Source organism: Manacus candei, unplaced genomic scaffold (assembly GCF_025592945.1).
Source record: "Manacus candei isolate 608988 ecotype Guabito, Panama unplaced genomic scaffold, ASM2559294v1 h1tg000088l, whole genome shotgun sequence".
Taxonomy (NCBI): Eukaryota; Metazoa; Chordata; class Aves; order Passeriformes; family Pipridae; genus Manacus; species Manacus candei.
In genome coordinates this window covers 2,250,055-2,378,460 of record NW_026138136.1, presented here as the reverse complement: position 1 = coordinate 2,378,460, position 128,406 = coordinate 2,250,055, and the positions used below count along the sequence as shown (strand labels likewise).

At 43.0% G+C, this 128,406-nt stretch overlaps 2 protein-coding genes across 4 annotated transcripts; one reads left to right on the top strand and one right to left on the bottom strand.

Moving 5' to 3' along the window:
* The first annotated feature begins 40,818 nt into the window (after positions 1-40,818).
* On the top strand, positions 40,819-109,047 carry RIPOR2 (RHO family interacting cell polarization regulator 2). The gene is made up of 22 exons (XM_051812698.1): positions 40,819-40,950; positions 74,188-74,314; positions 75,528-75,683; positions 76,322-76,400; positions 76,601-76,624; positions 77,787-77,840; positions 80,081-80,230; positions 81,181-81,244; positions 85,313-85,356; positions 86,643-86,768; positions 88,161-88,309; positions 89,333-89,462; positions 91,451-92,140; positions 94,764-94,948; positions 96,735-96,903; positions 98,305-98,440; positions 99,346-99,507; positions 100,497-100,655; positions 101,702-101,904; positions 103,434-103,517; positions 105,109-105,199; positions 107,424-109,047. Exons 1-22 carry the CDS (start codon positions 40,890-40,892, stop codon positions 107,522-107,524), a joined length of 3,144 nt encoding a protein of 1,047 aa, XP_051668658.1. The 5' UTR covers positions 40,819-40,889; the 3' UTR covers positions 107,525-109,047.
* A 2,341-nt stretch (positions 109,048-111,388) lies between these two features.
* On the bottom strand, positions 111,389-119,879 carry GMNN (geminin DNA replication inhibitor). 3 transcript variants are annotated; one of them, XM_051812828.1, is made up of 7 exons: positions 119,766-119,879; positions 119,094-119,158; positions 117,319-117,417; positions 116,810-116,939; positions 116,054-116,136; positions 115,870-115,980; positions 111,389-114,291 (listed from the first exon to the last, which is right to left on the bottom strand). In XM_051812828.1, exons 2-7 carry the CDS (start codon positions 119,148-119,150, stop codon positions 114,106-114,108), a joined length of 666 nt encoding a protein of 221 aa, XP_051668788.1. In that variant the 5' UTR covers positions 119,151-119,158; positions 119,766-119,879; the 3' UTR covers positions 111,389-114,105. The 3 variants fall into 3 exon arrangements, with proteins under 3 accessions (XP_051668788.1, XP_051668786.1, XP_051668787.1); XM_051812826.1 differs by having other exon boundaries at positions 116,810-116,942; positions 119,766-119,878; XM_051812827.1 differs by lacking the exon at positions 119,766-119,879 and adding an exon at positions 119,340-119,493 and having other exon boundaries at positions 116,810-116,942.
* Between the last annotated feature and the right edge of the window lie 8,527 nt (positions 119,880-128,406).

Here is a 128,406-nt window from a genome sequence, read left to right as displayed (position 1 = left end):
CTGCCATGGGAAAAGCTTCAGGAGTCCTGCTGGGGAAGACACAGCTTATGTATTTGCAACATGGCTCATGGATTTGCAACACAGATCACATGCTCCAGACCTCTTAGCTTTGCTCTTCACTGGTAAAGGGTGTGCAGGGGGTGTGTGTTGTGACCTCTTTCTTGTGATATAGGAAACATTTGAGGTAAAACCTACAAATGTGTTTGCTGAGGCAAAGCTTATAGGTGTGAAAGCAGGGGCCCAAATTGTCAACTCATTGGAGAAGAGGCCAGTGATAGGATTGCGAATGGTACTCCAGGGATTACTGTAATAGCAAAACTGAAATTAGAATGTAATTGAGAAATGCTGACCACCCCTACCAGTGCAGCACTGACATGGACGTACTAAAGCTGTATTGCCCTCAAACACTCTTGGCTCCACTGTTTCCTCAGAAGGCAGCAGCGAGGTTGAGGTTTCAAACACAGGCCAGAGTGCACATGGGTTTATGCAGGGCTTTCTAGCACCCTTGGATCCCTCCTCGTTCAGGGATCCACACAGTGCAACATCGACTTACAGACGGGTGAACTTCAGCCCATTCTGCAGAGGCTGGAAAAGGCCCCGTTCTTCCGACGGGCACCTTCTCTCATCCCAGGAGGGCTGCACACTCCTGGCCTCCCCCTTGAGCTCGCTCTCCCCAGGGACTGATGCCGTGGCTCCTCCACGTCGCAGGTGCTCACGTACACAGCGGGCGCGGAGAATCAGGATGAAATTACGTGCCATCACCTTCATGCATAAAACATGGCATGGCGACAGAGGGACGGCAGGGCCTCGGTGGCCGCCCGCCGCATCCTCCCGGCCGCCCGGGGCTTGGCCCGGGGCTGCCGCAGGCTTGCCCAGCGGGGAGCGGGCCGTGCCAGGTGGCCCCGGGGACGGGCGGCCCCTCCAGCCATGGACCTGTCCCCGTGCCTGCACTGGATGCGGAAACGGCTCTGGCGATGCAGGGTCAGGCGGCGGTTCTGCAGTAAGTGTCGCGTCCCATGGCCCCGCGCACCTTCCTCCTTTTCCACCCCCGCGCCCTTTCCCTCACTGCCTTGCACCCATCCCACCACGCAGATGGGCCAACATGGAGAGAGACCCTGCGGCTAGGCCGAGGTCCACGGCCCTGGGCTGGGCACGACGGGAGGGTGGGGGAACAGCCATCTGTCCCCATCAGCCCTGAGTCGGAGGAGCCCCTGCTTAGCAAAACCCTACGGCTGGGGGACTTGGTTTGAAAGGGTCCCTTCCTAACACGGCTAAGAACTTTTTCGCATTTGTAAGAGAGTTTTAAAAAGGGATGGTTTGTGCGTTGGAAGGGGAATGTGGAAAAATGCAGAGTAATACCCACCCCTCTTTTTTGACAAGCGGCAGGAATCAAAAAGGTGTGATTGAAAGGAACAAAAGTGGATCAGTGACTTGTGAAATACCACAGTGGAGAAGATGTCCTGAACCTTCCCACTTCTTTGGCTGGTAGAAGCCATGCACATCCCTGATAAAAATGTAGGCACACACATATGTATCTATATATAGATATAGATATATAGATATCCTTACTGCAAGTTGCTGGGGTACATTATCCACCATTCCACCATGGTTTTACTGGAGGTGGTTTGCTTGACTTCCTTGACAGACTATATATACAGAGATCCAGACACTTCTGGATGATTTATTCAGGATCCCTTTCAGCTGGCACCTTGGAGAGAAATGCTGCCAGTGGTTCTGCAGAGACTCTGGAAGGGTAATGCATCTGTGATGAACTGGGGAAACAGAGGGGATTTCTTTGGTTTGGTCAACTGCAGTGTCTAATCACCCCTGAGAAGATGCAATGCAATGGCTTGGGAAGATAGGCTGGGTTGGCTGGCCAAATGAAGCATCCTCTCTCCCATCAAGCATGTGACATATTGTGAAAGGGATCTTGGAATGAGAATGCCGTTCAGAACACAATGCAAGAGGATGAATATGATAAAATGAGCATACTGTCTGTCAACATCTCTGCCTTGAATTCATGTCATTTTACTATCCTAGTTTAGCTATGGAGATAACAAGGTCTGCTTGAATTTTTCTGACTCATAGCATTGCAGCGTAGACATGCAACTCTCACAGCTACCTTCTTAAATATTGTTTTGTCATGAGTTCAACTCCAGTTTCAGATGCAAAATATTACTGATAGATGTCAGAAAGACTGATTTTCCTAGTTGTCGGTTGACTGTACTCAGAGTTCACTGGTTTTAAATGCTTTTATCTTTGTTAGTATTTTGGTGTGCCACAGTTTTATGGTCAATTTTCTGGTTGCTGATGAAGTAGAAATATAGAAGCACTTTTGTTTCCTGTCCACTTAGAATTATGTTCACCTTTTCCATATGAAGTACCCTACTCTTCAAAAATATGTATTTGGCAGATAGTTTGTGCGTATATATGGAAGCTTCTTACCACAACATCTACTTTAAATAAAGTGGATAGATAATTAATTATCTTGTGAGTACATATGTTCCTTACTTGTGCTGTCCTCTGAGTTAGTAAGAACTACTGCCAAATGTATGCAGCACCACTTAGCTGGAGCTCTAAGAATGGGAAATTTGAGAAAGGCAGATGCTCTGAATAATTGAAGGAGGTTTCTTTAGTTGACAATGGTGCTATCTTTGCACATCTCTCAAAGCCTCTCTTTTTAGCTGTTCTCTGCCTTAGGGAAACATTGCAGCACTGAAAAAGAGAGGGATAAAAATTTTTTATTTTTATTTCTTAATGAGTCTGAAAAATGCTAATCGCTCAGAAGAGTGTTTGTTGGCTTTGTAACTAGAAATAACTTCTGTTATCTTTAATTGGATTGCTTTAGCCTACCTCAGTGAAGAAGCACAGCTTTCTGTGGTCTGTGCTGAGGCCAGTTGCAATGGCCTGCTCCTTGCAAGTTCCTTATCTCTGGACTCAGCTTGCCCTTCTTAGCTGCCTTCTGCTGAGGGACTGCAAGCAAAACTGCTGCAATTACAGGAGACATGCTGCTCTTCTGTTTTAAAATGTGCAGTTTAAAATTTTAAAAAAGAATTCTAGTAAGGAAACTACTGCTGGCTGGTTTCCAAAGTCCCTATGAGCACAGGCTGTCACTGTACCTTCTTGTTAAGGCAGTCATTCAAAGAAACAGCCGGTGGACTTTGCAGTCCTTCTGTACCTGCCCTTGTGGCCTCATTTTACAGCTGAGTCCCTGAAGAAAGCTCCCTGCAGGCACGTGTGCTCATGGCAAAAACAGTGCTTTGAACAAAGGCACTTTTTCAGATGGGGAGCAATACTTTCCTTATTTTCCTCACTGCCTGGCTGAATGTGGTTGTCCCTCCAACCAAGGGGAAGCAACTGCAGCTGGTGCCAGAGAAGCCCTCTGAGAGGCTTCTGACATTCACAAAATTGATTCTCTGTTTTCACCTCTCAGCAAGGGCTGGTTCCAATACTGTGTGAGACATTGGACAGAGATTGTAAGTTCATGATAATGCCGTAAAAAAACCCGATTCTAGATCTACTGAAATCTGCTTTACTGCTGGACACTCCTGTGTCCATGCAGATGGAAAATGTTGTAAAGCTTTCCTGGAGCAGGGCATCTAGTCTCCCTGGGCCCTCTCAGGGTGACCTGCTTTTACTTTTATTTCCCTTGGCCCAGCTGCACATATGGTTCATGAACTTGGGGTCTCCAAGACTGCTGCCTGGCTGCTAGGCTTGATTGAAGCTGGCCAGTGGGTTAAAAAATGTTAATGATCACAGTGTCATCACGTGTACAATTTCTTTAGGAAAACAGGCTAAAAGGGCCTGCTCACGCCAAGGTTGGAAGCTGAATTTGGATCATGCTAGTAATAACTGCATGGAGCAAGTCTTAAAACTGTATTGGGAAGAGACTGAAAAGCAGCTGTTTGCTGCTACTCCCCAAAATGTACTTGGCTTCTGGCCACCAATGCATGTTCAAACCCTGGGGATCTGTGGGGAGGATGTTTCTCTGGGTTTTCCTGAAACCTAACAGATGGGGTTTGCACAGAAAACTCTAAGACTTCACACAGAGAAAAAGGATTGTATGTTCCTAATGCAGGACAGCAAATAGGGAAATTCAGCTGGCTGTGTGCTAAGGGGTGTTTTGGATGGCCTTTGCTGGCTGGCTGTGCCAGCCCAATGCTCAGAGTTTGCAAGGTCCCTGATCTTGAGTGGTCTCTGCAGCTCTGCTGGGTTGGACCCATCCATACCGTTTCAAATACCCCTGAAAACATTTGGTAAAAGGAAAGACCTGGGGAAGCTGCAGCAGAAATATTTAGTGACTTGTTTAGAACCATAATCCCAGCTGGGGCTGGGGGGGCAAGACACAGGGTGTCTATCCATATGCTCATCCCATGAGCACTGGCCACCCACGGCACTGTGCTGGGTCTGAGTCTGGGTCCAGTCCAGGTCCAAGTCTATGTCTGGGTCTAGCCCTTGCCAGCACTGACTGTCAGCCCCACAAACTCATCCTGAAGCCCTGCCAGGTATCGGGGATCCAGCCAGAGCATCTACCCTGCAAGGGTGGGCCTAAAAAGCTGTATCCCCTGGTGCTAATGTAGCTTTCACAACCTGCAACATTTAGGGCAAGGAATCGATGGCAAACTTCAATCAAATCTCATTAAGTATTCATTGTTAGGCACATTTTCTCCTCATCAGAAAGACCTACTAGAGTAATGCTGTGAACAGCCCCTTATTATTTCTGATCCAAACTGGCTGTGCAATTGAGACAGGAAAAGGTCTGCTGTGTACTTCAATTTGTTTCCAAGTGAAAAAAAAAATCAGTTGCCACAAAAAAATCAGAGAAAAGCAAGAAACCAGGAGAAAAAATATAATCTGGAAAAAAAATGGCAAAAGCATAACTTGTACATGAACTTCATAGCCTCACAATATGAAAGCCTACTTTATTTTGTGGTACATGCAATTGGTTCATAGGAAAAAAATCCCGTACAAGTCACTGGGGTTACGAAAAGCAGTCCAGAAATATTGTTGATATTCATAAATGGAAATAATCTATAAGCTAATAGGTGAGTCTGGATTTAGACTATACTTAAGTGGCAATAAAAAAAGTGTGTGCTGTTTGTCCTACTCATTCTTGGAAATAATGTAGTTTTAAATTATGTTTTCGTTATGGAAAGAGAGGAGGAGAATTGTTTTCCTGCAGATAAGTAGACTTTATGTAATACTGGATACAAGATCCATACTTTTCTTCTTACCTCAGGGAAATGTTCTTTGGAAAACATATGCTAATGTACCTGAAGGCATGTGCCCTGTGCAGTGCTGTGATACTTGTGTGGGCAAAAAGCCTTCCCACTCACAGGGATCCATTCAGGACTAGTGGAGATTGATGGATTTCAAAACCATCCAAGGCACAGCTCTTTGTCTTCTCAGACCTTTGACGTGTGGAAAGAAGAATATGCAAGTATGACTAATATTCACCCATTGCTGTGCAAAAACTCTTCCCACAGAGCTTTTGTTAGCTCTGTACCCGTGCAATGCTTAGACTCAATCCTTCAGTGACTGGAAAATCTTAATGGGTTTCTGGGTACACTTTGAATAATAATTAAAGTACTGAGAATTTCACATCAATAAGTCTTTCAAAACAACCTCAAGAACATTTGCGTGGTTTGGTTTGTTTTTCTTAATATCACTCCTCAACCATTCATTTTTTGATGTATTTCAGAAAAGCTGGAACTGCTTTGTCATTATTCATTACAACCAGGGAACCTGACAGCTTAATGGTGAGGGCAGTTGGTGATGAAAATGTAGTAGATAAGTTTGTATAACATACAATAATTCACAGGTACCAATATTAAGAATATCCAAGGAAAAGGGTAATAATTGCAGTTACCTGAGGAAGACAGACGGAAACTTTTGTAACTTAAACCAGTAGCAATAGTTATTTTATTTGTCATGTCTTACCCCTTTCTTTGAAGGGCTATACTCTGTCTTATTATTATATGCTTATTATATAAGCCATCCTCCATTTCATCCTTCTGGATACAACAAAACTTTAGTGCTTCTCAGCTGTATTATCAGCAAATCTGGTAACCCTCATGCAGAGTAATAGAGGTCTCATGCTCAGCATCAGTTACGAGGTATTGTGCTGATGCAATAGCTCTTATTGGGACAACACTACTGCTCCTCACTCTCATACGACATGAGCTTACAGATGTCCTGTGAAGCCTTGTCAGGGACACCTTGACCTTAGGAGACAACTACTGAATGAAAGGAAGGTGTTCAGTCACTAAACTTCTCCCAGCATTCATGGGACTTAGGATGAGTCTGGGCATAAAACCACACTTGCCAAACACTAGGGGCAGTGCAAGGAAATAACTGCCCAACAACCAAATATTTCCCTTTTTCTTTGCATTAAGACTTATATTCATGAAGTGAGAACTTCACTGTTCTGCTGAACATTCGTAAAACCCACAAGCCCTACATTTGCAGAGCAGGCTGCATTGCCTGATGCTTTGTGCCAAATAGCTTTTGTAAAATAAAATCCATACATAAATCCAAAGGAATTAAATTCCTCGGTGGGCCTAGGGCCAATGTCACTTAAATCCCACTTAGACTGTACTTAGAGGTGGTGTGTGAGCCTTGTGCTACGTGGGGGAGATAGGAACTGCCCCACAGCATCTTTTCCAAAGCAGAGGGCACAGCATGACCTCCAGGTCTGAGTATGACCCTTAGCTCCTGCCCTGAAGACAAAGGGAATGCAGCAATCTGGACATTTTGTACTGCCTGCTGAATTACCCCACTGACAAGCCCTAGTTCCTCCCCTCTCCTTCCTGAGAACTGTATTGGCTTAATCTAGTCCCAAAACTTTCAGATGACTAAAATTTTTTAGTCGAGATATATCCCTCTTGCAGTGATCTTCTAAAGAGGGTTTCAACCCTAACTTTTTTACAAAATAGGTAAGGATTTAGTAGTCACCTGAAAATAATACTGAGCTGTTCCAAAACTGGTCATTTAAACAGAGTGGTTACAGTGTCCACTGCATAGGCACTTGCAACCCTGTGCCAAATATAATGACTACTTTAGTTAAGCCTTTTAGCTCTGTTAATCCTTTCCATCTGAGTAAGGAGTGGCATATTGGAAAACTAAGCTGAAAAGCAAACAGAAATGATGAAAAGGAACAACAGATTATGCCTGCACAGAGTGGAGGACGTCAGGGCAAAAGAAATGCAAAAGACACCTAAGAGCCTTTAAAAGCATTAGTAGCATCACCAGGTATGGAGTGGTCACTATACTGAGCATCTAGTTTGAGAAGTCCAGATAAAAGCATGTAGTTTATATTTTAAAATATAAGAAATAAGTAAACTTAGCACTTGTCACATGAAGACTTAAACCCAAGCAGCATAAATTAACCATTGAGTTAGACGCTGTGGCATGGTGTTTATGATGAAATGGTTTGTAATACCTTGTGGGTTATGATCCAGTGCCACAGGCAGAAGTTGCATTTTTCAAAGCTTCTGAGTGTTGGTGGCAGCTTTCTAACAAAGCCACTGGATCCTGAAGTCCTCTTTGCCAGTCATCCTCAAAAGCCAGCATGGGCTGTAGTTGCCCACAGCTGAGCTCTAGTGCCTCTGCAAGAACTGGGTGTTTCTCTTGAGGAGAATGCAAATTACAGAAGAACATATGTATTAAATAATGGAAAGCAGCTACTTTCTAAGTGATGGACAGCTTTACGGAATATCCCTATATGTTATACAAATTCTGGGAGGAATACAGGCCTCCTGTGGAATATTACCATCACACTATTAAAATTGAAAAATACTTTTCATTTTACTTAGAGTTGCCAAATTTTTTGAAATGAACTCTTCACTTCTAGTTTTCATATCAGTTGTTCTTCAACATACTCAAGCAAAAGGTGCTCTCGTGTTTGTGGCAAGTAAAGCTCTCCACTTTCAAAAATGTTACACTGCTTGCTCTGATACAGAAGTCAAATTGCTGGGGTAAATTCTCTGGATGCAAACTGTTTGAAAACAACACAGAAACGAAGCTCAAATTTCCAGTTTTGCTTTCAACATACAGATTTTAGAACACCAAGACAAAACTGAAACAAGATTAACATATTCCAAGTATCAAGGAACCAGTCTGCAGTAAAATAATAGCAATAATCTTGCCGCCAAGTTTGTAAAAACGCTTAGTAGAAATATCCATTATATGCTTTTGCATAAGATGAACAGTCTTGTAATGTTTTCACACAACTATGCTTCAGTGAAGCTAGGCCTTTAAATTTAATATAAAATCTGAGATAAATCTTGAACCCTTATATTAAAACAACATCTGTTGCATTCACCAAATCTCAACAGAACAGCAGATAGATCCACAGTTATGGAGGAGAGCTCTGCAGTGCAGAAGTGTCTCCGTTTCCTGCTCCTGATCATCCACAGAGCACAAGAAGATTGGCATGTCCCAGCAGGAGAAAGCACAGACAGGGACCTGAGAGTCTGGCCAGGTCAGAGGATTCATCTTATGGAAAATATGGAAGATAAACTAACTCCCACAACCAGCTTTACCCTACTTACCCTTTCTATTTAAAACCTGTACTGAAGGGAGTTCAGTATCTGAGAGGGTTTAGTTTTGGGGAAGGGATGGGCTGATGCATAATTAAATTATTTCTAGTTTGGAGCGGCAGTACAAAGCCAGGCTCCTGCACTGGGTTCCTAAAGTCTAACCCAAAAATGTCAAATCATCTTGAAGCAGAAAAAATAAACTTCTAAGAAGAAGGTAGACAGAGCAATTCAGTTTGCCTGTAATTGCTTGTATTTCCTTTGCTTTTCTAGTGCAAGACTGCTGGATAAATCCAGTATAATTTAAAACAGAACTAATTAATATTTTACCTGCACATGCATATGGGGGCTTTTTAATATACCCATGCTCTTTAGAAACACTGAAGCATTGTACCAAGTTTTTCAGCAGGAATTGAGAAACTGCCAAATCTTGTCATAGACAAGGGACAGTCTTACAATATTCTGAGTTGAAAGGGAACCACAAGGATCACCAAGGATCATCCAACTCCTGGTCCTGACAGAACAGCCCCAAGAACCACACCATGTGCCTGAGAGTGTTGTCCAAACACTTCTTGAACTCTGTCAGGTTTGGTGCTGCAACCACTTACCTGAAGAGCCTGTTCCAATGCCCAGCCACTCTCTGGATCAATCATTGAATGGTTTATGTTGGAAGGGACCTAGTTACAACCCCCCTGACATCTTCTTGATGCTGAGATGGTGTCAGCTGGTCATATCTCTGTAATGAAAATTGGCAGTGTATTAGTCCTTTTTACATACATAAGTTCTTGAGTGAACTATTTATTGCTCATTAACACTGTTCCTGTGGTAGTAAGCTTCATTAAGCCATTTCCGTTTGCCCTTTATACAACTCATGAACTGGTCTGTCTGCTAACAGGGACTAATTTGGGAGCTTGACTCAGATGTGTACTTTCATGGTGCTTCCTTATGCACCTGTACTAGGAAAAAAATTAAATCATTGCAGCCTCAAGAAGACAGAGCTGCTTAATACTGAGAGGTGTACTGCCATGGCCCTAGTGGAAGGAACCTAGAGGAGGATTGCAGAAAAATGCCATTTCTGTGCAATATGTAGGTGAAATGCAGAACTAATCTGTCCAGCCCAGCCAGACTGAGCTTCTTTTGACACACATCTGAAAAACTGTAAGCTGTCAAGGAGGATAAGGAGAAAAGCATCACGATGTTTTGCCAGCTACATGGACCCCCTCCCCTGCACAGTGACCAACAGCCACAGGGAAAGGCAGCAGATATGCAGGGAGAAGTTTCCACAGGAGATGCTTGGCTCACAGTGCAAAGCAATCTTATGTGAGCCTGCCATGCCGTCGTTCCCTCCAAGCTGATAGACCAGCCGGTGGAAGGGAAGGATGGACTTTACTAGGAGGTGCCACTCCTCACTCCAAACTGAAATGTTATCTGCTCTGGTCATTTGCTTGGAAACGTTTTCAGGTGTATATGAGGTGATACTCTCTCTGTCTTCTCTATGGATTTCTGTGGGGCAGGGGAGAGAGGACTGGGAACTTCCTCAAGCAGCTCTTAGCTTGGGCAGATGTTGCTTGGTTACACTCTGAATAATTTTCAAAATTGTGTTAAAGTCACAAGGGTAAGAGATTTTAAATACATATATAAATTATAGCTGAGATTGCAGGGAATGAGCAAACAAATGCATACAAATGCATACAAATATGAGTCCTAGCTGACCTGACTAAGCTCCAGACATGAAAAAAATACTTGTAACTTCTTTAGTGAAATTTTCCACAGTTCCAGGTCCTGATGGCACAGGTTGGACCTGATAATACAGCTGAGCTGATCAAAGCCAACCACCCCTGGAAGCTGTGAAGAGAAATCACATTAGCAGGTTTAGACCCTCAAAAGATGTCAAAGTAACAAAATCCCTTTGCAAATACCAGCAGAAGGTACTTAAATACCTTTGATGAGCATGAGTTTGCATGCTTCCCCTTCTTGCAGCGCTCGCTAGTCTAGGCAGGTCCCACCAAGCATATGATGTGTATTTAACCTCATATTACGGGTGTCAGGAAGGACAGAGGTTTCCTTCCCTCTCAAACTGGGGACTGGCTTGTGTCCTGCTTATCCTGCTGAGTCCTCAACATGCTCAACTGCCCCTGCAGACGTCCATGCATGATATACATGTCATCCTCCCAGCCCTGGCTTAGGACAGGAGCCCAGGGAAGCTAAGGAGCTTCCAAAAAGCCGTAAATTCATCAGGAAGAGTTTTCCTTCAGGACAGAAGACTGTGGTGACTCACTTGCCATGGGACCGAGGGGCTCCTTCGCATCCACTGCCTTCCTCCTCTGTTATCAGCACATCAATAGTGTATATGAATACTCTGGAAGCGCAATGAAATGGTTATTTCTGAGACTACGAGAAATAGGCATTATCCAGCAAAGGAAGGGCAGTAAAAACACCTCCCTTTGCATCAAGTCTGCATGGCTTCTGAAGGTGGGCCAGAGCTGCATCAAGAGCTTGCCTGAATCAAGTCTGAAGGATCAAGCACCTACAAATCGTCCTCCTTGTTTCTCATTTGGGTATTTCATAACTATGCGTCTTTAGCGCAGCTATCTCCTGCCCCCAAACTCCATTTGAGTGGCAGAAATATCGACCCATGCTCCTTACATTTTTTATGTTGATTGGCAAAGTAAGGGCAGCTTAAGTTTATGTAAGCATTGGTAATATACATGCCCTTGGTTTGGTTTGCAAACACTGCATCAAATCCAGGTAAAACAGGAAGCTAACTTGATGACCTAAATAAAGTTCTACTGTGTTTTTTTCTACCCTTTCTAATAGTCCTTATCACCATGTTTGTTACACCTCATCATTATCTAAGGAGAACACAGTCTTATATTATTTGTGAGTCAGATCAGTCATTTGAGATCAGTCATTACTACTGACACTAACATTGCCACTATTCTAAAGGTACATTTGTTTAAAAATGCTTTGGTCTTTGTGGCATCTTTAACCCGTTGCAGTCAATGTGATAAATTAAAATTATGGGAATTTGGGTGCTATTGTAATATTGCCGTTTGTATTTGAATTTTTTCAATTCTACTGTTCATCAGCAGAGGCTCTGAAAAGGTCAGAGGGAGGTCTGGTAGACTAAAATCAATCATTTCCATGGTGCTACCCTGCTGAATTAATCAATTAGAAGTGTTTTCAAGGATCTTTCGTGCCGCTTCCAACTCTTGCGTATTGCTAGACTGTATATTCAAAGAGTCATGCTACATTAATTAGCTTTTGTGGAGGACATGCCTTTCTTAAAAAAAGGACTGTTTAGTTGGTTGCAGGAAGTCAGTCTTGTCCAAAGACTGCTTCCCTGGATAAATGGTCAAAGGTGTCTATATGAAGGCACTAAGTAAAGAAAATCTATACCAACAAAATTACATTTTATACCTTATATATAGTATATATAATAGAAATATTAGATAGTGTATATATTTTAACATACAGAGAAGATTTGAAACACAAAAGAAAGTGAGGAATGTGAGATCACTTGAAGCTGATTCTTTGGCTATTTGTGTTTCAACTCTAAGACAAGGGATAATTGTGATCTCTCCCTCCATCTTTATGTGACATAGTGTCCTGCCCATATATCAAAAATTACATAGTTCTCTCTCTCATTGAATTAAGCTGTGCAAAAATTATTAGTAAAGTATAATCTCTTCTGGAACTATGGCTGGAGATAATAATCATGTTTTTCTGGCACAGACACTTTTGAACTATGACACAATTGTTTTGGTATTGCTTTAATTAGCAACCATAATTGCTAATTAAAATGAAAACAAGGTACTTTATGTCTCAGGTATTTTCATTAAATGTAATTTACTTTAAAATAAATCAAACAGTGGCAATAACAGATTTCATGTATCTTCTGAGCCTAAGTTTCTTCCACCATGGGCTCGGTGTGTGTGTATGACAGCAATTTGAGCAAGGTGGCTGTGTGTGCACCAAGGGCTGGCAGGGTGCTCTGGTGGGCACACCCGTGGGAGGGGGTCATCTGGGAGGGTGCTTTACTCCCCATGGGAGAGGACTGGGAGAGATGCCCTTTGACGCAGCCACAAAAAACCCCTCTCCTGAGATTGCTCTCTACTCTGTAAAAGAGCCTGTCCTGCAGCACATGCACCTGTGGGAGGCTTGTGCTCTGATTTTTCATCTCTTTTGCAGGTTTTGTTCTTGCTGTTGTTGAAAAGCAGAAGCTTAAAACCCTCTTGCTGTGGTGGCAGATGGAATTTGGGGGGCATTCATTCCTTCGAGGCAAAAATGTGCGTTCAGCTTACGATTTCATTTGCATGGAAATCTTAAAATGTAGCTGGGGAAGAGATGCTGTGTTGTTTATGCCAGACCTCTCTCACCAACTTCTCCATAGAAAGTGCCAAAAGTAAGAGGCCATTTTTTTGTCTCGGTTACTTGATGAGAATTGTTCAGTAACACAGAAACACAGTATGTCTGAACAGAAATATGCACGTTGGTATTGCAAATATTCAATTGGAGGCAAGATAAGGCTCAATAAATGCAAATAAATTGCATGCCTGATAAACTTATACGTGCTGCTAAATCCACTTGAATTACTAACACAATATAGAGCAAGTCCAGTGGTCATAGCTCTTCAGTGGCACATTTTTGATACAGCAAACAATCGTGGTCCAATTGAGTGGTCCATGACCCCTGCCCTTTGAGATAAACCTGCCACCTTTTCCTTCCACTCGCTGTGAGTCCCACCAGAGACTGTGACTGCTTATTTTCCCCAGGAAGGAGTGGAGGCCCGCAGCCTGTCCTGCCCAACCTGCAGCCATGCTATCCCTTATACAGGGCCCAACCCTGCTCTCCCAGGTGCTGGGAATGAGGATCACTGGACTTGCAATCAGTTCATCACAGATGCAGCGCAGTCCTAAAGTCTCACAACAGAATGTTTCCCCTCTCTGCAGGAGAAGAGAAAAAGGTACTCCGGAGGCTGAGATTTTCAGCGTGATACATCTGGTGATCAACCACCCCCAGATTATGTAGAATTAAGTACAATTTGTCCAGCATTTATGTCCTTGAAAGTGATACAACCCAAAACAAACAAACCCCGTGAAACTGAGAAAGAGTGGTGTAATTCTCCCGTCCTTTGTTTAGCTGAGGCCATAAAAGGACTAAGGACTTTTAACATCCTGCTCTGTCTGCTGAAGGTTAAACTTGTTGTGACCTCCTTAGTAACAATCACAGTCAACTCCTTTGAGTGAGCCTGTGTATCAGGCCCACTGGGGGGAGATCAGATCTTCTCTCAGATGAAGCCAAATCCTGCCAGTTCTGTCTGCAGTCTGTTATTGCCGAGGTTTCTGCAGGTTTCTGCCGTTGACTGTATCTCCTGTGTGGCTGTATGAAACAAGAAATTACAAGGTAAAAATGCTTCTCAAAACTTGCACAGACTCTTCTTTCAGCTATAGATTTCTTTTAGCTATAGATTTCTGAGAGGAGTCACCAAAGTTCAGCTCCTACAGAGGCCACTTTCGTTACAGTGGCTCACCCCCCCTTTGGGCTCCAAACTCATGCCCACCTCCTCACAGATGCTATGATCTTCTGCCCACTAATTCAAAAAGGAGAAGATTGTCTCTATGAGGCTCTTCCCAAGCCATTACATAGCATCTAGAGGAACATATTTGGGGAAAACAAGAGGACAAGACATCAGCAGCCTTACAAAAATGAGCTTCTAAGATACTGTGCCCAAGTGGACCAGTTCCAGCTCCCTTTCCTGACCCTGCAGAGAAAAAAGTCCTACCATGTTCCCAATGTCTTTATATTTGCTAGCTATAAGAAAGACAGCCAACCATAATCACAGTGGGATTTGCTCATAGTATTTATACAGCATTTCTCTAATACACATCATAATGTGACCACTTTTTGTCCCTAAGCATTACACTGCTTAATTTAGATGGAAAAATTAGCACAATTATCAACTGAAGCCAAAAAAAGCCATGCTGGGATGCTTCAGTACATAAAATTAAAATGCAAGATAGAATAATTGCATATATTTTTATTCAGATAATATGGCAGCCTATAAGCAAGGTATTTCTCATCTCATGTGAGATTTTTTTCTGAGAGTTATGATTTTTATGGGATAACAGCTCCCCAACAGAGTAGAGGCATGGCTACTGCTGGTAGCTGCTGGATGCTCTGTGCTGGTCCTGTACCCGTGCAGGCAGCCAGACCCACTGCCCAGGGGTGATTCATGTCCCAGAAATACCCATTTTCAGAAAGCAGAAAAGGATAAAAAGTGTGCAGGAAGCAAAGTAGATTGACTGGAGCAGTGAACAACATTGGGTACCAGGGAATGGTCTCTGGTCTCATGTTAGCACTGGCCTGATCCTGCTCAGGAAAGACCTTTATGCACAGGTGGAAAGTAAATGCACTGGGGTAGTGCTGAAGAGTTATTAATGCTGGTGCTCCTCCACATTAGTTCAGTTTCTATCTCCTTATTACTGTGGTCAAGGTTTGGCGTGATCTGGAGGAAGCTGACTTTGGTCTCATTACCTTCATTTCCTGATTTCATGCTAATTAGCCGCAATAGTTTAATGCAAGTCCTGTCTTTTTCTGTTAATAATTTACCGCTGATATTCCTTTGTTAAATACCCAGAGAGACTATAAATAGAGATGTTGATAAAAATTAATTCTTTAGCTTGTTTGAGTGAGGCTATACTAGACACTCATTAACACCCTGCTACATTTTCCCTTACAAGACGGGGCTTCTGGCACCATCCCGCCTTGTCTGTAGGCACCTATAGCTGTCATCTAGAAGCACTCAAAGTATTTTGGACATGTTGCTAATTAAAGCCCAGAGCTACAAGAGGATTTAGGTGGAACAGGCATCCCTGACAATTGTAAATGTTGAATAACGAAGTGATACAGCTGCTTTGTTCTGTGCCAAAACACATGCTGGTATGTGTGTGTTAAGAGCACCATGACCCACCCAGAAGAACCAGCTGCTAGGGGGAATTGTTTGTTGCTTAGGTTTTCCTGACTGAGCTCCATTAAAGGGCTCATGGTGGGAGTAGATGAATGCTGGTGTCAACAACAGGGTGGGCGGGCCCACCACAAAGCCCATATAAATGGCTTTATCCTGTGAAAGAGCCTCCTCCTACTGCCTGGGAACATGAGGCTGCTGCACTGAAAATAGTCTCATGTCTGAGAGTTACTGAGATATTCAATAGCCTTTCTTGAAGTCAGTAGTGAAACTTTGTGGGGGTGTGCTTACTGGTGAAAATTTTGATGCCTGTGACTTGAAGAGCTTTGAGTAGTCTGAGTCTCAGTGCTACCAATGGACTAAGGAGGTCAGGTTCCTTAGTGCAACCAAAGTTGCACTGTGGGTCAAACAGTTTTTGTTCTTTTTTGTTTGTGTTTGATGTTGGGTTTTTTTAGCCTTTCCATTATGCACAAGCACACAGGACCACGCAAGAAATCAGGAAATTTTGATTTAACAATACTTTTGAGATCTTTGTAATAGCTTTCCACTGTGCTTCACTCACTTTGTTTTTATATGTCTAAACTGATGTTTGTAACAACTCTTGTAATTCTGAAAATAGTCCTTCCTCTTCGTTCCCTCTGCCACTCCATTAGCATTGCAGCAATAGTCATGAGGGATTCAGGAATGGTAAAATTAACTTTGAAGCCTCTTTCTCTTTGGAGGATGACAAAAAGACAGTGTAACTGGTAACCTCTGTATTATCTAGTGGCCTATTGCAAAGAGACAGTTTTAAGGTGTCAAAAATAAGACCTAAGGTTTGGTTTGGGTTGGAAGGCCTCCTGCTGGGAATACATTTGTCTGTGAGTGGTTTTACTTGCTAGCTGATGACATTTAGTATTCAGCAATAGAAATAGTTAGGGAGGAGAACCTGGAAAAGCTATGAAGCTGTAGTGTGTTACTGAGATCTGTGGTAGGACTGGATTCCAGATACAAAGTATTAACTTTGTCATTGTGTCTAATTATATAAACTATATAATGGGGGGGGACAGGAATATAACCCAGGTCTTCTTAATTTCAGCATCTTCTAAGTCTGTTCTGTCAATGTGAGGTAGTTGCTCTGTCTGAAAGAAGATTCCTTGCAGGAGATAAGGACATATACTCACTCCCATGTTGAAACTGCTTAGAGTCAACAATGATGCTAGTTAATAAGTTCAAAGTATATAACTAATTGTTTCAGTGAGACAAGACCAAAGGGGACCTTCTCTTGTCAGCCTACAGATACAATTGGAAATGCAAAAAACGTGGGTTTGGGCACAGAAACTCTTCTTCAGGCTGGAAGCAACAGACTAACACCAAGTCATGTGTAATGGAGTTGAGTAATAGCTTCAGAAAACTGCAGAGTTTATCCCAACGATGCTAATCATTTAGATATCTCAAGGGAAGAGCATGTCTTGTAACTGTGGAGCAATGGGGAATGCTAGACAGAAGGAGGGTGATTAAGTCATTAGCCCCATCATACAGAGAACAATAGGTAGCCATTACATTAAGGGCTTAACTAGGATAAGACAAGGGAGAATCGTTTTGTGCAATGAAATCAATTTCTCAGTTACATTTATTCTTTTTAATAACAGTGGATTTATGAATTTTACTTCCCAGCCTAGTATTTGGAAATATTTTGTGGACTTACATTTGGTTTTTTATGTTTATGTCATGATATGCATCAAGAAAGACCCTGCAGGATGAAAACAGAACACAGATGCAGAGAGTGCTGATATTGCAGTGTTGTAAAGAATAGCACACCACCTTCCTGCTGTGCCCTGTGCAGACACGTGGCCTTTGGGACATTTTTCTATTTTAGATGATGTGGTGGGCACTCGTGTGAGAGGAACTGATAGTGCTATTTAACACCTAGCAACCTGGTTTCAATAACAAGTCAGCCCACGAAGCAAGAAAATATTCCTGTTATGGCTACGTCTTAAACCTCAGTCTCAAATGTCCTCAACCCCAAAACGATCACAAGCGGATCATTGTAGCTAAGTTGCCCTCTCTGCATGTCAATGTGTGAGAGCCTGGAGCCAGTGAAAGGTGTGTGTTATGTTAATGAGATTGATGAGAAATTAAGAATACTGAGAATTTATATGAAAGGGGAGGAAAGGCTGTTAGACTGGTTAGATCCCAAAGAAACCCTCACTGGCTGCAGCAGACTGACAGATGAGTTTTTCTGCTTGGCTACAACTGGGTTTTTATAAACATGTTTGATAGGTTCAAGGAGGAAAAGGGTGTTAAGGGAAGGAGTGCCTGTAAATGCCTTCTCCAAGCATTGACTTCTACCCCTATGTATATTCTAGCAGTGGGATGATTTCCTTTTCCCCCACCTTTTTTCTCCTTCTTTTTTTCTTTAAAGAGGGTGTTGCCAAGGGGTGTGCTATGACAGCAGGATCCTGCAGCATGTTATTTGCTTCCTTCCTAATCAAAATATTATGGAGTTGTTATTGCATATCCCTGCTGTAATTTTGGAAATGTAATCCTCAGCATTTGGGGGATCACACTCCTCCCTGCCATGTAAACTTCCTAAGCAAATTCTCTGCCAAGTTTTCAAGTGTTCCAATTTCAAGTTATTTTGATCTTATCTCTGTTGTGTTTCCTTAGTGTATTTTGCTGTTAAAGATTCTTTATCACAGTCAGAAATTATGTACAATTACACTCTGGATCTGTGAACGCAGGCCATGCAGTCCAGAGCTCTCTCATTTAGGAAGACTGAGCAAAAAGTTACCTCTGCTGCTCTGGGAACTCACTTTGAGAAGAGGCACAGACTTTATAGCTTTGGTTTGAACTGCTGGAATTTGGCTCACCTAAATTTGATATTCCACATATTACATACAAAGGTGACCCCTCTAACTTCAGCTAGTTTGGAGTTTAAGTCTTACTAAAGATTGCTAGAATTTTCTAGTCTAAAAGCTACAAAGTTCTTTCAATAGAGCCAAGCTGACAGGGGCATAAAAATAAAGATGTTTTGAGTTGTGACTAGTGCCCCTAAATGATACAATAACAGAAATGGGTAATAAATCTCACTTTGCAATTCCTAAAATCTTTCTGTAGAGGGAGGGCATCCTGAGGGAGTTCCCCCAGCAGCTGCTTTTCAGTGGCTGTTGAAATGCCTACCATGTGTAGCAAGGGCGTAGCTGGTTTGAGACCCCTTCACACAGACTTGCCTGTCAGTTGTCAGCTGTGCTGCTAAAGATGGCTCCCCTTGGTGCCTGCCAGCTACACGGCTTGGAAACTCCAGCAGCAGCTCTGGCACAGCTGCACTGCCTTTGCTGCTGGCACATAGATTAATGCAAAGATGGAGAACATCATGTAACAGCCCAAATCTTTATACTGATCCTGGGGCTCTTCCTCCATACTGGGGAAGAACTTTGTGTTCTTTAGGATGATTACATATTTGATGATTTTTTTTTTTTAAACATCTTTTCTTAACTGCTTGCTGTTCTGCCCTCTTTCTTGGATGTCCAGGCTCTTGCAGCCTGGTGCTCCTAGAGCAGCACAGAGTACTGGGGAGCAACGAAAGATACATTCATCCTGGTGAGACTCAAGTGGTGTAACCCAGGCATTCATTTGCACTCGCACTCAGAGACCTATTTCCACAGTCTGAGTTAAATTCAGGGAGTGGCATACAAGATAGGAAGCATACCTTCTAGTATGGCTGTTTGGAAACCTCCATAGCATATCTTGGGTTAATGAAACACTTCACACACTGAAATGATGCACTATGCACAAAGTGTAGATATGCTGAGGTAGATGGGGGCAGAGACTATAATTGATAAAGCAATGAAAAACTGGCTTTAGGAGAAGAGCTTTGACAACTCTGAGCATCCCATGGAGCAGGCAGGAATATGAGGTGCTAAGGTCGCAGACAAAAGCAGACAGTAAAGCACAAAAGCACAAGTAAAAGCACAGACAAAAGCACAAGTAAAACCAGAGGGCTTAACTTTTGTACCTTGGAAGCAGCTAAGCTTGCTGCTCTAGAGCTGATTGCACTTTGCCCCATGGCAAGGTGAGCACTGCATTATCCACAGGTCACCGAATGAGAGGCTAAAGAAGATACTCATACGCAGTAGGACATCAGTAGCTCCACCGTACCACATGCTAGTGAGGAATGACTACTCCCATCTCCCACTAAAACTGAGCTTCACACCTCCGTGAAGCAAGCCAGCAGCCATGAGGTACACATAGTGATTCTGAGTCCTGCCTCATCTTACCATGCAGGAATGGCTTTTAAAAAGCTTTAACAAACATTTTACATCAGCCACAGTCTTGATAATGCACAGAAAGGCTTTGTTTGTGTCAAAAGCTCCCTGTGATACTGTTGAGACAAGTAGAACGTTCATTTATGAGCATTTTTCTCCTCTAGGGGCTGCTGGGGTTGCTGGACCATACTTTGCAACCTTGAGTGAGCGTTCCCTGGTTTATACTGTGTTCTTTCTGGGATCTCAAACCTCATGCAAACCAGCATTCTCCTGCTGGGACAGTCATGCAAATAAACAACTCACTGTTATTTTATGACTCTCCTTGATTTTCTCAGCGAGACATTTCTAAGCAGCAAATAATGAAAGCAATACCACATAGCATCATCTCTCTGTGCTTAGCTGGAGTGCTCTAGCACTTGCAGCTGGGCATTGCACATCCCTGAATGTTGGGCTGGCTTAGATATGAACCATCCTGCCTTCCAATTTCTTTATTACTAGTTTTAAAAAGCCTTTACTTACGTAAAGTATTTCCTTTGCATATGAAAACTACCAGCAACAGCTGATGCATGATGTTATTCAGCTGAATCAACCCATTCATTCCCCACCACAAATAGCACATGTTTTGCCCCTCTATGTCATATACAAAGAGAGTTTTCCCACCAACTCAAAGCTACTTCATCTGGACACAGTTGCTCTCTGCCTTGCCCTGTACCTCTGTACCTCCCAGCAGCTTGTGTGCTTGTTACATCTCATGTACAGTGTGATATCAGATGCTTGCTAGCTGGAGTGGCCAGCAACAAGCAGAGCTGAAACAGTGCCAAGCATGAGGGCTGAGGCAACACTTAAGCATCCGAAACTTCCCCTGCTGGCAGCAACAAGTATCAGGTGTGGTTTGGGGTTTTTTTTGTGCAGACCCAGCTGTGAGGTCAGGGCAGGACAACAGGGGACAATTCTCTATCAGGGCATGGGAGGCAGGGAAAGAGGTGCTTGGGGGGTGCCAAGTAGCACTGGGCTTGGGGGACTGGGAGCAGCTATGCCTTGGTTTCATCAAGGGGGCTGCTCACCCATAGCAGTCATCCTGCTGCCCACCTGGTTGAGGTCCCAGACCCTGCGGCAAATCTGTCAGACCAACCCATAGGATCAACCCCTTGGCACAAACCCAGCAGATTCTGCTCTGCAGTCCATTACTATTATAAAATTGAGAGTATGATATGAAACTACAGCATTCATTTCACTTTAGAAAGGGGATGTTGGACTCAAAACCATAACTCTTCTGGACAAGTACGTATTTTTGTTTCTTGAATCAATCAGTCTTTGCTCGTGTTATCCCTTTGACAAGTGATCCAATAAAATTCAGGAAAAGGCTTGGCGTTATTGCAAATAAAGGCTTCCTAAATATCTTGCTCAAGAAAAACAAGGAGAAAAATCCCTAATCAATATATTTCCTTTAAAATGTACATAAATTCAAAGTATTTGCTAAAAGTAAATGTTGTGTTGATGTTTAATATTGAACTGCAGCAGGGCAGAACAGGGTTAGACTTTAGGCAACATTTTTTAACGGTTCAGATCACAGAGCAGTGGGACAGGCTTCTGGGAAAGGCCAAGATCCCCATCACTCGAGCTCTTAGGGACCAACTTAGCCAATATCTGTCTAGAGTGGTCTTGCCTTGAGGCAGAAGAATTAATTTCTGCAGGTCGCTTCCAGCCCTATTTAATTTTCTGTACTTCTAGATTTTTCCTCTGTATCTCTGCCCTTTACTGATGTCCCCAGCTAGTGTTGGGTGGCAGCCACCAACAGCTCACAACATGGTGCCAAGGCAGGAAGCGGATGCCCTGTGGGGTACAGGGGGAACAAGGAGGGAAGCTTCCAGGTGCTCACCTCCTCCCTGAGCCGAAGGAATGGTGATGGAGGCAGTAACACTGTCTCCTGCTCAGGAGATATGGCTGCTCCACTTCACACATCACAGATGGGGACCCCATCCCAGTCAGCACCGAACAACATCTTCACTGCCTGGGTGTACTGCTTTTATAATCAGGCATTTTCTGTGTTTAGAAAAACAAACAAAAATACTGAAGTGTTCTCCTTTTAAGTTATTCTATGAATGAGATGCTTATCTTTTAGTGCACTTTATTTTTCTGGATTGCCAAAAATCTGCTGACGAGGAAAATTGCTGAGGGTTTATTTTGTGATGAGAGGACACACGATGTAGAACACACCCTGAGATTTGCACAGGGTGACTGAGCAGCAGCTGCAGTAATTTGCAATTATTTTATTGTGTCATCTCTAACCATTTTTCCTGCTCTTTAAAGACTGACTTACTGTCAGGAGGAGTAAAGTGTTTTCCATGCAGCAGCAAACTTGCTGTCAGGCAGTGACCTCCTGGCAATTGCACCACCATGCTCAGTTTCTGCCCTGAAAGGACATTTTGCAATGTAGCTTCAGCAAGAAATCACTCTCTTCCATTCACTGCCACAGATTTGTTTGATGATTGTGGGTAAACATTTTCCTGGTCTGTGCCTGAGTTTTCTCAATTCTCAAATGTTCATGAGACAGTTATGTGGCTGCTGAGTGTTTGCTGCTGAAACGGGATTTACCAAGGCCACATAATTTTCAAATCAAGTGGAAATTATAATTGATGATCATTTCTGCCTTTACCAGAATGTTGCTTAACTTCACTGAGATGGTTTTGTAAGGTTCAAAATGTCTTGTCAGAAAGTTACTGGGGATCTACTCTGAGACAGGGATTTTCAACTTCAGGTTAACTTTCAGTTAGGATTTCAGCATCTCTTTCTGTAAGGAAGTGTTTCTCTGAGGTCTCCTACACAGCTGCTGAGGCTTATCTGGGCCAGGGACTTTATTTAGGTGATGCTACTTGACTTCTCCAAACTCCTTGCTTCCTTGTTCCTTTTCTCCTCCTCCTTTCCTTCAGTGGAAAAATTTGGCACAGATGTACCCAGTTTAGCTGGGGTACCCATGAGTCTGTCCCACTCTGCTTCTCTCCTTCTGCAGTCCCATCACTTATCTACAAATTAAAAATAGTCTGCTCGAGATCCATGTTTCCAGTCCATAACCAGATTAAGTGATTGCATAGCCAGTATGAACTGGTGTTTGGCTAACAGCAATTTCATGGGATTTGTGTTTGCTCTGTTACTTGACCTTTTTCAAAGAAAAAATATGTCTTCTATACCTAGATAAAAATATTAACTGTATACCGAAAAGTTGTACAGCTCTGTATTCTCACCATGGGCATTTTGGGCATTCTTTTTTCTGTTCTTCATTGTTGATTTTTTTGTTTGCATCCTTTCAAAGTATAGCAATTGAAAATTTGTCTTTGGAGCTCAATTCCTGCCACCAAAGTAAAAAAAAACCTCCCACTGTTTGATAGCAGGGGAGAGAATTTGCACCAGCAAAGATGTGCTCAGAAAGCAATAGCAATATATTTTTTTTCTCACGTAGCTTGTAACTTCGCTCCTTTTCGTAGGGCTGATCCCCCAGGCGTCAATTCCCAATTACTCTGGAGTGATTAAAGATACATGTAAGCCAACTCCTTCTGCTCTCCCTCATCCCTTCCCATCATATTGAAAGCCATAAGAGGAAAAGCTGTTTCTCCACCCACCTTCAGTCCGTTGTTGATCACGAAGCTGTTTTGTACCCAGTGGTTGTGGATGCTGCTGTCAAGGTTGTGATGCTGTAGCTTTCCACAAATTCCTCTGAAAGCAGCTGAGATGGATGGAGGCCATCATGCTGGACTGCTCTGAGGAATGTCACTGAGACCTTGTTGAAAACCTCTGGCTGAGGCACTTGTTTGCTGGTTACATTTTGCACAGTGTCTGCAAGCTCCAGGATGGGCTTGGGGCAAAAGCAGAGGGTGGGAGACTAGAACTGCTTCCTCATCCTGAAAAAAAGCCAGGAGGGTAGCCCAAAACCAAAATGCTGACAAGCGTGTGCGTGGTGCACACTTATATTGGTGGGATTAGTGTTTGCTCAAGTCTCGTTTCTATCTACAGTGTTTTGTGTCTGATGATTTTTTGGCTCGTGCATGGCTTGGTAGCAGAGGAAAGCCTCTAACTCCAGCAGCCCACATTGACTTTTGGTGCATCGGGCCATTAAAAGCAGGTCTTTTTGTGCAGCTTGGGATGCCAAACTTTGATGCTTCCTAGCCTCCAGGGACAACTGAAAAAAGGGTATGTTCTACTCCTAGATCTTCCTGTTCCAGCCCTTTCCTCAGGTCTAAGACACTCCACAAAAGAGCCATGCTAGTAGTATTTTGAGAAACAAAGTGCCACAATTAATTAAGGGGAACATTATGAACACGATCAGAAGTGAAACCATGCAAGCAAAGCAGAGAAAAGCTCCAGGCAGAAATGACTAATGCTGAGTTCTTGGGCCTGGGAGTGTGCTTCTGTCTGGGGCAGGTGACGGTAGAGCTATGGGGCCCAGGCAGAGAGGTGTGTGGAGCAGAGGGAGAGCCCAGGGCTGAGCATAGAGGGGCTGAGCAAGCAGTGAAGGCATTCAGGGCATTTTCTAGCCGTGCTTTCAGGCAATACATTCATATAGCCTTGTGGCCCGGGACACAGGTGTGTAACACCTCCAGTGCCTCCAAGTGCCACTGGAACTGACCACTGAATCACCGTGAGTGCATCGGCCATTTCAAAGAGGACTGTCTTCTGCCTAAGAGTGTTGTCATCTCTTGGCTATTTGGGCCATGCCCATCTGCCTTTTCCTCCCATCTCTGTGGTTTTGAACTACTGTGCAGGTCCTGGTGGTGCTCCGAGCAGCACCATCTTTTTTATCCTCTATTCCATGTCCAGGCAAAGTCTTGGTACTGCTTGCAGGTACCTATAATCCTCCTTGCTGAAGAATACTAGTCCTATTATTGTGTGTCTGTCCTCCTGCAGTTCCTGAGTGCCATCCCCATGCTCACCTTTAGTAAGGGCTGGCTTTCTTTTCAAGTGGCTGGGGTTTGTGGGTTTTTGGTTTGGGGTCTCTTGCAGGAAGGGTGAGGTGAAAATGTAGGACTAGAAAGAAACCAAAAAGACACGTCTTCATTTATCCGCTTTTAAACCTGCATGGAACCTCTGACCATTTCACCTGGTTGTTAAGCCCTGTACTTCTGTCATAGACAGAAACAAAACCCTGAGTGACAACATTTCTGAACCAGGAAACTTTGAACTCTGTATTGCCTGTACCCAAACATAATGTCTTCTAACACTTCATTTGAATTTGGGCAGCAGATAGTAGACAGGAAAACAAACACTGCTCTTTAAGGTAAAGCTCAGATTAAATCTTTCATTTTACCCTCTGTGCAGATTTTATCTCCTAAATATTTGATGTTATCCCTTAAATGCCTACTTCCTGGCTCTTCATTTTGCAAGTGATGAGAACAGATCTAGTCTAGCAACTCTGTATCTTCTGAACAGATCACACTGTATACTTGTGCTGGCAGTCATTGTTTCCTTGATGGAGGAAATGAAAGGAATCAAGTTTTTCACTATCTTGGTGATAAGAGAAATTCAATACCTTCATTGCCTACGCAAGCAGAGTCTCTTTTTAATCACACAGTACTAAAAGCAAATGAGTTTACCTCTAGATCTCCTACCATGGATTCATAACATGGCCTACATTCATCACACAGAATAATGAATAAATAATGTATGAAAAATGCCTCCTGGCATCGTTATTACAGGAACACGTAGCATTTCAGACTCAAGAAATCTGAGGAAACTCACTGAAATGAGTTCTAAAATAGATGCCATAAAAATTCACAGAAGGCGGGTATGAAATAGTGATGGCTTCTTCTCACCAGAAATATTGACAGGCTATTAGCAACTGGAAGAAACCAGAAACAGCAGGAGTAAGAGCCAGAAGGTGCTGCAAAAGCACCTCACACCCAGTGCTGCCAGTGGGTTTGCTGGCTGATGGGTACAAGTTCACCCAGTTCGCGTAGACACTTCAGTCCTTGCTGTGAGGCAGCAACCCAGCTGCTGGATAAGTCACACAGTAGTTAGGTCTTTATTACTGCATTCTAATTACAGCATTCTCAGAAAAGGAGAACCTCCTTACCTCTAATATCCACATCCGCTGGATAAATCAGTGAGGGAACACCAACCTCACATGAAATGTCCCTTGCTTTAACCTCAACAGTGGCACCAGGAGGTGGTGTGCCTGGCTTGTATTGCTATTTTGAGGTTGTGATCTGGTGGCTACATAGCCATTTCAGCTTTCTTGTGCCTCTCTTAGCCCCTTAGATGACAAGCAGGTCTGTCCCTTGAACTTACTGCTGGCAGCTGGTCCTGTGGCAGAGCCCAGGAAGGGTGGTGTAAGGAGCTGCTGCCTGTGCAAGGAAGGACTACTGTGTGGGCTGCCCCTGTCAGCCTGCTGCTGAGCTGATGCCTTGGCAAGGCTTGCCAGGGATGACAGACAAAGTAACATAGTGGAAGTACTAAAAACCCCAGTCACAAAAGAAACTATATTAATGCACTGCATGGAGTTAGTAATTTGTCTGCTGTTGGGTTTTGAGCGGTAAAATGAATAAAGGCAATAAATAACCAGTGAAATTTAGTGTGTTTGTAAGTCATTCAATCAGAATCCTATACACCTTTGTATGCAGGAAAGCACTCATAGTAAATAGCTTTGTAGCAGTTCCCTTGCTCATGAAGGTTTTGTGTGTCTTCAGCAAATCTCGTGTCTTTTGTTGGTTATCTTAAACTAGCTGTGGCATGCAGGCATCTTTCTGATACAAGCAGAGCTGCCTCACTGCCTTCTGCTCCCCAGAATGCTGGTGAAAAGAGTTATTTGTCCCCAGCTAAGTTATTTGAGTCAGTTTTCCCAAGAGACCGAATCCTTCACAAGCTTCTATTTGTATTTGGGTAATTAATCAAAGGAATTATTTAGCTGTTCCAAACACATACAAAGTATTAACAATATCATATGTCAACCATTCCTGCTTTAATACACTTTAAATACTCAATTTTCCAACTACCAGTTAACTGTATGTGAAAATGAAGCAATACCATATATAAGCAGAGAGTTCACTTCCAGTGGAAACGAGTGTGATGATCCTCTGGGATGCTGCAATTCTGGCACTTTGAAAGACCTGGAAGACCATTCCTAGTTGCAAAATAAGAGGAAAGGACTGAAAAGGAATCTGATCCTTGGTGTATTTTGTACATCTATTACTGACAAATAGCTCAGAAAATTGCATTGCTGCCAAATGGAGTCAGGGTGTCAATGCATGGGATTGGGTCATGTTGTCTGACCTTTTTTCACAACAGTCTTTGGATTGAATCCCCTCAGCTTTTCACTTACAGACTGTGAGATTCCAAAAGGCTTTTTATGTCGTTCCAGTTGAAATAATATCTCCTCCTTGCTGAAAATTAATTATTGAGCATTCTGCCACTTTATAATATATTTATGTGCTCTTGGGAACCTCTCTCTGGTAGAGCACAGAAAGCATCATCTTAAACACAGCTCAAGCAAGACAAGTGCCCAGCTCTGCTTTGTGATGCCTTTCCTGCAAGTAGATCAGGAGGTACTGCAGTCCACAGGCAGTGGGTAGTGCCCACAGTGGGTATGTCCATTACTGGATCTTCTGAGCACTGGTTATGAAATGGAAGATAAAGAGAACCCTGATGTTCAGGATGGGCTGCTACTTTTATGCAAAGTGCTTTGCTCAATGGGTTTTCCTCAAATTCAGTTTAAATGAGCACTGTGCAAGCCTGCAAGGATCTGTATTCCATTTTCTGCTGAGTTTCACAGCTGAGCTCATGCCCATTGCAAGTGTAGCTTCCAGGGGCATGCCAGGCACCACAACTGGCATCTGCCATAGCCCACTTATTCTCCTGATCCCAAAGGACAAATGTGGGCAGTGAGGTATTTTAGTGACTTGTTTGCTTCTGGTTTGTGAGAGTTTTTTAAACAAATATAATTTTACTGTCACATATGTGTTAGGTAAGGCCAGCTAACAAAGAGCGGTCTGGGCTGGGGACTGGAAGCTCGCCAGTTCTTGCAGTAGTGCTCTCCACCAGCATGAGCCAGACACTGAGGGAGTGCATCCCTATCTCAGGTGGCTTTGCTCCTCTCACTGGGCTGTGAAGCAAGAAACTGAGGGATGAGAACACACCCACAGTCAGGTCTGACAAATGGAGGCTGTTCTGTGCAACACAGCTTTGTTCCACCTTCCCTGTTCTCAGAAAAGAGGGTTTGAGCAAACAGGGGTTCCTCACCCCTGCTTACTTGAGCTCACTAGTGCCAGGCAGAGTCATTTGGCTATGGATGAAGGTGAGAAATGAAGAAACAGGAGAGCATGGACTGAAAGTTCAGTATATTGCTTCCCTGGTAGCTCTCTCTCTTTGTCTCTCAAAAAGCCATTAAGAAGGTAAAACCCACAAACTCACAGTGTTGGGTCAGTCCTTCTGTTGCTGTTATGCCGTTAACATATTTTGTGATCCTCCTACGCTGAGTTTCTATCTTCTTATACTTGACCTTGACCACTGGAGGAAAAAAAATATCTGGCAACTTCAAATTCAGAGATTCATTTCATAAGTTATTGTATCTTCTAAAATGCGTTCTCCTCTAAAGTCTTAATTGCAGGCTTATCACCTGCCTCAAAAGTTTACTTTTGGCCTTGAAAACAGAAACAGTTGTGTTCAGGCAGACTTACAGGCACAGGGACACTTACAGGCACACTTCAGAGACCCACTGAGACCCACTTGGGCCTGCAAACACAGTGGTGATGGATTGCTTACCTAATTGCTAAAGTGAAGTGGAGACCAGAGGGGATTTCATTAAAACCTTGAAGATAAGACCATTTGCCTTGCTTTAATCAATCACAAGTCCCCAGACATGGTACAGGGACAAGTGGGCACACTGGGAAGTGATGTTTGGATGAGCTGGTGTTCAGTAGTGTCCCAGCCTTTTTGGAGCAAGGAGAGAAGAAAAAGAGTCAGGCTGTTAGTCAAACAAGGCGCTCAAAGAGAAAATCTCAAAAAATGGGAAAAAAATTAAGATTAAAACTTTATGGAAATCTCAGCTTCCTAAGCTCCTGTGTGAGGAGGCTTACAGGGGTTTCCTTCCCACCTCCAGCTTCCCTGCTGCCTGCAGTCACAGCCTCCCTGTACTGTGATGCCTCATTTTCTCTTCTCTGTTCATTGGCTGCATGTTGGAACAGCAAACTCTTTGGGTAGAAATAACATTGCTTGAATGTTAAGAGGAAAAAAAAATCATGATTTGCTTTTAGAAAGAAAAACTGCAAAACCAAAGGGCTTGGATCCACTCAGTCCTTTATTCAAGATGCAAGCCCTGAATATCAGCTCAGGAGTGTAACCATATTTGGTTCATGGCCAGCTGCATAGGCCTGGCTTGGGGGGGCTTTGCCAGCTCACCCTGCATAAAGGAGGTATGCAGTGCTGGAGGAGATCCCCCCACATTTCCCATAGCAGCCTCCATTTTTACAAACAGCTTCCCAGGGACTGCTGGCAACACCTGGAAACCCTAACATAAACTTGTCTGCCTAGTATCTTTCTTTAGTCTCTTCTAAGTCTTAAATTTACCAGAAAACTTGCCAGCAAGATTCAGAGACCAGATTGAGATTAATTTAAAATCTGGCTGATGAAAGAAGGCTCAGACGGAGCCGACGCTGCACTGAATATGTCACCAGCTGCCTTTCTTCTCTGCTCTCTGCTCCAAAAGACAACCTATCTACTTCAAACAGGCAGCCTCCCTTTTCCACCTTTCTCAGATGTTTTTAAGCAACCTAGTTTCGCTGGAGAGCAGTCCATGGGGGTTGGGGTTCCTTACTTTGAAAATGTGAGATCTTCTGGGCATCAGCTACCAGGAGAGTGCCAGTCACCAAAAGCAGGCGGTTTTGGACAGTTACCAAAGCTGCTGCAGAGGCAATTATCCACGGGGAGGGGAAAGGTTCAGGAATTGTTCTCAAGCAGCTTTGTCCACACTGTGAAACCCTTGTGAAAAGGAAATGGTCTTCCTACTTGTCAGTTTTGACATTGCCATCCTGTTTCTTGCTTGTATTTCGGCATGCTAATTGCTTGGAAAGGTGGGGGGTAAAAGATCTTATACTTAGATCTTTGCGTAGGTGCTGTTGCTAAGATGTTATGACGGGGAAAAAAGAAAAATCCTTTTTTCTTTTGACTTTGTATTTTATACCCACCCTGGCCAGACTATGAAGAGGAGCAGGAAGGAGGAATACCATCCCCGTTGCCCACTAGCCTGGGGTCTGGCAGGAGGAAAGGGTGCTGTGGCAGGGGGCAGACAGTGAGAGGTGGGGAGAGGCTCTTCCCAGGGCTCTGCCTCAAACCATAGTGATGGCAAAGATGAGCTGCTATGCCCTGGGCAAGGTCCGCTGCTACCCACCAAGCCAGCCCTTGCCTGGGCTCCTCCATCCCTGCCACCCTCCCTGGGCAGTATCATGTCTCTCTGCACATCTCCAGGACTGGATGGACAACATGAAGTCAAATTGAGATAGAATATACTTTACCACTCCCCCCGACCCTGAATTTTTTTCAGGTTTTTTTTGTAGCACTGTACAGAGAGCATGAAGTAGGGCATGCTGGTGTGTCTTTCATAATAGCTGCTTTGTCACTCATGGTAGATCACTACTTTGCTATCACCAATTTCTTGTCTCTTCTGCAGTTTTGAAGCCTGTGTTGAGGCTATTAGATCAACCATTATGCTGTTCTGTCCTAGAAGAAAGAGCCAGCCTTATCCTGCTTGGGATATGCTAGTTTGTTTCTAGTTTTCCTTTTGACCAGCTTATTTTCTATCAGCCATGAATATTTTTTCTGAATTGCCTGTTGTGTAAAATACTAAAACTCATTAACACCAGACTGAGCCATTTTTTCTTTACTTAGAGAAACTAGCTCCATGGCCCACTGATGTTTAGGAGAGCTTCACACTAGCTTCAGTACGCGTGTGTGTGTGTTTGGTCTCTACACAAGAGTTAAACTTGCTAGAAAAAGAAAATTCAGGAGATGCAAACAGGAAGAAAAGTAATTGCATGAAGTGCCACATTTTGCAGAAACTCTTGTTGCTATTTTTACTTTTCTGTGTTGTACTGCTCTCTCTGAAGTTGCTCTCTCAGCAAACAAGGCCAGGATGAAAGACAGGCTGATTAACAAAATCAAGGCTGCTGAAGAATCACTGATGCAGTGGGTGGTGATCTTTCCCTGAGCCAGCTAAGTATTAATGCAGCAATGCAGCAGGAGAGACTCAAAACTGTCTCTATGTACAGTCAGTGGAAGGATTTAGGTATGTTCTATGAGTAAAATTTGTTCAGGATACCATGGTCAAAAGTAATCATTTAAAGGTGGAAAAGCTGCTCTCTCCATCTCAAACTACTTTATCTTTTGGGGGTAGATATTGCAGATGCATCTAAATGTTTGCAGGGATTTCCTCATTCTAAGATACTCTACAAATACTGTCATTGTTTGCCCACCCAGTTGCCAGAATTTCTTCCTGAAAGAGGGAAAGATGGATGTGACTTTTGACTACTTTCTTTTGAGGGTCCCTAAATCCAGATCCATTCTATTGGGCACCTGTGCTTTGCAGGAGAAGGAGAAATGTTACTCTTCAGTTAAAAGCAAACAAAATGACAAATGACAAATAGATCTGCTGTGGTCATTACACTGTTTCTGAGCTGCTAATCACTTCAACAAATTGCAAAAAGTGAGACACTGCTAAAAAAAAAAGCTTAAAAATCCTCTTTTCTGTCCTGCTTCATAGGAGTAAAAATGAAGCAATCCCTTCAGGAGAGCTATTACCAGCCATGTGCCCATCCAGCCCCCATGTATGCCCTGTGCCACTTGCTCAAGGAGGAAGGCAAGCAGGGTGGGGATGCCTTGTGGTGAGATTTCCTTTACCACAGGTTCCGTTCTCAGCTATGCTTTTATTCTAGGGTTTAAAAAAATGGAGAAGTAAATCCTGCTGTTGCAATTATTCGGAGAACTTGATCCCAGAGTGGTACCAATGTACCAAGAGGTTGCAAATACAAAGTGGGGACATTTTTCAGAACAAGTTCTCAAAAAGCCACCTGAAATACAAAACAGAATAGGCTGATCTCAATTTAACCTTTTTTGTCCTTAACAAAAGTGTTCTCCTCTGCTACCACATGCACAACAAGTAATATGAGAGCTTTTCCATCCTTTGGAACCTACTGTTTGTTTTTCTAAGCCCAAGATGCTCCAGCTTTAAGATAACATTACTGACTGTGCCGTGGTCACCTGCAGTGCATGGGTTGGAACAAGTAACTGGGAAAGCATAAAAGCTTGAGTGCTGGCACTGCCACTAAGTTTAGACTTAAATGATCAGATTCCCTGTGACAAGATGTCAGGGACAAATGGCCTGGGAGAGACCACCTAAGTCAGGATCAGCGAAGGTTTCACAGAAAACAGACTGGTCTAAAACTGAGCTACCTCACTGGTGTCTCCAGCCTGGGGTGAAGCTGATGCCACACTGTCTTTGCTGTTACTAGTGTGAACTAAACTGAAGTTTAGAAAGATGCCTTTCTATAAAACAGAGGAAGTTCAAGGTTTGGGGCTGTTCCAGCTCCTGAAGATATAAAGTCTGTGTTAATGAATCTTTCCCACTTGACCATTCAGATGCCACTCTGACAGTCACACTCCCATCACCTGAGACTTTAACTGCTGAGACCAAAGTCCCTTCACAGGGGTAAGTTCCAGTGAACCAAGGGATTCCCCATTTGACTCCTTACACACACCACACTCACACAGACAAGTTTCCCTTGCCTCTCAATCCTGGGTTTCCCATAGCAGAGTCCCAGATGTCTTTCTTCTTTAGGTAATTTAATTGCGGTGCAGTGACGCAGTAACAGCTCAAGCTGGCTAAGAGGGATCCCAAACAAAGGAATCCCTGGGCTTTTATACCCTTACAGTCTATGCACCTGCTCTTCAAGCACCTTTTGGCCCAATGGTGATTTATGGTCTAGGGTCTTCTTACTGGGTTCTGCAGAGTCTTTGTGGGACTGGCCACCCCCCAGCCAGCCAGTACCGCAGGTCTGGCTTGCCCTTTCTTAGGATTAAATGTCAGTGCCTCTGACATTTTCCACCACCCAGGGCGCAATGTGCAGCTTGCACGCCAAGCTCCCTGCACTAAGTATATTCCCCAACATTTGGCAGAGAAAATCCTGCCAGAAATAACCTGTGGTTACCTTTCTGTAACACCATTTGGAAGCAAAGGCACTCCCTGAATTTCATACTCCTGCCTGCAACATTATTTGCAGCAGCAATTCCTTATGTCCACCAGTCCCTGCTAAGTGATGCTCTGCAAGAAAGCCACAGAATCTTGTTAAACAGTAATTTATAGCATTTTAGGAACTGATCAAAAGAATGCATTGTAGGTGAGGGGGAAATGCTGAGACTTGGCAGTGTCCTGGGAATGGAAGCAACTAAGTCAAACTGCCTTAGAGAAATGCGTGCATGCTCCTTTGGGAGCTGCTCTAGACACGTCCAAGCCATCTCACAACTAAAGCTACCCATCTCACCCACAATTTGCCGGAATAGGAGAGAATGTCTTTGAAAAATGCCTTGGGCAGAGGGAAAAAAACCACATTGTTTTTCAAAATATTTGGTATCAGTACTGTCAAGATTCATCTCAGACCAGCAGAAAAAAACACTGCTGATTGGAGCTGGAAGAAGTAGAGAAGACTAGGGGAGGAGGCCAACTCCTGAACTCTTTCCAGCAGCTGGAGAAACTGGAAACATGGTTTACATACTGAAGATCACTTAAGTCCCCCAAACTGAATAGTCTACAAGTAGAATTATTAATGTGAAGGAGAGGCATTTATCTACAGACATCATCTGTTTGACAGTGTGACCTGAGAGTCTAAAATAAATGACCCAGGGCTTTTACTCCATTTCTAATAGTCTACCTAAAGGGAAAAAAAGGGATTTCATATCTTTATGGAAATATTACTAAAATATTGTTGTGAATCATCTTGTGATATCCTTCGCCTGGGATGGAAGACATATAGCTGAACAATGAGATGAGTTTCTTCCCTGTATTTCCTCCAACATTTAAGAAAATTATTACTGGGGAAAAAGTACTTGATTAACAAGAGCTACGGTAGAGAAAATTGGAAAGGTCTTGTGACTTTGGCATAGGCATTAGAATGCTGTATACATCTATTTGATCAATCTTACAATTTGTTCACGTTGATAAAAATATTATATAATTGATGTGTAACCTATAGTAAGACATAAGGTTTTGATCCTTAGCAGGATTGAGCATATTTGTTGGTTATGCTGGGGATAACATGAAATAGCTTCCATGTTATTATGGTATGCAGATTGCTTCTCTTTAACAATTTATGGTAACAATCTGAAATACTTCTGAGAGGAAACCCATGGGATTTAATCATCAAAGGATAAAAAACCCATCATCTATTCTTTGCTGATGACAATGACCTCACTGGATCACAGAGGAATAGGTGTGAAAATAACTAGGAAGAAAGAATGAAGGCACAAGCAACCAGACATGAAGATTTCTTATAGAAGGAGAAAGCTGGTAGGGATATTGAAATCAGTTGAAACTGCAAAAATATTCCCATCCCAGTCAAGAGCTGCTGGAATGTGCTGGACCCCTCAAGCAGTGGGAAAATTTAGCACTCAGCTATGTGTCACTGAGAAATAAATCTAAAAAGTAGAAATCCAGCATTACTCAATAGCTGCTCCAGCAAAACAACATTGGAGTCTAACCTCAAGAGACCCCTACTCCCACTGCCCTCCCCTAAGGCAGAATCAACTATTCTTATATTATTCCCAATAGCTACTTGTCTACTCTGTTCTTCAAAAGATTTACATATGCTTTGTAAGTTAAAGCAGCACTCTAATTCACTCAGTGCTGACTCACCCAAGCACTCTTTCTCTGCTTCATTGTCTTGACTGTTGCAAAGTGGGTTTTTCCTAACTTGCTTCTTCCTAGTTTCTGCTAGTTTGCCACCTAATCTGCTTCCTAATTTGCTTCCTCCATTCTGCAGTCTAAATTCATGACACCTTGTGCACCACAAAGGTGGAGAAGAGGACTTGAGTACTGCTCTTACATATTCATCCTCTCCCTCAAATGAAGTAGTTCCAGTTTCTCCAATCTCTTCCTTATTTTCCTGTTTCCTAGCCCTCAGAGCAGTTTGGTCGCTCTCCTCAGGACTGTAACCAAACAGTCTCTATCCTCCTTGAACCGAGATGCCTCAAGGTCCTGTTCTGCCCTGGCAGAGGCCTTATTAACCTCAAACACAGTGCCTGAATTACTTTCTGTCTCTCCCTTTGATCACACCTGATGGCAAGCTGCCATCCAGCTGCCTCCAGCCTCCTTTCTGAAAATGTGATATTAAGCAGCCATTGCTTTGTGAGGATTATTCTTGCTAGAGCGTAGAACTTCACATCTCACTCTCTTGCATTTAATTGTTTCCAGACTGTTTCTCCAGTTTGTCCCTATTAGCCTGAATTTTGATTCTGTCTTCCAGTGTATGTACACTCCTTGGAAGCCTGGCATCTGCAATTGTAATGAGCGTGATCATATCCACTGTAGGATATTAAATACTATCTAGGATATTAAAGTATATGTTGAATAATACCAGATCCAAGGCCAAGCCCTGCAAAATCATGTTTGACCATTTTCTTATCTTTTGATAACAAACCACTTGGGAACTACACGACTGAGCGCAATTTTCAAAACTATATTCATTCTGTAGGAGTTTCATCCAGGATGGTTTGCTTCCTCCCTGTGAATTGAAATAATATTTTGCTATGAGAAGGTAATGATTTATTTTCATAGGCCAAGTATTACGGAAATGGAAAAAGGCTGTCTTAGGAGAGGCCAAAATCACCTTTGATGGGCTGGTGGGATGTGCTAAATATTGTAGATTGCAGTGACACACCATAATGGACAAAGATACAGCTTACCTCTATGGCATACAATGGATTCACTGCTCATAACTGTGGCAGGGAACATGAAAAGAGATCACTAGGGCATCAACAACATGTGCTGTGGTTCCTGCAATGTGTGTGTGTACCGGGGAATTGAGTACAATGCTGTGTGCAGAGCTCTCCCCAAGCCCCCAAACCAAGGTGTCCAAGATGGATGCGGACAAGAGCTGGGCTGGGGAAGCACCCTGTGGTTCTTTAGCCATCATGCCTTTTGAATAGCTCAAGTGCATCGAGCTACATCCCAAACTGGCACTGCAACCTGCCTGGCACAAGAGTGCAGTTTTCCCACAGGCCAGCTCCTACACTACCTCATCTCCACTGTCTAATGTAATACAGGGGTCCTCAGAAAATGCTGTCATCTCTGCTGGGTGAACAGTTCCTGGAGCCTTCCTTCTTTTTAGCTCTCCAAAATACATGGTGTGTATTTTATAGCCTTGTGAAGATTTGTGCACAGGGCTTCTAATGGCTGTGAAGCTGTGTAGAGTGAGTCATATCTTCTACTGGCCTGGCCTGCTGACTCTCCTTCTGGACAGTAAAAGAGAGAATTTCTCCCAAGTTTTCTCTGGAACTGAATATCTCTATTAAAAAAAAAAAACAATAACACACCAAAAAAACCCACAACAAAACTGTTTAACTTTTTGGCAAAAGTTTCAAGAGTTGGAAAGAAAAAATTACACTAAGTTCAGTCAGAGACTGACACAGACTGTCTAAACATAATCTAAGTCCCTGGAGTTTCTGTAACTTGCAAATGAGTTAACAACTAGAAAAGTTATTGTAATTCCATTCTTCAGGTTTCTGAGGAACATGTTTTGCAGGAGGACTGAAACTGCAGCAATATCTAGAGCAAAACTTTTACAACTAGTCCAAATCCACGTGAACACTTACTTTCCCAAACTGATCAGTGTCAACCACCTTTTCCTAGGTTCTCTTTCATACTATCTCCACCTCAGGGTCATCTGCCCTTCCTTTACCTCTTTTTTTTTTTTTCCTTCTTGTTTTCCACGTAGATTATCCCCCCAAATGGAATCTCCACCATCAAAATAGCCCCAGAACAAAGCAAGGGATTGACTACCCCCTCTGACACGCAGCTTTCCATATCTTGAGAATCCTTCTTGCGCTGGAACAGAAGGAGATGTGAATAGGGCATAACAGTTTCGGACACCTCCCTGATGCACCAGCACAGCAGGGCAGAAAATGGTCAGCTTGTCTCTCCTGCTGCTTGTGGAGATGTTGGTAATTTAGGGTAGGGATGAATTAAAACAACCCCATCCAACATTTCAAAATGGCACAATTTTTTACACTTCTTTTTCATTAGGAATGCCCTGTATCTGAAGATAAAACATCAGAACACTTGACTTTTCTACTGGATCAGACATTCTAATAAAGTAAGTTGCAGGGGAAGAAGAGTAAGGTTAGAGTAATTTAAAGAAGCTGCTCTGAAAGTTATCTCCTCTTGCTTGATACACCCTTGTTTTTAACATTTCCCCAGACTCCCCCACTTTTTGTTGACAGGTTATGAGAGGATGGGTGGTGGCTTTTTCCGAGAGAGCATCAGATGTGGTTACATGAAAAATATGCACATGAGAGCTCTGCAGTGGGTGCAAAACTGATTAGGGGCTTTTTTTGCTCTGAAGTGGGGCTTCATTAGCCAACAGGCAAAAAGAAAAAATACTGTGTTTTAGAACAAAAAGCTCAATAAGAAAAAAAATACGTTTTGATGCAAAAATATGGCTTTGTTTGTTTCACGGAACATTCTGAGTTGGAAGGAACACCCAAGGATCATCGAGTCCAACTCCTAAGTGAATGGCCTGTATGGGGATTAAACCCATGACCTTGACGGTATTAGCTCTATGCTCTAACCAACTGAGCTAATGTCAGGGGTTTCTTCTGGAGACAGAGAGAAAAAAAAACCCAGAGATGCTACAAAACAAAGCAAGGAGGAAGGCACTTTGTTAGGCTGGATGGTTGAGATCAGTAAGCAGCAAAGGCACAGGCACACAGACTTCCAGGGCAAAATTATGCTGCCCCAAAGGCAAACATGGAGCAAGGAGGAGGGGGGCCTGGGTATCCATGTGAGGTGGAGTGGTTTTGTCCATGTTAAATTATCCTGTCTTGAGGGAAAGAGCACCGTGCTCCCTGGGGGACAGGTTTCTGGAGGAACATCACATGCTGTGAGCAATGTAGGTAAGGCTGCCGTCAAGGGACGATGTGGCAAACAGGAACGAATCAAAGCGACTCCTCTTTGTGCATCTGCAATGGAGGCTGAGTCATTACCATTCATCACCAGCCCGACTGGTGTGTTCATTCTGGTGACAGTTGTTTTCGGGAGAGAGGACAGCTTTTGATGCCTTTTAATTCCTGAAAATAAAAGAAAAAGGGCTGTCAAGGTAACAGGCATCCGGAGAGGCTGACTGAAAACAGTGGGTAAGGAAATAACTTTAAGTCCCAGGGAAATGCAGCACAAAAGGGAGCTGCCACAATAACCAGGACAGTGTGGCTTGCTCCTTCACTTTTATGCAGGAAGCAGTAAATGGCTAAAACTTCCCATGCTCAGTTTGCAAATAAGCTTCAATCACAGGACAACACAGGAAAGTTAGCATTGCTGTTGTGGGGTATTTTGTCTGTGATTCTTCCTAATAGGCTGTCTGTCTGGTTTGAGTGCTCACATCTGTATTTGTAGCATCATTCATCTTGCAACTTATCCAAATCAAGCCCAAAAATCTTTCTCAGCAGACCAGGAGCCTCTTTTGGCTCACCCCAGTCCTCAGAGACTGACATGCTCCTCCGCACCCCAGAGCAGTTTAGCACTTGACTTTAGAGGGGCTCAAAATTTCTGCCAACCACCTCCTACTGTTTCCAGGAAACCATACAGCAGTGGCTGCCCACTGCCAGGAGTGGCTTTTGCTGGGAAGCTTTAAGGCAAGATACGCCCTGTGGCTGTCTTTCCTTCAGCACTTCTTTCCTTCACCCCCAGCACCCATTTCACATGCTGGTCCCACAAGGCTTTGCAAGCTCAGCAGTTCCCAGCTCTGAGCCTGGGAGGCAGCGTCTGGAGAGGTGCCGACCTCCTGTGCTGGCATCCCCTCCCTCCGAATTAATTCTTTTCCTCTGCAGCTTTCATGTCTCCATCTCTTCTCACGCCTCTCTCATTTTTCTCTGCTTCTCCTCATCACCCCATAATGCTGTTTCTCTCTTTTTATGACTGTTTCCATCTACTCAGCACTGTGGCAGGACGGCCTTACTGAGGCAGAGGGATGCTCCCATGAGCACAATAGGGAGCAGCTCTAATTAGAGGTGAAGAAATCACTTCAAATAAGCAGAGCAGGAAAAAGAGTGAGGGAGGAAGTCTAGAAAGAAGTGACTTCCCCAAGCCTGTCCAGTGGGGCCAGAAACAAGTCCTCTCCCTTACCTATTGGTCCAAACTGTCATCTTTACTCTGTGGGGAAATAGCCAAGGGTAATTTTAAAGCAAAGCAAAGATCACGGGGACCCTCCTAGAAACAGAGTTCCTCAAGAAGTCTTGCTGATGAGGCAGGGAAACAACTGGGGCAGTCAAGCCATACTACCCTACCAAACAGATGCCCTAGGATGCTCTTGGCTTCTACCACATTCACCTAGGAAAATACAGCTTTCCTACCCTGGCAAGGCAGCAACTCCCAGGTTGTGCAGCCAAGGCACCTGATGTGACAGTGAGGGGGAGGCACAAGATCCATGGATTGCAGCACCACCTTCCAGGGACCTCACATCCAGAGGAAGGCTGTGCTTGAATTGGTAAGGGGATTTTCACTTTCCTGTGATGATCAAAGTGCTGCCACAGGATTTGCTAATGAACATGGCCTGGGCCGAGGTTAGGTTAGGTGCTCCAAATGGACTTGTCCCATCTTTTGTCTTGTCTTCTCCATCAGGAGTAGTTCAACTTGTGCACTGCCGCGCAGAAACCCACTGCTAGAGCTATTAAAAAACCCAGTATAATAACTAGAGATGAGCTCATGATATCTGCTTGTGATTCATCATCCGGAAGCTGCAGTGAACACGACTGCTGTGCTGGGAGTCTCACTTCCAAGGGTGTGGCGACACATGCAATTACTAGACTGACTAATCACAGCTTAGTAGAGGTTTGCTGTCATTACATTCTAACTTCTGGTAGCAGCAATATGAGGGACTACCTGTGTTAGGCTCCACAGCTATATGTGGACAGACATACACATGAAATATCCTTGAGTAGACTGATGAAGACAGCAGAGCTATGCAAGGCTCAGACACTACACCTGAAGGCCAAATGTATTTTTGTGAGAGTTTGGATTAAGTTTGTTTGTAGAGAAGGTCCTCTCATAAACTGAGAGACCTGACACAAAGGAGTCAACTTGATATATAAAGGTCAGGAAACACAGTGACTGAATGGACCAGTGTGATGACAAATTAGTAGTGACAGAGACACTCAAATTATATGCCTATTATTGGCAGACAGTGAGTTTTACTTTGGTGTCGTTCTGTTGTACACCTGATCAGGAAGGTCCCTAGGTTTGGTAATGCACCACAGACTGGGATAAGTCTAACTGCAAGAATCATGTCCCTGCTAAGGCATCTGCCCAAGGGACAATTGCCATCACCTTGGCTTTCCAGCTTGTCCAGATGTCCATTGCCCTGGGTCACCCCAGCGTGGGTAAGAACGTGCTGTCACTGCTGTTGTGCTAAATAAAAAGTCCCCTGAACACATGGCACTGAGAGAGATGGGGGGTTTCCTGTTGTCACACTGTCCCTGGGGTGAAAACGAGTTGCTCTGCAGACCCAGCACGGTGAGTGGTTCCCTGGCTCTATCTCTACCACCAGAAAACATTCACATTCATATGCAAAACCCTTACAGGGGCTGACAGGGCTTCACTGCTGCAGCATTCAGCAACAGGGCAGGGTGCGTTTTAAGCCTGCCCTGCCTGTCACTGCTCTCAAAATCAACTTCTCTCTCAACAGTAAAGACACTCGACCTCAAAACTCATCTCTAAGACTGGCTGTAAAAAGAAGAGGCGTTGTTTGTATGAATGAGATTGTTTTCGTAAGTGCAGATGCGGAAGCTGTTACCACCAAAATGTTTAGGCAGCTGGTAAAAGGAAATAGTCGAGCTGTAGTGTAGGAACCAGTTCAAGCACTCAGCTCTGGCTGCTCCCTGAGCTGTGTCCTTTCCACGATGCAGCACGCCCAGGAAGATTTGACTGCACCCGGAGAAGAAGATGATGCCTTTGAGGAAGGTAAAGTCATCTTTTATTAAACTAATCCTTCTCCTACTCAGACTAGAGGCTGGTTTCTAGCCTGGGTGGTATTTCTTGAGTAAATCTGAAGTTGTCTATGGGCTCCAAGGTCACAGGGTGACCAGACTTTCTTTTTCTCCTGAGAGAATGGAGAACAAAAGGACTACAGATACAATAAAAATACTTTTCCTCAGAAAGGAAGTTACTGCAGAAGAAAGCTGGGGGGACACCCAGTGTGTTTTCTACAGTGGCTGCACTGTGCAAAGCAGCATGTTGGGCATTCGACACCACAGGTGCAGCTGTCATTAAAGTAGTAGGAGCTCTTTGCAGGGGCTAAAGGTGATTTGCTACTTAAATGATCTGAGCAGAATTAGCGTCCTCCTCTCCGACTACCACAACCTGGGGTACTAAGCCAGTTCCTTATCCCTAAAACTGCTTCTGCTGGTGCTTGATTCCTCACTGCTTGCATCCTGTGCCACCGTTTACATGTGTACTCAGTGCTACCAGGTCAAAATAGCAGAGATGCAGGTAAGAGGACTCAAAGAAGGAGAAAGAATCTGGCCCACAGTGTCTAATTTCTGCCCCTGCTCACTGCTTTGCACTTGAGCAGGGGCCAGGGGGAGAACTTGCTCATGCAAATCTTCTCCCGGCCCCCAGCCCTCCGCAGTTTCCAAGGGAGTTGAAGGCACAAAGAGCTGCCTGGATCCACTCCAAAGACTGTGAACCTTTAAACTCACTTTCAGCACAGCTTCAGCAAGCCTCATTTAAACAAAGCTCAGCTGCGGTTGGTATGGAAAACTTAGCAGTGAATAGTGCCAAATCAAGTTATCTGAGCCCCAGTGAAAGGCACCAACTCTGAAAAGAAAGCAGTTTCAGTGATGTACTGTCTGTACTCAAATACATTTCTCACGTCTATATGCCCCCACTCTTCACCCTGTGTCCCAGTCTGGGCTCAGAAGGGCAACGAATTTGCAGAAAGAAGAGGGCAGAAGCATTTGCATTATGGAAAAAGTGCTGATAGTCCAGGGAACACCTGATGCCATTGGGCAAATCAACTAGCATTGAATGTACCCTGTTGCATTCCCTGCATTCTGCACTCAACACAGGTGGATACTGCTTCCCAGGATAATCATCCACATGCTCTTACTTGATATGGACATTTTCAAGTGCTCTGAAGAGCCAGTGGGACTTAGGCTTCATTGCTGTTTCTGAAACCTTTAGCCTATGTTCTTAATTAGAAATGTAGGAAGGAGAGAAATGTGTTTGAGTTATTTGACACATATATTGTGTTATCTGAAGGGAATGATACACCATTTAAAAAATCCTTTCCAGGCTCTCAGCTAAGTTGTTTCTGGCAGGGCTGATCCTGCAATAGCTAGAGGCTGATCCTGCTTTTCAAAGGCAAGAACATTTTAAAAACCTCTCTATGACCCTGCTTGGAACAGAAGGTTGGAACAGATGACCTCCTGAGGTCCCTTCCCACCTGAGTTATCCTACGAGGCTATGAGTTGGTGACAGCCTCTTCAACTCACCTACATGTAACTGGGAAAAAATGTACCCCAGCTTCTCTCTCAGACAGAGGGTCTGTTGGCTCCCAAATCTGCCAGCCGGAGAGCCCAGACAACACAGGCATAGTGATGGCCTTCCCCTTCACCGCCCTCTCCTCTTTTTTGAGCAGGTTAGCAGGGAAACATTAACTTTTTGGCTGCTATTTTGGGAGCGCTGTTGACCCTGGACAACCCAGCTCTCTCCCCCGGGCTGGGTGGGATCCGAGCGGGGAGGAGCAATGCCTGTTTCACTCACAGGGCAGCCCTCGCCTGCTCATGTTGCAGAAACCCAGGCGCCAGCCAAAACTTAGTCACAGGTTTTTAGGCCAGATGGAGGCATTTGTCAGATGTTGAACTCCCAGCTCAGTGCAGACCACAGCTCTTAGAGCATGCGCTATTTTTTATTATTTTTCACATCCAGATTGGTTTGGAAAACGGTGATGGCAGATCTCTGTCTACCTTTTGAACTTGTCCCAATGCTTAGCTACTGTCACAGTTAAAGACAGCTGCATCTTATTTCTTCTAGCACTGATTGGTCTAGTCTTTTGAAGTTAGTTTTCCTTCTTGTCCAGGGAGAGCTAAGATCTCACTATTTTTTGTGAATATAAATATCTCATTTACTATCTACAGAATGTATTCAGACCACTCCTATCCTTTGCCAAGCAGACTGTTATCATGACAGTTTCCTTATAAAGTTTTAATCTTTTAAGCATTTTCATGTTCTTGAGACCAGTTCCTTGGTGGACACCAGCATGGAGCCTAGTGCTCCCAAACTGTTAGACCAGGGAGAAATCCAGAATTTATGTGATCTGTTCACTCATACTTTATAAATATATATATATATCAGGATCAGTCCAAGGGTCTGCTTAAGTCTTTTCAGGTGCCAGCATCATGTGAGGGTCTGTTCTTCACCAGATTTTTCTCTATAATCTCCAAGTCTTTCAGAGTCGAATTTCTCAGGACATAGTCAATGCTATAACTATGGCTTATCTCCTTTGCTCCCAGCTATGCCCATACAGAGCCAGATGAGTTATCTCACTTTCTTAAGTAGCCTGTTCTTGATTTACCACTTCTCCAGACATCTGTGCCACCTACATATTCAGTCAATCACTGTTTAAAATTCCCTTTCAGGTCACTGAAGTGAAAAGAGTTCAATCCCATAGGGAAGAACCAATCTTTGTATGTCCTCACTAGAAACTGGCATCCCTGATGGTTTCTCAGCTGTGTTACATCTGTCAAGATCTCATGCAGTACCAAGTCTTATTTCTTACAGAAGTCCAAGTACACTATCAATGCAATTATTTTCTTGAAAATTCTAACAAGTGCAACTGATTGTATTCCATCTCCTTTAATTTTGCTTATATGACTCTTACATCAGGTACTCCATAAGAAGGCCAGGACCACTGCCAGGCTATCACATCATTGGTGACACAACACGAACTCATAGCTCTCTGGAATTCCTGTAGTGTTTCAAGTTTTTTGAAAAATCAACAAGAAGTTCCTTGAATAACTCTTCTCAAAACTACAGTTTAAAATTCTCCTTTGGGAAAGATAAAGGGGGAAATATTTTCTCATTGATATAGACTGTAAGCTGGCACTGATATTTTCCCACATGCAAACCAAAACATTTGTTGAAAACTTCTGTATTTTCTTCAGCATAATTGATAATTCCAACATTTTCATATACTTATGCTCCAGGAGGAAATAATTTTTCCCTATTATACATTGAAATGGCAAGTCACAGGGCTGGTTGTGACCAAGTATGCTAGAACTATTTTCAGAAAAAATCAGGTTGACTCTTGCAACAGATATTCAAGGCTTTGAAACGTTTGTCCTCAAAGAAACTTTGTTAGCTAACTCTTGTTTTCTAATAACAGCCTTGCACTGACATTGTGCTCTCTCCTTCAGAGAGGCTTTGCAAGTGACTGTGCTTAGGTTCAGTGAAGCACAACTCCCTCTTCTCTGCAACCTGGCCAGTGTTTAGCAGAGCACAGCTGTAGTATGCAAAAGTTTTGAGAAGAAACTCTTTTAGCCTCTTGAAAGCACAGTCAGTGATAGGTGTTGTTTCTTTTATGGCCCTACTCACTATGTTAATTCAAGGCAAGTGTCTTCAGTTAGTCTTACATTTTTCTTAGGTCAAAACACCTACTCTGGGGAAAATGTTGTTTAAATTTTAGTGACTCTAAGTGCCTTTAGATTCTGAAGTTATATTTCATTAAAAAGAAATCCCTTCCTCTAGCAGAAGGTTTCCCCTCATCACTGCAGCCAAACAGGCATGGATTTTCCCTGGCTCTGTCTAAGATGAGGAGCCAGGAATGCTCCTGTGGCTCCCGGGCCCAGAGAGGGAGGAAGATTTGGGCACGAGTCAGTTCTGTTGACAGATTCTGGTTTCCGCGGGAGAGCTGAGGACTCACACAGAGGCATGATGCCATCGCCCCAGCACAGCCTCTGACTGGGACTAGAGGCTTGGCACAGCAGGAGCTCCTAGGTCAAGGAGACACATCTATGCACAGAATTTGCAAGCACTCAGCAAACACAGCAAGCATATGGGTCCAAGTATCTCGTTAGCAGTGATCAACATATTCAAACCGAGAATGAACAGGAAAAGTAGAAATTAGGCTGTGTTTTGTCATAGATCTTTTCATGCACCTGCTCTAGACTGATCTCTCTTCACATCTCTACTTCTCACCTCCTTTATGTGCCCTCTGGTTGCACCTGGGGTAACCATGACCAGCCTCTCAGACCATAGCTGATGCAAAATCCCATGCATGTTTTCAAGGTGTGACGGAAGAAATCAAAACTGTCTTTTCCTTGTGTTCAGTAAGAAAGCCCATGCTCTAGTTCAGTAGACCTGAGCCCCACTTTAGATGGTGTCCTGCAAAGTCTCAGAGTCACAGGACCCTTTCCTTGCCCAGGACTGATGTGCTGTTATGGCACAGAAATACATTCCAGCACTGCTGTCCATCAAGGCTCCCAGCAGGACAGTAACTGCATCAAACTTTTATGGTGTGCTTTAAAAATGTGCCAGATGCCTTTACATCCTTGTAAAGCCTGCCTGCTCCTATAGGAGAGAAAGGAGTTCTAGCTCTGGGGTTTGGGATCAGCATTGAGGTTTAGCTGAAACGAAAGATAGCTGATGTACATGGTTGTATGCACTGCCTGCACATAATGAGGTTAGAGGTACTGGAGAAAAATGAGGATAAAGCCTTGGATGTTGACTTAAAGTTGAGACATACTCTTTGTTCAGCAACAATTCAGGTTAAGCCACTTTTCTCTTCCCCTAAAGCAATACAAGACACTATGCTTCTCTTGGGCATACAACTGCAGTGACTTGTCAAAACGTCACGCAGGGGCATCCATGTCACAGCTTGTCTGTGACCCATGGGACCAGGTTTCTTTCCATGCCTTATCTAGCTCTGCTTTCATGAGCCCCATCAGGCATGACCCCTCCCCACAGAGCACATCAAACTGGTGCAGCTATAAGAGAAACATGTCTTCCTAGAATATTCATGTGTGCATATCATTACGGGTATTCCAGCAGATGCCTCCCTCAGAGATATACAGAGATACAGTTTTTCCTGTGTTTTCATCCCAAAGAGTGGCTACTTTTTATCCAGCATACAAGTGCCTAATATCTCAGAAGGCTATTGTAAGGATGAGCAACCTTGCGATGTATCAAGCATGGGAGCTCCTCCTTCCTGACTGCTGGGAGAAAGTGGATCAGTGTCCTGAAAACGTTTACAGGTCCCACCAGCCCTACTTGTCCTTTCGGCTTATCTCACGTTCCTGAACGTGGAGAACACGTGTGCTGTCCTTGCTGCAGCTCAGAGGATAAGTCCCATCACCAAGGCAACAGTGTCTGCTTCATCCAGATAGATAGACTGTGGAGATATTTGGCCTGTAAACTCAGATTGAAGCACCTTTCTCCAAGAGCATGATCAGACTTATTTAACACACAGTACAAGGCCATCAAGGAAAAGAAGGTGCTCTCTTACGGAGCATTTTTTCTTATTCCTGTTTACTCTGAATACTCCGCTCACCTGCTCCTTGCAGCTGCTTCTTTTTGGTTGTGATCCACGGGCAGACACAGAGTTATGCGAACTGGGGAGAGAGCTTTTTTTGGTTGGAGGAGTCAGTGCAAGACACCCATCCCCACCCTAGGCACCCCCACACTGACCCACCCCCAGTGCTCCGACCCGTCGGCACTTCCAGCTGTCCTGGGCAGCTGGAGGGCTATTTTTAACAGGGCATCCTGCTCCATCTATGAAGCAGGAAATTTTGAGTCCATGAGGCCCGAAATGAAAAAAAAAAAAAAATATTGAAATGAGAGACACTTTCTGCTTTGTTCTCTCTCTATTTTTTAATTAAAGATCTTTGATCTTCTTGGTGTTTCCTTCTCTGTTTCTTGAAGACAATACTTTTGGTTCATATCCGTTGACAATATTTCTAGATCACTAATAATAACAACAGTGAGGGGAAAAAACAAGTCAAATAAACAAGTGGCATTTAACCAGCCCTCAGAGAAAAGAGGAAGGTATGTACGAGCCAGAGAGAAACCACTGATCAGGTGTGCTTGGGGCATCTTCTAAGCTTGCAAAACAAGTGTCTTACTAAAGTCTGAAGCAAAATTGCCTTCTTTTTCACACATTTTTCCCCTCCTGTTTTTACATAGTGTCTTTAAAAAGCTCTGTGAAACACAAGCTTTTTGTCACTCAGTCCCATCATTAAATTCACAAAATAAATGTGGCTTGGCTACCATGAGCAGGTGGCGTAAACAACTTCACCCCTTTAATAATTCGAGGCACAGCTCAGCTGCCTGTGAAATGAGCTTCCGCCTGCCAGGATGCTAAAACCAAAGACTTGTGGTTGGTGTACCAAGGGTGTGACAGGCACAAAACAACTGGGTCAGGAAGTGCAGAGTTAAAAGACAAGGAGTGAAAACAGTCTGAGAGCATATATTAGAGAGAAAGAGAGAGAAAAGAGCAGTCAAGCACTTGACAATGTCGCAGAGGCACTAAAAAGTTAGTGGTGGGAAGATTTCCCAACAGTAGGGAAATATATATATTTCAGCATTGCTTGTGAGGGTGAGGGGTGTTGTCAGGCCTCACAGAATTTTAAGCAGTATGTTCTTGATCTGGCATCCAAGAGTGGAGAAATAGTTTGAAGTAGGGGTTTATGTTGTGAAGAGTCACTGGTATTCCTGTGTCTTTGGCAACTGGAAAACAGGTGAAGAAAAACCGCTATGGAAATCCTGAGCATAATAGGCTTAACTCTGCATAACTTCCAAAGGCTGACATTGGCTTACTCTGGTTTAATTGTGGACAGTCTGGGAATTGGAAAGTTAAGAGACCCAGAGCTTGGAAATGATACCTAGAGTTCAAATGGTTGGTAAAAAGATAGAAAGAAAAAAAGTGAGGTAGAAAGAAAGGAAGCCACAAAGAGTGAGAAAATAAAGGGGTATTTTGGGGAAACCCCTGGCCTTTACTGCCTATGTCACAGCATTGCATAAGCCTGGCTAAAATTAGTCACAACCCATCTCTCAGAGAGGAAAATACACTCAAAGTAGCCCAGCTCAATAAATGCTTAATCCCATAATCCCAGGTGAAATGACCACCCTGGGAAGCAAAACCCAAAACTGCCCCCAAAACTCAGAGCTCTCTGAAGTGCCTATAGCACTGTACACAAGAGCTTGCAACAGCTCTCCTTTCATCACACCCGGCTGCTCCCCGGGCCACCCCTGCCTTCCTGCCCACCCCATGCCCAACCCTAGGGGAAGTCACACGCAATGATGAGCTTTTGTGCAATACCAGAGTGAAAAGCCCTCTGGTGTCCCCTGAGGAGTGTGCCTATGGTTCAGGTATGGCAGCAGCCAAGCAGCGATCCAGGAGCTTTCCTGTAGGGGTGTCACAACCACCTGTGGCGGAAGAGAGAGGGATAGCCTTTCTTGGGGAGCTCAGTGGGATAGCTAAAAGCTCTGTGACTTTATTTTCATTGACATAGACATTAAGTTTTCAGGGACTCCTGCAGGACTTCAGGGAGATGAGGTTATAAAATCTCACATATTAGCCCTACGGCTCTCTGAAGTTTGTGATTAAGATGCCAGTGGCTAGCAAGGCTGGCCAGTGTTCAGGCTCTACAGCATAAGTGAAGCTTTGCTCACATCCTTCTCACTACATGGTAGCTCAGGGCAGTGGAAGGGCTCTGTTGTGAACATGGATGTAACTTACTTGACACCGTGTTCATTTCAGCAGGGTGGTTGTGACTGTGTAGAAGTGCAGTTTGCCAACTGAGAGCTCCTGAAAGTTTTGAAGTCCCACTCACTGTGTTTTCTCCTGCAACCAGAGAAGAAAAAGTAAGGACAGGGCCCAGGTAATGGCACAGAGCTAACAGAGGTAGCACCAAGCAAATAAGACTTTTTTCTGCCTTGAACGTCACCAGCAGACCAGAGGTCACTGTGGTTTCTTAATGCTGGTAATGTAAAGAGCGGAGCAAGCATAGCCTGCTTCTTCTGGGGAACCTCTGAGTTCTGGAGTGTCGTGTGCAGAATCTGTCCAATTTATGAGTTGAATGATCCAGGAACTTAGGCTTACATGAGGAATGAAGGATTGGGCCTTCACACTGAACTAACAGATTTCCTTTTCTTGAATGTCTTGGAGAAAAGAGAGAGTTTATAGATGTAGATAGATTTGAAACTAGATAGCATTTCTGAGGTCCTCCTACAAACACATGCAAGGAGTGCCACACTAGCAGTTGGTTTTTTTTTTTTTTGAGAGAGGGGTGGGAATGTTGAAAAGAATCCATATAAAAATATTCTCAAAGAAAAATGAAGCCACAGGAGGAGCAGAGCACTCCAGCACTGCTGAGCTCAGCTCTGGAGTTGGATGTCTGTAGCTTTTTTTTTTTAATTTCCCTGTTGAAAAGCAAGCAGCTCGGGAGGTCCTGATGTGCTCTGCCTCTTCTGGCACTCTGGGGAGCTTCCTGCCCACTCTATTCCTGATGCCTGTTGTGAGCCAAGGAAGAGTTAGCTTAATCAGCAACACCAGCCCCTGATTAGTGCCAAGTTTTTGTCATTAATCACTTCAAAAATCACTGCACCAAAAATAGTTCTCAGGGTCAGATGTTCAAAAACTGACGAGGTTTCTCTGGTGTCATTTAACTTTAGCTGCAAAGCTAGACCACACCCCTAAAGAAACACTTCTTGTTTGTTTTACATTACATATTGTTTTTAAATTCTTTTAATTCAAATCCACTCACAGCCCCGGTGACATGGTATGAAAAGCTGCTCTTCACCTTTCCTAGAGGAAAAGATTTCTCCAAGCGGTTAAACACCTCCAGGTGAAGGCAGGCTGGACCAACAAGCAACCTGTATTCCCTCAAGACATGAGTGGGCGTACTGGTCTCAGGGTTTAGTCATGAGCTTCTCTGTGTTGTGGACCATCCTCTCTCCTTTGGAATCTCAGTCCAAATACTTGGCAGATGCACTTGGGGCTCATTACATTACAGAGGCAGTATGTTCACTGCGCTCCCCCGAATGGCATTTTGTGTGTGCTGCACTTGTTTTACATTTGCTATATTTAAGCCACAGAAATATGCGCTGATGAGGAAAAGAGGGAAGTGGCGGTATCTGGGGGGCAGAAAGGGAATTAAAATCATTTCTCAATGCTGCAATCATCTGTGCAGAACCACGGACCAGGAGAAGGAAAGAGGAGCGTGGTCTCTGACTGCACCAAGGACCTTGCTGGGTCACCCATACTGCTGTGTATCTGGGAATGGTTTCAGGGCAAGTCTGGTGTTACATTAGTGTAACTGAGGGTGGAAATTGCCTGGAACCTGTGCCCCAGAGCTTCCTCCTGGGTTTCTATCGTGAAACTGCCATGTTAGGGACATGCAGGAACACAGGTGCACAGCACTGCAGGATTCATGCACGGGGCCTGATTTTTAAGTTGTCTGGCATTATTTGTTCCTTTTCCCCCGCTCTCAGACTTTGCAGCCTTCTCCTACCTGACGACCATTTTCCCCAGACCATGCCCATCACCTCTGCAACTTCTCCCTTCTTAACCATGACCTGTGGAACAACTACTGAGCAGGAAGAAGGCAGTCTCTGTTTCTACACTGCTGCTGGAGGTCACAGCAAGGCACGCCAAAGTCCTGAGTGCTCCTGACCTGCTTTTTCAGTCATGGACTTAGGATACCTTTGGTGGTTGTTGACATGTCCCGTAGTGTCTTGTCCCATATGATACAATCCTTTCAGGCCTGCTATCTGCTTCATGGCATGGGGCAGACAAGTATGGGGCTGGAACAGCCATGTCTGAGACTACTAACCAGAATGTGCTTGGACATGTACAAAGAAAGATTTTCTCCTCCTCTGTGCTTCAGAGCTTGCCCCAAATTTACCTCACAAGTGCAGGTGAGAGTACAAGGGGAATCTGGAGATGAACATGGGCTGGGGCCACATTTTAACTGCAGTCCTGATGTAACCAGCAGGTTTCAGCAGCAGGCATTACTGTCTGGTAGCATGGGTAGAGATGGCTTCAGTTCCTAAGAACCCCAAACACAGTCGGGATCTCAGCCTGTTGTCATGTTGGAAGATGAAGGTTGTGGCAGAGAGCCAGGTCTGGGCACTTGAGAGCCAAGAAACAAGAAGGAGGCAAGAGATTACCTAGAAATTCAAGAAGATCCCGATGAGGAAGCTAGGAACATATTGACTTTCTGTCTACAAAGCCAAATCCATTCCTGGAGATGGCCTTCTTGATCGTGTTGGTTATACTGGGACAGGCTGTCCTGAGCAGGTATCTCACATGCTGCAGACCCATGGAAAGCACTGGGTTCTGCTCTCTACTCTCCTCTGGGGGAAGTGGTTTCACAGCTGTCCAGCAGCAGGACTTTAAGCCAGCCCATCACCAACCTTGTCTGACAGTCAGGCTCCCAAAAAGTAGGCTAACAGCGTCATACTTGTCTCTTCAGATCTCTGATCCCTCCTGTAGCTTTGATCATTGCATAGCATAGCTGACTTCCAGCTGTCCAGGAAAGCAAAAATTAGTTTCCAGCAGTTTTTCATGTGCCTTAACTAGAAAACAAGGAATGCTCTTGAAAAACAAGAGAGGGAGAAAAAATAAGGCTAGAGCTGCTGTACTAGACAAGCCATCCACACACTTGGTGTGCACTTAAGAGCGGCTCAGCCAGCTCTGGTTGCTAAGCAGTCTGAGAAACTGGAATGTGCTTCTCCCTCCAACCCTGCATGAACATTGCCACACAAAGTCTGCACAGAAGAGGCATTGGGGATGATTTTGAAACAGGTTCTGGGGGAAAAAAAAAAATGCAATTGGTGGCTCATTTGTCCTGCTCCCTCAAGTTATGTATGTGAGGGCAGGTAGAGTGTATGCTTGTGCATACTCCTTTGGAACTTCAAATGATGCCACAGGCACACACCATGGGTGGGAAGTATTTTTGATCTGAAGGCAGCTATCTCAGACCACAAATTCAGCAAGGTGGGACAAAGAAGAGATAAAAGAAGGATTACTTGTGGGAAGGGTTATCTCGTGTAGTGTATCAAAAGATAAAGGTGACTCCCCTTTCTGTCCGTAGCCCTCTTTGTCTGCATCCATAGCTGTTCCTCAGTATACCAAGTGTGTCCTGACCACCATGCTACAGGACACAACCACTGCATTATTCATTGGTCATTCCCAAAGAGCATCTGGCCAGAAGTCCCAGAAGACTGAATTTGTTCCTGAATCACTGCAGGGGATCAGTGCTCATAACTTTTTCCCACAAAGTGCCCTGGAGCAGCAGGTGGAAATCTTTGCAAAAGCAACATCATGAGAAATTAGGAACTTGAGGGTGGAGCAGCAACACTGTGATGGGAAGTAAAAGGGGGGAAATGGTTGCACGGTGGTTAGAGGATGTCAGCAGTGAAAAACAACTGGGTATCAAACTCTTTTAGAAGGAGAGCAAGTGTTACAGGATGACAATGAATGCAAGCTAAATGTACTGGGCAAGCTCGGCTGACAAAGAAGGTATAAAAACTGAAACAGAGTCAATACAAAGAACAGCACAGGCGGGGTGTAGTAGAATTGTGGCAACACTTCACTATGTTTAGTTGGAAAAGTAATGGTTAACTTGGTTATGATCAGCAATGATCAGCAACTTAAAGTTCACATTTTGCCCAGGTTTCTCATGGCAGGCATCAGACTCCTGTCTCTTACCTCTCCCCTAAAAGCTTTTCCAAGTGATGGCTCCAGTACCTGCCATGTTCCCCAACCTCAAATATGATCATTCACCTCTGGTTTTTGACCAAGATCCCCAGGTGAGAGCAGTAAGGTTTGCACCCTGTGTTCCCACAGAAGGCTTGCCTGGGGATGATACCTGCTGGAGATGTCCTATGGGATGTTCATCAGCAATATGAAGATGCCTTGTGCATCCCTTATGAGCGTGGGAGATACACAGAAACACAGCATAAAGGAGTTACAACAGAAAAATATATAAATTGTCTTCCTTAAAGGCTTGATCAGGCCTGATCTACCTCAAACAACCAAAACTCAGAGTTGTGGTCTGCCTGCCCATCCCCCCACTTCCTTTGGCCTCTTGCTCGTCCAAACATGCTAATGAGAAACCTCCGTGTGAATTCCTGTCTGCATGGTCTGCTGAGCACTGCCACCCACCACCAGCCCTTGCTTTCAGGTGAATGAAGTCACCCAGGACTGAGCTAAGTCTTTGTATCTGCATAATAGACATACATCCCCACAGCAAGCAGGAAAAGTGCAACAATGTCGCACATTTTCGAGTGGGTCCACACAGAGTCCTCCCACAGAGTATTTTTCGGGGGAAAGAGAGTTTCCTGCAGACCTCTGTCCAGACTACTGGGTCCTGCTCCCCTTTCCAACTTTGTCTAGACACATCTGCAACAGATCTGAAAGCCTCCTGTTCTGTTGATTCACGGTATTCAGTGGGCTGGAGCCTGTGCGCCGTCGATGGGAAAAGTGAAGTACTTCTTGTTACATCCACCCCCCAGAGCGAGGTGTAACTGATGCGTATCAGCCAGAAAATCCTGCTCAGCCCCTTCAAGAAGCCTTCTGGGTGCCTGGGAGGGGCAGAGCATTTAGATGTCCTCTGACTATAATCTCTTCTCTGATAATCCTGATTTACTCTTCGGCCTGGAAGCAAAGGCTAATAGAAAGCAAAGTGCTACGGCCAAGCTCAATAGGTAATTTAGTAGCTCTGGCTTAGTTGTCTCAAGTGTAATGTGGGGTTACTATCGCTGAGAATTAGTGTTTGTGAAGGTGCACTGGAGCTGGCAGAGAGATGGAAATGCAGCCTAATTGGCAATTATTGCTTTGCAAAGGTCACTGTTTTCTGGAAACAAAGCTAGAATCAGCTGTTGTCACTTAGAAATTTCACTGGGGACACTCATGATGACCTATTTTTAACATAACAGAAGATCACACTGCAATAGTGAATAATTTATAGGAGTAGTAGCATGATCACAGCCACAATACAATGGCAGCTTTGGTTCCTGCTTGATGATGGAGGGAGACAGAGCTCTCTGGCAATTTCCACTGAATTAGCAAAACAAGACACACGTGGAATGACTGACCCGAGCCTTTCAAAAGCATGTATGTCAGGATGAATATATGTCCAGAAGGCCTAAGTGGGGCAAAGATTTTATCTAGAGCATCCTTAAATCTACTCAGTCTCCCAGCTGTTACAACAAGGTACAGCGCTGGGAGCAGGGAAGTGGGAATGTGTGTAGGGTTTGTGGTGATGGAGAGGAGGAGATTAGCTTTCTGTGTTTGCTATGCAAAACTGTATTGAGAAAACAAGAGAAACAGCTCATACGTATTTGCATAGGATAGAGGATATTTCCTTGAAAGAAGACCTGCAAAATGAATGAGGTATTTGCATCTGCAACCTTAAGTTCAAAGAATCTTTTGCAAGATAAGACCAAAAGGTCCAGAGGGAATTAGTAACAATTGCCCTGAACTGTAGAAGCCTCAAGGTTAATGTAAGATGCTGCAATTTGTCTATGGCACAGAAAATCTTTAACAAATTAACCAGGCTTCCACAGTGAGAGCTGCCACCCCCTAAAAGGCTGAAAGGGACTCAAGCGCATATTAAGTATGCATGATGAGACATTTATAGCTTTCAGCATTGCCACAAATATTTCCTCTCCTCTTCCCCTGGCATTCCATAGCCCAAAGCGCACAGCTGCTTTTTCCAGAAAGCAACTTCTCTGCCTTAGCCTCAGAGTTTACATCCGAAGTGACATATATGAAATGGGTGAATAGTTGATTCAGTCAGAGACATAGAAAGGTCACCCTTAAAATTTTGCCTTGGAGCTACAGCAATGGCACTGTGTTGGCAGAAGCCCCTACACTTTTTCTAGTGGAGAAGTGGGTTCCTCTGGAAATGCCACATCCATGGTTGCTGTACAACACATTTGAACTCAGAAACCTTGGAAACAGCCTGTAGGCCCCAGGGGTCTGCACACCAGTGTGAAGAGCATCCTTTTCTGCTTTTACTGAATCTGGAGTAATTTTCTTTCATTTCTTCTTTTTAAGGCTATGGGGTGCTTTTTATTTTCAGCATACAATATAAATAACTCATCTTCATTGTTACTGCTGAAAATCATTCAAGATGATAGGTCAGATTGGATTTTTTATTCAGGGACAGCCTTGGTTTGTTGTCTTTTTTTTCCCCATGCACAATGCTCCGTGAAAACCTAACTCTTTCTTGTAATTTCCTTAACTTCTCCATGCAGTATCATTCTCTGTGTGACAGGTCTGTGTACTCCATGAAAAACCTTTGCATTTGGAAGGGTAAGTCTGACTATCCTGACCCAAATGGGGAAAGACACAGGCATATAGGGAGGGCATCAGTATTGCCTCCTCAAGCCACCTTCCAAATTGTGTCTATTTACCAACCCATGGATCCGCCAGGGATTCCCTCTGTCCTCCAACCCACAAAAAAAAAAAAAAGGCACTTTCAGCTATCCAAGAAGCACAAGGGAGAGCTTGTTGAAGGACCCTATAACAGCCTTTAATGTTGGCAGAGGAACAGCAAATAGTATAGAAAATACAACATGTGTGTTCGGTACTTCTGTTGGTTGATGTAAAGTCTAGCGTGTAAAAAAGTCGCAAAAGAGAAATTAAGAAGTCCTAAGGACAGCAGTAAATACAGAATACTTACACCTACAGAGAGATGTATTTATATTAAAAAGGACTATACATTTTGGAAGGACGACTAAATTTGAAGAAAATACCCCGCAGTCTCTGGGAAAATGTGGTATTCCTGCCTCTTTTTTCTCAGGGTAACAGAGGAAAGATGTTCAAAGGAAGAAATGCAAGATCCGTTCATTGCAACGTTTTTTCATTTATAGTCGCCTTTAACTGCTGTGTTCAGCCCGCCCAATATCCAAATTTAGAGCTCTCACACACACCCTGCTGAAGGCAACGGAGGATACAGAGAGTGGCCCACGGGCCACGAGGAAGGCAAGCGACGGCAGCCCGTTCCCTGTACTATTTCACGGGGGAGTGGTATTTTGTGGATGTCCCACCTTTGGGACAAACCGCCCGAGAGGCCAGCCGCGTGGAATGGAAAAATGGAAGAGCCCCACCGCCACCGCCGCTCCCAAAAAGGTGCGGAGCCACCAGCAGCGCCAGCTCCGCCACATCCCGCCGGGACGAGCCCACAGCCGGCTCCGCACCCTCCGCCCCGCCCGCGGGGGCGGGCCGCGGCCGCGCAGCGCCGAGCAGCAGCACCGCCTCCGCCTCCGCCTCCTCCTCCTCATCCCTCCCGCAGCTCCGCAAGGAAAAGCCGGCAGCGGCTGCACTGGCTGCCAAAGCGGCTGTGCGCGGTGACTGCCGGCGGGTTGTTCTCCGCTCCTCCTCGGTTTTATTATTTTAAAGCTTTAAATTTTTTAGGGTTTTTTTTTTTTTTTTTTAGAAATTATTATTCGCTGTTATTAATTTTGCGGCTGCGGACGCTGCCGCCCGGGATGGGGCACCGCGGTGCCCGAGGAGCGCTGGGCGGCGGGCGAGCGGCGTCCCGAAGCGGGCTGTGAGCACCGCCGGCAGCAACAGGTACCCGGCAGGGCTCCGATACGGGTGGAGGTCGAGGAACCCGCGTGGGGAGGAGGGGGCGCTACCTGTGCCGAGCGTGGACGTGGCCGAGCGGAGCCCGAGGGCTGCGGGGCTGAAGAGCTGCTGTCACAGGAGCGGCTCCCGACCCCTCTCATCCGCCGGTGGCGGGGAGTTAGGCGGCGGCAGGGTTTTGAGGAGGACAGAGGGGCTTCTGGAGGGCTTCCCGTGCGTGGTTTTAGGCTGTGAATGTGAAGAAAACGTTGGTTGTGGGTGCTCGCTGAGGGACACGAAACTGGTTTCATGTTTTCTCACAGCGTGTGGAAGTGCTTAGCCCTGTTTCCATAAAAAAAATCTCAGCGTTTCCTTAGGTCTTGTCTTTCTATTTCCAGCGAGGTTTTATGGTATTACTGGTTGGAGGAGAGCTTAGAACCTCTTAAGTTCCCCTTTCTGTCTCTGGCTCATTCCCAAGGATTGATGAAAACACATTACACACTGGCATTGCTCTTCAGTTTACCTTTGAATGCTCTGGTTACAAAAGGTCATCCTAATCCTGTGACTGGTCTTTCTATTGCTGTGTTAACCGGGCATTTTGCTGTCTCTCATTCAAAGTTTCAAAAAGCTTTCTGGAAACTGTGTGCTTGTGGCCATTCTGCCTCTGCACCCTTTCATCCATCTCCCCGGGAAGAGCTGAATGTATTTCTAGTGTAGTTTCAGCATTCATTAATCTGGCCGTGCATTCAGCCACGCTCATCTTAATTACCGTGTTTGAGCTGCTGTCACGCAGCTGGAGCCCGGGGCAGGGAACACGCTTTCCAACAGAAACATTATCTTCATCTTCTCCAGTGGCTAATTAGGTTTCACAAACATCCTTCTCCTGCATAAACAAAAGTAGGAATATACCCAAACAGGGAGCTTGAGGAAGGAGACATGAAAGGTGTCTTTCCTGGAAGATTTCTGTGCTGGCTGCCCAGCTGTCTTCGAGGTCTTCACACACTGGGAAGAGATACTGTGGGATCGGGTTTATAGTGACCAGACTCAGGAAGGTATCCATTGGGATAGGTTAGGAGCCCTGCTTTATAAACATAATGGGCAAATGTGACAGATTGTTCCACATTTAAATGTGGGTGGGTATATCTGTTACACAGTGGGAGCCTAAAGGCAGCAAAGTTTATCTTTTTTACCATAAATTCAACATTTCTCAGCTAGTAACTGAAAGCTCTAGTACACTCACTTAAGATGGTGTCTGCTGCTTGCAAGTGCAGATAAGCACTTGTGCAGTGTGGACTTTTACAATCACAGCATCCATAACCTGATGCTGGTTTAACTTTTCGCATCCAAACAGCACTTCCTTGACAAGGTGTGAGCTTTGGGGGTTTTGTTTGTTTGTTTTTGTTTTTAAGAAGAAGCATATTGAATTTATTTCCAGGATCCTGCCTAAGAAGCAGAGCACTTAGCTTTTTCATGTCTCTATTCCTCTCTAGAGTGACAGTACAGTTGTATCTTAGAGGTTTTTCTCTATTCTCCATTTTTCTCTAGAATTCAGCAGAATTAATATTTCTTAAGTGCTTGGAAATGTGTAAGGGGAGAAGTGTGTGGTTTGTGAAGAAGCATCCATAAGTGAGAAAGGTGCTTTGCTTCCCTTGAGCTCTCAAGGCACATGACAATTTATTCACCTGTATCACAGAATAAACACTCAAGGTAAGACTGTTGTGAAGAATGGCCTCAAAACTCACAGCAGCATGTTTACAGGCTGTGCAGGGTTACCTTTTGCTCTTTGATATTTTTAAGCCTGAACAGGCAGAAAGATAACTTCCAGACAAAGCATACTGCTGAAAATGGTCCGATTCTGGGGGAAGCTGCTTTGCTTCCCCACTGGGAAGAAGTGGGAGTGAGAACTAAAGGCAGCATTGGCTTTTTCCAAAAAAGGGATGACTGGTCTGACTTTTTTTTTTTTTTTTTTTTTTTGTCCTCATGCTGTACATGTGGCACTGACAAGCTACTCCCAGACAACCACTTTACTGGGGTAGTTTTCATCAGGCAAGTTAAGCTCCAAGCAGCAGGGACATAGACAGCTTGTGTCTGTGGCCATTCAGCCAGCACAGAGCATCAGCTGAAAGCAGAAGGGCAAGGAAGTGAGGAGAGTGAGTGATACCTGAATGCACGCTCCTGGCACGGGCTTGTTAGAGAGGACCAGGACATGAATTAGTATCAAATAGGGGCCTGTCACATCACTTTCAAGCTGTGTGGTTCCTGGACCACTCTATTAACAAAATGGGGAAAAAAATTGTTATTGTCTCACCTGGTAGGAACTTGGAGGTCATTGTTCTGTTCACTCAGTTTTCAGTGCTCATTGCTTTTCTGGCAGGGAGGTTGTTAAAAGAAGTTTCTTAGTAAGAGATTCTCAACGTTAATCAGCAAGAACACACGGACAGTTTTTTTTGCCTGCCACTTTTGCACAGTTCGTGCCACTGGTTCCAAGATGTGCTTGCCCTTTTAAAAGGCAGAGGGAAAGAACTGGGCCCACTGAATTTAAGGTCAAATGTAAAGTCTTTTGACAGCTGAAGTGATTTTGCTCTGGAGGACTTTACAAACCATGGTGGCTGCATTTTGGAAGTGTAACTGTGTCAATGAGAATTTAAGTTGCCAACATCTTTGTTTCCTGTGCTGTCCTCCAGACAGTTTACTTATACCAGAGCAAAGACAAGAGGGCAGTCTGTGAGCAGAGGAGCCAGGCAGCTGGAGGAGGAATGGCAAGATGGGCTTTGCCAACTCCCCATGAGAGAGCTGGAAGGAGAGAGGCAGCCAACACTGGATGCAATAAACTGGATCATATTATATCTCTCTGCCTAATGTCAGGAATGGCTTAGCTAAGGCTGGGCAGCCAGCTCACTTTGAGCCCCACGACCGTCTTTCCCTACATACCCCAAATCAAAGCAGAAACTCTGCCTTTTCCTGGCTATAGCTGTTCTGCAGCTTTATTTCTGCTCCTCAGTGCAAATGCTGTTCATACCCTCGCTTATCTACACCCAAGTGGGCTGTGTGGCTAGCCAAGGGCTGGCTTAATCCTGTCCTGTCCCATCTCGAAAAGCTGGTGCTCTGGCTCTTGCTCCAGGCAGGTATTTCAAGGGCAAAGAAAGAAGTGGGTACCAGGTAATCCTCTGTGGGAGCTGGCTTTATCCCTGTTTGGCAACCTAGGGACAGCTGCTGTGCCAAAACCTGGTCTACTTCCTGGGACACCTTGAACTCTTGTTTTACAGCAAGTGGGCAGCAATTTTATTTCAACTTTCATAGAATCGTAGAATGGTTTAGGTTGGAAGGGACCTTTGAAGGTCATCTAGTCCAACACTCCTGCAAGAAGCAAGAACATCTTCAACTAGATCAGGTTGCTCAGAGATCTGTCCAGCCTGACCTTAAATGTTTCTAGGGATGGGACATCCACCACCTCTCTGGGCAACCTGTGCCAGTGTTTCACCACCCTCACTGTAAAAAAAATTCTTACATCTATCCTGAGTCTTCCTTTTTATAGTTTAAAACCATTACTACTTCCCCTATCACTACAGGTCTGCATCCAGGGGATTTGGATTCAATCCCCTGAGTTTTTGCTCTCAGCTCTAGCTTTGAAGTGCCTTTGCTACTGCGTCTGGTGCTGTTGGGAAGAAAGAGGATCCCCCCCACCCCCCGGTCATATTCAGGTTAATTAGGGAGCTGCAGCGAGGCCCCAGGAACTGGGTGTATCCCAGCCATGATCAAAAAGCTGGTCCCAGTACACACTGCCCCACAGGATCTGGAAGGTGTGAAGAAGGGCAGGTTCATCAGTGGTCTTGAATTGCTTTTTGTCAGCCACAAATACAGACCTTGCCTTGGTCTTTGCCTCCAGATTCTGCACCCAGTGGCCTCAAGAAGCAGTGAGTCCCCTAAGCATGACACAAGAGTAACTGGCTTTTTTTCCTAAAGTTATCTTTTTCTTATGTCTTTTTATGTTACAAGGGTATCCTGTAATTTTTACTTCCCAACCAGCACAAAAGAAATGACGGATTAGCACAGAAGTACGTGAGCATCTTTCTTCTTTTCAATGGGAGTAACAAATTGAAGCTGACAGTTCCCTGGAACCAGTGCAACACATGAAGTAGTGACAATAATACATTTTATCTTCCAGCCCTTTTAAAGCATCAGAAGCTCTCTGGTCCCTGATGCCTCTAGTAAGCTGACCTTGGCTAGCAGAGCCAGCTACCTCATTACTGCTGTCCCACTGCTCACAGCCTGCCCTCTCTCCTGGCCCTCCAACAGCCCTATTAGCTGCAGTAGCTATAGCTTCTGGGGTTGTGTGGCCTGCTGGTAACCCTTCAGTGACACCAGAACCGTTTCAAATAATCCCTTCTGCAAAAAACTTTTGGGTTTTTTAACTGAAAAAAAAAAACACATTTAACTGCAACACCGAGAGATTTGTCAGAGATGATTTTGTCCTGGAAAGCTCACCAACAGGAAAACTTCACAGCAGAGAAAATCTATCTGATCATCACTGAGGTTCTGTTTTAGCTTGTGCCTTCACCTCTACAGAACACCAGGCTAGACTGACCCTATCTTTTACTATTTAGACCTTTCTACTTGAGCTGACAAAAGGAAGGAACTAATTTACAGTGAAATCTCTCGGAGACAGGCAAATAAGCACCTGTAAATAGCTACAGAAAGTTCATGTTTCCATAGACAGGCAAGGTTGAACACCACAGCTTCCTTTCTTTTTCCCCAAATTAACATCTTGCTGTCTGAGCAGACAAAACAGATTGATTTTTTCCTCAATGAGGTGTCTTTCTTCTTTGTCAAATTTATGCTAGGAGATTGAAGCTAAACAGAGGGAAAAAAAATCTTGCTTGTAGCAAATGCACTCCTTGAAGATGCCTCAGAAGTTCTGGGAGGCAGGGCTTTTGCTTGGGGTTGAGGTGGTGGCACTGGTCTGTGGTACTGCTGCAGGCAGGCAGGTAGGGTGGACAGTGTAGCTCTATATTCAAAGTCTGATGGGCATTTTCTAGTTGTATAACATTAGGAAAAAGACCTCTTCCATAATTAAGCAACTTGACATGCTCTGTTGGTGTTTAACTTCAAAATGTTTGGTTTTAAAACTTCAATTGTGGTACAGAAGTAGGGTCATATGTTACAGCTTTGTGTAATAATATCCCTGCAAGTAGCCTTTGGCAAGGAGTCCCCTTGGGTATGGACACACCTTTTTCTCCGCTCATCCCTGCAGGCATGGCTGGATCATGGTATCGACAGCTATCCTTGTGCACTTTCCTGACCATACAGGCACATCAGTGGGTGATGATGCTGTTGAAAAGATGCCAATGCTCAATTAAGTGTATAATGTGTCATCCTGCATGACTGACTGCCCTTTCCTTGTCGTTCAGTACATCTGCAAAATAGTGCTAGCTCAAAGGAGGACTTGGGTTTTCACACAGATTTGATTGTGGGATAGGAAGCAATTGGCTCTGAGGCGCTCTTTGATCCATGAGGCTTTTTTCCCTGAATTCAGTGTGACATTTACAGGCCACATCTACTTAGATATACACAAAATCCTATGAATAAGAATAGATGTCTGCTAAAGTAAACAGAAATGAATGTTTAGGTTATTAGATGTTCAGACTAATAAAGCCAAGAGCTGGAAATGCTCACTAAGTCATCTGTGCTTCACAAAACCAAACCAAAGCTATATTAAAAATGCTAAGACTCAGCTGAGGGTAGAGAATAATCAGCTTAAAATTCTGCCTGCATATACTAAGATTTGCTTTCTTTGAAATCAGAGGGAGACATTGGCATCATCTCCCCAGATGGCAGCTGGACCACAAAGCCTTGTTTCCATCGTGCAGGTGCTGAATTGGAAGTGCTTGCAATACATTTGATTTCCATACTCTATGCTGAAAACATAAGCTCCCTGAAGGGATGGCTCTTCATCTGCAGTTATCCAGCAAGAGGTTGCTTTCCCTCCTATTCTTTCCTAGCTCTAACCTTAAAAAGAAAATCTTCCTTACTGGTAGAGAAGGTGGCAGCAGTGGATCCAGTGTAACAGCTCCTATGTTAAACTGAACATTGTATGCAGGATTTCTCCAGCCACTGTATTTCTTGCTGCATGTCATGCTACCACCAGGTGAGGAAGATAGTTGGCAAAACAACAAAATAGTCTCCCATCCTCATGACAATCCATGATATCCTCCTTTTCCTGTACCCTGAACGTTGGTCCATTAGTGACTTGGAAAATGCAGAAATCTCAACAGAGAAGGAAAGGAGAAAGGAAGGGCAATGGAGGCCAAGGGTCTCTCCTATAAGCTTGTCCTTAGCCTGTGATGACCCTGGTAAGTCTTTCTTTTAAACGGCAGACTGTGGATTAATAGGGATGTACCAAGATGTGCTGCCTTAATTTGTGCAATGAAAAATTACCCAAGATAATTACCTTGTAGTTCAGTGACAATTAATGCTGTCAGATCTGTTCAATTCATGCTCTGTTTGTTGGTAATGTCTCTGTGTCTAGAAGACTCAAATGGTGACTAATCCTGTAGCAAGGCTGGAGCGTATGACATTTTAAACTCAAGATTTCTTTTTTTTAATGTCCACTACAGATTAAATTTACCAGTTTAACCTGACTAGATCTACGTGCCATAGATTTAAAAGTTTCATCAGGTTTTCATTACCTTTGTCTGTGACAGTAAATAACAGGCATTTGGGAATGTTCTTGGAAAGTAATGGCAACAGGCAAAGACCAGCCTGGGTCCGTAGCATTAAAATCCCCTGTCCTTCAAAAGAGGAAAGCACACCAAGACTGCTTTGGGAATGGTCCTTGGTCCATGCTGCTTCCCAAAATATGCACAGTAGTTGTGTGAGAGCGTGAACTGGCCCAAGACAAATCTGTGCCAGTGACTGCTCAGTGTAACCTCCTTTGTCCCAAGGAGCAGAAAGCTCTTGCAGAGTCAGAAGAGAATAGTTTTTCTGTACTGAGAAACTTAGAGTCATGGAATGGTTTGGGTCAGAAGGGACCTTTAGAGGCCATCTCGTTCCAACCCCACCCCTGTCATGGGTGGGGACACCTTCCAATAGACCAGGTTGCTCAAAGGCCAATCCAAGTCAACCTTCAATGTTTCCAGTAATGGGGCACCTACAGCCTCTCTGTTGTAGATGTTCCAGTGTTTCAATACCCTCATTGTAAAAACTTTCTTCCTTGTATCTAGTCTAAATTTACCCTCTTTTAAAAACATTGTCTCTTGTCCTGTCGCTACAGGCCTCACTAAGAAGTTTGATCCCATCTGTCTTACAAGCCCCCTTCAAGTACAGAAAGGCTACAATCAAATCTCCCTGTAGCCTTCTCCAGCTGAACAATCCCAACTCTCTGAGCCTGTCGTTGTAGGAGAAGTGCCAGGACTTGTTCCAATAGATTCAGGACTTGTTCCGATAGGTTCATGTCTTTCCTGTGCTGAAGGCTCCTAGACACAGGCACAATACTTGATGTGGGGTCGCACCAGAGTGGAGTAGAGGGGCAGAACCGTGTCCCTTGACCTGTTGGCCACACTGCTTTTGATGCAGCCCAGGGTACAGTTGGCTTTCTGGGCTGCAAGTGCACATTGTCAAGTCATCTTGAGAGATTCTGAAATGAAATGTGGTTTCAGAAAGCAGTGGCAAGGAGAGCAATTCTCCCTAAATTCTAGATATTTTTTTCAAGTGGTTCCTGTAAACACTTGTGTGTCTGTAAAGCTGTCCTGCTTCTTTTGTGCTGGTAGGCTGCAACTGCTTGGTGTAAGAAAACAGTGGGAGATAGGGCTGGAATAGCTGTGCCTTTTAAACATCTGCATGTAGCAATCACCTTTTTGGTTTTGCTGAGCTGCCCCATTGGTCATCAAATCTTTTCTCCAGTACCAATGTCATTAACAAAGCTTTTTCAAGAGGGACTGTCTCCCTAGCATAGATTTCCCTTATCCCTTTATCCTCTTTCAGATGCTTCTTACAGATCCTTTAATGATTCTGGCCTGAGAAGATGGTGTTTTGGGGGAAGTTTAGGCAGTTTGGTGGTATTAGATATGTACTCTTATCTCCTGTACCTTCAAGAGTTTTTAAAGCTTAAAATGCTGTAGCCAAAAGAATAATAACCTCTGCCATAACTTTAAATAAACTTGCTAAAAGTCATATATGTAAGAAGAGTCAAGTTTTGAATTTAAATGAACTGAAACCAAGACAGGAGTTGCATCAGAGCACACAGCCTCTCTGGGTTGAGCATGGACAGTGTTCAGCCAGCTACTTGATGTACTAGAAGAGAACTTCAGATGTATGCTATAGCCAAATATAAATTAAGTAACTCGGGACTTTTATGGCAATGCTCTTGAAATGGTCACACTTGTATGGTGTAAAAAAGATTAAATGAATCTGTTTCTGCAATGCTTGTCCAGCTTTTAAGATCTGTTCTAAGACATGTAACGGTGTATCTTCAACTATATTTTGTGAGCATTGTGCCATTATGACACACCTTGAAATAGAATGATCACATAAACATCCACATAATCCCACATACTTAAGTAGGAGCAGCAAAGCATTTTTATCTCATTAGAGACTGAAAGGATTTGACAACAATGATGTTTTACTTTCCTTTCAGGGATGGAAAGCCTGTCTTACTTGTTTAATTTAGCTCACTCATGCTTATATTAGAGCGCACCTGGAATGGATACCAAGTACAGCTACAGTTCCTCTGCCTTGGCTGAAGCAAAACTCTGCTCTCTAGAGCAGCCCACTGGTTACCCAAATCATCCTGCATGCGTTTACTTTGATGCATTTACTTTGCTGCAGATGCAAAGAGATGGTATCCTTAGCTTGCTGTCCTTGCCCATGCTGCTACAATCTGCGTTAAATGAGGTTGTAAGCAGCAAAAATATTGGTGCGAAGTAATTAAAGAAAGAAGCACTCTTAAGGATGATTTTCTGTTAAATGCTGCTGGGTCATTACTTTTCTCTCCTGCCACTGGGAAGATTTTTATGTTCGTTCCTTACACAGTCCGAGAAAGTGAAGCCACTCTGCTGCTTATACTTGACACGCAAATTTAGGTCACTGCTCAGTCATCATGGATTTTGCCAGAGGACTCCCACAGGAGCTGCATCTGTTGGCATCAGGGCTGACTTACCCGCTTGTGCTCAGATGTTACTCATGGGCTTGCCCAGACATTATTGTTGGTCAGTAAAGTACAAGGGAGACCACCAGCAGCACTCATGGGTTTCTAGTCGTCCCCTAATGTTAATGCTTGCAAAAGTGGGCAATAGGTTGGCCGCTCTTTGTGACATGAGAAATTAAAATTCCACCCAATGTATGTGGTCAACCAGGCAGTGTTTAGTGGCATATATCAAAAGAGGCAGAGAAGTAGCCAGGCTATTGCTAGATGGACATGTTTCCACAGCCTGTTTTGCATCCTGCTAGTCTTTATGCTGCTCACAAGACTGCTCCTTGTAGGTTATCTCCTAATATAGGGGTAGATAACAGAGCAGCACAAAGCCTTCCACCTTTACTACTGTGTAGCACTGCTGAAATGAGGGCATGATTAATTGTGTGCGCAGGTCACTCGTGCTGAACTGCTTGTTAGAGATTTTGTGCAAGGTGGATTTAAAGCATGAGGAGATCGTTGTCAGTTGGGTTTCAGAAGTGCTTTTTCTTTAGATTATTTGCCAGCACTTGAATGACAGTGGGACTTTGTTTTTAATTAAATCTTACATTGACATAAAGAGTTATCGATGATGAGTAGAATTAGAGATGACTTCTAATCAAAGATAATTCCGCATACTGGGGTGGGTTTGAAATTAATGAATGTCAAATCTAATTAGATGGTCAGACTCTGATCCCTCAGCCACACTCATATGTACTGTTATAGACCAAATTTTGCTTATTTGCACTAATTCCAGCTGAATATGATTGCGCTGTGTCTCCAGTGCTCCGGTGTCTCCAGTACGGGAGCAGCATTAGTGAGGGTTCCACGTGGGTTCCTGCGCACGCTCGCCCCAGCCATCTGCATGAAACAAATCTTGGAATTGAAAAAAAAAAGGAGGTCAGCTGCCATGAACCCATCTGTTGTGTGCAGGAGCCATTTAGAATCAAATTTATTTTCCTTGGGTTTATTACAGTGAAATAACTCATTTGCATTTCCTTAGGTTTCCGGCACATGCTCTCCCAAGGGGAAGGAGCAGTGTAGGTCTTTCTCTGAGGAGAGCTTAAGGGGAGGGAAAGGCAGTTTGTGGCTCCCCTGGCAACAAAAATGGGGAAATGGGGCATGTGCTGAGAGTTCTGGTAAAGGAGTAGCTGTAAAAAGGGGAGGAAAAAAGATAACCATAGTATGAGACAAAAAGGGTGCTGCTTTCACCTTAGCCGCTGCCAATCCTTATTTCTGCGTTCTAGTGAGGTGATGAGAATTGGAGCCAAAGGCATGTTTTGCAGTAAAAATAAAAGAGGAAGTTAAAAGTCTCCACACTGACTTTGGCACCTAGACTAGTGTGAAAGATGACTTACTGAATTTATGGAGCTATGTTGCACTGAGAGCATAAGGTATCAGGCCCTATAGATTTACAGCCTCATGTACTTTACCATTTTGCTCTTGACCTGTATTGTTAGATTTTTTTCTTACTGTTACTATTGGTTTTTGGTTTATGTACATCATCTAGTTTGGGTAGGAGGAGCAGAACAAACAACACAAGCTATTCCAGATGGTAGACAATTTGTGTTTCTGCTCAGGATGTCTAGTGATGAGCTAGCAAATACTGTAACATTTGAGTTGAAAATGTCCTTACCTGCAACATTTAAAATGTTTTTATAGAAATGAGACCATAAAATACAAGTGTTGCTATTAGTATCAAGTTTTGGGAAAAATATTATTTGAAACAAAAGCTAAAATTTGAAATACTAACATTTTCTAGCTAACATTTTCATTTATTAGAAACAGGTAATAAGCACCTTGTGCTCACTGGCAGAGATTTCTGCATAAGAAACTAAAGCTCACAGCTTTGTGCTCAAGAAGAGCTTTAAAAGATGCATGAGTTGCATAAACATTTCTTTGTGAATTGTAAAAACTGAATCCATCCAAACTGAAGGTATTAAAATATGGCTAATAAAACAATCACTGCAGGTGTCACTGATGGAGATAAAGTCATCAGTGAAAAATGCATGCAAGCCTGCAGAGAGATCCTGCTGGATAGCCAGTGCCAAGGCTTGGATGTCCATAATGGGGGAAGAGACCTGCCTCAGCAAAGACAGAATGAGCTGCAGTGGGCTAAACTAAGATTCTTGTTGCTACAAGAGGTAGGGCAGAAGTTTGCCTCCTTGTGCTGGGGCAGGAATATGTGGCTGCCAATGGCTTTGATGCCCACCCAAGCATGTCCCAGGGTGGCACATCTCCCATTTGAAGGAGAGGGATTGGCTGTGTGTCCTCTGTGCAATACTGCTCTCCTCAGCCGTGCTGGTAAGCCCACGTGGCTCTTTCTGTACACTAAAATTAACATCTGAAGCTCACAGATCTGCTGGCCTTTCACCAGCTGATAGAGACTTGGGAAGTGTTCTTGTTGGTATAGCCATATGCTACTGTTTAGGAATATCTCTTAGCCTTGGACTTTGATGGAACGAATGCACATGATTTTATTCTGGTAACCAAGAATAGTTCTTCAGATGGAGCTCACGTGTTTGTACAACTCTGGCAAATGCTACCCTGCACAAAAAAGAAGCAGCCCAATCACTAGGAGAATAAAAAATACCGTGAAAGTCACAATTTGTGTAATCAAATGACCAACAGAAAACACCTTTCTACAGGTGCTTCCAGGAGATCCCATCCCACAGAAATGTTCCTGACACATACAGAAATTATGAGCCCAGTCACTAATGCCTAAAAGCTTTTGTCCTGAAAATGCAAAAACTCTTGTGCAAGAATTAAATTTCTTATACAAGTATTTATAATGCTCCTGAGTGCCCTTACCTGCATATTGTCAAATTTTTGTATTAAAAAACTTCCAAGAATATCTACATTCTCATCCAAGATGCATACCTCTGTACCTTCTAGGAGCCTAGGGAACATGGAAACCATAAATTCCAGGTGGTTATTTGGGCTACTGGCCATGCTGGCCTCATATTGCCAAGGTGATTCAACTGAATCAGAAGGAAGGAGTTGGAAAATAAATAATAAAAACAACTAGACTTTAGACTACAAAAGCAAGCGACACCAGCTGAAGGTGCACTGAATGAGCTTAGCATTGAACGGAGCTGGCACAATTTTAGACTTGGATTGTACTCTTTGGGTTTATGAGTGCAAAGCAGAAAGAATTGGTTGTCTGGGAGGAGGACATGACTTCTGGGGTATAGTTGGTTTCTTCCCTTATTTAGGTTATTCTTTAGGAAATGCATGCTCCTAAATGTAATCTTATTGCATTTAAGAGTTATTACCTTTGTAGGCTGGCCAGTCAGCCCAATAAGCAGAAGCTAGACCTTGACATAAATGATGATATCTTCTTTTGTTAGTCAAGAAGATATCAGCTCATTTGTCAGACATACCCTGGGTTTGCAGATAAGAAATGTTCCTAGCATGCAAAACACCATCAGTTGACTTCTGCAGCCATCCACTCACATTAATTAGTGGACCCTCTCAGTTTCCCTTAACCTAAATAATTATCACCAATTTTTTATGGACAGAAGAATCAACATACCATCTAACTGAAGGGATTACAGCTTCTTGGATACATAATGGACCTTGAACCATGAAAATAGGAAAAAATTATTATCAAGGATCCTTTCAGTCATCGAGACCTACCCCACATTCTCATTTAATCAGGGATTATGTATAATCCCCAAGTGTCCTCGAAGCCTTTATTCCTTGAACCCTCAGCTGCAGACAGCTCCCTAACAACCTACGGCAAGCCCTAGACCCATAACTGTAGCTGGGGGGAGGGAGGGAGCAGGAGGAATCAAGAGCATCATCACCACTAGTATATTGCAGCTTTATATGGTTGCTAGTGCCTGTCTAGCAAAACCAACTTCCTCTCATTTATGTGGTGAACAAAAAATATCTTTGCTAGATTGGTCTTGGGGGGAAAAAGCAAATAGAAAAGGACTGGACAGAAAGTCAGTCTAGATTTAGCAAATGTGTTTCTGATGGAATTTTCCTTCTCTCAGCTTAGTTCAAAGTCCACACTGTTTATCAAATATTTCAGCATTGTGGGAGGTAGAGTTCTGTGCTGAGGGTGATGAAGAGAGGGCAGCTCTGTGGAAGTGATGGGCCTGATGGTCCCATCCCCTCTAATTAGCTCAGGCTCAGCTGTTTCCCTGTTTCCAGACTGAAAGGAGAGCTGAGAGAGGGGACTTTTATTTCCTCAGGGACAGAGACATCATCAATTATCTGCCATTCCCTGCTGCAAGCTGTCAGTGAATAGGGCAGAAGAGAACTGATAGGATTTCACCTTATCCCTTGACTCACTGATGGGCTCATCATTCAACTGCCATGCACTTAGCACGAGCAGTGCTAATTACATTAATTATACTTTTACACAGGGCCTGCTTATATTAGCAATAAGGAGACTGGTGTCTTTTTAAAATGTAGCATCACTGGTTCATTAGCTACATAGATTTAAAAGTGTAAGAATACTCATTGCATCCACTTCTGAAGTGGATCTCAAATCTCAAAAGCATTTAATACCATTTTAGATGTGCAACATGCTTTATATTGAGAGCAAAATTTATACTGTATCTAGAAAACAGTAGCATTATATCATGTAACTGCTAAATGTAGACTTAGAAACTTGATCTCTGCGTTGGCATACCACCAAAATCCCTTAGTAGTGTTCAACTGTGGGGATACCAGTCAGGTCAGTTCAGCTGTGGGTAAGTCCTTGTGGGCCGAGCCTTACTGAAATTATACTAGCAACTACATCCATGCATGTAATCAGGATAAAACTATTATTAAATTCAGAGGTAGGTTTATTTAGTCAATAGCACAGAGCCCTGTGAATGGTTTAAGAGGCAGGAAAATAAATCTCCCTCAACAAAGTATATCACAACAATGTGACCAATACTAATCACTCAAAGTGTATTTGCTGGATGTAGGTATCATAAATAACTCATCAATGCTGTGCCCACATGCAGCCATTGTCTATGTGAATCTGGGCTGAGGGGCTGCTGCTGCGAGGCAGAGTCAGTGCAATTTTGTGAGGTTGGTTGGAAATATCTGAGATGTCAGCAATATAAGTTTAAATCTTAAGAACAGATTGGTTTTGTACAATAGAGTTAATATCTAACCTGACCAATGGAAAATAACTGAACAGAACTGGGTGATTTCATCAGTTCTGAGTCTGTTACCTCCTTTTATATCAGTTTTGTTCTGTACAGAAATTAAACATACATTATTCACCAAGATTATGTATTATATATAGGGAGAGGCCACAAGCCTATCTGGGCTCTTAGTTCTGACCATTTTATGCAAAAGCAAAGCAAAAGTAGCTCCAGGCAGGTCTTTAATTTGCATTTGAATTGCACTTCTTGAACATTTCTTTCTGGTATTTTGAGGAAAGTCTTAGCTACTAAAGCCTTGCAAAGCCATTTGAGTGCTTGAGCAAAATAAAGAAAATAAATAAGCGCATTCCTTTTCAAAAATTATTTATTTTTTAAGTTTTCCCAAAGGAAAACTGAAACAGTTCAGTTGTGTATGCACACAGTCACACATGGACACTAAGATTTTGTTCAGAGTGAAATACATTCATCTTCTGTTCACTTTAATACAGAAGAGACTCATCCTGCACAAGATGTTAGAATTTTGACAACAGTTTTGAATCTAAAGTAATTATGTTTTATAGTTAATGCAGTCATGATTAACACCCAACTTCAAGTTTTGTTTTATTCCTCTTATTTGTTAAGGAATGGATGATGTTCATGCAGTTAAATCTCCTCTGACTGTCAGTGTTGTTTAGCTTCTACCCTCATAGGTCTCCAGATGCTGTCAGGGGGTGTGTGTGTTAATCATCCTGTCAAGCCATGCAAGTGCTGAACACTTGCAAGGGATTTTCTGCTCCTTGGTTCTCTGGACCTGACTTTTAATGCAAATCCTTGTGTGTAAGTGGGAATGTACAGATTGCAGCCTGACTATCTTAAGGTTATTTGCAAAACCAAAGGGAAATTGCTGCACAGACCCTCAGAGGACTGTGATCATGTTATTTCTACTGTGTCTCTCAGGAGCTAGTTCTCAGTGGAGTTCGAGCTGTTAGGCATGAGCTGGCACAGGGAGACCCTGTGCCACCTACAGGGACATGAGGTTTGACCCTGGAAGCTGAAAAATGCTTTCGGGCAAGTGCTGTGCCAGATATCAGCAAGCCTGAGCAGAGCTCAGTCCTGCAGAGGTGTGCTGAGAACCTTACAGAGCTAGGGCTGAGTGTAGGGCCAGATGTGGGTTCTCATTGACCAGACACAAGTATCTCCAGCTGTGGCTGCAGCATGTTTATCCCTGTGTGAGTTAGCCAAAGCACGTCCTCACTGTGGTTTCTTCTGAACTTCTGAGGAGCAGCTGCTCCTGAGCTTCTCTGGCTCCCACTCTCTCCCCGGTCTCTCCTGCATGTGGATTTCTGCCCAGTACATGTGCTTGTGGTCCTGGTCTGCCTGAGAGGGACTTCTCTGTCCCAGGGTTTATCTCTGCTGTGGTTAAACTGAGCCCTGAGCTGGATGGGCTGTATCCAGGCTAGGCCGGTGACACGAATGGTGGAGTACTGTTATCTGCTGACCATAGTGGAGGAGAAAACTGCCCTTGACTGCACACCCAGGTGATATCTCTGAGGCTGTCCGGGGTGGCAGCCCTCACTTCTGAAACAGAAAGATATGTGCTAGTTTGGTTGTGCAATAGAGAAAACATCTCAATAGCAGTAGCACTGGCAATGCTGAAACTGAAGAAGTGTTCCTGACAGAGCTCTTGCAGAAATATTCCTGACAAAGGCAATGCAGTCTCCTCCACAGAGAAGCAGTAGCTCTCCATGGCGCATATTACCACCTCAAAGAGTATTTGCCCAGCTCAACACTGCATATTAAATGTAACTCATCTGTGCACAATGTTTTCCCATGTATTTGCTTTCTGCAGTGAGTGTTTGCCATGCAAGCACCACGTAGCTCTGGTGCTTATCTTTAATAAATATGTTCCGTTGTGAAGGCTTACATTGCAAATTTGTGGCCTTCACAAGTGGCTTCTTTTTTGGACACTCCTCTGTGGGGATGAGAGGGTGGTTTAGACTCACTGTCACCTCGTCAGCCCTGTAGGTCACAGTTTCACAGAACATCAGCTCTGTGTAACCCCCGCCACACTCTACTGCTTCGGCACCAGCTGTTGGAGTGAAATGAACTGGGGCCATGGGGCAGGCTGGGTCCAGCTTTTAAAATAGATGGAAAAAAAACTATAAAAAGCCCCCTTTTTCATTTTCTGTCAGGTTATTTTTAAGCTGGCCTAGTTTCTCAGTCCATTTCACTGCATAATGGCGTCAGCAGCCGTGCTGACATCCCAGGAAGGATGGAGATGGTGAGAAGATGGGTCATGTGGGATGGGGGAGCCAGTGTCTGGCAGCACCCGCTGACCAGTGTCCTCTTCTCCACCATCACCCTTCCCCCCCTGTTCCCTACCCTGGTGCCTAGCCTCTGCTGGCCATGGTACTCCTCACACTGATCGGTGAGGCCATTCCTCTTGCCAGAGAAGCACAAAAACAAGTCAGCAGAAAAATCAACTTAATTGTCTGCTGAGGGCAGAGACAAAGAAAACAGTGCATTAAGGAGGAAAGGAAGAGGGAGGCATCCCCCTTCCCCTTGTGGTAGGTGATGGAGCTGCTGTGAGCCGTAGCACTTTGCTATTTATTTGTGGGTGGATTGAAATCACCTTGCTTTGGTGCAGATTGTAAGCTGGGCATTGGAAATGAGCACACACGCAGGGCTTCCTCTCTGATGAGGCTCCACTGGACACATGAAATGCAGAGCATACAGTGCCTGGAGCTTATTTACTCATCTCTCTTCCCAGTGGAGAGCATCCCTCTCTCATCACAGCACATCATGGCTGTGCATACAGCCACTGCATCTTCCTTCTCAGCAGCCAAGTGGGAACAGCCATGGGGAAGACAAGCAAGGATCAAAAGTAGCTGCAGGATTTGATTCATGCTGAATGAACCCTGTTTTTTTTTATTACTATACATTATCACACTTTGCAGTGATGATGAGTGCCCCCTAAGAGCGCTGCATGCTCCCAAAATGACTTCCAGGACACCCTGATGTAGCAAATGGAGATGCTGGGGCTGGGGGTGAAGCATGCCAGGCATGGCAGAAATCAAGGGGTTATCACGCTGAAGTTGTTTCTAGTGCCACATCCAGACCCTCTTTGTGTCTCTGGCACATTTTCAGTAGATGCTGTGCTGTAAGTCAGAATTAAAATAGGACCAATTTGTTTTTGAGCTACAGGGATGATTTGGCGATTCAAAAAGATTCATGCCCTGGCTCCTCGCAGAACCTCGTGGGGTTCAGTTACCCCTCACCTTCACCGATGGACACCAGGCTATCCCACGCTCACTGCCTATCTCTTACTTTCCATTGTTACTGACATGCTTTCTGTTGTTTTTCAGGAATATCTTCCAGGCTCCCTGAAATCATGTCAATAGGATCACATTCATTCTCCCCAGGAGGTCCTAATGGGATTATTAGAAGCCAGTCCTTTGCTGGCTTCAGTGGGCTTCAGGAAAGACGGTCCAGGCAAGTGCTCTTTTTCTCTAAGGGGAATTTCAAAATCAGGCCCTAAGGGAACCCTGGGGTTTAGGGGCTGAAGGTGGAAAAGAGGTGAGAGAGGACTTCTTTCTCTCTGACTTGCCAAATAAAGTGTCCTAAGCTTAAATGTCTCTATATATTGTTTGTATAACTAAGCTATAACCCTCTGCCTGAACTACCAAGCGCCTGTTTGCCTCTCCACCATTAATGCAGGGCTTCCTCACATGCCTCAGAGCTGTGAGAGAATTTTAGAGAATCAATTTAACTTAACTAACTTAGGCAGTGATCTTTTCAACATGTGAAATGTGCAGGAACATGAAACATTTCCCACTGCCCCCAGTTTAAGACCACTGCTACCTAAAAGATGGTTTTCTCCTTGCTGCGTTGCTATGAATTCAAAACAATGGTGTTTCCCTCAGCTTGGCTGTGGAGCCTTTACACGCACCACCCTTTAGTTAGACAGGACTTATGGCTTTGAGTCAGGCACCTACCAAGTCATTCAATCCCTGATGCCCTCAGAGGCTGCTTTACAATTAATTTTAACTTGTGTAGTCTCCCAGTGCCAGACCACCACTTAGTAACTGAGGAGGAATGGTGGGCAAAGGGTTGCCTCCCATTGAGGGCCCAAGTAGTCATGGTTGTTAAATGCTGACCTACCCCCTAGTAAAGTCACCAAAGAGGCACCTACATGCCACACAAGTGTCCTTCCTTTGCCATACAGAGCTACCTGTGGTCCATACTGAAGATGAGTGGTCTGATACTATCTTCCAGAAGCGCTCTTAACCAAGTCCCAGTCTTTCTTAGGAGTCCACAGGCTTTACACCTGAGATTATCTGGGCTCCCTTTTCTTTTTAGCAGCTGGTTGTAGCTCAGCCCTCTCATGGCTTTGGCTAAGCAATGTGAGTTAGGACAGGCACGGTATAAGACAGAGAAATATCTGATGAGCCTCAGACTCAGCCTGGCATTTCCAGATGAGCATTTGTGTCTTGGAAAGGCAATGGGCACATTAAAGGCTGACAGCGCATGTCCCAGGCTACTCAGGCTCTTAAACAGTAAACAAATGCAGTCCTTTAACTGGCAGACACAGAAGCAGATTCCTTTCTGCTGGCAGATATAATATCAGAAGATTTCTTCAAGCTATGCTACTTTGAAATTTCTATGATTTATAGGGATTTCTTCCTCTTTGATGTTCATTTTGCAGGTGTAATTCCTTTATTGAAAATTCCTCTGCGCTCAAGAAGCCCCAAGCAAAGGTGAAGAAAATGCATAATTTGGGCCATAAGAACAGCACCACACCCAAAGAGCCCCAGCCTAAAAGGATGGAAGAGGTCTACCAAGCCTTGAAGAGTGGCCTGGAGTAAGAACCTTTACCCTGCTTGTTGATTGAAGCTTTCTGTGGCATTTTAGAGTCTGGAGAAGCATATCACAAGAACAGGAATCCTTCCTCATGGGAGAGGAACATACACCTCTTGAAGCCTGGATTGTAACACTTAGGATCTGAAATATTTGTATGGGAAGCAGGAATACAGGAGGCAGAATCCCATTTCCATTCACATTTCATGTAAAGCTCCCAAAGTCTGTGATTTCAACATTAGATTTTTTTTGCCCTCTGAATTTCCTAGCATCCTATCAAAGGCTTATATCACCTTTGGGATAACATCCCAGATAACAGGGCTTTTATTAGCCAGATACAAGGGCAGTGACTGGAAGGCACCAGCCCATAAACTAAGCAACAGATTAACTTACTTGAAACTGGTTGTTCAGTGTAAAGAAAACACCAAGCTCTTATACACAGTTAAATAAGTGGCTCCTGTTTATTCCCAAAAAGGCAGCAGGGAGCTGCTTTTAAGACAGATCAATGTATATGAGCTTTTGTCTGTAAACACATCCAGTGAGGAAAACCATTTGTTGGGAAGATTTTCTTTTAGGATGGTCATCAGCCAGCTTGGTATGTGCTGCAGAGCTCATACCTCCTTCTCTGGTTTGTGTTTGCAGTGAGTATCTGGAAGTTCACCAGACAGAGCTGGATAAGTTGACTACTCAGTTAAAAGACATGAAAAGAAACTCACGCCTGGTACGTGTCATGCTTTGTCATCGTGTAGATGCACAGTGACCTTCTTGAGGTGCTGGAGCAGCCAGGGGATGGGAGTGGGATATAGGGAATTTGTACTGGTTCTCTTCTAGCCATGGTCGTTTGTGATTTCTGTTGACTGGCAAACATTACTTTTTTGTGATGTTGCAAAATTAATAACAGTTTCGTGTTTTCTGTTGCAGGGAGTCCTGTATGATTTAGATAAGGTATGTTACTCCCTTTGACACTCGTTTTGCAAGGAAACATTAGGAACCATACAGTGTACATAGATGGCATGGGAAACCTCTCTCAGGCAGATCTACCAGCCATGCCAACCAACACTGTTGGGGGAGAAGTTACCTGGTTATTTGCACTTTCAAAGGAAGAAGCCCTACTCCCCTTCTCTTCCCAGGGGCTCTGATATTGCCCAGTATCTCCACCAGCCAGCTGTGCTCACTAACCCGGCATCAAATGTACCCCATCGACCTTTTTTCTGAGGACTGCTGGGTCAAACTGGCTCTGAAATGGGCACAGGGAAAGAGGCAGATCCTAGCCAGGGAAGGAAGGAAGTGGAGGAGTAAGACCTCCTATTTCTGTCATCTGATAGACTTTAAATCCATTGCCTTGTGCAACCTTGCCCAGCCAGCTCCAGTTGGATGGGGGCTGGCAAGGGCACACTGTGGGGCCTGGGAGCTGGGTCAGACCCCAGTTCGTTCCTGCTTCTGTCATTTCTGAGGAGGGAAAAATTGAAAATATTTTTTCCCTGTAGGAAAATTTGGGTGAGAGAAAAGGAAAATTTTCAAAAATATTTTTTCCCTGCAGGAAAATTTGGGTGAGAGAAAAGGAAAATTTTCAAAAATATTTTTTCCCTGCAGGAAAATTTGGGTGAGAGAAAAGGAAAACTTTCAAAAATATTTCCTGAACAAGTCTGACTTTTTTTTTTTTTTTTTTTTTCAGTCAAAATGCCAAGCTTGGGTTTACGGTCAAAACCAGTTTGCTAAGGATGAGAATGGATTTTGAAATGCAGAACCTGATCAATTTTAATACAGGTTTTCAGAGTATTGAAAATGTTATTTTTTAGGCTAAAAAAAAAGCTCTGATTTTTTAAATTTTCTTTTTTTTTTTTTTAATAATTAGGAAAACCTAGAGAAATCCCACCAAACTAAAACTCTTTTTTGTTTAAAAATATATGTTAGGTATAGAAGTCAGGGAGCTCCATTGTCTGCAGCAGCTTAACACTAGTAAGGTGGGACAACTGATTCAGACTCGTGGTCTGGTGTGTTTTAAGGAGGAGTTTCTCAGATCCATGGGGACTAGCAGATCTAGCCTGTCAGTGTCTTACTGATTTATTTAAATGTGCCTCACCATCAGCCTTTTTCTTTCTTTCAGCAAATCAAAGCAGTCGAAAGATACATGAGAAGGCTGGAGTTCCACATTAGCAAGGTAATGAGCTCTCCTATCATCTTGCTTCTGCATCTGTTCCTATGTTATTAGGAAAACAAACCCTTGGCCTCCTGCTACCCCTCTGCACTGAGGAGGCTGTCTTGACAAAACCTCTCCCAGATTTGGTATTTTTTCCATGATAGGCTGGTGGTTGGAGCCAAAGAAAGGGTTTCCACATGGTTTGTAAACCCCAAGGTCCAGCCATGCCCCGAGACACTCCTGCGTGCTTTTAGCTACAGAGAGAACACAGGGTTGGAGACTTGCTGGGAAAAATCTATCTCACTGCATGCATATAGGTAGAAAGAGAGTTGCATCTGAAAGTAATTTAATTCAGCAGTTATCTCTAGCACACACAGCAGCTAGTTTGGATTTATTCCTGGATTCACTGCTAATGCTTTTGCTGCATGGTTTGGGGCCCACATCCATTTGAATGTATCGGTGAGAATATTCGGTAGAGGTACTCATGATTTACACTAATACGTTTTAAAGCTGGACAAAATCCATGGCATGTATTCTCTTATTATAAACATATCTGCTAGCAATTAGTTACTTTTCTGAGCCTGACAAAGGAATGAATTATTTTTGACAGATGAAATATCTTTTGAGAGTCATTTGAAAAGCGTTTGCACAGCTTGAAGTGCTCCAATTATGACAACCTATCCAAACCTTTTCACTTCAGTCTTCTCTTACTCTTGGAGCCGAAAATAAAAATATAAATCATAAGGTGATAGACTAAAATTTTGTTCCCCAAGCCACCTACTCTCTTGCTGGCAACATGAATGGCAAAAATTAGTACTTGAAGAACATTTCCATTCAAGTCCTTCCCACTCCAGCCCCTGCTCAGAGCTAATGGTTTCTCAGCTTATAATAAGACTGAAAAGCTCCACACACAAGAGGTAATACTGGTCAGTATTACTCAAGCTTGCTGAGTACATTAGTTCACTTTCTGTAACCCACAGCAACAGAGACAAAAGGAACCGAGCTGTGTGGTATTAAAGCTTATAGGCTTGGGCAGATGAAGAAATGTCTTTCTTTCTAATGATAGAGACGATCTCTTTTAGCAGTATGTTTTCAAGGCCACAGAAATGCCTTCTGCCTTCTACCTGCTGCTGCTCTGTAGAGGAAGGAAAGTGAGGAGAATGGGATGCAAAGCAGCAGATCCCACATATTTGGAGAGCAGATGAGCCTGTCCTAGCCATGCTCACATGGGTGGGAGCAGGATATCAATCCCAGGCTAATGCTCCACTCTGATGGCGGAAGTAAATACCAAGTGATAGCTATTTATAGTAGCTGTTTTTAGCTTGCTGACTTGCAAGAGAAATAAGAGTGGGTATGACTGCAGAACTTTTTATAACTTCAAAATGGCAAAATACTATGTGTGCCTCCATTACCTTCTGCTGAACTCTTTCACTTTGCAAAGCATTCCCTGTTTTGGTTAGGGTGCCCTCAAGTCAGAGGCTTCAGCTACTGGGTATCCAAGATTGCCTTGTAAAAATCAACCTAAGGCTTTGAAGCCATCAGGAAGACAAGTCCTGTTCCAAACAAATCAGCAACAGCACTTTTGTTAGTGGTTAAGCAGGCTTGGAAAATGGGATTTGGAACATGTCTGGATTGTCACATCAGGTCCATCTCTAATGCAGCAACACAAAGTCATAGACTGATGAAGCCAAGGTGCTGGATTTCACAGGGAGAAATGCTGATATGAAAATCCACTACTGAACAGAAGCATCACGGGACACAGGGTGATCTCTTGATGTCAGAGATAACAAGGGAAAAAGGTTATTTTGGGTAAAAAATATCATCTTGTTTTAGCAGGGACATTGGAAGCAGAAAAAAGAGACAGCTTCTTCCATTCCTGTCCTTCTCCTCACCCTGATATTTGAGAAGCTTGCTTGCACGCCTGCTGTCCCGTACAATTGTACAGGAAGCACAATTGTACTCTACTGGAGTGGGAGATGGGGAGTAGCAATACTTAAAGGCATGCAGGGCAAGCAGGTGAATTGCTGGCAACATCTACTGTTGCTGTATTGAGATTTTGCAGGGGAAGTTATTTTTATCTTGTGTTTCTTTCACATAGACTGAAACAGTATTAGACCTTCATTTCCTCAGCCCCTCCATTGGATCTAACGGTTTGGCTGAGTTTCCTTTTAATGCAAATTACTTCATTGCATTGGCTTTATTTTGCTGGGTTTTATGCTTCTTTTTTTTTTTTTTTAATGCACTTTCCTTGTTCCCGCTAGGTGGATGAGCTTTATGAAGCCTATTGTATCCAAAAGCGTCTCTGTGATGGTGCCAGCAAAATGAAGCAAGCCTTTGCGATGTCTCCTGCCAGCAAAGCAGCTCGAGAGAGTTTAACAGAAATCAACAGGAGCTACAAGGAGTACACAGAGGTACATCCTCATCAGTTTATTCTTTTTACTCTCACAGTGTTTGAAAGCCATGGGAACTTTGTCACTGATTTCAGGGAGAGTTTCATCCACGTAGAAGAATTAAAAGCAAAGCAAGTGAAGAAGAATAATTACTATTCGTTTGTCTTCAGGTGAATACCTGATGACTTACAAAGACAGGTTACACGGGCCTGAAGAGTTGCTTGAAATAACAGTTTATGCTCTACGAGCGCTGGGTTATACCCGGGAACTGCAGCACAAGAACAAAAGCGTAAATCTGCACCAAACCCACTTACACTCCAACTAGCTCCTTCCCACCCGCAGATTTAGGGATGGACTGAAACCCATGTGTATACAGACATGTGCTGCATCCTACCTGTTTTACTTGCTGTGATCAAGATTTATTTTATTAAACAGGTGGGAGATTAACAACAGGACAACAGTCTAATAGTGTTGCAAACATCCCACGCTGTCAATGCTGTCACGCTGTGACAACCTTCCAAAATCTGAAGGAAAAACTGGAAAGGGTCCGATACCCGTCTCCCATAGTCTTTTTTCTTAATGTAGTCCATATTTCTTGAGAGATTAAATCGTGCTGGGAGCCAGTTTGGCATGGAGCTGCTGCTGGCACTTGTCCTAGCTGGAGAGGGCCAGGACAATGACCAGGTTATGCTCCAAGGGCCACAGCTTCCCTCTGCCAACAGGAGGATTAGTATGCAGCAGCAGAAGAGCACGGGATTGTATTCAGTGTCAGTGCAAGCAAGCATAGCTCAGCTGCCATTTTTAGGGTCAGACCTAGCTAAACAGCAAAGATAGCTCTGAGATTGATTTTATTGCAGAATATCTTTCATTTGTATAACAGAATCTATCCTTCCAAATAGACCTTAAAAAAGGAAAAAAAAAAAGGCCCAAAGAGAGTTTGTCTGACCTCACTGTTCTCCTATCCAACACAGAACATGTGTACCATAGAAGCAGAGCTGGAAAATCTATTGGGCGAATTTTGCATCAAGATGAAAGGTAAACGCCTTTTCAACTTCCCCTTCTTTCCCCATAAGCAGTAGCAGTTGCTGCATATTTGTGAGAGTATCAACACATGCTGTGTGACATGTATTTATGACAGGTGAGGTTTCCCCTGCACACATCCATTGCTGAGACTTCAAACCCCCAACTTATGCCCTTGTTCACTGAAAAGGATCACAGAAACAGGAACACCAAAGCTTACAAAGAGACTTTCTGATATGCTGCTGCTTGTTTTCTAGGCTAATTGCCTCCCACTCCTCCCAACAGCCAAAGCAATTCAGTTTCGAAGGCTGATGTACTTTTTGCCTCTATTTCAGTAATCCTTTAAGAAGATGACTGGGAAATTCCATGAAATTCCATGGAGCTGAAGTTCAGAATACTTTCTTAATTTGAAATCAGCTGTTTCTAAGTCCTTTACTTTTGCTAATTGCGACTAATATTATTTTCAACCAAATGTAAAAAACCCAAAAAGCTGGGGGTAGTTTACCTGGGTAACTCAATGGTGGCATTTACCTTTCCATTTTATTCCTTGTCTTTATGACAGGAGATTTTATGGGTTTGAATACAATGGAATCAGTTCTACCTGAAGCCTCAGTGGATCATCGGGTATTGCTAATGCTGTTATCCCTTTAAGACTCAATGTCTTAAAGAAGAAATTGTGGGGAGATATCTTTTTTGGATCTTCAATCACTGGCATGAAAATAGTTCTGTAAAACAAAACCAGCATCTAAATATTCATGAACTCTTAATTCTTCACTTGAAATCTTACCATTTAAAACATCCACAGTACTGCTGGTGGAGCTTTTAGAGCTCACAAATGTCATACAGGGTTTTGATTCTGCCTACCCTGTCACAGTTGTGTCCCATGGTTGCACTGCATAAGATTAAGATTAATCTTAGATTAAGTTAAAATAGCTACTCTGTGCTCTTATGTTAGAGAAGACAAATGCAGCAGCTGTTGGAGTTTCTCCTAGCTCCATCCCTCAGGTTTTAAAGCCCCCACTCTTCAGTGCTGAAAAGGCAGTCAAAGACACATAGATGTAAAGTTACAAGATGGACACGCAAAAACTGAGCCAGATATTTCTGTAAAGAAACCCAAAGCAGAACCACAGCATGGGCTGAAGGAAACACAATGTCATGGAATGTATAAAGGGAATTGCATCAGGTCAGGTCCCTTGGAGCATTTCTTTATTTTCTATAAATGCAATGCACAGTTCCTGATAGCAGGACATGTTGCAGAAAGTACCACAGTGTCATAAATGGCTGGGCTGAAGAGGTCTTGCCCCTTCTTTTTTGTATGCCCAAGTCCTCCAGCAAAACTCAAGGGCTCTCTAGAAGGCAGGTACTGCACTCATGTGGGGGAGCAGAGCACAAACCACAAACAGCAGCTGCTTCTGAACACAGTTTGCACAGCATAAAGAAGCCCAAATTAGAAAACAGCAAAGAGAAATGGCATATCATTAAGTATTCTCTAATTAGGGCATCTAAGATTTCCATCTAGATAGTTTTCCCTAGGAATAGGAATTCAGTAGGACAATCGACCCATTCCTATTGTTAAGGCTCACAAAAGCTCTCGCACAAAACCCTGCAGATCACACAGCAAGTTTCCCCCTTAAGTTATACTGCAGCATATCCAGCTAACTTTAGGATCTAATTTAAAATCAAAGCATTCCTCTCCCCAAAGCTTATCTGTTCCTAGCCATTCCAGTGAAAGTTATTTTTATTTTGTGCCCTCTGTCACTTACACTGAAAGCAAGCCAACCTACACAGTGCTGTCAGGAAACAGGGGAGCTGCACTGTGTTTTTATGACTGATATTCAAAGAAAAAAAAAGCCTAATCATTTTTCAAAATTAAGATAATAAACTTGCCAGCAGGCTTGGATTACTGCTCAGGATTAATAGGTTATTGAAATTAAACAGGGAAACCCAATGTGGAAATTCCTGTATGGAATCAGGTGTCCTGTTGTGATGTACAGGAAAGCACCCCTGTACATGTAAGAAGTGCCCCTATACCTGTTTGAAGTGCCAGGACAGCAGAAGGTGGAATGCCCATCCTGTTTCACACAGGAAGAGCAGTATGCTGGCCTGACACATGGAGGGCTCTGTAACAGGGAGCCCAGCACCAGCAACCACAGTCCATGAGTCCAGCATCCTGCACACCAGCAGAGCTGTACTTGCTGCATGAACGGCAGGTGGCCCTGTCAACTTTTCACAGCCACATACTGGCCCTGTCCCCTAATTACTTATGCTGACACACTGGGGAGCTATCTCCCGTTCTGTCTGCATTTTCAAGCCCAGTGCTTTTACAAAGGTATGATATTTGAAAGTGTATGATAGGGCCATTGGTTCCTAATATTTGTTTACTCCCCATAAGCCATTTAGTCACCAAAAAGCTGTTATCTGTGAAAGTACTTATCCCCTGTTGTCAAGTCAGCACTAAGCCCCCTCTTCATCAGGCTGAAAGTATTTGGCCAACCTGGTTGGGCCAGTCATTTTTCAAGACCTCGACTTCAGAGAACATCCATAAGGAGTTTTAAGCTGTTTCCTCACTCTCCCACCCCATCCACTGGGCAAAGAAAGGACCTTTTATTTTCCTCAGATACTTTTGGAGATGGGTCCCAGCAGAGATCAAATTCACTTATAAAAGCATGCCTAGGGAGAGAGAAGCAGTAGTGGAGTGCTAGTAATCTTAAATTATTTATAAACAGTAAATAAATTAGGAAGGAATTGGTAATATGAGCTCCATGTGGGGGCCTCTCTGCTCTGCTACACAGTAAGATGAGCGAAGAAAACTGTTTTCTGGTCAAAGAAATGGAAGAGGTGGATAAGCAGATCACAGGGACAGTCCGTGACTGAATGCAGGGATCTAGTTGCTTCTGCAGTTCAACTAGCAGGACTAATTCATCAAAAAGTAAAGACAACACTAGGGTTCCTCGTACTTGCCTTGATTTTAACACACCCATGTATGTTCACTCAGGGCATTTTAGGATAAATGCAGCCCAAAAGCCCCAGCAGCTTTGTTTTCATTCCTTTCTCTACCACAGGCTTTGTACGTGTCCTCAAGGTGGTTTCTTTGGGCACTGCAACACTAGAGCATAGTTCAGGTTCACCCAGGCAAAGCTGGGTAAATTTTTATACCAAAACAAGTGCAATAGCTACCTACTGAGGGGATTTGTGAGAAAGGAGAGGTTCCTTCTCTGAGAAAAACAACCAGTTAAATCCCGCAGAAGAACAGGTCAGCAGGCCAGGAGAGGGATGGTAACTTCCCTAGGATTTCAGCGTGGTCCCTCAGAAAACTTTCATTTCATATGCATGGTGCCAATATAGAAAGAGAATCATCATGTCCTACATTAAAAAACCACCCCAAAATACCAAAAGCAAACATATATCACAAGTGCTTTGCTGTGCTCTTTGTCCCCCTATGCAGAAAAATGGGATAAATCTCATATTACAGATGTCAGTCATGATATGTGATGCACTTACTATTGAAAGCTGTTATGAGAATGATAATGTTATGGAAATGCCAAGCAGGAGGAGCCCCTCTCACTTGCTGTGTCTCTATGAAGATGCACTAAAAAAGGAATCTGTGTTGAAGTGTGTAACTTGGTCGGATTAGTGTTAAGCAGCAAGCACTACATGGTGATCCACAGCTCGCCTACACTCATGATAGTAAGAGCTTTGAGCTGAGTTTCTGAAGGTACATGACATCAGGAATCTGTTCTTTTTCTATAATTACTATATAAAAGGAAACTGAGCTCTTGAAGGAAAAAAAGCTGGCAAGTATAAATCTTCCATACACAAGAAACCACAGTCCAATGAATTTTATACTAAATAAAAAAGAAAATAGAAAATTAGGATGGAGAGGCTGTCCTGGTTTGGAGGGTGCGAAGGCAGCACTAAGAGGGAGGATATAAGCAACAGCTGGGGGCTGCAGGGGGCAGTTCCTCTCTTCTGTCCAAGTATGGCAGTGGTGGCCCTGGGCACTCCACTGCACCCCATTCCTGGGTACAGCTGTGCTTGGCAGCCCCGGCCCTCCCACAGCCTCTCCCTCTCTTTCCTTCTCAGGTCTGGCTGGCTTCGCTCGGCTCTGCCCAGGAGATCAATACGAGGTATGTCTGCTTTGGTTTATCATGTACTTAATAGCAAAAGAATCAAAAGGAAGGCAGATTTATGCTGCTTTTTACATTGTGATGAATAAAACCTTTTCACATCAGCACACCAACTAACAGCTGTTATTTTTCATGTATGTGCTCTGAAAAAACCTTGCAGTTCTCTGTATGCCTGTTTTTGTCAGGGCATCTGTCTGAAGACCTGGAAATTATATTCAGAGCACTGGGCGATGGCTATTCAAAGAAATACAAGCTTTTTTTTTTTTTTTTAACTTTTAAAAATCATATTTCTGACAAACATTTCTAATTCCCCAGGAAGAAAGCCGAAGCCCCATCTCATGCATGTAGAAAAAACTGAAAACATTCTTGTAAGCATCCTTTAGTGGATGCTTAGGCTCTACTTCATCATAAAGCAGAGTAGCAGAAAGACGTTGAATAACCATTTCCTGAGACCCAGATGTTACCTGCTGTAAGGCTGTGTCACGATCTGCGGTCACTGCAATGTTTCAGTAGAGAACATCAGGAGCAGCTTAGTTAGAGATGGATTAAAATAAAAGCCTCCCACTCTGTCCAGAACAGAACTAGCTCTGAAGAAATTTACAGTATCTTGAATAATGGATCCCCCAAACCAGTACTTCCCAGCTGTCTTGATCATAGATTCATTTGTTGCCACTCTCGTTCCCTGTGATGAATGTCTCCTGCTGCTCTTACGCCTGCAACAGCATGTGCTTCCTCTGTGGGGCTGGTTAGTTGGAGCAGGTCTCTCCCAACCAGCCCTTCAGCCCAAAGTGGCTTGCTGCTCTTATGTTACTGCACTGTGGGTATCATTCATTTCCATCACCAGCCAGCCAAAAAATTGCAGGTGGGGAGGCATCTGATGGGAAATGGCCAAAAGCTCATCTACCTTCTCTCCTGCCTGGGAAGACAGGTGATCCAGCCAGTTGTAGATACTAGGAAAGACCATGGGAGCTTTCATCCCGCCCTCACAAATCTCCCTTCCCCTGCCTCTTTCCCTATAAATAGAGTTAAATGTCTTGCAGCTTTGTTATGAGTCATCTAGTTACATGAAGGGGAAAGCTTGAGTGAGGGGTACACTACCAAAGGGAGCAACTAGGAGAACTGAGAGACAGACTTTTTCCTCTGACTCGACGGGAAGCAGAATGGCAGCACCTACCCCACTAACTCTTCCAACCTTTTTCAAACCCTCTTTCCCCAGTTTTGTTTGTGATAATAGTGCTTTGTGAGAGCAGATTTCTCAAGAAAATAAGAGAACTTTTCTGTTTTAGATTTTCATGCGTTACGGTCGCCAGCGATGGAAACTGAAAGGGAAAATAGAAGTGAATGGCAAGCAAAGCTGGGATGGAGAAGAAATGGTTTTCTTCCCTCTCATTGTCGGACTGATCTCCATTAAGGTATGTATGCTGACTTCTTTGCCTGCAAGCAAGGCAGCAGTCAAGAACCTGTCTTTTCATGCACCTTCAGCAAAAACAAAGAAGCAGATCATTTAACTCTTTAGAAATGAGCCATCATTAGTGTTTCTGACACAGCTACTAAAGTAAAGTGCTACAGTATTGTTCAGTTTCGATACAAGTCAAATCAGTTTGTCAGTGTCGTGGTAGAGATTCTCCTCCCAAACTGGAGTTTGGGAGCAGTTCTGCCACTGCTCCATCCCTTCGTTGCCTCTGGCCTCCCAACACACTTTTCTCCTAGCTGAAAGTCCATATGCTTTCCTTCCAACAAGCCTCTAACCTAGAGATACCCATTCTCTGACCCCTGTCTAGAAATTGCTGCTAAAAACTATTCCAGGTGACCCTGGTTAGGCAGCTTAAACAAAGGAGTGCCTTGAAAGTCTTATGGGAAATGGCCTACTTAGACACTGCAAAGACTTTATGAAAAAAATGCACATGATTACAAAACCCCCAACAAAATAATTCCAAATGTGTGAGACTGTAGGTTTTCATAGAAAGGCAAGTTGTGACACAAGGTGAGTCACTCTCTCCAGTTTAACAACACGGGTGGAAAGTTAGGAGAGAACCTGTTCTGATAGTGCACAAGAGTCCCAGTATTATTAAGGTTAATGTGTATATTCTCTCCCCTTTTTGGATTCTCTCCAAACACTTTCACATAAAAGGTTCAAGAACTGACTTTAAAGCAAACAGCCAAAAGCTGGTTTGTGTAGGAGCTGCATATGTAACTGTTGCTCTGAATTTTTAGGCAAGTGTATCTTTAATTATGAATAGCACTGTACTCTTACTATAACAACATATATGGATGTAGCTCCTCACCACTGAATCTGTGGAAGTCTTCACAAAAGGCCAGCATTGTTGTAAACAATTACATGACTTCAGAGTTACAAGAGATGAATACCGGGAAGAGAGCTCCCTTGGGAATTATTAAGAGGGCAAATCATATCAGGAGATTCCCAGTCAGGAAAATTGTCAGCTTCTGAGAGACTATATGCTCTCCTTGTTCTCATTCTTCCCTCAGGCTCTGCTTATGGTTACTGCAAGAGATCAAATACAAGATTGGATAGCCCCTTAGTGTGAGCCAGTATGGTTGTCCTCTTCTGACACCCATAAAGAAACATAAAGAAAACTATAGAATCATGATCATATTCAACTATGAATTTATTAAGAGAAAAAAAACCAAACCCCAACTTTTCCCTTAAGTCATGCAACAGACAAAATCATATCTTAGAAGCCTTTTAGCAAGGAGTCCAGGCCAGAAAATCAAAACTATTGCCTTGTGATTAAGGATTCCAATGCCATGTATGGTATTACATGTCCTGGTTTTGTCTCTTACAGGTCACAGAAGTTAAAGGACTTGCTACTCATATCCTTGTGGGAAGTGTAACCTGTGAGACAAAAGACCTCTTTGCAGCTCGGCCTCAGGTGGTTGCAGTAGACATCAATGACCTTGGCACAGTAAAGCTGAACCTTGAAATCACCTGGTAGTAAGTAGAACTTAATCAACCAATCGGTCAATCAATCAGCTGTAAAACCTCAACCAAAGAGAAAATGTCCATTCATGGGTGCTGTTCTCTCCATTTTGCTCCCTCCTGAGGCAGACTGGGAAGGAATTGTGGCCCAAGTTTGGTGTATGAGAAATAGTTCATGGTCAGCCACAGGTTGCCTGTGTTACCTGTGGGAAAGGGGGTTGTGCCTAGTTTCAGCTGTTAAATTAGGCATGGTAAGTACTGTCATTATGAGGCATGGGAAACAAATAGTGACGAGAGATCTCAGAATTTCCTAAAGCTTATACTTCTTCCCCAAAATTAAAAAGGGGGCGTAACTGTGTGTTCATATATTCATTGATCTTTTTTAATATTAGTCTAAAAATCCGTGTTGGATTTATGGATTTATGCTAGCATAGTGAAGTTCAGAAGTTGGCCCATCTTTAAAAGCTGGCTTCTGAGGGCTTTATACAACACAAGGGTGGCGGGAAACCTCCTAGTGATCTCTACCCATATTGGTGAGTTGATGGCATTAGGATCCAAATCCAATTCTCACTGCATTTTAATGAAATAGGTAAATGTCATTGAAGAAGTGTTGATGCATTTAACTTTTACAATCGTGTATGCTGTTTCTTGTAATGCAATAAACACGAAGTCAGCAATAACAGCTCCTGGTTTCCTTTATAATGCAACAGTTCTATTAATAGTAGAGCACCTTTCTCATTAGTATGTGACACTTGGCAACTCAAATCCAAGAATACTTTTCATGTGAGAAGAATAACATCAGACTACACACAAATGATTTCTGAGTGAATGCTTTTATCAGAACTGAGAACCACACTTCTGAGACTGCTGTCTAATTAACAACATTTTTTTTTAAACAGTTCTGTTAAAAAAACTTGCTATACCTCTGGGTTTTGATGTGCTAATAAGCCACCTTTTCAAAAAGCCTTTCTATGGACCTGAAAGACCTTCTCACTCAGCCTAACAACCTTTTTTTTTCTTCTGCTTGTGTGTCCATAGCCCCTTTGATGTTGAAGATTTGACCCCATCCACAGGAAATGTGAGCAAGGCATCTGCTCTCCAGAGGAGAATGTCCATGTACAGCCAAGGCACTCCTGAAACACCAACCTTCAAGGACCACTCATTCTTTGTAAGCTCTGTTCAGTTTCATGTTTATGTAATGAGAAGCCCTAGAGCAGTTCAAACACTGCAAACACTTCATTGCTTTACACGTCTAAGCTTTTCTTCCCTGGTTCCAGCAGGTTACCCTTATAAATGCTTATAAATCAAGTGCATTCCTAGCTGCTAATCCTAAAAGAAGGTGACTGTGATCCTAGCATCTTTGAAACTATGTGGCCAATTATTGCATACCTCTTCTTCTTGCCTGACTGCTATAATACTTGATTAATCTTTATAAAATGTGTTTTCATTTTGTAACAGTAGTTAAACAACCATTATAGCACAAGTATTTTTAAGTATCCTGTGATAAAATTTTCCCCTATACCAAAGATATTCACAGGGTACTCCTACATTTTGCATGAATTGAATTCTGAATGCCTAATCAGGCCATCTGTACAGAGATTAATTTTACAAGTGCTGCATCCCATGCCTGTAACTTAATACACTGCTACAAAGCATTCATTTAACTTGCCCTTCCTCACACCCTCTTTGCTTTAACTGTTGAAGAAATGGCTGCATCCTCTGCAAGACAGGCCAAAGTTGACAATCTTAGATGCTCTGCAGGACACTTTCTTTGACAAGCTTCGTCGCAGTCGCTCTTTTAGTGACCTGCCATCGCTCAGGCTAAGCCCAAAAGCAGGGCTAGAGCTATATGTGAGTCTTGGTTTTTGTTTGGTGAAGGATTTTTTCAGTCTCTATGTGGCATCTCCATTCCCACGCATGCTTCGTGTGTTGCTCTCCGTTGCAACTCACTCATTTTGCTGACTGATTAGAGGGGAGGACATAACTGTCAGCCCATGCAGCTCACATTCAATCAAATTCCTCTTGGTTTCTACAGAGATAATGATCAGAAGTCAACTATCTGTGGGCAGAGAGCAGGGCAGGAATACAAGCCAACAGTGTTCTTAAAAATTACCTGCTATACATTTGCCTAGTAACATGACTTTCAGATGCTAAAAACATACCCATGTCAAGGGAAAGAAGAAATAAATCTTTGAATGTAATTATGTTTAGGGGGGAAAAAAGCTGCTAATAGTACTGGAAAAAAAAGATGCAAGTTTTGGACATTTTAACCTTTTGCAGCTTAACAACATGTGAATGTCTACAGTTCTTTCCAGCAAATTGTCAGCAAAATAGTAGTTGCTTTCCATCTATGCTGTGAATTTCCATGAGTTAGCCACATAACAAAGGAAGCTCTGTAGGTCAGATAGGCAGATGATTTTTCCCCATAGGTCAGTCAAAATGAACATATATATATACTGTGATTGTTCTGGAATCTGTATAGGCTGGTTTTGCTTCTTAAATGATCGATGTCCTGCTCAATACACCACCACACAATTTTGCTGCTTCATTTCAGAAGAAACTCACATTGGATGTGACTCCTGTATAACTCTGGTTCAACAATTCTTACAGAGATCCATGCCACAGGCAGAGCATACTTTAAACAGAAAAGAAATTACACAGTAATATCACCATTAAAACACCATGACACTAGATAAACTTCTGGAGCAAACTGTTACAGTTTAGGGATTGCCACTTTAGAAGTCAGAAAACAGAACAGAAATGTATAATGGATAGAAAAATGCAGACAAGATGGCTTAAGTACGACCCTATTAAAAAGAGCCATGCTTCAGGAACCAGAGCAGTGCACTAGAAATGCTGTCTGAGGAAATCTAGTAGGGCGAGTGGAATTCATGTCTCTCTTCTGGGGCTTATCTCCTAGAGCTCTCTGCTTAACAGAGAGATGCTAAGCCCAGGTTTTCCAGCAGTTTTCCTGCTGAAATGAGGAACCATGCCAGATGAAAGCAGAAGTTGGATTTGAAACATTTTTCCTATCTCTCAAGTCTTGAATGCCTATTTAATCTTTTTGCTTGCCTTTTTCTTTCAAGGGCACATACTTAATTTTTTTCTTCTTTCCAATGCTGCATGAAAAACATTTTCTCTCTGTTATCTTTTTAGTCGAATTTGCCAGATGATGTCTTTGAAAATGGAGCAGTGACCACCGAGAAGCGGCCTCTTTCCTTCACTTTTGGTGACCTGCCTTATCAAGACTCCATGCCCCCTGCCAACTCAGCGGAGTCCTCTTCTGCACATGTCAGCTCCAGCCCTGACATCAGTGTGATGCCCACCCAGCACCAAGCTCTGGAGTCCTCCAAGAGCTCAAGCCTAGACTGTAGCAGCAGTGACTCCCGCAGAGACTCTGTTGCTGAGCCAAAGGACCTGCCGTCCCAGGGAGAGGTAGCAGTGGCTGAGAACAAGGCCATGCCAAGGGCAGCTCCTGAAGTTTGCCAAAAAACCTCTGATGCTGGAAGCGATCATGTCTTTATAGAAACAAGTGTCCCGGTGTCTCTCCTGCAGGACACGGATGAAGTTTCAGAGCTCAAGCCTGTGGAGCTGGATACCTATGAAGGCAACATCACAAAGCAGCTGGTTAAAAGGCTTACATCAGCAGAGACACCCCTGACTCCAGAGAGGCTGACATGTGAGGGATCAATTAGTGGGGAATCAGAAGGATATAAATCTTATCTTGATGGAAGCATTGAAGAAGCCTTGCAAGGGCTTCTCTTAGCTCTTGAGCCACATAAAGAGCAGTATAAAGAGTTTCAGGACCTGGACCAAGAAGTGATGCATCTAGATGACATCCTAAAAGTGAGTACATTTTCAGAAAATACTACCCTAAAGAAAATCTGAGCAGTAGAATCTCCTCCCCTGACTCACAAACATCAAAGTAGGCTTTTTGGAGAATAGTAAAATTCCCCCAGTAGCAGTAGGCTTGCTCCTACTTGGAACATCCTTTCACAGTATTGCATTTTTAAACTTTTGTTGGCAATGATGTGCTTATCATAGCCTTGTATCCTCAAGCAATGGATCTTCTATCAAAACTTGGGGGAAAGAGAAAAAGGTGCTGTGGCAGAGGTATAATTAAATTATACCCTTCTCTGAAGAATCCACTTGTGAACCCATTGTTTGTGCCATACTAGAGATCAAACATAGCCAGGCACCTGCCTTTGAAATCTATGAGTCACAGCCTCAGTGGGTGCACATTAGCATATTACCCCTGAACTCCACGGAGCTGTGCAAAACTGTACCAGCTGAGGATCAGGCCTTGTAGCCATAGAAGCTGAATTTTCTAAATTGCCAAAGGGATTTAAAAGAACAAGTCTCACTGAAGCTTGCCATCCCCACATCACCTATGCTTCTTCCAAGCCTTTTCCTTTTTCCCCCATCCATTTTTATAATGAGAGATATCCTGTCATTACACCAAGATGGACAAAAATGCTGAAAATCAGAAGAAAAGGGATTTGCATGTGTGTTTTTGATATGTTTACAATGGATCACTGTGACTCATATCTCCCCCATGAATAATAACTCATGATGCATTACTGTGCAAAGAGTATTATATGGGAAATAATCATTTCAAATGCTTCATATTCATATGCAACTTGCCCTGAGAGTTATTTAAACCTCATCATTCAAAAAACATGGCTGAAGAGGAAGGAAGGAAACATTTATTCTTCTCCATTACCTTTTTACAAAGAAACTCTGTAACCTCCTTATTTCCATTGATATTCAAAGCCACATGGTACTTTCCCAAGTTGAGTGCTTTTTTTGACAGCCTGCAGCCCCTGTTTCATGCATTATTTATTTCCCAAGGAGGTTCAAGCAGACAAAGGTACCATTACTATCACTTTCTAGCTTCATGGCTGCTCTGCAGCCTATACAAAGAGGTCAACTATCCAAACAGCAGAGGGACAATGGAGACTGTTTCTTTAGACTCCTTCAATCAGAAATGACAAACGGATGGATATGGGATGGGGGGCAGAGAGGATGGATGTATGCAGGCAGGATTCATGCACACTTGGGATGGACGCCTCTTCCAGATCTGTTAAAGTGTGTTTGCCGCCTATTGTTCAGCTTGCAGACTGACATTCAGCATCACCAGCAGCCATGCTGGGCTCCCCATGAAAAAAGGTTGAGCTGTGGCAGAAGAAATCTCTCTTGACCATATAGAGAAAAGGAGAAGCCCACATGTTGCTGTTTGCTTTTGCTTGAAGAAGCTGCACTACCAGCCCTAAAGGAAATGGTAGCTAAACCCATCAGTGCTGCACAGGAAGTAGGATACAGCAGCCACCCATGTCATAGATGTGTTGGGAGGTGTGTTTGATCAGCTAATGACTGTACAGTCAGTTTAAGGAGTCAAGTATTGTAAGTGCAAATGTATGACCATCACTGCATTTGTATTGTGTGCAAATGAATTGGAAATAGAGCTCCAACCCTCTTCAGCTCCACGTAGTGCTGAATCTGAACTCAGAGGCCAATGCATTTCTTTCTACAAGCTGAAACAAAGTCATGGCTCCTGCCTGGGACTGGAGGATGCAGCTTATACAATGGCATTGTTGGCTCATGGCTGCTTCTGATCGAATAATCACATCGTGTGAAAGATGTTGAAGTCATTGAACCAACCAATGGAGACGACCCCTCAAGCCACATCTGATCCTGCAGGGTGACCCTGAAAGCAACTCTGTGGACGTATCTGGATGAATTGCCACATGGGGCCAGGGCCTTTGGTATTTCCTACAGCAACTGCAAGGTTTCCTTTGCATTTCTTCCTAGCAGCAAGGTGGAATGGTTTCCCCCCTCTCTAGCACTGTTAATTTCTGAATTACAATATTGCCTTTCTCTGTCACCTAGGAATCTGATACCTAATTGGCTTTTCTTTGATTAGCCATTTGGCTTCAAAGGCCACAAAAGTCCTCTCATTCCGTTAATAAATCTGCAGATATGGGACCAAATTAATTCCTGGCTAAGGTCTGTTGGAGTTTCATCTGGAATAAATCAGATAGTGCCATTGGATATGTAAAAAACTGGCTTCTGTAGCTAGGACAGCAATTATGGAATGTACCTTCCCCTTTCAACTTCCATTGCATTAATTACCACCTCTTCTTTTGGAGAACACTGAAAGCTGCAAAACTTGGATTCAAGATGTACTTCACATTTCTATGAAACACACTGAATTTTGCCTTTGAGGGTTTTCCTTTGGGGTAGAGAGTGGGTAGGATGGGGAGGGGAGGAGGAACGGAAGGGTTTTCCCAGTTCTCAGGCTTTAATTGTATATGCTATGAATATGAAGTCTTGAAATGAAACACTCAATAAAATGAAGTTTTAAAAATAAAATTAAGAATATGAAAGTTTTAAGCTTTATAATTTTTTTTCTTTTCTTTCAGTAGTAGCTAATATCTGGGGTTTTCATTGGTTCGTTCTGCCTTTGCAGTGCAAGCCAGCAGTAAGCCGAAGCAGGTCCTCCAGTTTAAGTCTAACAGTTGAAAGTGCTTTAGAAAGCTTTGATTTCCTGAACACCTCTGACTTTGATGATGAGGAAGGTGGTGGTGTGGAGGTTTGTAATGGTGGAGGAGGTGCAGACTCAGTATTTTCAGATACTGAGATTGAGAAGAATAGGTAAGTTTGTAGTAACTACCAGCTGTGCTTACGCCAAACTGATACCCTAGCTCTTTGTCACTAACAGGGGATCCTGGTGCACAATTTATTCAAGGAAGACTGACTAATCCTTGATGAGTTTATAGGTCAGAGGGTTCCCTGTGGCTGCTGCATACAAAATCTTTAGCTTCCAGGACCATTTCTTTCTCTGTTCAAATATATGCAATTTGTCCTTCAAAGGAAAAGGGTAAATTAAATTAAGCTGACATCAATACTGGCAGAGCCTCTTCCTTGACATAGGTTTGGACCTGGCCTTCCTTGGATGTAATTACTAATTCCTTTGTGGTTTTCCCCCCCCCTTTGTCTTTTCTCTCTAGCCGAATGAGTCTTTGCAGTGGATTAAGCTTGTCAGTAACAATAACACAGGGCCAGATTTAAGCAGCATGATGTAGGTTTCCTTTGGAATGTAAGAGTGATGACTGGTACCCTGTTCATGGCCCTGCGTGTTACCTGCCCTTCTTGCATCACTTTTGGTCTTTCTGAGGAAAAAAAAAAAAGCAAAAAAAGAAAAAAAAAGAACAAAAAAGCTGTGGTGTTTGTGCCGTGGCCTGCCGTTGTTGTGTGACTTCAAGATGCTGTGCTTCAATCATTAGATCCTAAAAGCATGTTTGCATACTTTGAGCTGACACGATGCCCAGCAGGCATGTAAGCGGCACTAGAGCTGGAAAAAAGAAAAGAACGTGATTCCATCACACCCTGCACTTTCCAACCAGGGAGCAATACTACTCTCAGCTTGCTTAAAGCAATTTTGAGTGCAACAAGCAACTACCATGCAGTTCCCCTCATCTCATGTTCTCTTTCCAGAATAAGACTTGGTGGGAAGAAAAATTTTGGAAATTGCGTTGCTTGCTAAACTGGCACTCTGAGCTCAGTCCAGTCTGTCCTGATTTAAGGATCCAGCTTTAACCAGTTAGAGTAGAAATGAAAATTTCTTTTTTCCCTCTCTGGCTCATCCCCAGACAGTACAGATTCCCACTTCCATTTTTAGATGTGTAAGTGTGTGACTCAGTGTAAAGATTGCAAGTGTTGAAACTTCTGAACTTGGAGCCAAATACACTTGCCATCTTGGGACTGACCTCAGGCTTTGCATTTAAACATGGGGAGGACCATTTGTACAGCAAGACAATCTTGGAAATAATGATTTAAAACACAGTGAGACTAACTCTACACTCTTACAGAAACAATTGGCAAAGTAAGCTGTACACATTATGTCTAAAACAGCATAAGAAGACATCATGCCTCTTACTTCAGCAGTGGTTTTCCTTCCTTCTGCAATGAGCCTTAAATCTGGCAGCAGGAGAACACGGAAAGCACAGAGCTGTTCTTAGCAGCTCAGTGCTTGGGGTGGCACAAATTGTCATGGTGCTTAATCCACAGTGACTGGGCAGGTGATTCATTAACAGATGGGAGAAAGCTGTCACCACCAAGGGACAGGTTAACAAGGCTTGCTTGGGCATCACATGACTCAAGGCAAACCAGTCAGGGGACGGGTCTGTCCCCTTGGTGGGTTTATCCCTCCTGCACCCAGCCAGGGCAGCACTGCTCCTTTGCGATATGAAGGTGTTAATCACCAGGCTTCTGCCTGCTTTCAGCTCTTCTGCCGTGCTCTTTGCTCATCACCCTGTGTGAGCGTGGTGTGCTTGTGCGTGTGTGTGTGTGTGTGTGTGTGTGTGTGTGCGTGCGTGTGCGTTTGTCTGCTGTGGCAGCAGTCAACCCTGCACTGACCTCCTCCTTCCTCCCTCCTCAGTTACAGGACAGAGCACCCAGAAGCCAGAGGCCACCTGAGCGAAGCTCTCACCGAGGACACGGGTGTGGGCACCAGCGTGGCCGGCAGCCCTCTGCCCCTGACCACAGGGAACGACAGCCTCGATATAACCATAGTTAAGCACTTGCAGTATTGCACACAGCTCATTCAGGTACCAGGCCTGCCTCATTTGGGGCATATGTTTTAAAATGATCCCTGCCTGCAACATGGGGACAAGCAGGCTGGCAAGGTCAGCACTGCACCGGGGAGGCAGCAGGAGCTCAGGGCTGGGACAGGTGCCATGCTTAGATAGGATGGTGACTACCCCCAGCCAAAAGAGCCTCTGTCTTTTCCATCCTGGCCCATTTTTGAGCACATCTGACATATGAACTGTGGGGCACTTTGCAGAAGCTGCCCAGGAGGACTGAGGGGCAGTGCAGCAGATGACAGAGGCATCCCATGGTCTGGGTTACAAATGCCTGCTGGCTTCAGTGAGGTTGGTTTCCAGTTAAGGCAGCCCATGTCTTCAGAGGTAAAACAGAAGCCCCTGTCCCCACTGTTTAACTGAGTCCTAGCTGAGGCTGCAGTGTTCAAGAATAGAAATTAATTTCTACATGTGAGGCAGAGAGATTGTCTGCAACAGACATGGTGAGGGCAGCATGTAGCAGCCCCTCTGGGACATCAGACTTGTCAGTTCATGCTCACAACTTACTGGAGGTGAGTTTTTGTAGCTTTTTTTCAGAGACCATGCACAGCAAATGTGACTTTAAACTTCCAGTAAGAGAGGGCATCAGGGTTTTCCTGATGAATCAAAACATGCTGCAACATCTGCTTTACAGTTATTCACTCTTCCATCTTAGATATAATTCACTTTATTTTCCCAAAGGCCCATTGAAGCAATACAGAGTAAGCCTGATTCCAGCACTCTTAGTGTTGTTCTGGACACTCTACTGACTCACAAGTATGAAAAAAAGGGAGGGTTTTGGTTTAAATGCAAGAGTACACTGTAAGTATGCATCTGAGGGAGTCAAGCTTGAACTATGTCCACACACAGAGCAGATTTGGTATGAACAATATTTACAAGAACTGCTGAAGAAAATGCAGATGTCAGCACTAGGGAGTATTAGCAAGGAGAAAGCACATTAACAAAGGCACCTGAGTAGCTAATCAGAGCTGAAATGTACTGGAAAAAGAGCAACCTGTGGTCTTCCATGGCCTATGTTATGCAAAATTCAGACTAATATTCTTTTGTGGCTTTAAGGCTTTTGATGATGGATTTCTTTAGCATTGTAGAGTGGGTAAATCAGAAATTACTCATGCAAATGGGTGCTTGGATACTCAGGCGTCTGGATCTGGATGTAGATGTTAAAGTTATAAGCAACAATGCGTATCAACCAGGACCATAAAATATTCCAGAGACAAAAAACTTTGAAAGTTAAGGAGATCTCATGGTTCCAGGCAATGGATTTGCTATTTCACATCAGGTGTTTTGGAGTTTTTTGTTTTCTTCTGAGGCTGGGGTTTTTTTTGGTTCAATGACTTATTTTCCTCTCTTCCCATTTGTCTTCGCCAGCAAATTGTGTTCTCCAGTAAAACACCATTTGTGACAAGAGACCTCCTGGATAAGCTATCCAGGCAGATCCTCGTGATGGAGAATATTGCAGAGATCAGCACTGAGAACTTGGGAAACATCACCTCTCTTACTGATGGTAAGAGGCAGTTTAGGGGATTTCCTTCTGAAAAGAGTTTGGGCACGCATGCCTGCTGAAATAGTCGCTGTGCAGAGCTCACCATTGCTGCAGAGCTGCCACTCTAGGAAGGGCAGACCCAGGATTACCAGTAGATGTAGCAGTCACCACAGCCAGGCAGGTGCCATCTACATGTGTCTTCAACACTGGTGTCTGGAAATAAGCAGGTGAGAAGAGAAAGGACTTCTTATCCTGCTTGATATGCAGAGGATGGATATATGTCATTGGTGGGGTGGGGATGTTGCCACCTCTGAAAAGCCAAATTCCTCCACCTTCCTTTCCTGAGGAAAGGCAGGATCTGCATTACACTATCGGAGGCAACTCCTTGAAAATTTTCATTTTTAGTCATCTCTATGTTGAATTATTTAGTTATTTTTCTTGTTGTTGCATCTATTTTAATACTTGGAAGAGTCTGACAAACACATAGTTACTCACCCTCGTGAGCACTTTGGCAGGGTAGGTAAATACACAGGGTGTATTTACTTTATCAGAAAACTGAGACAAAATTGAGTGATTTACACAAGGCCACAGAGCAATGCTAGAACAGGGATCAATCTTGTGCAGACCGTTTGCAGTATTCCCCTAGTATTTTGTGGTATTTAAAAAGATGGGACATCAGTGCCAAGAACTGGATCAGGAACAAATTTTCTCTTGTACCATGGGAAAGAAAAAAAATGTGTTACAAACCTGAGGTGGGCACACAGTCATGCTCTGTGAAGGTAATGGCATGGGCTGACCAAGCAAACAGTAACTGTCCATCAGTGGGCTAGGGTGAAATTTCCTCCACTCTTACCATCTTTTCTCTTCTGGAAGTCAATGCTTTCAGCATGACTTTGTTTTATCATTCATTTTGTCTTCTCCTCCAGCAATTCCGGAGTTCCACAAGAAACTGTCACTGCTGGCTTTCTGGATGAAGTGTACTGGCCCTTCAGGAGTGTATCACACATCTGCAGACAAGATGATGAAGCAGTTGGATATCAATTTTGCCACCACTGTGAATGAGGAGTGTCCAGGACTTGCAGAAACAGGTACTAACTGCTGCAAAAAATTGTATCACTCACCAAAAAGGGGAACAGTTGTGTGCTGGACTTTATTCAATCTCCACTGTTTTGTTTTCCAACCCCTTGGAGGTCTGTTGGGGCATAGCTCCAAGATCTCATTTCAAAACTGTTGAAACAGTTTTGGACCAAAATAATCAGATCATAATAGGAGAAAAAGGCAGGAACAGAAAAGTAAATACTGTTTAAGGTTTATGACTTAGTCAGAAAGTAAGTCTATTCACAAATACAGGTTTGTAAGTGATTCAGTGAAGTAGGAATCCTCACATTTAAATTTTTTGTATATACATAATGTCCATGCCCCATTACAGTGCACTAGGATGAAATTAATCCACATTCAAGTGAGTTTGTCTGAGCACAGCTTTCTATCTGGAGTGGGATGTGCTACATCTCAAACTCCAGCTATACTGACTAGCTCTCCTTGGGACAGAACAGGGATATAGGCTGACCTGCTTGGGTGTGGGCACCTGCATTGCAGATGCCTACCCAGGGCAGTGTTCTCCTTCCTGCTCCATGCTCCAGCTCTCACAGACAGTGCCTCAGACTTGCTTTCTGTATGCCATATGCTCACATAGGAACAAAAATCCAGCAAAGCCAAATCCTATCTCTGTGCACATCTCCCTGCCTCAGTGGCATTGCAGAGATGTAACTGGCGGTGCATGTGGGTAGGTATTTAGTGATCCAGGATATCATTTGGGTAGAAATGATGTTGTATGAATTGGATAGAAAGCTGCACTAGCCATCCATAAACTGCAGAGGTTCATCCTTACAAAGATATCCTCTGGTTATGAAACCTAGACAGAGAGAAGGTCTGTCTAGCTTCTCACCTAACCACAGCTGTGGTTAGAAACATTGGGAAGTATCTGGATTTGCAGATACAGTTCTTTCTTTCTGGCTTTGAAGTGTACTGTGGCATTTTGCTCCTACTAACCTGACCCTTTGTCCATGGCTGCCTGCAGTCTTCAGGATCCTAGTGTCTCAGATCCTGGACCGGACGGAACCTGTCCTCTACTCCAGCATGTCCTCCGAGATCATTACCGTCTTTCAGTATTACAACTATTTTGCCTGCCACAGTGTTAATGACCTTGGAAGCTATTTACTACAGCTTGCAAAAGAAGGTAGGGTATATAAATTCTGCTGGGTAATTGGGAAGTACATCCGTGTACTTCTGAGCGCGGCACAAAGCAGTTCAGCTCTGAGACTGATTTTACAAAAGAAGGAGGAAAAGGCACACAGGCACCAAGAAGTGCCCTGGCTACTAAGTGTGAATGCACCTGAATGGTTGTACGTGTCAAGGGAAAGGAGCTGATGCAGATAGAGCCTCAGTCGTTTCTATTTCCATATTCAAATGGGAAAAAAACTATGTTGAAAGCATTGATTTTTAGGAAACGGTTGATAGTGGTGGTCTGGGAAGTTTTCTGTGCCCACAGCTTGCGTGATGGTTTGGTCTTTCACCATCTGTTATGGAGACACCTTCTGAAGTGCTGAGCAATTCTCAGGAGCCAGGGGATCATAGCACCTCAGAGTTTTGCAGGCTCTGCCACCAAGAGCTAAAGAGAGAAGCAGACACTCCACAAAGTATGCTAGACTGAAGCCCCTAGCAAGCCAAGTTTTCTTCTCTTTTTAAGAGGGAGTTTGAGGAACCTTGCCTAGCTTTCCTTTTTATTTGGGCATACTGTAGAGCTTTTACTCAAAAACATGGAAGGAACAAGGTATTTCAGCCCACCTCTGAAACACATTAGCCCTGGCTCTTGGTGGCAGACATCAATATGCCTAGGAAAAGCTCCCACGAACATGCTCTGGAAGTCAATACACTGACAAGGATATTAAGTTTCACTTGTTATAGGGAGAATTTACATCTTCCAGCAGAAAGTAGTGAAGATTTGACAGGCAGACTCTTAGCTCTGGGTAGATGTAAGTGCTGCACTGTCCCACAGAGCTCATCTATTCATCTCCTCCTCCTCTGATCATCTGAGAAACCAGCCCAACTTAAAGCCCAGACAATTCCCTATGCGGACACACTGCAATGTTACAGTTGATCAGATGGGGATTTTTTTCATGTCTTCTGTGTGTATAGTGTAAATTGAGGATTGCTAGTGAGAAAAGGAGCAATCAAAAATACTGAGAGGATAAAGTAACAAGGACCTTTCTCTTGCACTTCTAGCGTCTGTGGTTCAGGTACTGCAGTCAGTGAAAGATGGAAAACTGCAGCAAAATGTGTCCAAAATAAACTCCAATAACCTTCCACCACAGCAGGAAGTTTTGAGAGCCTTGGCTTTACTTCTCAATGAAAATAAAAATGAAGTCAGCGAGGCTGTGGCATCACTTCTGACAGCAACTGCAGAAAATAGGCATTTCAGGGAGAAGGTAAGTGGCAGAAAATCTCCTGTTGCATGAGAGACCTGTATCATCATGACTTTTTTCCTACCTGTGTGTCTCAAATATCTATGCATATAAAATAACTGCTCCGAACTTGATTTAAACTGATCCAGAGGGATATCCTCTCTAATTTTTCTGCAAATATGCAGGTCTGTTTCTGTCTTTATGCCAGTCTGCTTCTGCCTGTCATTACACTAAACAGGTACTAACCAAAACCGCAAATACTTACTGAGTGCTGTGCTCTCCAGCTATCTTCCTCACTTCAACATTTCTGCTGCCCTGTCTCAGACTTGGCTTCAGTCCAAGGCTTCAAGGTAACAGTTTCCAGCATCATCAACATGCAAAGACATAGGTCTCAGATTTTTATTTTTTCTCCCGAAGGAGGCTGCCATCTGTGGGACTTACCACCATTTCTGGAGGGGCTGGATTGCCTTGGGCAAATGCAGCTCAGCTGTGAGATCTAAGATTTGAGTCTATCACAGATACCAAAAATAACAAGCAGGGCCAGGTTAAACACAGAAATTAGATAGAAGAGAGAAGAGGAGTAAGAAGAAATTAAGAGTTGGCTTCTGCCCCTTCATGGCAGATCTTTCCCTACTATCCTTCTTGTTCTCTGTCAGGAAAGAGCGAAAGAAAATGCAGTTGGAAGAGAAAGAGTAGAAGGAGTAGAAGAGTAGAAGAGGAAGACTAGAAGGAAGGCAGAAGGAGGAGAAAAAGGAGCTCACTTTTTACTTCTGCTTTACTCTGTCAATCTAGTCCCCTCTTTGCCTGCCCTCCCTCTTCATCTTCCATTTTTGCAGCCTCTTAGTATCTCATACCAGCCTTCTCCATCCCCAGCTTCATGGAGGCAGCATCTCAGGGAAAATATAACCACCTCCTGGAAATGGCATGAGTAGCTGATACCTGGTTCACTGCCTGCAGGAAGGACCACAGCATGCCTTCTATGAGGGTACTGTGCAGCTTTATGCTGCAGATGAGTTCACTGCACAGCCGACTGCCACTGAGATTTGCTGCTCAGCAGTACCTACTAATTTTTGGGGCTAAGCAGTACACTGGTCTAGCAGCTCATGTTAAACTTGTAATCATTATTTTAAGGCTCCCTGGGGTACATCCGGACCTGTTCATTACTATCCCTATGTTAGAGGGACCATCTCAACAGTCATCTCTTGAGATTTTTAGACTCCTTGGCCCATGTAAAGCTCTTTGGCGATGTATGGTGAAAGGCCTTCAAGAGTGACAGATTGAGCATCTCACTTTAACATGAACTTTTCCTCACCAAAAGCTGGCCTGAGACTACTAAGCTATGACTACTGGCCTGGTCTGAATCTGCTGGAGGGAGTTATCCTGCCCTGTTAACTGTAGCAGGGACTGTCCCCCTCCATCCCACATACTCACTGTCAGGGAGGCAGGCTGCAATTGTTCACCTTTTAGTAGGGTAAGAATACCTCCATGCTCCATCCTTCTGCTCCACAGAGGCACAGACATTCTCATCGGTATTCTCCTTTATCTGCTTTCAGGCCTTGATTTATTACTGTGAAGCACTAACCCAGCCCAACCTCCAGCTGCAGAAAGCGGCTTGCTTGGCTCTAAGATACCTCAAGGTAAGAGACAAGGAATTCACTGTGGCACTTGGCTTTACTTTAAAGAAAGGACATTTGATAGGTACAAACATTAAAATAGAAATTGCAATAACAGCAGCAGTAGTGTTTGTGGTTTGCATTGCTGCGCTCCATCTTTCTCAGATACCATGCTCTTTGGGACTGCTTTAGAAGCTTCGTTGCACAAACACCTGGGCTCTGTGACAATGGCCGAATTTATCTTTCACATACCATCTTTTCCTCCCTCTCATATTGACTTGAGGAGACTTAGTTCCACACCACAGAGAAAAAAATATTCATCCATAGAGTACTGACTGAGAAGGACAAAAAACGTCCTTTCCCAGGATAAAATTATAAAGCATGTGTATTGCAATAGCAGAAGAGAGAGACAGGTCACAGCTTGTTTTATGACAAATAACTGGCACTACAGCTTCAACTAGCATCTGGTACTATCTTTGCACTCCCACCTAAAATGCACTTCTGTTTTGGCTGTATAGAGCCATAGGAAACAGCAGCCACCTACGCCTGACTGGTACGGGACACTGGGGCAAAAAAATGGGTTCCATGAGACAGACCCACTGTGGACTGAGTATTTCTCCCTCTAATCTGTCCCCTGGAGAAGACAGCTCCAAAATGTAACTTCATCCCAGTCACAACTGGTGCCATCCAATACCTAATCCGGTATTGTTTAAATATATGAAAAAACTTTTCCCTTAAATGAGATGCTGACAGGCATCCCTGAGAGGCAGTGGTGAGGCACATTACACATTTGCTGCATGCAGGTTGCAGTGGGGTTTTTGACCACTCAGGAAAAGTCGAGAATAGAAATCAGTGGTGGTGGGAACTGGAGCTAGACACTTTTTAACTTGAGCAGTGTGGCTCTGATGTGTCTTGAACAGTGAGAATGGCAACTGCCGTGGAAAAAAAGCTGCTGAGGGGAAGTATCATCATTTGCCCTTTCTTTCACTCATCTCTCTTCTTGTTGTATTAAATAGCCTGCCAGAGACACTATGACAGCCGCTCTCCCTAAAGACCTGACATTTTTGTAGCAGAGAACAGGATTATTCCTTGCTTTCTACCCAAAATAGCAAAGGCAAGGCAAAAGTGTGGAAATGTTGGTGAGCGCAGGTGTTGGTGAGGAGCCTGCACTGAAGTGACTGGGCTGGCCAGCCAACATGTCCCTGTAGACAGCTGGGATGCCAAAAGCAGCCTTCTCAGACCTACCAGGTTTGACATGTTCTATGTGAAACTCATTCCCTAGATCCCTGTCTCCTGTTTGTCTCCTTGCTACATCCTTGCCTTGGCAGTTTTATGGCCTTGGCCCGAAGCCCATCACCCATTCCACAGTCAGAAGCTGCAGAACAGAGCTGGTCAGGGAAGGAAAATTAGAAAGGCTCCACATTGACAGCAGAAAATATGCCTTCTCCACATGCTTCCCCTCATGGAAACCCCATTACTTGTGTCTCCACCAAGGCCCCCTTCCCATGGAGTAGGAAGGGCAATGCAGAGGATGGTTATTATTTCCATGCAAGGCTGTGAAAAAAAACTGGAGTGTACTGTGTGGTGCTAATGTGGTTCTTTTTGCACTTTCCAGGCTACTGAGAGCATTAAAATGCTGGTCACGCTCTGCCAGTCTGACAATGAAGAGATCAGAAAAGTGGCGTCTGAAACCCTGCTCTCCCTTGGTGAGTTGCCTGGTTTGGAGCAGTATTTAATTTCATTTTTTAACTGAGCAACATGTAAGACACCTGAGTTATGCAAATGTGATAGTCTAAATTGAAACAAAACTTTACACAGAGACTTGAACAGGTTAGAAAATATAAATTCTTAAAAATCATTCATTTTGAAAACAAAGCAAAAAGACAGAAATTGAATTGTGTGAGTCTGGAGGCGGAAGTAGAAAAGGAAGACTAGCAAAGGAGAAGTTGAGAAACAGAAAAAAATTGATAATGAATTTGAAAACATAACAGCCTTGAGGAGTCAAGACCAGCACACTGCCTGCTGTGTCTTATACACCCTTCTTTTGGGGATACCCTCCTATCACCCCTGTATTGCCATAGTCATACTCTCATGTGCCATTAGCACTGTGAATTGTTCATTAAATTATTTTTATATGTTTGTTTGGACAGTCTGCAAGTCCTCCTTCACAGAGTATCTCCAGCACCTTGCGCTGACCCTCATTTGTCTTTGAGACTACAGAACACCCTGTTCATTAACCTGTACTTTAGCTGTATTAGCAGTATGTGACTGCAAGTGTGGCTGCACAGTTTCAGGGCACCAGTACTTCAGTGGCACAGAAAAATTGTATTTTTCTGGCCTTTAGGCTAGGCATGAATTTCTATTCCATGGGGGGTGCATCCATGTGTGATTTTAGTTATGCAAACTCAAATATACTCTCTTTCATTCACCAGTTCAGCAGGACTTCACTCTGCTGTTGGGCATGTTATTGCTCGGGTTATAAAACAACTGGCCCAGGGACACTTCTTTTGAAATCTCTGAGAGATTTATCTGTCATTCTTTTAGACAACATATAGAGACCATTTTGGTTCCTAATGGCTAATTCAACAAGACTCAATGCTATCTTCATGAAGATGCATATAGATGACAGTACCTAAAAGAAAAGGATTTGAGAGATACAAACATTTAGCAAATATACTGTTTCCTCTTTTTCAGCAGTATATAAGTAAAGATGAGGATAGACTCACTTCTTTAAAGTGCCAGGAAGTAAAAAGTGGATAAACTTTTGTTATGATCCAGTAAATAATGTTACTAGAAATGCCTCTGCCTGAACTAAGGTGCAAATGAGACCATATGCCAAAGCCAATAGTATGGATTTTATTTAATAGTAGATGTGAGGCAGAGAGAGATAGAAAGAAATAGATAAAAAGAAGGGGGGGGGGAGGGGAGAAAGAAAGTAAGAGATTAAAATAGAAAATGTATCACCACTCTGTGAACCAGGTGGCTTCTCGTGGGTCTACTTCTAGTCTTCTTAGTGGTGAGGGTCCTGCAAAGCATAGTGTCCAATGGATTAATATACGTTCAGGAGATGCCCAGGCACCTCCCCTGGTGGGGGGAAGTTTTGCACTCTCTTGCAACAGGCTCTGGATTTGTTGCCTCACTTGGATCACCTGCAGTCCTCTGGTGGTAGAAGGCCCCAGGAATGAGTCTGGGGAGTGCTTTGAGGGTCTCTGATGGTTATGACCCTTCTCAGCTGCCTCTCACATGAATGTCCTGTGTGTATGTGGTCTTTCTGGTGGTGGGGTGGGCAGTTTACTGTGTTTAGTGTGGAGAGATTTTGCCATCACACACCCAAAACCCTTCTCCTCCACCACCTGATGAGCCTTGTTTACTTCTCTTCAGACCTGAGATAATTAGACAATAGTCTTATCTCAAGTTCCCTGTCACAGTCCAAGTTCCAGTCAGGAGGCATATTCAGAGGGTGGGGATGGCGGGAGTGGGCTTCTTGCGTTTGACAAAAAGGCTTTTTATAATTTTGACAATGTTTAAAACATTAACATTTAGTCCCTCACAGCTTTGAATTGTCCAAGGCAGAAGTGGATAAATATCATCTGCCTCAAGTATATCATAACTGAGTTGACACAAGTACCTTAGGTCATTCAGGAAGACAAGTGTACAGATACTGTCTTCTAATCATACAAGCCACGTGTGCTGCTGTTTTGCTTTAGACAACCAAGCAAATTACATGACAAAATAATAAAAAAAAATTGAACAATCAGGGCATGTTTAATTTTCCAAGTAATTTCTGAAATTGCTTTCCACAAGATAAATTTTAAGAAGGGCAAGAAGTTACTGGCAAATCACTACTTTCTAACAGCAGAAAACTCAGTATTTAAAATGCTGCAGGGCAATGAAGTAATACATTATTATGCTTTAACATTTTGCATTCAGGTGAAGATGGGAGACTGGCATATGAACAGCTGGACAAATTTCCCAGGGAATTTGTTAAAGTTGGAAGCCGCCGTGGAACTGAAGCTGCCACAGCTTTTTAGATGGAAAAGAACCTGCTTATATTCAACAGGCATTAAAGTAGGATGGAGCTGCACTTCAGTGTGGGGAGCAGGAGGAAAACTTTGAAGTATTCTAAAAGTGTTTCCAAACGTAGCAATTTACAGACTTCTTAAGGAAAAGCAAAATCTAAAATCCAGCTTAAGAGTTCCTATTGGCTCCTCATCGCAGCTCATGATGGAACAGTTAGTTGGATGCTGAGGAAAAATACCTTCTTGACTGATTCATAACAAATAATGTAATTGCAGTTATTCAGCCTCAACAAACTTCTGCGAGGTTTTTAGAATTTGGCATCTTCATATATTCTCCTATTATATTTACTTCCTTGAAGTTGTTGTGAAAACCTGAGACATGCGATACTGTATCTAACAAGGACAACCAAGAGGCCACCTGAGCAGGACTGCAAAGCAGCTTCCCCTTCAAGAGTGTTCCCTGCAACACTCCAGTGGCAGGAAATGCTGCTCAGCTTTCTCAGTTGCGTCTCAGTAATGAAATAGAGAGCAAGTTTCTTCAAGTTTTGCCTCCACAAACAGCATGATGTAAACCCTGGGAGGTGTCACTTTGGTGACTCATTCGAAATGCCTCCACGGGTCTTTTATTCCCTTTCTCTTGCCCTCTAGCAACAAACCATCATTAATCCAGAGATTTGTGAGGGGGAACCAAACAATCATGTAGGTTTCTAAAAATTAAATGAAAAGGTAAAGTGCATTTATTTATTCTGAGAAGGAGTGAATACAGCTAATTGCACGAGTTCCCCAAGCCATTTTGTCCTGTAAATTGCAGGCAGGATTGGATTTCATATACTCTAATTAGTGGATCATAGTTTCTATAGAGTGATTTCAATATAAAGAACTAGAACAAACTAAAGTGGACCTGGGAGGCAGTAAGAAACAGAGGGAGAAGTGAATGCATCTCTCCTCCCTGCACTGCAAGGATAAAAGGCAGTGAGTGTTTCAAACTCTTGATTACAAGCCTTAAGTTAACAGAGGAGGTGAATAGAATTTAACAGAAGAGTGTTCCTGTACTGTGTTCATTATGCATGAAATGCTATTTAGATGTCAATTGAAGTATCCAAATTTGCATAGACGACATAGAAAATATTGCAAACAATTCACATCAAAAGGAAACCTTGTGAGCCAAACACATTGGCAGGCAGGGGTCATTTTTGTTTTGGTTTGTTTACTGTGAATGTTACAAAAGTGTACATATCTGTATATTTATAAATATATATATTCTTCCTTTAATTAAAGAAGTACATTTTGTACAGTGCAAAATGTTTACTTGTTTACTGAGCGATATAAACTCTTTTTGCAGAAGGTGAAATAGCCATGTTATGGTTTTTATATCACACTTGTCCCACCAGTTGAATCCCTTCAACATGTCTTTTTGTATCAACTTCTGCTTTTTTTTTTTAAATTTTTTTTCTTTTAGTTTTGTGGCATTTGTACTCACCATATTTCCTATCACATTTAAGTTATAATAAAGATTATTTTTTAATTACTAAGCACATCAGTCCATATGTATAGTCACTCTTTCCATAAGCAGCCTCTCCACTGTCACACTCATAGTTTAGGTTCAGAGCATTCAAGATACTTATCAAAAAAGGCTCCACAGGGTCTAGCAGAAAATATGCTGAAGAGGTTTATTACCAAACTTCTGCTGATTACTCTTCCCTTTTGTGAAGACAGACTCTCCTCTGACAGAAGACGTTCCTTTTCCTCTTACAAACATCGAGGTTTACGGCACACACCTCAGGGAATGCAGAACTGCGTATGGAGCACAGAGTCAAAGCTGCAGAGAGCATGGGGCAGCTCACATATAGAGGTACCATGCCAAAAGGAGTTTATATGTCATTTCATTGTGGTTTAAAGCCACCCTCAGGGAAGTTCATTAGCCTAAAGCTGATATCCTACACCATTATGACTATTAAAAACCATGGATATAGCTCCTAAGAACCAGATAGGAAGGAGAAAATCCTGCTCTCAATAAAGTCAGTAAGGGAATCCACAGGAATTTTAGTAAGACAAGGTTGAACCTGGGATACAGATGCATAGGGGCTAAATTTCACTTTGAGATTAATACTGTTTTAGAAAACTAAATAAAACTATCATTTTCTAACATGATTCATTACAACCGTCAGAAAGTTAACAGACCTTAAAACTTCCAAAACCTGAAGGCAAATAAAAAGGAACAAACCATGTATTTGTCTCATAACATTATGTTTTTATGCTCACAGAGCTGACAACGCTGCCTTTTCCTAGCACATTAATGCAAGAGCTCTCCTTTGTGGAGTAGGAAAAATCAGATGCATAGAGATGATTGTCACAAGACGGATGCTTACCTACTAGCAAAGAAGGAACCAGCAGGCAGTAATTACCAAACCTTTTTCTTAGGGCTGCAGCAGGTTGACTCAAACAAACTTAAAGGTTTGGGCCACCCAAGAAAAGTATGTTAGGAAAACGTTCCTGTACCAAAGTAGCTCAGTGCAGATGGAACAGATGGGGAACTCGCCAGAAGCACACTTGGGAAAGGGGCTTACCTGGTGGTGGCTTATCCTCACCTGATGCTTTTCATGAGCTATAGTGGTTTTCACTACCACTGCTATGTTCTCACTGTCTCTCTGCATTTTGCCCATTATATAGAAACCCATAGTACCTCTATACTGCTCTAGCTACAGGAGCAGCATAAGTTAGGCTGCACAGTTTCACACTGATTTTGGCAAGATTCCTCCTGTGCCTGCTATACCTTCAGAAAAGGTATCCTCTATAGCTTGACCCTATCCCTGCAGCCCATTTTGTACAGATTAATGCTGACTTTAAGCACTGAAAATTAGGAGTCAGTAGAACTGCCAGACTCTGTATGGCTCCCTGCTTTGCTGATTTGCAATGGAATTATCCTGAGGATAGGATCTGCAGCACCCCACTTCAAATGGCTGTAGTGCCCCTGGGGGTATGATAGGGGTACTCTCACACCCAAGGGTTTGACCTTGAACATGGCCCAGTCACATTTCATTACAGGCAGCTGCTGGCAGATCAACAAACAGCAGCAAACCAAGGTTCCTCAGAGTACCATTGTCATTTGCTGAACTACTTTGTGATAAGAATAGAAAGAGAAATAACACACAATAAACATTTTCTGCTGAAGAAAATGCTGATGGTAACAATACAATAGTCTTAATAACAGTGGGAGCACAGGAAACACATGGCCTTGGCAGATTTGCACATCTTCTGCTCAAATCCAGTTCTGAGACCAACCCGACATGGCCTTTGAGGAAAAGTAAATGAATATGCATCATGCTTCCTTGGGAAAAAAAAAAAATGACCAACTTCATTACTTATGCAGAGGCTGCAACACACAGCAATGCTGCAGGCATTCACATAAGCAATCCAGTGCCATACACCAACTGAGTTTCAGCTGCTCAGCCAAGCAGTTGTGGTCTAATTCACTTGTCCACACGATGTCTTCACTACAATAGGTGTTTACAATAAAATTGTTATTTTTGCAAAATCAATTATGAATTTTTCCTCACATAAACCATCCACCCACCCCATGGTTTGCTTGCCCCTACTAGTACTTGCACAGCTGTTCCTTTTTGAAACATCTGACACCTGCAAACAGCCCATCTCCCCACACTTTACTCTTCCATGTCTGAAATTGTCCTGTTTAGACTTGCACATTTTATAGGAGAAGTGCTAGGACGTAGTAGATGCAGCCTTAGGATACTTCAATGAAAGAGAAGGTTGTGTCCATATCCTCTGCAATGAAAAGGAGTCAGCATGCTGATTAAACACTGGTGTACAAAAGCATTATAACTTCTCAGAAAGAATTACATTCTGCAGTTAGGTTCTAGAACTGATAACTTTATTGTGCTAGATAGAACATTCTCTGTAATTCAGCTGGATATGAAATCTGTCTTTAGTGATGTTGATTTTCACCTGTTACATAGCTATGTTGCAGTGGTAAATGAGAGTTTCCCTACAAACAAAAATAAAATGTCAAATAGTTGTAAGAGAACTAATCACACAAATCTCTGTATAATTTTTACACAGTTGACATGCCTTTCACACGTGAATACAAAATTCCTAGACTTACTATGTAACAATGCTACTGCTTGCATGTTTAAAAAGCGCTCCGGAATTTTTAGAACAATAAACAAAACTTGACCCTTTTAGAACATTTTTAAACAGCAATTAACGCAGTATCATAAAACTTCTGACACCACTTTCATACATTACTGTAACTGATATGATAGGCATAGACAGTGTTTCATCAAGGTTTGTGACAAAGACAAAGCACACATATGGGGTTTATTACTATGGCACAGTTTGGCTCTCCTGCTTAGCCTTCTCCTGCAGCATGGTTTTTTTTCAGGAGTTTATACAGCAAACTATTCTCTCTGCTAACAAGTTACATTTAATAAAACTCTGGTAGTCTTGGTTTGAAGCACTAGGATGTATTACTGAATGGTACATGCCTTTTTGATGTAAGAAGTTATTCTATTGCAGGTGGACCAAATGCTGCAATAAATCCATAAGCCTACTTGAAGAACTCCCATGATTTATTCCTTACAACAGAAGTAAGGGTCCAGCTTCTCAAGGGACTGTCTTGTTTGTTACTTAAATAAAATCAATCCAGAAAAAGCACAAGATTTAAACTTAATAAGCGTTCTTCTTGAGCAACCTGAAGATAAGACAGATACACATACTGCACACAAATTCTGGATCAGTTGTTTTCTGGTAGTTCTGTGTTCCAACAAAAGCACCTGTATTATAGCAATTCACAGAGCAAGAGGTGAGATAGTGGAAGAGTTGCACTTGCTGTCTCTGTTGTATTGGTCTGCCTGGCCTGCTAGTTATGCCACAGTGCTTCCTTCCCTTCTACAGTCTCTGCAAACACAATATCCCTGATGTTTAAAAATAAAGGCACCTCTGAAAAAAATTACACTTAACTGTGAACAACCTAAACTAAATTGAACTGCATAAAAACAATTATATCAAGATAAAATTTATGTTTCCTTATTTACTATTGTTGAACTACTTTGTCAAGGAGGTTGCTTAGAATCTGAGACAGGAGAGGTCTAAGTCACTTTACAAGTATTACCCATTTCTCTTGAAGAGATAACCCAGGGTTCTCTACAAAGCAATTACCAAGCATTCAGTTGTTTTCCTTAAAGAAAACATAAATGCAAGTTAAAGGACACACCTTTATCACCTTTTCTGATCTGTGGTGGAAAGGAATATGCCTAAGCACCCTCTAGAGCACAAACTCGAAGGTGCAATCTTTGATTTACCAAGTTCCTAAGAAAACACGATGCCTCATTTTCTAGTTACCATACTTGAGGTGAAATGGAAGCCAGAAAGGAATATTACTTCCTACAATGGTTCTGACATTCCCTGGATGTCACAACTGAAATCAGTTGCAAAATATCTGTTAAGTTACAATCAGCCACAGGGAGCAAGACAGAAGGAACCCAAAGGTGCCAATCTGATAGCTCCAAAGACTCATTCATACAAACCCTGAAGCAACCATCTTTGGCAAGGCCAGATAGATCCACAAACCAGGATCTCCCTCTGCCTCCTGAAAGCCACTCAACTTTAAGCCCCTCTCAAGCTATGGCAATGGCCACCATATCCTTAGAAGACCTTGTTACAGAACAACTGCAACTGGAAAACCTGTATCCAACTAACTCTCCAGCCACACACCATGCAGGTGCCAGATAAGGTGCTCAAGATTTTAAAGACTGCTTTTTATTCATGTAAATTCTTCAGAACCTAACTACCTTGGTAATAAGGTGTCTCATCTCTGGGTAAATATCAGGCATTGACTTTGCTTCCACCATAGCTCTCAAGTTTAGGCTGCTTTGTCTCTACCTAATTTTCAGCATAGCTGCTACTGTGATCAAGAACACTTCACCTTCTCTTTATAAGCCAATGAATGTACTAGTAAAAGAGATGGTCTAATACTTTCTACTTAAGCTCTCATCTCTACAACTTGCAAAATACTCCTTTAAAAGGCAGAGGAAATTATTTAAGACACCTGAAAAGCATAAATCTAACTAAACTTGAAATTTTGACTCTTAGTACTCATTCTTGTCTTTCTGAAGCCTCACCAAAAAAGCATACAAGTTTTTGCTTCCCCCCCATCCACCAAAAGTCACTCTGTTCTCCAGAATTCTGCAAATCTAAAGAGTTAAAAACTACCCAGGCACTCCCTAAAAAACTTGAAAGTTTCCATCTACAGGCCATTCCCCACTCAATTAAGAGGCTGTTTTGGTAAGGCAAAGATTTATTTATCAATGTTCATGAATTATGTCAGACCAACTGATAAGGTATTTACACAACAGTTGAAATTCACAGTATGTGCATTTCATACAAGTAACTAGGTGCAGCCTGTAGTAAGTTTTCCATGCAGCATCCAGATACTCCCACTGCCACATAATGCCAGTTAAAAATACCAACACCTGTAACACTTCCACAAGAGTGTCTATACCTGAGAAGGTGTAGTATATCCTTTTAAGAGGAAGTCTGCAATTAAAAGCCACATACATAAGCCTATTTAAAGGCTGTCATTCCAGTTGCAAATGGTTTGCTTCCTTTGAAGCAAGATCTGATCTATTCTCCCCTAAGCCAGATGATACTTGTGACAGCCCTTCCTCATCTCCACAGTTATGCTCTTCATTTTTTCGTCTGGATTCCTCCAGAGTCAGATTCTCCAGTGTCTCAAGATTCTCAGGTCCTTGACCAGTTAGCCTCTACAAAGAAACAGAGGACAGTGAACTTAATACTTTTTCTACTTAATAACCAGTGAAATAAGACTCTGCATACTGAATTAAACAAGCTAATCACTTTCATTTGGAGGTTGTTGATATAATTAAAAACATTTGTCACTTACAAAAATCTTCATACAATTTCAACTCAAATTACTACCTCTAACTTGCAGACCACATTTGCTTTGTTGACTGTTAAGTTTTTCTTAGGTTCTTCAGTAGGATGGGTTACCTTAGGCAACCTAAAATATGGGAAGCTGCTTCCCAAGTTAAATATTTACTATAGTACCATATAGGTTTAATTTCAGAAAAAATTACTGTACAACCAATTAACTCCATAATATTTAATCAGGGATAATGAAGCTACATTAAGACTAGATGAACTATAAGACTCAGCAGTTTGTAGCACTTCAAACTAAAAGCTCCTCACCTAACCTGATCTAAGGAAGATAAACTGGACTTTTACAGGCCGTTTTTGAAGCTCAGAAGTGAACTTAGCTGTTGAAGAACTGTACAGAAGTTTCTAATTACATTAGTTCAAGTCTTCAAGTAATGTAATTTCACCCATAGGTTTATCACTAACAAGCAGTACTCCCTGAATAGAAAAAAATTTTCAAGTGTAGCAAATAAGCAGTCTTTCAAGGCTGATCTAAATAACTGCATTAATTGCAAATTAATTTGACAAAGTTTACTTCTTGATTAATCAAGTTGCTTTCAATAATATTTCATTTTGTTTCCACCTCCCCAGTCTAGCCATCAGAGAATCAAAATATTTGCCTAGCTTTACATCCCAGTTGAGAGCTGCAACCCTGCAAAAATAAGCTAGCTGATAGCCATGGAACCTTGATGTTCAAGTTATCTATGTATTTATTACAGCTTCAGAGGCTGTTACAGAGAATCCATTCCTGATAGAGGAGCCATGGAATTAGTGACACAACTACCTATTCCCAAGGAATTCTCAGAGGGAACTCGAGATTTACACATTTAAGAACCTTACAGACTTTATGCATAGCCTTTTTTGGGCCATAAAACTGGCAATGCCTCAGTGAAACCTTGACTTTAAAGAACATAGTGTTCCTTTCTCCCTCTCACTGCTCTACTTGGTGTTCCTGTTTCAAGTTCAGTTCCTTAAAGGATACAGTACATACAGGCACTTCATTTAGCCAGCAGTCTCATACAACCTACTAAGTATATTTTATATATATATATATATATAAGCATATTTAAGTCATCTCAAAAAAGTGAAGATGAACCCTTCCTTCCCTTGTCACCATCTCCAATATGCAAATGCTGTTAAAAGTAGATTGAATCCCCCCTTCAGAAAGCATCAATCTTAGTACTTTGCCATTACTCCTGTAGGTTCTAAAGTGGGAAAAACTCATCCCCTAGAAGGAGCTTTATGACTCTAGAATTAGAGCAATCCTGCAAGAAACAGGTCAGGCAGCATTTTAAAATGAAGAGTCACAAGAGCACACAAAACAGAAGTCATGATTCATTACAAAAACCTTTGCTGGTCTTTCACTTTTTCATTCTACAACATTAACTGAAAATTGCTTTAAGTACCTCAATCACACTGGTCATGTAATGCACATGTTCAGCAAGAGACATGAGTTCTTCATTTTCTTCTTTTAGGCGGGCAATTTCACCATCCTTCTGTTCGATTTCTTTGTGCAACTGGTTCAAATAACAAAATGTTAGAAGAGGAAGACAATAGCCAGTAGTGAAGTAGTTATCTTTCAGAAGCTACCTTTTCATTTTCTTGAAGCACTTCATACAGAGCCTTCCTCCTTTCTTCAGCCACTTCTTTCCAATACTGAGGTGAAGGACTTCCTGAAGTTATAGGCTACAGTAAGTCTGTGCTAAGACTGAAATTCTGGAGAACACCTGACAATATCTAACACACACAAGTATCCTATGAGCTGTGATACTAAGAACTCACTCCATATAGCATTTTCAGATCTTAGCTGTAAAACTACAACTAATTACATAACCTTACAGGAAATAGATGCTACACTGCATTAATGGCTATACAGACAGTGCCTTCACAAAGCTGCCTCAAGCATGGTAGCAGGCTCTGCAAGATTTGCAAATGTTGGTCTTACTGTGTACTTTGTGGGAGACAGAAGTCTTATTCCCAAGTTGCTGTCCATGCTGGGCATAATGGTTCTGAGAAACTGCACACACAGCACACTGTGCCAGAACAGGCCTTCATTTCAACTTAATTATTAGTCACTTGAAAGCTTATAGCCCAGCCAAGGTAACAAACTACAAGACTTCTTAATACTGCTGCACACAATGGTTCTTAGCTACTAGTTGCCATAAACTCAAATATTAGATATCTTAACTTTATTATACTACAGAGGATAAGTATTATCAATTCCTGCTAGGCATTACAAAAAGCCAAAAAGCTCTTATCTAAATGACAAAGAAATTGTTTCAATTGTACTCCAACAGCAGCATAGCACTTAAAGTGCAAGAAAACATTTCAGAAGTTACTACATACCTTTCATCATGAGATCTACAGCTTGAATGACACCATCCTCATTTTCTTGCTCCTTGTCCACAGACACCTCAGCATTACAAGCCTTTGAGGCAAACTTGTTATTCCAGAGTTTCCTTTTGACTGAAGATTTCTTCTGTATAAAACACAGGCAGGTTTAGCTTCAGAGCAACATTTCAGCTTCTATGGAAATACAAACTTCTAAGTCTGCTCAATCATGACTGCAAATAAGTCTCTACAAGTCCTGCTTTCTTCACGTTATAGGTCTAGTTTACCAACATGCTCCTTGATATCGATAGATTTAACAAAACAAATGCCTCAGAAATTTTCCCAAAGTACTGGGAAGTTGCTAGTTTTTAATATAATTTATTACTAAAATAATAGAAAGCTTAAGCTGTGCCACACTAGTTAGCAGATTACACTTTTTCAGATATTTTTCAGCTAAAAGCTCAAAAGCATTTCACCATGGGTCAAAATAATTACACATCTACAGATTATCTTTTAGTTCATACCTCATTATATCTGCCAACCAGGCTACCTGCTGCTGAAGGCTGAATCATTTTAAGAGTCCGTCTTGGGGAAGCAGTGCATGTGGTATCTGTGAGGTATTTCTAAAAAGACAAATATGGTTCAGACAGTTGCCATTCCTCTTTATATAAACTGAAAATTAGGAATTACTCATGCTTCCATTATGATAACCCATGGGTATTCTTTTCAAGACAAAGATATGACACTCTGGTCTATGTTAATGCTTTTGTAAATAAGGGGATCTAGTTATTTGTAGCAGAGAGAGATCTTAATCTCATGAAGCAATGCTCAGTCCCTGCCTCTTAGAAAACACCCTTCATAATAGAACTTGAACAGGTCTTACAGCAGAAATATTCTGACTATATTTGAAGGCCAGTTACAGTGTTGAACTTTGGCTAAAACTCTGAAACTTGCATTTGAGAGCAGCAGCATTAGACTTTTGGGGACAGAGAAAAAAGTGACTGCAGTTGCATGTTTAGGTGGTGAAGTTACACACATCACTTCAGGCAGTAACTGATTTTGTTACCCGAGAACACACCATCAAGTGGTGCTCACTTAAATAGCTGTGTTACTTTGATTATCCATTAAAATGGATCAAAAGTTTCCCTGCTTTGATCCAGACTATTGCTTTGTCTAAACAGTATGATTATCACCCCTCCTATCCTGCATAAATACTTCTTTCCTGCACTAAGGCTTTCTGATTGGGTTGGTTACACTGCCACCATGGGATAGCAAACAATGGCAGACAACCAAGCAAGAATAGCCAGAACACAATGCCACACCAGCGTGAGAAAGTTACGATTCACACCGCACTTCGTATGACACAAGCTCGCCTTTCCCACGGTAGTTTCTGCCACCAATTATCCTACTGTTCAACTCAAGGACAAACATTAACTGCTGTGGGAACAAGAATCACACTGTGTGTCAGACACCACTCGCTGCTATTGAAGGTTAGTTAAGTACACTCTGCCAAGAAGTTATTGACCAATTCTGGAGTTAACCCATTGAAAGTGCAAAAAGCCACACCGAAGAATTTATACAGTAGAGACGCTACGGGACAAGACTGCTGTGTGTGTAAGTCAGACTTATCAATTGGCAATTTTCATTAATACCAGAGGTTTTCATTACAATCAATATGCCTCCTGGACTACTAGCCTCTATTACACATTGTATTTGTACAATTCTTATTAGGGCCTACGTTAAAAGGTTTACACAAGAATAGGTACAAACTTTAGTAACTTATCACTCAATCCTCAAAAACTTAAATCTTATAAGCATTTCCACCAATTCCAAGGTAACCACGATTCAGGAGGGTGACTTTAGAAACCAATCTGCCTGCTTGAATACTTCAGCTAAAGCATGCTCAAGTCAAGAGAGATTTAACTCTTTGTGAGTTCATCCCTATAAAGGACAGACTACAGAACCTACTCTACAACCCCTAACCAGCTAGACAAATTCAGAAGGCAAAGGCACATAGCCAGTACCAAATAAACCCTGGAAAAATCACATGGAGAGACAGTAAGCTGAGTGTCAAAGTAAAAAGGACTTGCTGAGCAACAGGAAAAAAAGTAGTCATAAGCACATATGCCCAAGAAGGACAGCATGTTCCCAAGCCACACAAACGGCCAGGAGGCTACTCAAGCCAACTAAACATAAGTCAGGTAGAAGCACATTGCAACAGATTCCTTTGTATTTCTTCGGTGGATATAAAGCTTGCATCAGACAGCAGGTACTAGCTTCAAGGCCTTAAAGCCCATACCTGCAGAGATCCTGATGATTTTTCTGCAGGCAGTTTCTGTTTCATTTTGGAATGCATAGGATCAACTGCAAAACAACAAAAAGAGGTAAAAAAATAATATAACTTTCGGCTGCAGCCGAAGTTCGGGGGACACTAGTTACAGAACATTACAATTTCGGTTTATCAGCTTTTATGGCAGCATTAAGTACTCAGTCGTGGTGACGAGGCTCTTCTAGAGCCTCTGGAGCCTCTCCTGGAGTTCCTCACCGAGATACGAGCTGGGAAGGCAGCGCCCCGCGTCGCCCTTACCGGCGCTGCCGCATGACCCTTCACGGACGGGCCTTCCCGCAGGGTTGGCGGGGGCAGGCCCAGCCGCACACCCAAAACGACCGGGAGTGGGGACATGGGGGACACACGAGACATCCCTGCCCCCCCGTCCCGTCCCGTCCCGCTCCCGCCAGCGGGGCGCGCACCACCCCTCCCTCCGCGCGCGCCGCCGCGGCCAATGGGAGCAGCCAGGCAGGAGCGCGCCAACACCCAAATGCGGCCGTGAAAGCCCGAGCGCCCGCTCCCCCCGCCCCCGCGGCTCAAGCAAGACGGAGAGCCCTGTCCCTCCCTCCCACTCGTCTCCCGATCCCGATCCCAGCGCCCACCACCGCCATTTCCCTCCCTCGCTCCGTCCATCCCGCTCACCGGCGGCCGCTCCCGCACAGACGCCCAAGCGCGCGCTCCCACCACCAGCACTCTTCGCGCGCCCGGCCCTCCCCTATAAGGAGCGCCGCGGTCACGTGAGCCGCCGGCCGCTTTCCGAGCCAATCACGGGCCACGCTCCCCCCCCGCTCCGCCGGCGGAGCCCCGCCCCGCGGGCCGTGGGGGGGCTGAGGGCGGTGAGGGTTGTGAGGGGGAGCGCTGAGCAGTTCGTGGTCTTTAGGATTTTCGTTGGGTTGTTTTCTCTTTGTTTGTTTTTTTAATAAAGAAGTTGTACCAAAGCAAATTTAATCACCTCTCCGCTTTATTGTCATCACAATCTAAACACAGCACAATCTGCAAAACCGGGGAAGAAAATTTAAGAGTGTTAAGCCGCCATGCCTGATACACAGTAATAATTTTATACATGATACAGGCTACAGCTTTTATTAATTATGCCTGAAGTATGCCGTTAACTTTGTTAGAGGCCACTTGACACTAATGTTCCTGCAAGTATTTGCACATTTATCTTTTATTTATGTTAATAGTATCTTTTGCTAACTCCTGAGTAAACATTTGTAGAGTTAGGACTTTCCTTGTGATCAAGGTCTCGTAGAGCAGCTATCAACATTTTTCCCAAGCAATACGATGGAGCTATTAGAAATTAGGATAATTTCAGAGGGAAGTATTTATTTAGCATGCCACACTGTTAATCTTCTGTTTGGATTTAAACTGTATGGTACTTATCAAAATGTATTAAGCACGATGAAAGATGAAAAGCAGAACATAAAAAATTATGCATTAGGAAATCTTTAAACAAGAATAAGGAAATAAAGCTGATCTCTCTTTCATAAACTTGTGTAGTCTCCCATTGACCCATTTAAATTTGCATTGTCCACAATATCCTTTGGCAAGTACTTCTAGAGCTCAAATAACCAGTGTCTGAAGAACACCTTCCTTTTTTTTTTTTCCTCTTTGGACCTGATTCCTGTATTGGCCCTTAATGTCCCCTGTCCTTGGACTGGAAGAGACAACAAACAATCTGTCCTTATCTAGGCCACAATTACACAGTCTGCCCTCCAGTTCTCTCTCCCAGGTCTACTTACATATCCCTTACATGAAAGCTGTTCCATCTTCCTGCTCTTTTGTGAACTGTATGCCATTTGATTTGCCTTTTTAAACACTGCTGAACACTGGGCCGCACTCTTGTGGAAAAATCTGCCAGAACTCTGAGATCCTGTTCTTGAGTGATGGTCGGTTCAAAGTCTGTCATTTGATATGTGAAATTAAGATTCTTTTTCTTATGCTTTGATATATTCTTTGTTTATCTACATTGAATTTCATTGCTTTATTCATATGCTACCCAATTCCATAATGCCCTTCCGCAGTTTTTGTCAGGTTCGTTCCTACTATCTTGAATACAATAGTGTCATCAGCAAGCTGTCACCTCAGTTAGCTTTGTCTTCTATCAAGAAAATGAAAATAACACATACAGAATGTCTATCTAAATTAATATTTTTCTGCTACAGTACTAAAAAAAAGCTCAGGCTCCTAAGTTAGTTAAATTCTTGTGGATTCTGGAAGAAAATTTGAAATTTCCATATTTCAAAATACTAGCAGATATGCTAAACTCTAGTTAAATATATGCATAAAATCTTACCAGCATTAAATTTCCTTTCAGAAAAATCTGGATACAGGTAATGTGTACATAAACACAACATAAAAACATTCCTTTTTTAAATTTTATGTATTTTTATACAGAAATATAAAAATGCAATAAAACATCATATGAAACTTTTAAATTAGATGCAAGCATAGATTTATATGCACCGTGTGTATTTTATGGCTGTGATACAACTTTTCTAAATACTATGTTTTCAAGTGAAACTTTCTCAAATAATACCTTTTCAAGATTCGGATTTAATTCACAGAAAGTTTTCCAGTGGATTTACAGTTCAGAAATGGAATAACTGTTTTTAGAAATGTTGGTAATAGGAAAGGGCCAAGGTAATGGGATATGGTTCTGATGTGACAGTTCTGATTGTTTTTCCTTTTAATTTGTTCCTTGCTGGAGGCATACAGTCTGGAGGTTTATTACAAAGCTGTCACTCCTTCAATTTATCCATCTGAAGAACATGTCCTCTTATGAACCACTGTGTCTCTGAGTTCAGTTTCTTCAGTTCAAAAGGGTTGTAAAGAACCCTGTCACCATCTCAAAAAGAACACTGAGAGTTTATTATTAGCAGCCTATTCATAGTCTTAATTGTGAGAAACCAGTATAATTATATAAAAATCTCACAAAAAAAAAAAAGTTACTTTATTGTAATAATTCCCATTTTGGTGGCCCAAGGTTAAATTTAAATAGGGATTAGGGCATTTTTACATGCAAAAATCTGTCAGCCCAATGCTAGCAGAATATATTTTTCTTCAGATTGAATGCAATATAATGCATTTCAGCTTGTTTGTTTCATAAAAAATAAAACTCTCTATCATGAATACTTATGACTATTTGCACTTCAAGTGAGCCTAAGCAAATACCCTGAGGTTTCCCACAGAGCTCAGCCAATTCGTTAGATTATTCATGGTAGCAGAGAATGTGTACTTTTTAAAGCTTTTATACTCCATTGCTACTGATAAATGTTATCAGTGCTTATAGCAAATGACAACTGGAAAAAAAGCCTTCTTGGATGACTTCACATGCCTGGGAACATAGGAATAGGTGGGAAGGCATTATCCGGTCTCCAGGTCCTGTCTTGCTTAGATGCCAGTGTGTGGAAACTTCCTAAGCATTGCACAGAGGGAGTCTGGACTTGGCTATTAGAATCAAGTGCTGACAAAACTGTATTTCTTCTTGACACAAAAGTCACACTGTGACTTTTGCCAAGGCCTTTATTGTACTCTGCAGATAATGATCTCTCTCTGGGGTGCTTAAGGACTCTTTATTTCTACCTTCCACATTAAGGACAACTAAACGACATCGTAACTTTTTTTTACATAAATATCATGTAAGCAACGACTATAACTTTGAGATGCAGAAAACCACCCTGGAGAGGGCCAGGAGAGCCAGTGCAGTGCTGAGCCTCTGACACACATGAACGTCTCTTCTCAGTCCTGCTCTGGGTGCAAGCCCTGCAACAAGGTCTGGGGAATGTCTGAAGATGGCTTTGGGCTCTCTGAATCAATAAAAAAGGCCTGTGGCTCTCACTGTCCCTCGCTGCTGTTTCTCTTGGCCCTTCTGTTCAATATTTATTTAAGGGATGAAAGGTCTCCCAGCCATCCACCGGGTGACAGTAGATGGCAGCGTGGCATCATGCTTCCCCTCCCTTAGCCTCTTGTTTCTGGGGTGTTTCATCGTACAGAAGTGTGTTACCGACAAGAAATTAAAGATTTACCTTCTTTTCACTAGGTTAATCAGTATGGATGGCTGCATGCTAATGAAACTCTGCATAAAGAAACTATTATATGCACAGCACAATCTAGGTACAATTCATAATGCAAGCCCATTTTAATTATATCCAGAGAGTACACAATTTTCTTGTATTAGAATGAAAGATTGTCCTGTGAATACTGATCCTTAGTGCTCTGGAGGTGAAAGGTTAAAAGAAATATCTACATCTCACCTAGTGATTTTTTTCCCTAGTTAATAACCTTGTGAGTCACTAAGACATCCCTTAAACACTGTTAGGTCCTAACCTACTCAGCAACGGATTTACCTTGAAAAAAACATCATTTATGTAGTGCTTTAAGATTTAAAAATTAAAAATTCTCTATAAAGGCTAGGATTTAATAATCTAAAACCACTTCCAAATCTGTTGACTACAAGTAAATAGGATATTATTTACAGACTGAACAAATAAAACAAGTTGTTTCAAATTTTACCCTTACTCTTGCAAGCACCTGCCGACAAACACAAAACCTACTTTGGAACATCACTATTTTTGTTTTTTATAGAACAAACCAGTCTAAAAAAGACAAATACATTTGCACACCACTAACTGAGAACATAAGTTAAAGGTGACACAGCACAGTGAAAAGAGCCAATAGTGTTTCAGATACCAAAAACTTCGTCCAATGGGAGTTGAATCACAAATTTATGTACAAAGCACAGGCAGGGATCCTTGTTTTTAATGTATATTTCAGACATTTTTAAAATAAATGTAAAGTTTTAGAGATGGAACATGCATTTGTTACACAAAAAAAATGGCCAAGCTATTAAAGAAATCATAACTTCCATACTCAAAAGTGGCAATTGGTTTGATATCTTGTTTGTGGAAGTTATTATCTCAGCAAAGGCACTGAGAACCTTTAGTTAATTTTAGTTATCCTCCTAAGTGTCAGGAAAGCACAAGATGGACAAGCAGAAAATGAAAACACAGATAGTCAAGCATATTTAAGTGTGTATGTATATACATACACTGACACATAATTATTAAGATGTAACAAATCCAGCAAGATAGTAGGTAAACTTTAACCAAAGTTTAGGATCAATACCTCACGTGTCCAAGAACGTGTATCCCATTTCATGACTGAGCACCCCGCAACTATAAGGTGGGACACAGGGAAGTTGTGAATGAAACTTAATATTCACTGCAACAGCTGTGCAGTGGTGTGCTAGTTTTGGCTGGGATAGAGTTAATTTTCTTCTATCCATGGCTGTCCACCACAACAGTTGGTGGACAGTGATGGACAACCCAAACCATTCTATGATTCTGTGATTCTCATTGGATATATAGTTGTTCAGAACATGACGTAAGGAATGTTGTACTCATTAAACACTGACATTTCTTTACACAAAAGCATTCCTGTTATGCCTTAGAAATGAAAGTTTTCTCTGAAGGCAGAAAAGAGTTATTATTTTCTAAAGTACATGAAAGAGTTTTAATTACCACCTAATTTGTCTTGTTTAAATTTAAAAAGAATACTAATTTATTTTTGTCTGATGCATAAATATTTGGCACTGAATTAATCAGAGTACTGTTTTTGAAGCAAGTAGCTTCAGGGCTGTTACTCCTTATAACATATGCAGCCAGTACAATATGCTTGGAAAGTATAAACAGAAAGATAACAGAATCCATCTCACCTCTTCCTACCTATGTCTGTAACATCCATACCAATTTGCTACAATCTCTTACAAACTAATTATTAACTAGAAATCATTAATCTTGAAGTAACTAATTATTAAGTCAGAAATTAAGAGCAGAGGCATTACAGTACAATCTTGCCTACATACTTATGAGTAAACATTTAATTCTGAAAACAGGAATTAGATTCTGAATTACACACATTTAAAAAACACAAACAAACAAACCAAAAAGATGTTTCTATAAAGTTACCAATCCTTTTTAATTTAGAGAAAAAAAGCCACACGCTATTATGTAATCAAGTATTTTATGACACTGAAAACAGCAAGGAAATGATAAAATGGTGACTAGAAAATGCAAGTTTTTCAGAGCAGAAAAGGAAAAATACACCAGCAATGACGTATTCTAAACTTGCACTGCTTCTCAAAACATGACTCACTTTCTATCCCAAGGAATGTATTTTTGTGACAAGGTCTTTCCTACCTTCACACGGAATGTTGCCCATGCTGCTTGATTCTGTATTTCTCCAGGACGACAGCTGGAGAGTATCATCCCCCACTGCTGAGACCCAAATCCTTACAGGTCTGTATGCATCTGACTCCTCAAAGACTACAGGACTGCAGCTACTTGGTATGGTACTGTCCTCACTCTGAGGGAAAGCCTCAAGGACACCAGCTGATTTGTCTGTGCTGTGCTAACCAAGCAGAAGCTGACCTGCTCTACTGACTGTTTTGCTCAGCCTGGATTTAACACAAGAAACACTATTTTTACTGTGCTAATGGGATTGAAGCCTAAAAGAAAGAACTATTACATATTTTGCATCTATTGCCACAACCTACTTGTCAGGTTTGTTTTGTATACCATGCACATTCCTCTCTTCTTAGCAATAGATCTTATATTATATTAAATTAGATTTGAAGAGAGACAGTCTGTCATTAGATAAAGTGTTATAATTGCAAAATACACACTAGCTTTCAGGCCCACAAGCTTGTCTTATAAACGCTACAACATTGCATAACCAAGTCAGAAGTATAACAATAATATACAATTATCTAGTCAAGAGAATTATGGATCAATAGCATATAAATATTTATTTTGCTAAGCCTTAACTCTCCATTCAGTACAAGATGTTACTTAATATGTTTAAATAGAGATGATGATATTTTTCTACCATATGAGCTTCATCATTGTGCATGAAGGAGGAAAAGAAGCACAACTATAAAAAAGTAGGACAAGACAGCTATTACTCATTGCTTTAATGGCAAATATTTCTGCACATATATGTATAATAAACATACTTGGGTTGGTTGAAGTACTCATTTATGTAAACATTGTCAGGATACCTTTAACAGCCAATGAGCAAAAAAAAAATCTTTACTGAGCTTGGTAAGAGAGGTAGTTGACTATATAAGGAGGAGAAGCAATCTTTACAGAAGGAACCTGCAGTGATTTCCACTCCTCATCCCCTTCTGAAAGGTTGTGGAAGGATTTGAGCAGCCTGCGTTTGCAGAAGACAGCTGGTGGCTGCTTAACACGTAATACTTTGTACTTGATCTCCTGTTTCCTCTACATATATATATATATATATATATATATATATATGCATATATATATACATATTCTAAGTATATATATATTCCTCTCCTCATAGCTCTTCTAGAAAATCCTCCAGAAGAAAAACTGTTCTCCTGCCAGCACTACATTTGACAAAATTTTTTGGATGCATTCTTCAACCTGGGGCTGGGCAGCTGCCTGAACCCTTGTGACTGCATCCCTGCACTTGAAAGGGCAGCTGGAGTTACTGGGCTGGAAGAAAACTCCTTCCTTTCTCCTCCGCAGGCAGGCAAGGTGCCAGTTCCCTCTGAGGGCTTTCTGTGCTGGGGCAATCCCCACATCAAGCAGCACTGCTGTGCCGAGCCTTCTTTGCATCCGCTGTGCCGGCACTAAGAGGGTCACAGGCCAAGTGTGAGTCACGGCTTAAAATAGCAGTGGGTATAAGACTGCAGCACAAAATGTCGTACAGGGCAGCATGGAAAACAAAACTGGAAAAAACTGGCTGGAAAAGCAGTTATCTAAACGCAGGTCTTGTTAAGGACAGACTGATGTTATAGTTAAAAAACTCTGGCTTTTTGAAATAGCCCAAACAGTGCAGAGCTAATGTAATCCTCCTATTTAGCTGCCCTGCTTTTTTACCTCCAAATAAAGGATTATTTTCAATAGGCATTGCCATTAGGAGTGAAAAGCAATCTGTAAGTAGGTAAAAATGATCTGTTTCTACTCTGTTCTTGTTCAAACAACAGAGGAATGTTGTGGGCAATGCCCGTGTCAGGGAAGACAAGACAGAGTGTTCACATCAGAGGGCCTGATTAATGCCAGGGGAAAGAAAATAAGGTCCAAGGACCGAAACGCAGCTGCTGCCTACAAGATGGGCAAGAGAAAGGTGTTACAGGGGAGGTGTGTAAAGGAAAGGTGTGCTATAGGGAAATAACTAATAAGAAGGTCAGGAGAGAACAAGGGGAACCAGCAGAGACAAGTAAGAGCAGAGACTGGGGGAACAAAGACTGAAATCTGTTGGAGTTACTGAAGAGTGCCATCACCAATGCTGCACGGGCTTTGAAACACAATCAAATGAGAGAGAACAGTGCCCGCACTTGTCTTCTGCCTGTAATCTTTGTAATATCGTTGCTGTTCCAGTGACTCACAGGCACCAGCTTCCAGGGAAAGGTGGGGGAGATGCCTTCACCCACCTTGGCAGCCTGCACCTCACTGTAGCCACATACCAGCAAGTCACCACCCCTTTGGCTCCCCGGCGCCTCCAGTCTGGGTAATGTTGGACAGCGAGGCTTTCCCTGGCACGCCTGAAGGAAGGCATGAAGGGTGGGCCAGCAGGCACTGAGGCCCAGTGCTGAGATGGCAGTTCTCCCTACTTGCCCTGGGCCTTCCGACAGGGAGAACATAGGTCACAGCAATTTGTGTCCTCGCTTCGCTTCCATTGCTTCCATTCCAGGCTGTCCTTGTAGCGCAGAAATAAAAATGCTTAATTCTCTCAAAGGATTGGGTTTGCGTCTACGGAACAGCAATTACTTATTTATAAACCCTAGCCAGCTTCCTTGGGAAGCGCTACATCCACCACAGAGAAACATGGACCGTCACACACGGGCTGGGCTGTGCGTGGGCAAGATCAGTGCTGGGGATGAGCCCATTGCCATTTCAGTTTCGAATACTTCAGCTTCGTTGGACTTTTATATTTGTTTTACTTACAGTTTTACTTTGCATGCGTGCGACGGATTAAATTACACAAGATGTGCCACTACAAGACTTATTTACCCATAATATCACCACGCTTAAGGCTGAAACAAATTTAGGTATTCCCTTAAGGTGACGGAATTTGGGACACGGGGAATTTCGGGAACAGTCATTTGCCGGAGATGAAGGAAGAGGAGCTGCCCGAAGCCGATACCACCTCGGGGCGGGGGCGGGGGGGGAAGGCGGTGTTCCTTCCCTCCCTCTTTGCCTCCCTGCCCTGCCCTGGCCTCCCCCTCCGACAACGGCGTTAAGCAGCCCCA

What these genes read in the sequence shown, in the direction of transcription:
- RIPOR2 (XM_051812698.1), top strand. Translation starts at nt 40,890, where the DNA reads ATGCAGCACGCCCAGGAAGATTTGACTGCACCCGGAGAAGAAGATGAT. An exon ending in TGAAAAGAAACTCACGCCTG is followed by an intron (nt 76,401 to 76,600) that starts GTACGTGTCATG and finishes TTTCTGTTGCAG; the next exon opens with GGAGTCCTGTATGATTTAGA. An exon ending in TCCTGTATGATTTAGATAAG is followed by an intron (nt 76,625 to 77,786) that starts GTATGTTACTCC and finishes TCTTTCTTTCAG; the next exon opens with CAAATCAAAGCAGTCGAAAG.
- GMNN (XM_051812826.1), bottom strand. Translation starts at nt 119,150, where the DNA reads ATGCATTCCAAAATGAAACAGAAACTGCCTGCAGAAAAATCATCAGGA. An exon ending in TGGTTGGCAGATATAATGAG is followed by an intron (nt 116,943 to 117,318) that starts GTATGAACTAAA and finishes TGTTTTATACAG; the next exon opens with AAGAAATCTTCAGTCAAAAG. An exon ending in ACATGACCAGTGTGATTGAG is followed by an intron (nt 114,292 to 115,869) that starts GTACTTAAAGCA and finishes GTTTCTTTGTAG; the next exon opens with AGGCTAACTGGTCAAGGACC.